Source organism: Pecten maximus, chromosome 16 (assembly GCF_902652985.1).
Source record: "Pecten maximus chromosome 16, xPecMax1.1, whole genome shotgun sequence".
Classification (NCBI taxonomy): domain Eukaryota; kingdom Metazoa; phylum Mollusca; class Bivalvia; order Pectinida; family Pectinidae; genus Pecten; species Pecten maximus.
In genome coordinates this window covers 1,950,359-2,094,537 of record NC_047030.1, presented here as the reverse complement: position 1 = coordinate 2,094,537, position 144,179 = coordinate 1,950,359, and the positions used below count along the sequence as shown (strand labels likewise).

Below are 144,179 nucleotides of genomic sequence, written 5' to 3'. Positions count from 1 at the left end.
CATGTACACCAGCAAACATGTACAACAACAAACATGTACACCAGCAAACATGTACACCAGCAAACATGTACAACAACAAACATGTACAACAGCAAACATGTACAACAACAAACATGTACAACAGCAAACATGTACACCAGCAAACATGTACACCAGTAAACATGTACAACTACAAACATGTACAACAGGAAACATGTACAACAAGAAACATGTACAACAGCAAACATGTACACCAGCAAACACATACAACAACAAACATGTACAACTACAAACATGTACAACAGCAAACATGTACAACAGCAAACATGTACACCAGCAAACATGTACACCAGCAAACACATACAACAACAAACATGTACAACTACAAACATGTACCCCACTAAACATGTACAACAACAAACATGTACAACAACAAACATGTACAACAGCAAACATGTACAACAGCAAACATGTACAACAACAAACATGTACAACAACAAACATGTACACCAGTAAACATGTACAACAACAAACATGTACAACAACAAACATGTACAACTACAAACATGTACCCCACTAAACATGTACAACAACAAACATGTACAACAACAAACATGTACAACAGCAAACATGTACAACAGCAAACATGTACAACAGCAAACATGTACAACAACAAACATGTACAACAACAAACATGTACACCAGTAAACATGTACAACAACAAACATGTACAACAACAAACATGTACAACTACAAACATGTACCCCACTAAACATGTACAACAACAAACATGTACAACAACAAACATGTACAACAGCAAACATGTACAACAGCAAACATGTACAACAGCAAACATGTACACCAGTAACGTGTACAACAACAAACATGTACAACAACAAACATGTACAACTACAAACATGTACCCCACTAAACATGTACAACAACAAACATGTACAACAACAAACATGTACAACAACAAACATGTACAACAGCAAACATGTACAACAGCAAACATGTACAACAACAAACATGTACAACAACAAACATGTACAACAGCAAACATGTACGCAAACATGTACACCAGTAAACATGTACAACAGCAAACATGTACGCAAACATGTACAACAGCAAACATGTACAACAGCAAACATGTACGCAAACATGTACAACAGCAAACATGTACAACAACAAACATGTACAACAGCAAACATGTACAACAGCAAACATGTACAACAACAAACATGTACAACAGCAAACATGTACAACAGCAAACATGTACAACAGCAAACATGTACACCAGCAAACATGTACACCAGCAAACACATACAACAACAAACATGTACAACTACAAACATGTACCCCACTAAACATGTACAACAACAAACATGTACAACAACAAACATGTACAACAGCAAACATGTACAACAACAAACATGTACAACAACAAACATGTACACCAGTAAACATGTACAACAACAAACATGTACAACAACAAACATGTACAACTACAAACATGTACCCCACTAAACATGTACAACAACAAACATGTACAACAACAAACATGTACAACAGCAAACATGTACAACAGCAAACATGTACAACAACAAACATGTACAACAACAAACATGTACACCAGTAAACATGTACAACAACAAACATGTACAACAACAAACATGTACAACTACAAACATGTACCCCACTAAACATGTACAACAACAAACATGTACAACAACAAACATGTACAACAGCAAACATGTACAACAGCAAACATGTACAACAGCAAACATGTACACCAGTAAACATGTACAACAACAAACATGTACAACAACAAACATGTACAACTACAAACATGTACCCCACTAAACATGTACAACAACAAACATGTACAACAACAAACATGTACAACAACAAACATGTACAACAGCAAACATGTACAACAGCAAACATGTACAACAACAAACATGTACAACAACAAACATGTACAACAACAAACATGTACAACAGCAAACATGTACAACTACAAACATGTACAACAACTACGAATAATGATAGAAACAAGGAGAGTGAGAGGAGCTGTTGAACAGAGGATGTAAATCAAGCAAGATGATTGGGCACAAGTTACGTAATACATATATATATATCATATATAATACATTATCATAAAATAGATTGTTATAAATTATCAGAATTGCTTTAATATATTCTGTCCATTTCCCTGTTCTTTCAGTTTGTTTCATCTTTCACTTGCATGATTTACACATTCGTTTTATTGTAAGAAATGTAAATATATGTATCTTGTTGCTGTCAGGTTGTTGAATTCAATTGTGGAGGAGATTGATTTCAATAAGTTGCCATAACATGTGCCCAATCATCTTGCTTGATTTTAAGAAACAATGAAATGTATAAACTGAAGTAGTTCCGGTAAGGTAATTTGAGTTGAGCGTGATATTCAGTTCACGTCGTTAAAACAAATTTATTACATTTTTACCAGTGAAATATCGAAAATTATTCATTTTATAAAAGTACACCTTCTCTAATTTGACTAATCAAAACACTGCTTACAAACGACAGTGGGGAAAATCAAAATCTGACCCATATATTTAGCTATAAAATATAATAAATAAAGAATATATAACAATATCTTCAGTAATCTCAAATATGTCTCACTCGTGTGGCTCATATTTTGATTTTTTTCACTCGTGTTGCGCTCTCGTGAAAAATACAAAAAATATTAGCCCCTCTCGTGAAATATACTTGGTAAAAATTTACAAAATATGTGGAGACCGAAAGCAAGAAATATAGAGGATATTTAACAGTGACCCCACCTATTGTGTAGATTAAAAAAAGTGAAACGTAATATACAGGCTAATGAATGTGTATTGATGGTACTTAAAATTTAGTTCGTTGAAAACATCAATGTTAATGATTTTACTGCTCTGGATCACAGCAAAGGAAGATACCAAACATCAGTGCAAACATTTGAATCCAAATTATGTGTAAAAAAATATCTTGGAAATTTGAAAATTGATCATTAATAAATGACTTTACACCTACAAATGTACCCTTACAAGGGGTTCCTTTCGTCCGGACTGAAAGGTGCCAACTCTGTCTTAGTGTAAGAGAATATGACATTCATACCGCTAATGAACACCAAGGTTTAGCATTACATAATTGCCATTCTGATTATATCTCTTGTACACAATTGCATATTTAAAAACTCGTATAACTTACATTGTAGATAATGACGGAACAATAACACGATGTTTGGAGAGATACAGATTGATGAGCCACGGGGGCGTTTTAGGGTCAACATCATGATATTATTTGGACATATTCAACTTCTTCATGCGATATGAAGTCAGACATACTGCGACTTCAGCTGATTCAAATAATCATAGTAATAGATAGGATAACATAATTTTATGTCAATTAAGGAATGGTGCAAGCCAATAAAACTATGATCTATTTAAAGATCATCGGAATGATCACCTGTCTGTAGTTGTGGAATTGGGTTTGATACATCTTACCAGTTCTTCTTCTTATGTCCACATTATTACATACATAGGGATAATTAGGGATTGAATTGATCAAAGTTTCTTAATTATGATGAAAATATTCATATCCTAGAAAATGAAATTAAATGTGAAAATAACACAAGGAGATTCTTATTGCTAAAACATCTACTGATACAAACACGGATTCGCCATCTCTTTGTTTACAGAATACATTGAATTAAGGGGTATATATCATAATTCTGTCTGTCTATCAGCTATGATGAACATTGATCTACATGTACTGTATGTACAGCCCATTGCATGTACACTTGTATCTAATGCTCATCATCGGTACCATCATTTGTACCCCATCTTTGTTGCTACATCATTATATTCAGTAAATACACTCTGTTTTTTCCATTACATCAAACATTATTCATGTTGAATAATGATATATTGTGGACTCGCAAGAGTTCATCAGTCATTCAATAAATGACCTTTTAACAACAATATCATTCTTGTTGTCTTTAATTTGCGAGTCATCTTTTTGCAACAAACAAGCTTCAGTCTCTGAACATGATCTAGGCTTACACAAATAGTCAGTCTGTGTAAAGTTTCACACTGAATACAAGGAAATGGATGAAAATAAATAACGCATTTATTAAAGAAAGGCAGAGTTAAATATTAGTAAATGCAAACATAACAATTAAACGCTTGTTAGATTGTATCTATTGTCAATATACATGAAACATGGGTGACAGATGAATATTCATGGCGCCCAAACAAGCGTTTAATTGTTAAATATATACAACCGTGCATGTACCTGGGCTGAGTGATGTTTTTTTTTAATTTCCTTTTACAGTAGTTTGAAATAGGTTGAGTAATAATAGTATAATTATATGTGTACACTATTAGAGTGTACCTTTGTGAGTATATATATTGAGTTGAGTGATATCAACATCATATGTGAACACCATTATAGTGTACCTTTGTGAGTATATATATTGAGTTGAGTGATATCAACATTATATGTGTACACTATTATAGTGTACCTTTGTGATTGTATACATTGAGTTGAGTGATATCAACATCATATATGTACACTATTAGAGTGTACCTTTGTGAGTATATACATTGAGTTGAGTGATATCAACATTATATGTGTACACTATTATAGTGTACCTTTGTGAGTATATACATTGAGTTGAGTGATATCAACATCATATGTGTACACCATTATAGCGTACCTTTGGGAGTATATACATTGAGTTGAGTGATATCAACATCTTATATGTACACTATTAGAGTGTACCTTTGTGAGTATATACATTGAGTTGAGTGATATCAACATTATATGTGTACACTATTATAGTGTACCTTTGTGATAATATACATTGAGTTGAGTGATATCAACATCATATATGTACACTATTAGAGTGTACCTTTGTGAGTATATACATTGAGTTGAGTGATATCAACATTATATGTGTACACTATTGTAGTGTACCTTTGTGAGTATATATATCTTGAGTTGAGTGATATCAACATCATATGTGTACACCATTATAGTGTACCTTTGTGAGTATATACATTGAGTTGAGTGATATCAACATTATATGTGTACACCATTATAGCGTACCTTTGTGAGTATATACATTGAGTTAAGTGATATCAACATCATATCTGTACACCATTAGAGTGTACCTTTGTGAGTATATATACATTGAGTTGAGTGATATCAACATCATATGTGTACACCATTAGAGTGTACCTTTGTGAGTGTATACATTGAGTTGAGTGATATCAACATCATATATGTACAATATTATAGTGTACCTTTGTGAGTATATACATTGAGTTGAGTGATATCAACATCATATATGTACACTATTAGAGTGTACCTTTGTGAGTATATATACATTGAGTTGAGTGATATCAACATCATATGTGTACACCATTAGAGTGTACCTTTGTGAGTGTATACATTGAGTTGAGTGATATCAACATCATATATGTACACTATTATAGTGTACCTTTGTGAGTATATACATTGAGTTGAGTGATATCAACATCATATATGTACACTATTAGAGTGTACCTTTATGAGTATATACATTGAGTGATATCAACATTATATATGTACACTATTATATTGTGCCTTTGTGAGTATATACATGTACATTGGGCTGAGTGATATCAACATCACATGTGTTCCATACCTACTGGAACAAGAAAATGGAACCAAGAATTCATTATTGATCAAAATAAATGGGCCAAAATATTCAAACTTCCTTTTATAGTTACCAAAAGTTCTAAATTACAGTGGTTCCAAGTGAGAATTATACATCATATTTTGGTAACAAACACTTTCCTTTTTAAAATAAACTTAAGTCTTAGTAATTTATGTAACTTATGTTGTATGGAGCGTGAAACAATAGTGCATTGCTTATGGGAATGCCAAGAGGTTCAGTCACTATTACAGAGATTTGAAGCACTACTTGATATACTTTTAATTCCGTTTGCTTACAATAAAGAATCCTTCCTGTTTGGTATAGTATCACAATACTGCAGTAATGTTGATAATGAAATTTTAATTCTTATCAAGCATTATATTTATAAAACTAGATGTCTCAGCAACTCTTTAAATCTTAATGCGCTTATTAATGTCATCAAAGATCATTTTTCTATTCAACAATACATTTATTACAGTAAAAGTGAGAAAATTAAAAGACAATTTGAACTAAATTGGAAGAAATGGAAACCTGTTCTAGATTTATAGTCATCTGATAAAGATAGTTCCTCTTTGCATATATAGCTTTAGGTCCCCAAAGACTGACATCGCCTGTTCTAGCTCCTTTCCATTACTTTTTATTTTTACCATTTAAAGAAATTTTCTCCCATGCTTCAGTCGTGTTTATTTTTGTCTGTCTTTGTGTGTGTGCGTTCTATGTGTGATGGTGTGTCCGGTTTGCGTCTGTCTGTGCGTGTGTCTGTTTTGTCTTGTGTGATGGTGCGTCTATGTGTGTGTCTGTCGGTGTCGAAGTGTGTGTGTATGTCTGTGTAATGGTGCGTCTGTCTGTGTCTATCTGTCTGTCTTGTCTGTGTGATGGTATGTCTGTCTGCTTCTTTCTCACTCTGTATAGATTTAGGTTAGGTTATGCATGTGTGTTAATTATTATGTAAATGATGTAAGTAGATGTGAGGCTTGTGGTTCAAGCTTAAAATAATCATGATGAAGATGATGTTTTTTGTGTGATGATAAGGATGATGATGTTTTATATTGTGATGAAAAAAATGATAATAATTTATGTATGGATGATGATATCATGATAGATGATGATGATGATTAAGTGTGATTCTTTTGATGATGATGATGATGATGATGACGATGATGATGATGATGATGATGAATGGATGATGATGATGATGGTGATGACGGTGATGATGATGAACCGATGATGATGAGGAGGAGTAGGATGATGATGATGATGCTGATATGATGATGATGATGTTTGATTATTTATGATGATGATGATGATGATGATGATGATGATGATGATGTTATTGAATCATGAGTATAGTTACTGTGGGTGTAAGAGTGAGAATGTGTGTGCATATATGTTTCAAATGTTTTGTATTTATGAAAAAAATCTTGAAAAATAAAAAAATTCAAAAAAAACCCATCATATGTGTACACTATTAGAGTGTACCTTTGTGAGTATATACATTGAGTTGAGTGATATCAACATCATATATGTACACCATTAGAGTGTACCTTTGTGAGTATATACATTGAGTTGAGTGATATCAACATCATATATGTACACTATTATAGTGTACCTTTGTGAGTATATATATTGAGTTGAGTGATATCAACATCATATATGTACACTATTAGAGTATATACATTGAGTTGATTGATATCAACAGGTTACATCTAAACTATCCCCAGTATAATGTTGAATGTTTTCCAATTTATCAATAACATACATATAACCGCAGTTAGTGAGAGGAAGTACCGACTCGATACCTCAATATGTGAACATACATTATCCAATTATTTTATCAATTAGTATTATTTCTGTATATTCCTTACATGCCTTACAGAGTATATTTGATGAGAAATGGTGATTTGCTAATTATGTATAAGAATTGATTTATCTCTTTGCTAAGAACAATCTTAATGGATAATCTTATCTAATCTTTACTAGCATTTAGATAATTGCAACTATTATCTTAAATTCTTCTATTACATTTTTACCAGTGAAATATCGAAAATCATTCATTCTATAAAAGTGATATTGTTCACTTGCAAAAAAAAATATCACTTTTTCTGATAAAATATGACATTTTCTGATTTGACCAATTAGAACACTGCTTACAAACGGCAACGGGGAATTTTAAGATTTGCATATACATGTCACTCGGAACTCCTCGAATGTAACTACGCATCTGTGTATCACAGCCGAGGAGTTCCGATTGTATACATGTAGCTCTCATGTCATATGACGTCATAATGCAAGATGGAATACGAAACGTCATGCTTTGGCGTACATTCGTGAGCCGTTGACAGGGGATCAAAATGAATTATTGGATAGATCGAGCTGCCTCGGTATGTTTAGGGGATAGTACGTTGTTTTGAGTGGCTATACTGGCGATTATAACATGAAATTTGGTTTGAACTCGAGACCGATAGGTCGAGAGTTTAAACCAAATCTCATGTTCTAATCGCCAGTATAGCCACGAAAAACAACGTACTATCCCCATTCTAACACGTTTACTATCGCATATATTTAGAAACATTGTTTTACATCGCTACAAGTACGCCGTTAAGTACTCTGTGACCTCCGCTAGTGACGTGTCTTACTGTGGCGGATTGACCAATCAGAAAGAAGCTTTCAAAGTCGGTCAATTGGCCACGCCCATACTGGCGAGAGTTCGATCTGTATGTTGACAGTGTATTTGGATTGTTGTAAAAGTCCTGTTACCGAAGATTTAACGACTTATTTGGATTCACTCTGCAGTATGCATAACGACAAGTGTTGATGTGTTTATACAGGCTCAACCGTTATGTGAAGTTGTGTGCACTTGTTCCATTTCATTTTCGGATTTTACTTGGCTAGATGCCTACACACGGACGAAATGAACGTTTTAATCAATAAATGACGGTAGGAATGATGTTAACGATTTTTTGTTAAATTTATTCAGTTAATTCATTCTTTTCGATTTCTTCACTTTCAATTTTAATCTCATGGGTCATCAATCATAAATGGTGCAGAGTGTTGAATTTCGTTTCGAGTCGAACTTGACGCCATATTGTTTTTATTAGAAACGGGGCGTGGCTTAACACAATAGATCATGGTTCTATCGCAAATTAGAACATGGTCCGTAACCAATCAAAACACGCGTTGCAAACGAATCGTGTTAGAATTTGCTATAAAATGTAATACCTAATAGCATCTTCAATAATACCAAATATATTTCACTCGTGTGATCCGCATTACGCACTCGTGAAAAATACCAAAATATTGGTCACACTCGTGAAATAAATTTTGTATTACTGAAGACACTATTAGATATCCTCTTTATATTTTCAATTCTTGACAAATAACCGACCACTAGTTATTTGTAATAAAAGAACTATATCATGGAGAGAACTTTGATATAGGCTTAAGCCTGATGTTTAATTCAATTGTTTCCCAATAAAATATGTTGAACACGAGATAAAGTCAGACATGTTTGCTGCTTATGGTGCCTCATGGTTACATTGTCACCACCCTAAATCTCATTTAGAGAGCGTGACTTGACCTGGACATAGACCTGTTTTACCGATTGTGAGTTAGAATTATGGTTTCGGTATTATGTAGGCCAAACACGAGGCTCCCTGAGGGTTGAGATCCCACAGTCTCACTCCCAAGGGTGTCAGTGATTTTTTCTCTTAACCTGTTTACCCTTTTATTTATCTCATATTGACGGTACATCAGACACTGTTGGCGAGACTTGATTGAATTGTCGATGTGATGCCATTATATTGTAGCCGTGACGTGATTGAATTGTAGCCGTGACGTCATAAAACTAATTGTTGAGAACGTGCAAAGGGCTTCTCTCTACCCTGGAGTGACATAAAAAAAAATTCAACACCGGTAAACTTGTGGTTATCTCTGTCCAGGGTAAGAGAATTCTTACATTTGTTAAAGTATGGGTATACCTGTCCAAGGTAAGATAATTCTTACATTTGTCAAAGTGTGGGTATACCTGTCCAAGGTAAGATAATTCTTACATTTGTCAAAGTGTGGGTATACCTGTCCAAGGTAAGAGAATTCTTACATTTGTTAAAGTGTGGGTATACCTGTCCAAGGTAAGATAATTCTTACATTTGTTAAAGTGTGGGTATACCTGTCCAAGGTAAGATAATTCTTACATTTGTCAAAGTGTGGGTATACCTGTCCAAGGTAAGATAATTCTTACATTTGTCAAAGTGTGGGTATACCTGTCCAAGGTAAGAGAATTCTTACATTTGTTAAAGTGTGGGTATACCTGTCCAAGGTAAGATAATTCTTACATTTGTTAAAGTGTGGGTATACCTGTCCAAGGTAAGATAATTCTTACATTTATCAAAGTGTGGTATACCTGTCCAAGGTAAGATAATTCTTACATTTGTTAAAGTGTGGGTATACCTGTCCGGGATAAGATAATTCTTACATTTGTTAAAGTGTGGGTATACCTGTCCAAGGTAAGATAATTCTTACATTTGTTAAAGTGTGGGTACACCTGTCCAAGGTAAGATAATTCTTACATTTGACAAAGTGTGGGTATACCTGTCCAGGGTAAGATAATTCTTACATTGATCAAAGTGTGGGTATACCTGTCCAAGGTAAGATAATTCTTACATTTGTTAAAGTGTGGGTATACCTGTCCAAGGTAAGATAATTCTTACATTTATCAAAGTGTGGTATACCTGTCCAAGGTAAGATAATTCTTACATTTATCAAAGTGTGGTATACCTGTCCAAGGTAAGATAATTCTTACATTTGTTAAAGTGTGGGTATACCTGTCCAAGGTAAGATAATTCTTACATTTGTTAAAGTGTGGGTATACCTGTCCAAGTTAAGAGAATTCTTACATTTGACAAAGTGTGGGTATACCTGTCCAAGGTAAGATAATTCTTACATTTGTTAAAGTGTGGGTATACCTGTCCAAGGTAAGATAATTCTTACATTTGTTAAAGTGTGGGGATACCTGTCCAAGTTAAGAGAATTCTTACATTTGACAAAGTGTGGGTATACCTGTCCAAGGTAAGAGAATTCTTACATTTGACAAAGTGTGGGTATACCTGTCCAAGGTAAGATAATTCTTACATTTGTTAAAGTGTGGGTATACCTGTCCAAGTTAAGAGAATTCTTACATTTGACAAAGTGTGGGTATACCTGTCCAAGGTAAGAGAATTCTTACATTTGTCAAAGTGTGGGTATACCTGTCCAAGTTAAGAGAATTCTTACATTTGACAAAGTGTGGGTATACCTGTCCAAGGTAAGATAATTCTTACATTTGACAAAGTGTGGGTATACCTGTCCAAGGTAAGAGCAATATTAGTCGTACGTTGGTTGAAGTATGGATACACCTGTTCAGTGTTAGAGAAAAATATTGTCATCCTTTGCTATGTGAATTAAAAGAGATTCGTATCATATGTTGTTTTGTTTATAGCACAATTTCAATATGATAATACTTAAAAAGTGGGAGATATGTATCTGTATATAAACAGAAAACCATGGTACGTATCAAATATGTAAAGCTCCTTAAATGATAAAATATAGATAGCGGGAGCCTATTCAGACCATCAAAATGTATGTTAGCTTGGGTATCCGCTTTCTCCATTAAGACGACATGGTTTTCTTCTAGTAGCAATAAATCTATACTTATGTTAATAAGATGATGTTGACGACACACTACGAGATACAAGCGGGAGCTTCTCGTACCATAGATTGGGCTAAACTAGTGAAGAACAAATCATACTCATGGTTTTGGTTATGTTTGGCTTGAACAAGGAGTTGAACATATTGATGTAGTTTTATCATTATTCCAAGCAAGGGTGTCCCAAAGAAAGTCTAGTTAGTCCTGTCGGTTTTGTATCTAAACAGCTGTCTTTTAATTAGCGATCAGTGTTATGCTTTTTTTTCGTTTGTTGCTGTTTATTATATATATCTTTATACGTACCGTGGGTGTCGTTTGTTGCTGTTTATTATATATATCTTTATACGTACCGTGGGTGTCGTTTGGTGGTGTTTGTTATATATATTTCTATACCGTGGGTGTCGTTTGTTGCTGTTTATTATATATATCTTTATACGTACCGTGGGTGTCGTTTGTTGCTGTTTATTATATATATCTTTATACGTACCGTGGGTGTCGTTTGTTGCTGTTTATTATATATATCTTTATACGTACCGTGGGTGTCGTTTGGTGGTGTTTATTATATATATTTATATACAGTGGGTGTCGTTTGGTGGTGTTTATTATATATATTTCTATACCGTGGGTGTCGTTTGTTGCTGTTTATTATATAGATTTCTATACCGTGGGTGTCGTTTGTTGCTGTTTATTATATATATCTTTATACGTACCGTGGGTGTCGTTTGTTGCTGTTTATTATATATATCTTTATACGTACCTTGGGTGTCGTTTGTTGCTGTTTATTATATATATCTTTATACGTACCGTGGGTGTCGTTTGTTGCTGTTTATTATATATATCTTTATACGTACCGTGGGTGTCGTTTGTTGCTGTTTATTATATATATCTTTATACGTACCTTGGGTGTCGTTTGTTGCTGTTTATTATATATATCTTTATACGTACCGTGGGTGTCGTTTGGTGGTGTTTATTATATATATTTCTATACCGTGGGTGTCGTTTGTTGCTGTTTATTATATATATTTCTATACCGTGGGTGTCGTTTGGTGGTGTTAATTTTATTTATACATGCCAGTTGTGAGGTCAAGCTTGTTGGACCAAATGTATGCAACCCTAAAGACAGGACAAAGACTTGTTAAGATTGAAACTGGCCGTTTACTCTATATAAACGACAGACTTTAAAATATGGATTCAAGCCTGACACACAAACTGATATGTAAAAAACATTTGATCATAGCTAGAGATAAAAATGGCCACCATGTTGTTCTACACTCCGTAACAACATACCCAGACCCCTATATTTCTTTATCGTGGATATTGCTGGCGATAATTATATATTTTAATATACCATGGGTGTCATGGTATGAATTTTGTTAAAAGAATTGTATACCTTTGTTGGCGATGTTATATGTACAGATATCTTATATACATTATATATACACACTAGTGTCACTTAGAAAAAAAAAATAAAACTCACCCCCTCCGTTTTTGTAACAGATATATGGGAACCTCCATATATTTCCAAGCCCAACAGTAACTCCAATACAGGAAAACAGAAATTCCAGTCGGTTAGACCAGTTTCCGCGGGACTGGTTCGCCATGTTGGAATCGATTTATGGTGCACGTTTTAGAGTTGCTACTACCTGGATATTCCTGATAAACCCATGACCCTTTCAAATAGACTTAGGTGAGCCTCGAACACCAGCTATACATGGACCAATGATCACGTGGGTTGTTTGTTAACACTTTTTTTAGATTTAAAGAATGTGTGTGTCTCTAAAAAATATACACGTGTTCTTTTGTACGAACGCCGGTTGAGATCCTTTTCAAAAGAGATTATCATATTTTTTTCCGCGTTATCACGCGAAACTTACGCCTTGAATCGCGAAACTAACGCGTTATCACGCGAAACTAACACGTTATATCGCGAAACTAACGCGTTATATCGCGAAACTAATGTGTTATTACGTAAAACTTATGGATCTAACTCATTTAAATGTCGTTATTAGGTAATATCACCAAATAAGTAACATATGCTTATAGAATATCTTGATCAAGGGAGTATTGTTAATGTCAATATGTGGATTTCAACTTGATGTGAATTCATTTCGAATGAAATTTAAACCAGACAGAATGTACAGGCAACCATCCCTGGTCAGCTAATACCTGACCTGTCCACAAGCGTACACGACTTAACAAAGCCAGTGACAACTTCCTTTTGGTCACAGGCGGGGCATTGGAGTCGCTCCGACCTATCTAGTTTTATAAATGTTTCCGGCATCTTGAGATTTCGATCTAAAGTTATATACAGACACATTCACTGTAGATTAACGACGGAGTACCTCGTATCGAACAACAGAATATGGAAATCCTGATATAACAAGATGGCATTGCTTCGAATTCTTAGCAATATTATGTAGATATTATGTGTACATTTGTGAGTTCGAAGCCCACACGGGCAATTGCCTGGTTCTGACCGTAGACCGGTGTTTTCAGGGGCGTAGCTGGAGGTTCAGACATGTGCAAGCCCAGGCGAGGGGTCTGGGGCCGCCTAGGCCCCCAGCGGGTCCAGCGCCCTGGTGGTGGGTTCAGGGGGGCGAAGCCCCCCTTGACGGAAAATGGTTTTAAGGAATCGATCAGCCCCTGGACATGATTTTCGGTAATGCTTGATAGTACTAAACTTGTGTTATTAAAATCAAAATAATAGGTCCGTTTTCTACCTGTATGAAAACTTTTAGGTTTGAAGAAGCTATCTAGATGTATATCGTTGATTGTGCTTTCTTCATATTTACGCACCAAACAACTAAACACCGGAAACCCCTAGATTTATAATAATAAACGGATACGACTTCAGGTTTCCATTTCCGGACTTCGAAAAACAGCATGGCTATCTGCGTATTTCATTATCATTAATTTTAATTAATCTACGTTTAGATTTTTTTGTGATTCTACATTCAAGAACTTGACGGGTCGACAATACATATTAGATATATTAACTTTACAAGACCATGGCTTATTAATAACTCATACTAGGATTTTTTATGTGCAAGCCCGGGCTTTTTTTTTATATAGCAAGCTACGCCCCTGGTTTTGGTTTGGTTTATTTTGTTTAACGTCCTATAACAGCCGTTTAAGGACGTGCCAGGTTTTGGAGGTGGAGGAAAGCCACAGTACCCGGAGAAAAACCACCGGCCTACGGTCAGTACCAGGCAACTGCCCCACGTGGGTGGCTAGTGATAAAGTGTCGGGACACCTAAACCACTCGGTCACCGCGGCCTCGAGGTTGTTTTTCTGCGGTACTGCGGCTTTCCTCCACCTAAAAAATCTGACACGTCCTTAAATGACCCTGGCTGTTAATAGGACGTTAAACAAACCAAACCTAACCAAGTGTACATGATACTTGGTTCACCTTGTACAAAGTGTCTGTAGTATGTCGCAGCGTCCATCTACCAACGTTTTCCCTTGGTACAACAAATCAAACAACACCATGGGTCCCCCAGTGTTTACATTGACAGTAGTGTTATTACATTGAAGGTCACAAGGGTCAAATATGTAATACAAACTTTCACATTATTTCACGAGTAATGACGTCTAGATATTAACTGGGCACTACAGTGTTTATGTATACAACCAGTGCAAGCTCTATATCTCGAAGATTTTAACTTATCAAGATAAGTTCCAGTTTACACGACATAAGTCGTACGATAAGTTGCTGCATACTCGAACAAATATTGAATTGTGTCTATTATCACAATATCTAAATTGACATTCTGTATCTTGACATTTTTGTTTTCTGACTAAATTTGTACCACAAATTGCACTACCACCTAAACATGTCGACGTTTAAATGACACGAAACAAGTCCTGTCGACAAACTGATATCTATCATGGCAAGTCGAGGTCCATTGACGTAAACAGATATTAATCATAAGTATCGAGGTCCAATTACGTCACCGTATTACGGTAACGATCTGATAATAGGAAACAGCTTCATTGTCTCATATAACTAGGTACGTGATAAACAATGTAGCGCAGATTCTATTCGAATTCGTCCTTGGGAAATTACGATACCTGTCTTCTTCACCATATAACTCGTGAGATGAAAGTCGTAATTTTGAAATGAGATCTATATCTGAAATAGTATTTATCAAATGAAATTGTAACGTATAGCTATCAATTTGGTAACAGCATCCTCCTCCGTATGTTTACAGCCTACCGCGGGTCAGGGAACGATCACAGATTCTCCCACCTTTCACTGATTTGTCTCCCGTTTTGAGTGTACAAGATTTCTCTGTCTTTTTTAGCGCGTGCAATCTGTCATACCCTAGGGTGTGACAGATTGCACGCGCTCACTTTCTTCACCGGAAGTACTACCGGAACTACTTTTTTGTTTGCATTACGTCGTCTGCTACGTCAACAAACAAATTGTGTATACAATAATACAAAAATCCCCAGTCTCTAAACAACTACAGACAACTGAACAGTTTCCAAAAACAAAAAATCTCTGCCATTCTTTCAAATACAAATGAATCCCCCAACTGTAGGCCTACAACTGAAACTGAGAGCACAAGTGCGCCTACCTGCAACTGTCACAAGTAAAAAGATCGCACAACAGCATTTCCTTTTGCCCAACTCCGTCCGATGTCACAAGATCGGTGTTTTATGGATCCACAATCAGTGGGGGAACATTTAACACCCATTTCCACAGCCATAATGACAACACAAAGTCGATTTCAAAGCGACCTCGTGTGATTTACTCCGAGTCGGACAGTGATGAGTGAGTGACGTCAACCCACGTGAAATGGATGAATGGAAATGTGTGCATATTTCCCGCGGTTTTTTTGACATGTGTACTTGTTTACAAACAGACGGAGATCGCCGATGGGAAAACACATAAAGAAAAGAGGTGGGAGAAAAATAATTATTCCCTACCTTGAGGGTGTAACAAAGAAATCTCAACCTTTGGGGGAGATTCTTGAATGTCCAAACCCTCGGCAAGCCTCGGGTTGGACATTCAAGAATCTCCCCCTCAGGTTGAGATTTCTCTGTCACACCCTCAAGGTAGGGAAAGATTCTATTAATCAACTCATTTAATGTTATATTATCATTTATTTATCTACCTACAAACATGGCAAGCATTGCATGATTTTGTCGTGTGCTACAACGTTGATTGTGGCGGCACTTGAAACGTATATACTAAATATGATATACAGAATGACTTCTCTGTCACCCGACATTACACGTATATACTAAATATGATATTCAGAATGACTTCTCTGTCACCCGACATTACACGTATATACTAAATATGATATTCAGAATGACTTCTCTGTCACCCGACATTACACGTATATACTAAATATGATATTAGAATGACTTTTCTGTCACCCGACATTACACGTATATACTAAATATGATATTAGAATGACTTTTCTGTCACCCGACATTACACGTATATACTAAATATGATATTAGAATGACTTTTCTGTCACCCGACATTACACGTATATACTAAATATGATATTCAGAATGACTTTTCTGTCACCCGACATTACACGTATATACTAAATGTGATATTCAGAATGACTTCTCTGTTACCCGACATTACACCTATATACTAAATATGATATTCAGAATGACTTTTCTGTCAGCCGACATTACACGTATATACTAAATATGATATTCAGAATGACTGCTCTGTCACCCGACATTACACGTATATACTAAATATGATATTCAGAATGACTTTTCTCTCAGCCGACATTACACGTATATACTAAATATGATATTCAGAATGACTTTTCTGTCTGACATCCCACGCCTAAATGGCGAGTGATGATAGACAAGGTCATTGATCGGGCCCTGTTTGATCCCAAGTCACTGATATCTTGTTAAAAGAAATGACAACATTTAATTCTATTTTCCGAGACAGAATCCGATATGGATAAGTGTAAGATATAACAAAAACGATGTTTTTTTCTCCTATTTTTTCTTTTAAAATCAAAATCGTTCCGAACGTTTTAAGGTGAATCATAATCAATTCTTCAATTTATGTCGGCCACGAAAGCTACCGCACACATATCGCTTCGATCCCCTCGTGCGGACATTCGCCTGCACGACACAATCGCACATTAATTCTAAACAAATAACCATGTATATGTAAAAAAAAAGGGACACTAAGTGTATATATCTACATTAATCATATTTGAAGTTTATGACAACCATTTTATGTAAAAGAAACAGGTCTGTTGGTCCCGATCTTACTGATCCCAGACTCCTTTAGGAAGCAGCTGTAATCTGTGAAGATACACCCTTCAAATTATTTTCAATTATTCCTGAAATTCCTCAACTTTCCCCAGTAGCTGGAAAACAGCAAACTTTGCTCCGGTTTTCAATAAAGATAATCCTTCCTTTCGTAACAATTACAGATCAACATCTCTTATGTTTTTGTTTGTTTTTGTTTTTGTTTAACGTCCTATCAACAGCCAGGGTCATTTAAGGACGTGCCAGGTTTTGGAGGTGGAGGAAAGCCGGAGTACCCGGAGAAAAACCACCGGCCTACAGTCAGTACCTGGCAACTGCCCCACGTAGGTTTCGAACTCGCTTATGTCAATCGTGGGTAGGGCGATGAAAAGGTGTATACATAAATACCTCAAACAATTTATTATTGATAAAACCTTATTATCTTTTTAATCTGGGTTCAGGGCTGGTGACCAGACTATCACTAGGCACTTGATAAAGGTAAGTGAATTATGTAAATCTTCTGTGATATCACCAAGATCTTCGACTGAGTAAGGCATTCGGGACTACTTTTTAAATTACGACAATTGGGATCAGGGGTAATTTACCCCCTTGGTTCAAAATCTAGGAGGTAAAAGAATTGTTATAAAAAGCAAGACATCTGATTAAATGGATATTAAGGCCCCTCAGGGGTCAATATTAGGTCCTTTGTTGGTCCTTATTTATATAAATGGTATAGTCGATGGTATTAACGCTAAGATGAAACTTTTTCCAGGTGACATCTCCCTTTATGCCACCGTAGACACTCCGCCTAGATGTGAAAATTGGTTGGTGAAATTTAATCCTCAAAAAACTTATTCACTCTTGATTAGTAGGAAACTGAATAAGCCCCAACACCTTATTATATATGAACGACACTCCGTTTACTGATGTCAAATACCATAAACTTATAGGAATCTTTTTCTCTTATGATGGGACTTGGAAAGAACAAGTTAAGTATATGATTAAAAAAGGTTCGACCAAACTATCTATTCTTAGAAAATTTAAATTTGATATTGATAGGAAATTGTTTCAAACGCTTACTTTTCATTCATTAGACTATTCTATAATATGCAGATACTGTCTGGGTCAACTTAAGTATTCAACAGACCCAGTTACTGAAAAAACATTAAACTAGAAGTGACGAGAATACAAACTGTGGGACAAAATTTACTTTTCATGAAAATCTTTGTAGGGAAACAGCTAAGGTGGGGTAGTGATGGATTACGACGCAACGAGAAAAAGATATACAGATATTTCATTCTGTCTTCCTCTTCTTCCCTCCCTCCTTTCTAGCTTTAACAAGTTGTCTTTTTGAATTTAGTATGTATAGCTATAACACAACATCTCTCTCCCCGCCTCTTTCTTCTCTCCTCCTTCCTAGCTTTCACATATTGTCGGTTAGTTAGAATGTATATATATTACATAACATCTCTCTATCTCCCTCTTGTTTCTCTAATCCTTCCTAGCTTTCACATGATGTCTGTCACTTATTTGTTATATTTAGTTTATAATATGTTATTAAGTGTTTGTCACCAGCCTATATGTACTAAGGCGACAGTTTTATTAGTATTCTTACTATTCTAATACTTTTTGGCTGAATCCTTGCAATATGTTGAAATGTATGACTTTGAGTATGAAATAAAATATGGTTTAAACTAAAATATTTACATTTGGTGTGGCAATGCCCTTATATATTACTAGTAAATCCCTACCAAAAGCAGCTTCATCTATGAGAGTATAACTGAAGTTGCCCTGACGGTAGAAAGCGGGAAATTTGAATTTTGGAAGATTTTTTTCATATTTTTTTAATTTTTGCGATTCATTAATAGAACGTAAATATAAGCGATAAACTGCCTAGATGCGGCAGACCTACTGGTATAACTGTAGCGCGCACCATTCAGTTTGTCTGTGACACATGTGGCAGTTATACCAGTAGGTCTGCCGCATCTAGGCAGTTTATTGCTTAAAGAAACAGACAAATTCTGCAAAATATTTGAAAAGTATTCAGAATAATGTCTTCGTCATGAAATTAGATTTTCAAATAATTATAATAGAATAGTATGTTTGATATATTCCCGCTCAAATATATAAAATATCAATATAATTATGAAGGTAACCGTTATATATATGATGTTAGAAAAGGGCAATGAATTCATTCAGATTTTATCATATAATATGGCACACGTGATACAATGAATGTGTGGTTTATCGAGGAGTTTTATAATGGAGATACACTACCTTTGAGGTTTCTACTGGGAATATATATATATAAGTGTTTATGTACAATTTTGGTTTGGCATATTGATTCATGGGAACCATTTATATTCCTGACGAAGAACAAAGTAGCTTCTCGTTGAATTGATCAATTTCGTGTGTAGTCGGATTGGTATTTTTAAAAGAATATACATTTATTTTACGGTAAAAACGTCATATCGTATAGAGTAGCACGCACATTTTGTTTATTTGTTAGCTTTTCAGGTGTAATCTTCCCCGCAACAGCCAGAGTCATATGAAGATGGATGTCAAGAAGATACCTTTAGAAGAAAACACAACACAGAATTACAGATAGTTAAGATTCTAAGAAATAGAAGGAAATCAAGGGGCCCACTTTCAGTCTCCTTCTATGATCAGCCTACAGTGGAATACAGCGGGCCTTATTCTTGGGATCTCTAATGTTCCCCTGAATAGAAGACAAAGGAGAAGCCATCCTGACCTTGGGGGCAATAAGTCGCTATATACAGCATTCAATGAGATAAAGCAAGATACCGAAAATGTGTGCTGCTTTTTGCGAAAGTTTACCACACTCCATTGAAGAACCGAAAATGAGCTGCTCTTCACGAAAGTTTACCATTATTTCCGTTTCTCCTTACGAATGTTGACCATGATTGCTTGAACTACCGAAAATATCCTCCTCGTTAGGGAAGTTTGCAACAATCCCTATCAGAAAACACACTTTTTCGGCAAGGATTGATCAAAAGGAGTATAAATGCATATCCATGGATAATTGTTATCAATTTCGTTTATATATTTTTAATTTGTTCTAAATATGGTTTTACTATAGTTGACGTAAGACTTTAGCTATAGTTGACGTAAGACTTTAGTTGTAGTTGACGTCAGACTTTAGCTATAGTTGACGTAAGAATTTAGCTGTAGTTGACGTAAGACTTTAGCTATGGTTGACATAAGACTTTATCTGTAGTTGACGTAAGACTTTAGCTGTAGTTGACGTAAGACTTTAGCTATAGTTGACGTAAGACTTTAGCTATAGTTGACGTAAGACTTTAGCTATAGTTGACGTAAGACTTTAGCTGTAGTTGACGTAAGACTTTAGCTGTAGTTGACGTAAGACTTTAGCTGTAGTTGACGTAAGACTTTAGCTATAGTTGACGTAAGACTTTAGTTGTAGTTGACGTAAGACTTTAGCTGTAGTTGACGTAAGAATTTAGCTGTAGTTGACGTAAGACTTTAGCTATGGTTGACGTAAGACTTTATCTGTAGTTGACGTAAGACTTTAGCTGTAGTTGACGTAAGACTTTAGCTATAGTTGACGTAAGACTTTAGCTGTAGTTGAGGAAAGACTTTAGCTGTAGTTGACGTAAGACTTTAGCTATAGCTGACGTAAGACTTAAGTTGTAGTTGACGTAAGACTTTAGCTATAGTTGACGTTAGACTTTAACTGTAGTTGACGTAAGACTTTAGCTGTAGTTGACGTAAGACTTTAGCTGTAGTTGACGTAAGACTTTAGCTGTAGTTGTAGTAAGACTTTAGCTATAGTTGACGTAAGACTTTAGCTATAGCTGACGTAAGACTTAAGCTGTAGTTGACGTAAGACTTTCGCTATAGTTGACGTTAGACTTTAACTGTAGTTGACGTAAGACTTTAACTGTAGTTGAAATAAGACTTTAACTGTAGTTGACGTAAGACTTAAGCTGTAGTTGACGTAAGACTTAAGCTATAGTTGACGTTAGACTTTAACTGTAGTTGAAATAAGACTTTAACTGTAGTTGACGTAAGACTTAAGCTATAGTTGACGTAAGACTTTAGCTGTAGTTGACGTAAGACTTTAGCTATAGTTGACGTAAGACTATAGCTATGGTTGACGTAAGACTTTAGCTGTAGTTGTAGTAAGACTTTATCTATAGTTGACGTAAGACTTTAGCTATAGTTGACGTTAGACTTTAGCTATAGTTGACGTAAGACTTTAGCTATAGTTGTAGTAAGACTTTATCTATAGTTGTAGTAAGACGTTAGCTATAGTTGTAGTAAGACTTTAGCTGTAGTTGACGTAAGACTTTAGCTATAGTTGAGGTAAGACTTTAGCTATAGTTACCATAAGACTTTAGCTGTAGTTGTAGTAAGACTTTAGCTGTAGTTGTAGTAAGACTTTAGCTATAGTTGAAGTAAGACTTTAGCTACAGTTGACGTAAGACTTTAGCTATAGTTGACGTAATACTTTAGCTATACTTGCATAAGACTTTAGCTGTAGTTGACGTAAGACTTTAGCTGTAGTTGACGTAAGACTTTAGCTGTAGTTGACGTAAGACTTCAGCTGTAGTTGACGTAAGACGTTAGCTGTAGTTGACGTTAGACTTTAGCTATACTTGACGTCAGACTTTAACTGTAGTTGACGTAAGACTTTAGCTGTAGTTGACGTAAGACTTTAGCTGTAGTTGACGTAGGACTTTAGCTATAGTTGACGTAAGACTTTAGCTATAGTTGACGTAAGACTTTAGTTGTAGTTGACGTAAGACTTTAGCTGTAGTTGACGTAAGACTTTAGCTGTAGTTGACGTAAGACTTTATCTATAGTTGACGTTAGACTTTAGCTATAGTTGACGTAAGACTTTAGCTATAGTGGACATAAGACTTTAGCTGTAGTTGACGTAAGACTTTAGCTATGGTTGTAGTAAGACTTTAGCTATAGTTGACGTAAGACTTTAGCTGTAATTGTAGTAAGACTTTAGCTGTAGTTGTAGTAAGACTTTAGCTGTAGTTGACGTAAGAATTTAGCTGTAGTTGTAGTAAGACTTTAGCTATGGTTGACGTAAGACTTTATCTGTAGTCGACGTAAGAATTTAACTATAGTTGACGTAAGACTTTAGCTGTAGGTGACGTAAGACTTTAGCTATAGTTGATGTAAGACTTCAGCTATAGTTGACGTAAGACTTTAGCTATAGTTGTAGTAAGACTATAGCTGTAGTTGACGTAAGACTTTAGCTACAGTTGACGTAAGACTTTAGCTATAGTTGACGTAAGATTTTAGCTATAGTTGACGTAAGACTTTAGCTATAGTTGACGTAAGACTTTAGCTGTAGTTGACGTAAGACTTTAGCTGTAGTTGACGTAAGACTTTAGCTGTAGGTGACGTAAGACTTTACAGTAGGTGACGTAAGACTTTAGCTGTAGGTGACGTAAGACTTTAGCTATAGTTGACGTAAGACTTTAGCTATAGTTGACGTAAGACTTTAGCTATAGTTGTAGTAAGACTTTAGCTGTAATTGACGTAAGACTTTAGCTACAGTTGACGTAAGACTTTAGCTATAGTTGACGTAAGACTTTAGCTATAGTTGACGTAAGACTTTAGCTATAGTTGACGTAAGACTTTAGCTGTAGTTGACGTAAGACTTTAGCTGTAGTTGACGTAAGACTTTATCTATAGTTGACGTTAGACTTTAGCTATAGTTGACGTAAGACTTTAGCTATAGTTGACGTAAGACTTTAGCTATAGTGGACATAAGACTTTAGCTGTAGTTGACGTAAGACTTTAGCTATGGTTGTAGTAAGACTTTAGCTATAGTTGACGTAAGACTTTAGCTGTAATTGTAGTAAGACTTTAGCTGTAGTTGTAGTAAGACTTTAGCTGTAGTTGACGTTAGACTTTAGCTATAGTTGACGTAAGATTTTAGCTGTAGTTGACGTAAGACTTTAGCTATAGTTGACGTAAGACTTTAGCTATAGTTGACGAAAGACTTTAGCTGTAGTTGACGTTAGACTTAAGCTGTAGTTGACGTAAGACTTTAGTTATAGTTGACGTTAGACTTTAACTGTAGTTGACGTAAGACTTTAGCTGTAGTTGACGTAAGACTTAAGCTATAGTTGACGTAAGACTTTAGCTGTAGTTGACGTAAGACTTTAACTATAGTTGACGTAAGACTCTAGCTATGGTTGACGTAAGACTTTAGCTGTAGTTGTAGTAAGACTTTATCTATAGTTGACGTAAGACTTTAGCTATAGTTGACGTTAGACTTTAGCTATAGTTGACGTAAGACTTTAGCTATAGTTGTAGTAAGACTTTATCTATAGTTGTAGTAAGACGTTAGCTATAGTTGTAGTAAGACTTTAGCTGTAGTTGACGTAAGACTTTAGCTATAGGTGACGTAAGACTTTAGCTATAGTTGACGTAAGACTTTAGCTGTAGTTGGCGTAAGACTTTAACTATAGTTGACGTAAGACTTTAGCTATAGTTGTAGTAAGACTTTAGCTGTAGTTGTAGTAAGACTTTAGCTTTAATTGACCTAATACTTTAGCTATAGTTGACGTAAGACTTTAGTTGTAGTTGACGTAAGACTTTAGATGTAGTTGACGTAAGAATTTAGCTGTAGTTGACGTAAGACTTTAGCTATGGTTGACGTAAGACTTTAGCTGTAGTTGACGTAAGACTTTAGCTATAGTTGACGTAAGACTTTAGCTGTAGTTGACGTAAGACTTTAGCTATAGCTGACGTAAGACTTTAGCTATGGTTGACGTAAGACTTTATCTGTAGTTGACGTAAGACTTTAGCTGTAGTTGACGTAAGACTTTAGCTATAGTTGACGTAAGACTTTAGCTATAGTTGACGTAAGACTTTAGCTATAGTTGACGTAAGACTTTAGCTGTAGTTGACGTAAGACTTTAGCTGTAGTTGACGTAAGAATTTAGCTGTAGTTGACGTAAGACTTTAGCTATAGTTGACGTAAGACTTTAGTTGTAGTTGACGTAAGACTTTAGCTGTAGTTGACGTAAGAATTTAGCTGTAGTTGACGTAAGACTTTAGCTATGGTTGACGTAAGACTTTATCTGTAGTTGACGTAAGACTTTAGCTGTAGTTGACGTAAGACTTTAGCTATAGTTGACGTAAGACTATAGCTATGGTTGACGTAAGACTTTAGCTGTAGTTGACGTAAGACTTTAGCTATAGTTGACGTAAGACTTTAGCTATAGTTGTAGTAAGACTTTAGCTATAGTTGACGTAAGACTTTAGCTGTAGTTGACGTAAGACTTTAGCTGTAGTTGACGTAAGACTTTAGCTATAGTTGTAGTAAGACTTTAGCTATAGTTGACGTAAGACTTTAGCTGTAGTTGACGTAAGACTTTAGCTGTAGTTGTAGTAAGACTTTAGCTATAGTTGACGTAAGACTTTAGCTGTAGTTGACGTAAGACTTTAGCTATAGTTGACGTAAGACTTTATCTATAGTTGACGTAAGACTTTAGCTATAGTTGTAGTAAGACTTTAGCTATGGTTGACGTAAGACTTTAGCTGTAGTTGACGTAAGACTTTAGCTGTAGTTGGAGTAAAACTTTAGCTATAGTTGTAGTAAGAATTTAGCTGTAGTTGGAGTAAAGTAAAGTATATTATACAATGTGTAGTTTAAGTAAAACGTATGCTTGAAAAATCTTCATCTTCAGATATTCCTTGTGAGAAAACATTTGTTTCATAATTAGTAACATATTTATCTTGAAATTAGAATTTTACTTGTTAATTTACTTTTTCTTTCTTTCTATACACCCTGACTAGAAGCGAATATTTTTATATCTATGTACATCCATACTTCAATAGGTGTCCATTTATGAAGACCTTGGATTGACTTTACAATAAAACGTTGGGCTCTATCTAACATAAATATCTCAGTATTTGAAAGGATCTAGATTTCTCATCCGTAGAGTGCACAAGGATAGACTTTTATTTTTTATAATCTCAGAAACAGTTAATGTGTTCAGAGCACAGTGATGGGCGTCAGAGCGTAACATGACCATAGTACCATTTTTTTGATTTATTAAAAAACTGTTTTGTCCTTTCAGCTGAGTTATGTCCAGAACTCAACAAGATACCAAGATACATACTATCAGTGACAAATGGTAATACAGTATTATACGGATATACATCAACATTTATATCTACAATTATTTTTCGACTGAACGATTCACAAATATGTAACATCTTTGGTAGGCTCTTAACAGTTGAGCTCATCAAGTAAATATCGTCTGCTTGATTTGGAAAATTTAGTTGCGCCCCACACACAGTTTTCAACGGGAGCCTGAAGTTGGTTCCGAGTTCCGAGTTCCGTTTAAGTAAAACGGAAGTTCCGTTTAAGTAACTCGGAACCAGGTAAACGGAACTACATAAATGTAGAAACCAGTCAAACGGAACTCGGAACTCGGAACTCGGAACCAACTTCAGGCTCCCGTTTTGAACTTCATTCAACAATTCATTAATAAAAACTAAGTACACTTTGGCAGAAACATCCCCCTTGTAAAGTAAAATACTTCTCTATTTTAAACATTACAGAACATTCTACATTACATCTGTATGCATATTCCTCAGAATATTCCATACTTTACCTGTGAGGCCAATGTCATATGATTTAACTAACAGACCGTCGCGCCAAACGCTATCGAATGCTTTTAAAAAAGACCAATATACATCGAAAGCGTTATTCCTCTATAACTGTATAACAAGATTGAATAATTAAAGTATTTCAATTCGGTCTTTGATTTCATTGCGAAAACAACCATCTTTGACATCATGGTCTTTAAATATATCTTGAAAATGTGAAGACCAACCTCTCAAAATATCGTCAGTATCTCTAAAAATGCCCCCATCGTATCGCGATTTGGTTTTCTATTTATGCTTTTCAAGAATTACCAAAACACGTTATGGTCTAATTCAGCCGATTTGTCAATTTCAGCAAATTTAATTTTTTATGTAATATCCAAAGGCTTTACGGAGTTGTCGCCAAAATCCTTTTACAGTCTTTATATTCAGTAAATGATTTACTCTGTCTATGCTTTCCGGATTGTATCCAAGTAATCCGCTTTTGTTTCATTTCATTATGTAGCACTTTAGACTTCCGTCCAAATTAGGATTTGAATATTTTTATGTACATTTTATGGTAAACACTTACTTGCTGCTTCAATTAAGACAGCATATAATTTTATATCACCATAATACCTACCTATATATCTCGAAGCGATGTATTTTTGTCTGGTGCCTTGATACAATCCAGTAACTGTTTTACACAACATTTATAATTATGTACAGAACCATCTTCAAAAGTTCTTTTCATATGCACTTATATCATTCAACTTTGAATTCACAGCAGTACTATATATACACTTATTGTTAATTTAGGAGAAAATTAGTATATGCCATGGCTGTTGTTCAGACCTTTTCTTAATCTAATAAAATTTGCTGAAAATGGAAATGGCGAATTTTTGTGACGAGAAGTTTATACGCTGTAGGCGACTCAGCGTCCTCAATGGACCTTTAACATTTCGTGTTTAGTTGATATTTGTGCAGCACTTAGGCGACCTATTCCAAGTACACTTCATATTCAAGGTTACGCCTCCAGTAAATGTCACATGTTCGTTTACTCGCAGTTAAAATATTGTAGGAGTATACTTTAAATCTCCACAGATGTGGCCAGAGATTTTCTTGGGGCTTTTTTGGTCCGTTAATGGGTCCCATTCCCAATTAAAATTATTTAATATTTTAGCCAAATTCTCAAAATTTGCAATTTACTCCTGAAAATGTCTTATGCACTATTTTATCTCTCAGGTAAGATATATAGGCCCCATCCCTTATCAACGTACAGTGTAAAGCTGTCCACAATACTATATAATTAATTTTTCTTTGTTTTCATGGTAAATACTCAAATGTGATTGGTCGAAAAATTCTTTTCATTCTTCTATGAAAGAAATTCCGAGAATGGCGCGAAAAATGTGACGTCACAATACGACAATTGACGTTGCGTATTGATTTGAGAAAAAGAATCCCATTTAAGACCAGTAAAATTGTACATACAACATGTTTTAAATTAGAAAATCATTTTTAAAAATTAATTATAAGCGTTGATGTCAATTATTTTTTAATGTCATTAAAATAATGACATCAATGCTTAAATATACTGTAAACAGTCATTAGGCGACATGCTGCATACTGCCATGATAGTAAAGGGCTATGTCCGCCACTCATAGGCTCCCCATCCATCCATAAACTTAAACAGCTGAATCTTAGAATATCTACACCGTTGACTGTCTTTAAGTTCATTATCTCTTTGAAGTTGATGATTATATCACGGCATGGCTCATATCATTGGCATGTCATCAGTTTAAATGGGGAATCATATTTTTGTTGACTGACAATGGCAAGATTTTCTCAATCGGAGACCATTGTACATTCGTAAAGTTATAGTTCAAACGTTTATAATAACCAGGAGGTTCAGGGCGATAGAAGCTAGTGGAACAGTAGCACGTTAATATGAAGGTATACAGCCTACAGGTACCAAGTTTGATAAAATAGATATGGTCCAAAGGTCGTCTCTTCACAGACTTACTGGGCATTTTGTTTTGAAAACCATTGATCGCCTGTCTGTTTCGGGGGACCACCCACTTAGTTTTCTGCTAATCACTCTATTTAACTTTAAAGGATTGCTTGCAGTTGTGATTTCTTTAGGAGCATTTGATTTCGAAATGTTATTTGTTACATTTCCGTTCTTTTATAACTATTCTAGAGAAGAGTGCGTGTCACTTTGTCCAGGTTTTAAAGGACGGAACAGAGAAAACACTGTTCTACTGTAGTAGGTGTCACGATTCTTGTGTGGTGAAGTATCAAGATAAGATTACATTTCCACATGGGGTTGTAGTAGAAAACTCTCCATTCTTTCCCTCCATATCGGTCAGACAAAGTACAATTACTTACTCCACAGTACTGGTACCAATCCCTGGTATCAAGCATAAAGTAAACAGTTAACAGACAGCTCTCAAAGCACCATATAGTTAAACATTTAACTGTCTTCTTTGGAAAAGTATGGTCCTATAGTTTTCACAGGGTTGCAGACAAAATTGAATAACGTCCGTTTTTATTAATTTGTCTGCAATCCTGCGAGAATAGTAGAACATTAACTTTCCAAAGAAGGAAGTTTAATGTTTATGTTTCCGTTTTTTGTTTTTGTTTTGCTGTTTGTATTATTTTAAGTTTTCCTTATATCCATCTGTAACAGTGCTATCGTATTCCGAAGAAATAATTCGCTCTGTGAACGCGACCTGTTATTGTGACGTTACGGCTACAGTTGACCGTTCACGGAAAAATATATATACATGTAGTTCGTCTAAATAAACAGAAAAAAAACTATCAATTTACTTTCAACATTTTAATCACTCTATTCAACCGTGAGGATACTCACTTTTTGTGCAACGAAACTATATGAATTATTGCAAGTTATATAGAGAACACATGGTCTATCAGCTGTATTTTGGCAAGGGTAAAGAAAGATAAAAATGGCTCGCACAGGCTCGCCACTTTTGTCTTTCTGTCCCGATATACAACTTATATTTTAAGACACTGACCATGTATTCTATTTATCCTGCACCAGTCATCAAAAATAATCATTAGAAATAACCATTTTGAAGTGAAACGGTGTCAGATTTGATAGAAATATATTTTCCTTTTAAACGTTGTTTCACTTCCAAAGATTCCAAAGTACAGCTGTTTTCCGTCACTGCCGTATGCAGCAAGAATATGTATGATGGGTGTATTCCGACAATGCGGTGGCAGTTGCAGGATAAATTGATCAATCGGGTTTAAACTGGTTACTGGGAATTTCGTCACATATTCAATCGATAAAGTGACGTCAGACAAAACAACGTCAATTAGTGACGACGTTATGAGCATTGTTCTAAATATCACTACACAAATGGGAATTATGAGAGAATTATGATGTGATAACTTCCTGTTTTGTGTGGTAAGGTTATATAGTGACAATGCAGAGTAAATGGAAATTGCTATTTGTTATTCCAATTCTTCAAAACTTGTTTCAATTCTGATCAAAATCGTTCATAGTCTTCTGTGTCTAGTATACAGTATAAAACTACATACTTTAGAGTGTCTTACCTGTTTTAAGTGTTTTCCAGAAAATCCTTCGTGATCAGATATGTTCATCGTTTAACCATTTGTTGGTAGCATTCAGGAAGGGCTTTGTGTGCCGTGAATTCTGGAGGACTAGCGTCAGGCCTTGGACAAACTTCGCATGGACTAGACTGTTCGTCAACAGATCTTGTCTGCAGATACCTGCGCCAAATGTCAGTGGATGGGAGATGTCGACAAAGTGCGTACCCCGTGGGCCCCGTGTTGACACATTGCCGGTGAGCTTATGCCATGGTGCAGCGTCCGTCATCCGTCGTCCGCCAACAGTTCCTTTAAATCCCTACTAATCCTAAACGCTTGAATGAATTTTGATGAAATTTGGTCTAGAGCATAATCTCTACTGATCCTGAACGCCTGAATGCATTTTGATGAAATTTAGTCTGGAGCATTATTGGGCAAAGAAGATCAAACGTTGCATAAACGAAGGGTGTGACTTCCCTTGGGTCGAAGGGGCGGGGCCCAATAGGGCCTAAGTTATTATTTTAGTAGTTCTTAAATTAGACTTTTATCAAGCTATTTCCTGTTTACGTCTCCTAGATGTTTCATTGTTGATTTATATTATGCTATATTTTTGTCCAGTCGATTTATGTTCTAAATGATCTCTATGTTTGCCTATAGATAGTTAGTACGTAGTTACCTGTATTAATGTAACTTGATATGTAGCTACCTGTATTAATGTAATTTGATATGTAGCTACCTGTATTAATGTATTTTTAAAGTGTAATTTGTATTAATTCAATTGATTTGAATCTGATTTTTTAAACATCATTGTAATTTGAATTATAGATATACTCGGTAGCTCATATATGGAATAAGCAACTACATGTATGTGTTTTACCTACATAATATTAGTTTCTTATCGATTGGTTTCTTTGGCCTTTCATTATTAAGAAACACCCTGTACACTGTTTGTACAACCATTATGTTTGTGAACCTCAACCCATAGTCGAGATAAGCAATATGCTGTTTTTAGAATATGTTGTTTTAGCTTTATAAGTGTTTAATTATATGGCATCTTATCATTCAATATTGTATGTAAATGTAGATTTGGATAATATCCATTATATATGGCAACGCTATAATCATATAAGTATCACGTAACTAGTTGATTATCTCCCCTTGTTTAGTAACAAGTGGATTATCTCCCCTTTTTGTATCATATGTGTATTACTATGGTAGAATGTGAAAGCTATTTTTTTCTATATACACTGTAGATAATTACACTAATTAATGTATGTAGAGAAATTTGTTAAACTTACTCATTGATAAGTATGATTATGTGTAGTTAAATGTATGTAATAATGCTAGTTATATATTAAATTGTTATGCCAATGTGCTTTTAATTGTATATTGCAGGTTCAATTTCATCTGTAAGATTTCATTCATCAAATGTACGCCATCTTGTCGTGTAACGCTGTCCATTGCTACATGTATCAGTACTTAAATGCATCGAACCCCAGCTGATTGTCTTCTGGTTTTTACTTTAGAGAACCCAAATTAGGCAACCTTCTTACATATACACGGACCTTAGGTTGGGAGTTTGTGCTCCTATGTTAAAACCTAGCAGGTAAAATATCACGTGACACCAGTGATTCCCACAGTACCAAAAATAGATCGCCATGGTTCATTGGCGCGCTGTGCATTGTGAACTAATTATGTAGTCAATCAATATCATTATGAAATAAAGCTAAATTGACATATCAAATAGGAATTTTACACCACGCATTCGTGTATGTCTGTTGTCGAAGCTGCAATTCATTAACATTTGTCTTTAAATGATGCGGAGTGAATTGGTTGTTTTACTTTCTTTTCATCCAAGTCGCTTATTTGATCTCAACATTTTAAAATGAATACTAATTATTTTATATTAAATATGCTTTTAATTACCAGCGTCTGCTTCTGGTAAGAATTTATAGAATAGAAAAGTTAATGCTTAATTAAAATATTTTATCAATTACGTATTAAAACAAATCGATACCAGCACATCGGATAATGCGAATTTACGGTCATATAATGAAATATCCATTGCAATGTTTTCAAAATATATATTTTATTTATTTTGCAAACGATCACCGTCAGGTCGAAATAGGCCAATACGTGCCATGCCTCTCTCAAAAATATGTGAAACATCTCTAATCCCATTAATCAATAATGTCCAAACAAAATTTCATTTCATTTATGCGATATCAAGATTTCATTGAGAGTTACCCCCCTTGTACCATCCCAGTTTTTGTCTTCACAAGATTTGATATAGACATGGAGTGTAACGTAATGAGAAGCATTGGCTAGCGAAGATGACGTACTTTACTTTTTGGAACTATTTCACGTGATGGTTAATTCAGAATGAAAATGCATCATTTGGAGAAAAAATAGTGTTTTATTAATTTTTTTCTTTTGCCATAGTATTCATTTTGTTCTGTAGGCGTGAATACATTCTCAATACGAGTAGAATGGCCAGCACAAGTTTATGAAGAATCCAAGCAATAAGCAACAAGAAGTATAAGATATTCAAAAGGGGCCATAACTCTGTAAACTTTTTATCAACATCTGTCCAAAATAAGAATACCAGGAGTCTGCATCAGTAATTTATTTACAAATCAAATTTTAATATTTAAAAAATATTTCTCAATACAACCATTCATCACAATTACGAGAAGCCACACATCCTATCTCCTAGAACACAAGAGCGATCTAAGATCCGTTCGAAATGACATGTTCATGAAGGCATAGATAACCGGGTTCGCGACATTGTACAGAAAGTACATATAGAAAATGATTGGACTGTAAGGTATCCAGCCATGGGCCATCAACCAGGCTGGAAGGAAAGCCAGCAGAAACACAACAGTTACTATAAATAGCATGGCCGCCGTTCGAATATTTGCATAGAAGTTTTTATCTTTGATCTGTCCAGGGTGTTTTTTCTTCGCACATTTTTCTGAAGACTCACCATTATTTTCAATGTTGTTTCCGTTTAGCGCCGTCATTTGTGTTTCTGCCATTGAAATTTCAGCTGCCGCCGGAAACAGACTTGACCGTTTCCGTTTCGCCTTCAGAGCACGCCGAAGGTGAATTGCTCGATAAATGAGTCCATATAATACAAACACAATCAAAAATGATAGTAAGTAAAATCCTGCGTATATTTTCTGATATACCCATATGAAGTTTTCTCCAAAGACATTGTTGTATGGGACACAAACACCTGATAAATCCTCCTCAGCCTCGGCCGTACCGTTGTTCATTATACCAACATCGTCACATAGTTCGGAACCTGTGAATGATGTGTTGTAAGGCTGGTCGCTAGATGGCACTGTGTCCAAGCACGTGATGTTAGATCCAGTTGTAGAATCGGACAGCGGACCCGGATGAATAGAATACATCAATGACGTCAAAATGCCGAATACGCACGCGAGTGCCGCCATTACAAGCACAATGGCTTTTGCACGAGGAATGTTGATGGCGTGCAAAAAAGGATGACAGATGCAAAAATATCTGTCAAAGGCTATAGCGACCATGACAAAGGCAGAAAACGGCACATTACAGGTCAGAAGAAACATGTACAGTTTACAGAAGACGTCAATCTCTAGACGGTGGTCTAATCCAATAACCACTATATTGAATGGTACCAGAACGAGGCACGTTAGGAAATCTGTTCCTGCAAGCGTCAGGATGAATATGTTTGATGTGGTTCTGTCACGCTTCTTTGTATAGATGTATAATACCAGAAAGTTTCCGATGGTGCCAACAATACTGAACACCCCTAGAATCGCCATGACGATGATAAGTTCTGTATCCACCATATTGGCAGCCGCACATCGATGTCACTCAAATCTGAAAAGATATAAAACAAAATATAATATAATATATTGAATTTGTCCCGTCATCCTAACTATCTGCATGTATGCTCATAAATGTTTAGTACACTGTGGGAAGAATTTGCGTTCATAAGACGTCCAATGCAATAAGATCAGTACCATGTCGACGCTTCATTTAGCCTACCGTCAAACTATCGTAAAAAACAAACACTTTAGTGACCCTAAGCTGTTTCTGGCCAACAATATTATCTGCATTAACGACATATAATAAAAGCATTTAGATTATGGCGAAAATGTAGCACTTGCATAATATGTATGAAAAGACTGACACACTTTGAATATCTTTGTGAAACAAAGAATGCCGTGATTAGAGATTATAACGAACTGTAACACCATCGATCACCGTTAATAAATTGAGTTAATTAATGTTGTGCTGTTAATTGGAGCCTCTCCAATCCGAGAAATCAATCTGGGACAGTGATATTTTTGGATTCAAATTAATCACGTCACACAAACAATGCAATTAATTCCGTGACTATAAAAGTCCGGAGATGATGTTCTATAAATAGTATCTTGATTCTAAGTCCTTGATTCAGCTGTAAACTTCTCAGCTCACCAGCAATAAGTACAAATTACATTAAAGAAACATGTGATACAGTGATTCAGTAACTCAAATACTATCAGTTTTATTGATTCAAAATTTTCCAAAATCAAAGATTTAGTTATCACAATCCGTTATTTTACATATATGAAATTCCAAGAATATCATATTTTAACATCCCTAACGGCGCGTTTCGATTGGTTAATGACATAGATATGTAATTGTATGTGTTTAACTACATGTGTCGCAACAGCCAGGGTAATAATTATAAGGACAGGTGTCAAGGAGACAACAACAGTCAAGGTCACATGAAGATGGGTGTCAAGGAGACTCATATGAGGACGGATGTCAAGGAGACACCAACAGTCAGGGTCACATGAAGATGGGTGTCAAGGAGACCCCAACAGTCAGGATCATATGAGGACGGATGTCAAGGAGATACCAACATTCAGGGTTATATGAGGACGGGTGTCTTGGGGGACGCCAACAGTCAGGGTCACGTGAAGATGGGTGTCAAGGAGACAACAACAGTCAGGGTCACATGAAGATGGGTGTCAAGGAGACCCCAACAATCAGGATCATATGAGGACGGATGTCAAGGAGACTCATATGAGGACGGATGTCAAGGAGACACCAGCAGTCAGGGACACATGCAGATGGGTGTCAAGGAGACACCAACAGTCAGGATCATATGAGGACGGGTGTCAAGGAGACTCATATAAAGACGAGTGTCTTTGGAGACACCAACAGTCAGGGTCATATAAGGATAAGTGTCTAGGAAGACACCAACAGTCAGGGTTATACGAGGACGGGTGTCAAGAAGACATCAACAGTCAGAATCATATGAGGACGGGTGTTTAGGGGGACACCAACAGCCAGGGTAATATAAGGACGGATGTCTAGGGGGACAGTAACAGTCAAGATCATATGAGGACGGGTGTCAAGGAGATACTAACAGTCAGGGTTATATGAGGACGGGTGTCTCGGGGGACGCCGACAGTCAGGGTCATATGAGGACGGGTGTTTAGGGGGACAGTATTAGTCAGGATCATATGAGGACGGGTGTCAAAGCGATACTAACAGTCAGGGTTATATGAGGACGGGTGTCTCGGGGGACGCCGACAGTCAGGGTCATATGAGGACGGGTGTCAAGACGACATCGAGAGAAAGACAGGACAGTGATCAACGAAAGGAAAGATTTAAGATCCCGAGGGTGGTAATGGGGACAACATATCTATTTGGGTCGCTTCTGTGTCCCCTCAAAAAGACTCCACGATTCTTCAGGGGTCATTTTTCGCGCCTTCTATGACCAGTATCCAGAGGGACACCGTGGGCCTTTGTCTTGAGCTCCCCAATGTCTCCTGAACTGAAGACGTTGTAGACACCAACCGACTCAATCTTACCATAGGTATTAGTGTTCTTAAAAGTTAGTAGTACTGGCAATAGGTAGCGTATCACATACGTGATTTTTACATCATGTTTCAAAAACCCAAAAGTAATGGATCTCTGAAAAGTACTGTGTCCCTGATCATAAACCCACACTTCATTTCATTCAAGTCATAATCATTGGTAACCAGTTTGAGCGGCTGATGACCTTAATGAAAATATTATGAATCTAACGTTTTACACGGTATCAATTAAAATACTGTGTAGTTCTGAAATTAAACATGTTCTGAGTTAAATGAAACGCATACTATATTCTGATACATGTTTTAACACCATTTAGTGTTTTCATCATTTCCCCGATAACGTTGGCCGTGACGCCAACGAACAGGGTTTGGCGGGTACGGTATAGTTAAAACTAGAAATGATATACAAACGAAACGAACTGAATATAAAACGGAACAGAAACATAATGGAATGGAATTCACTGCATGTCGTTTCTATTTCATTATTACCCCTGGCGGTGTGTACGGAAATCAGGGGTAAAATATGTCACAAAGTATTGGTATATAGCGGTGTAGATGTTATAATATACCTACTGCACATCAAGTTATAAGGAGTGAACGAGATTTTCACATTGATGCAATATGAACAATGATAATTGATGCTTTCGATACCTAAGTATAAGTACAATGTATATGTACATATGTGTATTGGAAGGAAACCATACCAAGAAGTGTAATTTGTCCTAAAATTACATTAACGTTCAGGAAAATTATTATTTTAAAAAGTTTTTGATATTTTCCCGATGTTGGGACTGTCTAATTAAGTTAAGCCCCGTGAAACATTTAAAGAATATCATCCGCACATAACATTTTATTACAGATAGCTATAACCGATTTTTATCCAAAATATATTCACTGATGCATGTCGTAGATAATGTCATTCAAACCCCTGGCCCCTGGGATAAAACACTGAAAAGACGAAATCGTGGCTTGTCAGGTCTCTCTCTCCAACATTTAATCCACGGGGTATCATGACCTAATTTACTATTTACGTCACTCTAACGACGGACTCTTATTAGCCAGAAGTGACGTAAATCACGACCGATAATTTGATCATGGCCACACTTAATGTCCGTCGTATATTAACGTTCGTTCGTTTTAATGATATTAAATGAATTGGAGACGAGTGCAAAATAATGAATACTGCAGATTTGATTTAATCAGCGGCTGTCAACAGCTTGCTCGTCCACGTGTAATCTTACAAACAGATAACAACACAGTGTGTCAGTTTAATGACATGCTAGGTCAAATTACAAAAACAGGTCTATAAATAATCCTAATCGACCCACAAGATTATTTTTCCATTTCGTTTCGTTTTATTAATTATAAAATGGCTACAAATGACAAATTTATCGGAGTATTTGACTAATCCGAAGCGAAATCTGATATCATGTTCGTCACAGTTCGGCAGACTCGCTAAACTTTCAAAATGTTTTCATACGACACACGATAACATCACTTAATGATGATATTCTGTCAGTTATACCGTACAGGTGTAGCATAACCCACAGGGGACATGTACCAGTATATTTTTTACACATATTATAAATATATATATACCAGTGTATGGACCGTGGGTTAGAAATTCGTGCCAAGCCCCTGTGGCACATTTATCAGATTCGGAAGGAAGAGAGGCTCATCGAGTTTTGTCTTAACTGATGGTGGCCAGATCCAAACAAGAAATATCTTTAAAAACGATAAACGGCGTAGTTTTAATGCTGGTGGTTATAATGTAAAACTGCTGGTAAAAATTAACGAACTAATGCGTTTTAGAACGGATAACAAAATTATATCAGTTAAAATAATTTTTGGCGATATTAAGACTGCATTTGAATCATGAATATAATTGTATTGATGTGTCATTTGAAAAGATACATCCACTTAATTAGCTTTTATTCAATCCTAACTTTGTTTCGTTTTTAACTGCATATCTGTATTTTGCATTTACCGCTACATTGACCAATCACATACTTCATCTTGACCAGTAACGCCACCTGTCGCGTCATATCCAGGGCCAAAAGAATATTATACGCCATGCCGAAAAAAAAATTCTGCATACTCTTGCTTCCTCAGTGGGATTCCCCATCTGACGTCACGTGATAGTACCTGTGACAGAACGTTAACTCCTCATTGGTAGAGTGATAACGCGACTATGCGACATCTATACACGGTATACAGTGTTAACGCGAGAAAAGAACACGAAAGCGCGGAGCGACCGCGTGGATGGATGACAAATCCATAGCGATACTATTGTCACGTGTTTAGCCTTCGGGACGAGATTATGACATCTGATCCCGATCGGCTACATTAGTTATCGGCTCAGTTAAACCTCCGTGAAGTTGATTACTTATTCCTTATTCCTTATTCCATTACTTATTCGATTTCTCTTTACAAATTAACACTTTAAATGGTTCAAAACTAATTATTAAGCATTCCCATCATCCAGTCGACCATTTCATTCCTTATCCATACCTAATTTCTTCTTCAATTCCTTCATTACTTATTCGATTATCTCATTACTTATTCGATTCCTTCATTACTTATTCGATTTCTCTTTACTAGTAATTAACACCTTTAATGGGGGTATTGAACAAGTAATAATGTATGGATAAGGAATGGAATGGTGGAATGTGCATTGTGAATGCTTATTAATTAGTTTTGAACCATTTAAAGTGATAATTTGTAAAGAGAAAGGAATAAGGAATAAGTAATCAACTTCACGGAGGTCTCAGTTAATCTTAACGTATTTAGATATATTACCAGGTCCGAACGTGAGATAATCACACTAACGATGACAGCTGGCACGTGATTTAAAATCTGTTTACACATTACTTATCCAGAACACGCAAAATAAACAAATCATGTGAAAGGTTTCAGCTTTTCCAAAAGATGTTTTCCGTGATGTCACATGAGGTAAACAAACATTTTGGTGACTTTGCTGTTAGCGAGGTTTCCGTGACGTCACTGGTACTACAATGTTTATATATAAGTTTTTCTTTGTCATCACCCAGAAATGCAGAACGTTTGGGTGAGTTCATTGTGACGTTACTAGTTGCGAGAGTATTTAATGACGTCACTAGAACAGTTTTAATAGTTATATCACCGAGACTAACACGTTTCCGTAACTGTATAAGTATTTTCCCACAGTTCGCTGCTGGTCTGTCAAAGTCTAAATTTCACTCGATTGCTCACAAGTTAAAAGCGACTATGCATAGACAGCTCACCATGCATTGTGCGACCGTTTACCCTTCCCGGTGGGAAATGCCTAATCCACAAACCTGTTTTAATGCATCCCAAAAACTTGTGATTGGCATTGTGAACATTTTCGTATTGCCTCTCAATTTGGGGTTAAATCGGAAACGATAGTCAAGTAAACAACCTTTGATAAAAAGATTGAAGTGCTATTTGATATCATGCCGATAATATATATATATATATTGTTTTATTAATCACAATTTTCTACCGAAGTCATCAGTATTTCCATAAAGAGCCGACAAAAAATGACCGACAAGCAAGTGCATGGTGTCCCTGGAGTGTCGGTAACCCGGACGATCATACCGAGAATCGGTTGTGATGTTATATGAGCCCTTGTGTTGATCAACACACAGCTTCTAGCTCATCTGTCAAGCCTGTAGGTGTCCAGACATCGATTGTATCACCTGTCGTGTGATCATACTAAACTTAGATGTTGTGAACCATATGGTCTCCTCCGTAACTAGGCCAGCTTCTGTCAACATGATTTCTAGCGCCGTGGAGTGCTTCACGGTAGCGCAAATTAACTTCCTCGGAAGGCACGAGAGTTCCAATCTGGTTCAAGTAAACATCCTCCTACACCAAAAATATTCAAGTGATAACAGAAATCTACAGTTTCCTTTTCTTGCTGCGAAAGATTTGTTTATTTCTGCTATAGATCTTAAACGTATTATCGATTGTCTCCCTTATCTATCTCGCGCCGTCAGATGGTACAGCGATAATGTTACCCGACTTGTAAACATCTAGGGGCAACCAACAGAGAAAAGGTGGTGGCGGTTGTACTGTTAGAGAAGGATATGAATAAATATGGACAGCGAGTTCTACTGAAAATCTAAGAAAAGGCAATAATTTTACTGACCAAGAAAAATGAAATTATGGGTAAAGATTCCTACCGAAAATCTAAGAAAAGGCAATCATTTTACTGACCAAGAACAAAGTAAACACCTGTAGACAGCCATCTTTATTGTAAAGCCAGAGTAACAGATACCCATATCTGTGTATATTACAATCTTTAACGTAGCTTTATTGATTCCCCTCAATACATGAATATACGAAAAGTAAAATTACATGAATGAGACATAGGTCTCGTCTCCTATGTATTACTGACGAGTCCTAGAAGGACCAAACAGCTGTATAATGTCACCAACATCACTGACGAGTCCTACAAGGACGAAACAGCTGTATGATGTCACCAACATCACTGACGAGTCCTAAAAGGACCAAACAGCTGTATAATGTCACCAACATCACTGGCGAGTCCTAGAAGGACAAAACAGCTGTTTGATGTCACTAACATCACTGACGAGTCCTAGAATAACCAAACAGCTGTATAATGTCACCAACATCACTGGCGAGTCCATAGAAGGACAAAACAGCTGTATGATGTCCCTAACATTACTGACTAATTCTAGAAGGACAAAACAGCTGTATGATGTCCCTAACATCACTGACGAGTCCTAGAAGGACCAAACAGCTGTATAATGTCACCAACATCACTGACGAGTCATAGAAGGACAAAACAGCTGTGTGATGTCCCTAACATCACTGACGAGTCCTAGAAGGAAGAAACAGCTGTATAATGTCACCAACATCACTGACGAGTCCTAGAAGGACGAAACAGCTGTGTGAAGTCCCTTGTATCACTGCCGAGTCCTAGAAGGACCAAACAGCTGTGTGATGTCCCTAACATCACTGACGAGTCCTAGAAGGACGAAACAGCTGTATAATGTCACCAACATCACTGACGAGTCCTAGAGGGACAAACAGCGGTATGATGTCTCTAACATCACTGACGAGTCATAGAAGGACAAAACAGCTGTGTGATGTCCCTAGCATCACTGACGAGTCCTAGAAGGACGAAACAGCTGTATAATGTCACCAACATCACTGACGAGTCATAGAAGGACGAAAGAGCTGTATGATGTCACCAACATCGCTGACGAGTCCTAGAAAGGCAAAACAGCTGCATGATGTCACCAACATCTCTGACGAGTCATAAAAGGACGAAACAGATGTACGATATCCTTAACATATCTGACGAGTCCTAGAAGGACGAAACAGCTGTATGATGTCACCAATATCACTGACGAGTCCTATAAGGACGAAACAGCTGTATGATGTCACTAACATCACTGACGAGTCATAAAAGGACGAAACAGATGTACGATGTGACCAACATCACTGACGAGTCATAAAAAGACGAAACAGCTGTTTGGTGTTCCTAACATCACTGACGAGTCCTAGAAGGACGAAACAGCTGTATGATATCCTTAACATATCTGACGAGTCCTAGAAGGACAAAACAGCTGTATGATGTCCATAACATCACTGATGTGAAACAGCTGTATGATGCAGCTTGATTCATTTTTAGCCCGACAGATTCTAACTGAAAGGTGTAATATTGCGGAGTTTAAACAGAAATTTTATGGTTTTGAATTAAAATACCATTTAAGCATTGGTGTCATTTTTTTTAGTTTCATCGGGGTATGAAACAAATTTCGTTTGCAAACTGTATGAATCCGCGCGGAACATACGTATCTATCGATCTATGTGGCAGTAAAACGTGATGGGTCAGATGGTATATCGTATGTAGAGTTGGTCCCATGTGTCAGCTACTGTCCGTTAATGATCTCTGCCGACAAGGTCTGATTGGATTACCGTTTTAATTAGCTCGGTCTTAAGTGTAAACAACCTGTACAGCTTGAAAGCCCGGGTTACATAACATTCAACATATATGTGCGTTAAGTAGGGATATCGTCAGTAATCTGAGGCCGCTTGTCCAAGAGTTACGAAGAATTACTTTTTTAAATTTCAAAAATGCTGGATGAAATAATATATATATAAATAATGGGTCATCCATCTAGTGTTGTGTATAATATATATAGAAATAAGGGTCAATCATACACTGTTTTGTATAATATATATATAAATAAGGGTCATCCATATACTGTTTTGTATAATATATATATAAATACTGGGTCATCCATATACTGTTTTGTATAATATATATATATCAATAAGGGTCATCCATTTACTGTTTTGTATAATATATATATAAATACTGGGTCATCCATATACTGTTTTGTATAATATATATATATCAATAAGGGCCATCCATTTACTGTTTTGTATAATATATATGTATCAATAAGGGCCATCCATATACTGTTTTGTATAATATATATTTATAAATAATGGGTCATCCATATACTGTTTTGTATAATATATATATATAAATAAGGGTCATCCATGTACTGTTTTGTATAATATATATATATAAATAAGGGTCATCCATATACTGTTTTGTATATTATATATATATAAATAATGGGTCATCCATATACTGTTTTGTATAATATATATATAAATAATGGGGCATCCATATACTGTTTTGTATAATATATATATAAATAATGGGTCATCCATATACTGTTTTGTATAATATATATATGTATATCAAATTACCTACAAAGACTGTAGAGTACCTACTCCATAGACCATGTAAGTATCATTTCAAACTAAAACGACCTTTAATTCAAAACCTTAGTTTTCTCATGTTGTGTATGTTCTAGTTAATCCGGAATTCAATACCATATCCCGGATGCATTGATTTATATGTTGATATATACCTGTCATGCGAAGTTGAATAAAAAGTAGATTGAGTACCGCTGTCTTGTCCAGCATGGTTTGTTTTGTTGCCGCTGTCCTCTCGGACATAACATCCTTCTTGGCGACGAGGATTGTGTAAAGGTTTAGAGTTATATCATGGCGATTAACATAGGTAAGGTTGGCAGTTACGATGACGTCATAGAAACGTGGGAGTCATATACGGAACGCATGGAACCATTTTTCATTGCTAACAAGGTAAGAGACGACATGAAAGTGGCATCTCTACTCACGGTGATAGGTCCCAAGACTTATTCCCTATTAAAAAACCTATGTGCCTCAGACAAACCTGCTACAAAGGCATACCCTGATTTAATAGCGTTATTGAACTCAAATCTTATGCCCAAACCGTCCGTGATAGCGGAACGTTTCCGTTTCCACAAACGTGATCAAAACCCCGGAGAAAGTGTCTCATCGTTTATTGCAGAGCTGAGAAAGTTAGCGATTCATTGTAAATTTGAGAACACGTTGAACGACACACTGATAGATCGTTATGTATGCGGATTTCGGTATGAACACACTCAAAAACGTTTATTAGCGGAATCTACCCTCTCACTGGAAAAAGCGGTGAAGATTGCTGTTGCTATGGAGACTGCTCATCGAGACGCGACTGAGCTACAGAGTCAACGCGGTGCGGTCAAAACTGTAAACAAACTGAGCGGACACAAATCCCCAGTACAAACACAAGTCGAAACAAGCGAATGGTAATTACAATAAACATAGTGCCTCTAAACTTACCTGTTATCGATGTAGCGGTACATACACTGCAGACAAATGTTCACACATTTCAACCATTTGTCGTTACTGTTCTAAGAAAGGACACATTGAAAAGGCTTGTCTGAAGAAAAAGCGAGATGTGAAACCGGGTCATAAGGTGAACTTTGTACAAAATGATGATGCTGAGGAAATCTTCAGTGAGGATTTCACACCTAAGTACTACCATGTAAGAATAAACAGTTTGAAGTCTAAATCCAATCCCATTGGTGTAAAGCCAAAATTAGATGGGATTATCACAGAGGTGGAGTAGATACAGGATCATCTATCACATTGGTACCTGAAAACATGTACAAACAGTCGTTTTCGTAAACGCAAACTTTCGCAAACAAATGTGCGTCTAAGAACATACGCTGGTGAGGAAATTAGGCCACTTGGAAAAATAATGTTGGACGTTGAGCTGGATAAATCTCGAAATTCACTAGAGTTACTTGTGGTGCCCCAGCCTGGACCTGCCTTGTTTGGACGAGACGGGCTGGAGGTGTTAAAGCTGGACTGGAGAGAGATCAAAGTTCTGAACGAACTGCATTCCACACGGACAGACAAAAACGCTAACTCTACACTCGAGAAGATCCTGGATAACTACAAACATATATTTGCGGATGGAATTGGCAAGCTTAAAGGCATTAAGGCTAAGTTGTCAGTCGAGGAGAATGCACAACCGAAATTTCACAAAGCACGGTAAGTACCTTACTCACTACGCCACAAGGTCGAGGCGGATTTACAACGACTTCAAGACGAGGGGATCATCAATCCAGTTGAACATAGTGAATGGGCCACAACCATTGTATCTGTAGTGAAAAGGTCAGGAAAGGTCCGAGTTTGCGGCGATTACAAGGTCAATGTCAACCCCATACTGAAGGTCGAGCAATGTCCTTTACCTCGGGTTGAGGATGTTTTCGGTTCTCTAGCCGGCGGACAGAAATTCACAAACATAGATCTGACACACGCTTATCTTCAAATGGAGGTTGAGGAGGACTCCCAGGAACTACTTACCGTAAATACTCACAAAGGCCTGTTTAGGTACAATCGCTTGCCTTTTGGAGTGGCATCAGCCCAGCGCTCTGGCAAAGGGCTATGGACCAGGTATTACAGAACGTACCCTTCACCCAGTGTGTACGTGTAACTGACGATATGATAATCAGTGGAAAGACTAATGAGGAACACTTGAAAAACCCCACCTTGGTATTACAGAGGTTGGCGGAACGCAATCTCCGGGCCAACCTTGGAAAGTGTGAATTCTTCAAGGATAGAGTCTCGTATTGTGGACATGAGATCACAGCTCAATGCCTACACAAATCTTCTCAGAAAGTTGAAGCTATGAGTAACGCCCCGAGACCGGAAAATGTACAACAGGTGCGGTCATTCTTGGGACTGGTAAATTATTATCGCCGATTTCTACCAAATCTGGCGATGATTGTAGGGGCACTGAACGAATTACTCCAAGCAGACCAAACATGGAAGTGGACACAGGAATGCGAGAAATCATTCTCCAAAGTAAAAGAGCTTATCGCTTCTGAGCAAGTACTCTATGTCGTATGAATGTTCGGATAGGACAATAGCGTAACGTTGTAAACGTGCATCTGTCATTGCTGGTAATGACCTTTGTGGGTGTAGAATGCTTACTAAGGGCTTGTGATCAGTAATGAGTGTGAAGTGTCGCCCATACAAATAGATATTGAACTTCTGTACTCCCCAATATAGCGATAAAGCTTCCTTGTGAATTTGCGAATAATCGCGTTCAGCCTTCGATAGTGTACGTGACGCAAAAGCAATCGGTCGCTCTTCTCCGTTGTCCATCACGTGCGATAGAACACTTCCTATGCCATAGGGCGAGGCATTACAGGCGAGCTTGAGGGGTAACTTCGGGTCGTAGTGACAAAGGACAAGAGTACCGCCATCTTGTCCAGCATGGTTTGTTTTGTTGCTGCTGTCCTTTCGGACATAACATCACACATACATTATTTTGTTTCAATCTAAGTTGGGATAATAGATATTCATCGACGGTGTAATTTCCCCGGTTGTCGCAGGCGTAACTACATGTAGATTTCTGGTGTAAGATTTTGGGGTTGTCCAAGTCGGAACTAGGATTCGGGTAATAAATTTCGCCCAACACCGCGTCGTACATATTCTGCAGAAGAACAAATTCTATTATTAAATAATTATTCGCTGGGTATTCGCGCTATATCTAATGACCATGAATATCTAAGAATTTAATCCTCGCGAATATTACCAGTTATATATTTTTATTTTTATTAAAGGAGGTATATGTACATTATCCGTATCACTGTGTTAAAAAAGGGGGGGGGGGGGGGGGGGGGGGGGGGGGGGGCGAGTGGTTAAGGTGTTCCGACACTTTAACGCTAGCCTTCCACCGTTCTGGGATGCGAGTTCGAAACCTACGTGGGGCAGTTGCCAGGTACTGACCGTAGGCCGGTGTCTCTGTATCTATGATTCATACATTTGTATATAGACCGGGGTTTGGAATTCGTGCCAAAATCCCTGTAGAGATTGTGATATTCTCTCAAGTCCCTGTAAAATATCTAAATTTTCCGAAATAGAAATCTTACTCGATGATTTAACAATGACCTAGGTCATGTTTACTTCAAATGACGCCCAATTCCTTCATTAGTAGTTTATACCGCAATATTACCACCGTAATCAAATTACACCACCGTATTCATCCCCTGAAGGGTAATGGGAAGATTTCTACCGATGAACTTGTCTTGAAATCCTTTGATGCTTGATATAAGAGTTTTTGTTTCAGATCTTAGAGAAAACTATGTTATTTGTCTAAGTATGCCTTTGGTAAAATCTTTTGAAATGGCTTTGTTGATAAATCTATAGGGATTTTAAAAGAGTTTTGTCGACAACACAAGGAAAACAAATCATTCACGAATATATGTAATTCGCACTTATCAGCTGCTTTAAAAAAATTGGCCAATGTCCAAAATAATCAAACTGATTTAATCATCAGGCTACCTACACCTCTTTAGCTATTTTTAACATAATGCTTGATTTTTGCCGATTTGAATTTTTCTTAATTTCGCTTCTGGATGCCCCTGTTGACCCTGGCTGTTAATAGGACGTTAAACAAAAACAAACAAACCAAAAGCTTCTGGATGCCCATACATTATACTTCAAGCAGAGTAGGAAATATTTGTGTGTATGAAGGGTTTAACAAATACTGTCGGGTCGAAGATATTATTGCCATGTGTTGTTCTTACACACAATACATGGTACAAAATGTAGTAAGGTTACAATATTGAAATAAGTTTAATGTACTTCAATATGAAAAAGCAGCATTTCTTTCATCATGCAGATTCAGATGTTGTTCATCTACTTCCTACAAAAGAGAGCTAAACATTTTTTATGAAATTTATTTCAAATGACTATCAAACTCTTTAAATATTTGAAAAGATTTGGCGACAAAAATATACTAATTATACCCATGTAAGTGATATAGGGCCCCGTGTCTAAAGTGGGCGGGTTTGATTTCGGAATAAAATGCTTTAATGTGTAGTTTCCACAGCATCTTTACAAGAACATGAGCCCATTGGTATTTTGTTTGAAACGGTCACAGCGTCCTCGCAATATCATGGGCCACAAAACGAGGGATGTCAACTGGAAAAACCGACGACATGGAGAAGGAATAGGAAGGAGAAAAGACAAAACGACAAACTGTTTCAGTGGGAGAAGGAACATAAAGGAGCCAAAAGGACAAACTGTTTAAGTGGGAAAAGGAACATAAAGGAGAAAAGACAAAATGACAAACTATTTCAGTAGGAGAAGGAACAGAAAGGAGACAAAATGACAAACTGTTTCAGAGGGAAAAGGAACAAAAGGAGACAAAACGACAAACTGTTGTAGTGGGAAAAGGAACAAAAGGAGACTAAACGACAAACTGTTTAAGTGGGGAAAGGAACATAAAGGAGAAAAGACAAAATGACAAACTGTTTCAGTAGGAGAAGGAACAGAAAGGAGACAAAATGACAAACTGTTTCAGTGGGAGAAGCCAGGTCTATATCGGTCTAATGTCCTTTTAAGTTGCCCCCTGTAATTAAAATCTGCAGGTGTTTGCAGCTGGTTATATTCTAACACTGCATTATTCAGGGGCCTATTTAAGTAGTCTCTATAGCTGGATTCCAGCAGGATTTGTTCTTTTCAGTCGCCACAATAGATGAATTGCATCAGGATTCATTTTAACAATTCTTCGGGAGCCTATTTTTAGGCGCCTCCTGATACCACTCCATTCTTCAGGTGCCTATTTTCAGTCGCCTCCTAACGCTGGATTGTAGCAGAATTTATCCTAACATTCCATAGTGCAGGGGCCTATTTTCGGTACCCTCCTATCGCTGGATTGTTATCTTAACACGCCATTCTGTAGGGGACTATTTTCAGTCGCCCCCTATCGCTGGATTGTTATCCTAACACGCCATTCTGTAGGGGACTATTTTCTGTCGCCCCCTATCACTGGGTTGTTATCCTAACACGCCATTCTGTAGGGGACTTTTTTCAGTCGCCCCCTATCGCTGGATTGTTATCCTTATACTCCATTCTGTAGGGGACTTTTTTCAGTCGCCCCTATCGATAGATTGTAGCAGGATTTACTCTCCAGTGTACTTTTGTTGACCTCCACCACCAACACCGCCACGGAAGAAACGAACACACTGCTCTGTGTGCTAATATGTTTAGAAATATGATTAGAACCTGAAGGATGATCAGGGATATAAAACGGAATAAATACAGATCTGTAGACTCTCCTTGAAATCCTCGGGGACATACAGTTTAATCTCCCACCAGCATGTCAGCCGGTTACGGTAAATCAAATGATCAAACATACTGGAATGTAAAAACACGAATTCGCTTCACAATTTCCGTTCACATTGAAAAAAATAAAACAAAAAACAAAACGGTTTACCAAAACTATGGAATTTATCAAAGTCAGATTAAACAGCGTTCACACATTCACGAACATCAATTGTGAACACATCAAACAAAGCGATCTGGGAAAGACAGCCGAGGATATATATAACATTACTAGTACAGAAAATAATCTAATTTCGCGATAATTCTATTTACAATACGACCGTGTATCTATAAAGATCACGACACCTAACTTGTTAAGTGCTAGTTATACCGTCGCCACTTAGGTGCCGTATATTTTGGCATTCAGCCCGATATCAAACTGAGATAGATCATGTTTTTTTGTGAGAAATAGCATAAGATCAACAGATATTATTGAAGCGTATCCCGACAATATTTACAATTACAATCTTTTTAGGAGCTCAAAACAAAACCTCTTTGACCCAATGTTTATATTTTTCGTTGATCAATGAGCTCGAAAAATAGATTTCTTTTACAATTTCTGATCATCTTTGAGATTTTTGAAATTAATGAAACAACTGTGGTTAGTTTGTCAACATATGGCCATAAGTCTGCCCCAAACAGCTGCTAATCATTCAAGACAAGATTGATTACAAACACTAGGCGCCTAACAGACTGCCTGTTTAATATAAGGTTGTGTATATAAAGATTCATGTGTATTCCTTTTAGAATTGCTGTTTGTTGGTCGCAAATTCACAGAAATAAAGTCAGATCTATGGCTGTAAAATGTAAAGATAAACGAATAAAAGCGGAATGGTATATATCATCACTATTTGTTCTCTGCATATCCTTAAAATGATACGGTTAATTGTGTTGGTAGATAAACATAGAGTAAATATATTTCCCATTCGGGAGGAATGACTTCGCCTATTAGAGCTGTTGATGGGTTGTTCATATCGTTCTTCATCCGTGGTCCGTCCTTAAACAATCCTTGTTATCGCTATATCTTGAGAAGTACTTGACGCATTTTTCTCGAACTTCATATGTGGTGGTAAGGATATAGTAAGTGAAACAAAATAGCCGTCAAGCGTCCATTTTTTATGTGGACAGTTGAAGATTATTATCGCTATTTCTCGAGGAGTTTCTTAAACTGCACAGACAGATTCAATTAAGTCCGTAGTTGTGACAATTTCATTTGATTTTCAATCTGGTCTAGACAACAAAATGGCTGACTGTTGAAGTTTAGCATTGCTATTTCTAATTCACAGATAGCTCTTAGATTTAACACTTAGGTCTTCCTTGTTATCAAATCATTAAAGTAGAGTAAAGATCCGTCTTACAAAGAGCAAATAAAGATCACTTACGGACTGTCTTTTTTCTAATTTAATGTTTAATAAAGGATGAAAGGTCTAATGGTAGAATGAAGACTCATCACCGAAGACTTACCTATAATACACTCAGATGAAACAATATGATAAGATAAGTATGACGCTCTTTTTGTGAGTGCAAACATTTTTCAGTCATTTTATTCTGTGGACATTGCAGGATGTTTTTGTGAAGTCATCCTATATTGAGACATAGCTAGGTATCCGCATGCTCCCTTTCTCAGTGCTGATACATATATGTGCATTAGATGTGCTTATTAGAGCATGATACGCGCGCGTCGTTGCGTCGCCAACTAAAATCACGTGCATGCATACAAATGCCATTTCGTTGCTGTTATGTGCTTTTAAGTAAGAATGTCATTCCGATTTGACTGTCTGACCGAGTAAACATATCACTCACGTGTCTCTGGTATTCATGGAAATAAATGATGCATGTCGGAGTTGTTCAAGCGTGTAAATAACAATGATATGTATATACATTTCGATGTTTCATCGTGCGAAAGTTTAAAGCATTCCCCTGACGCCGAATTGATACAGATTTTGATAGTACATGTAGAAGTCATCGTGTCCGATTACCAATGTCAATGGTACCCTTTAGCCTGTGAGTAGATGGATTGGATCTTTCTCATTTATAAACCATTAAATTAGAAAACAGCTAGAACAGATAAGAAAAGTCAGCGGTCGTATCATGCATTAATAACAATGTTTGTTTAAACAGTATATAAATGTTCCAGATCGACAAACGAGAACCTGCTGGTGCAGATAGTCTCTGACTACAGTGTGGAGGGGGACTCTGCTATTACCGAATTAATGGCGTCATGTATCTCTCTACGTGTTTGCGATGATATCCTGCTCTTATTGTCGTCCAGTTTCATTTTCTATCGGCAATAATCTAGTGTTTAATATCCCGACATTCCCTAGGTGAGTGTTACCCCACAGGTTATTGATTTTTAAAATTGATTAATGCTTAAAAGCAGGACAAATTCTAGCGCTTTTCTTCGATCACTGTCCCGATCACAGACATCTTCAAACCAAAATAATCCCAGGAAACCTATCCAAGATAAGTGGTCTTGCTTGTTTTGGTAAACTAAATAATCTGCTTCTTTATGGTAGCTCCATGGAATGTGCGCCGTCGTGTGTTTGAATTAAAATTAAAAGAAAGCGCCGCTGCGGCTGTACAGAAGGTCAGAAACCTTACTCACACTCGACGTGGAAAAGGAACCTGAACTTAGGAATGTGAGCGAATTAAAGAATCAAAGAGAAAAATCCTCTCGGGTCCATTTATATCAACCTCTCAGGAGTAGCATAATTGCACAAAAAGTTTTTTGAAACTATAATTTATAAGCGAATTATAATATAAAAATTACAGAAACCCTACCTCAGAAAAAAGAAAAAGGAATGAAGGAGAAATCAAATACAAATGGGCAGAATTAGATCTATTTATATCAAAATCAGTTGTTACTTAATGACACAGTAGACATAGAAACAAAAATACGATTTTAAAGCCAACATAGTTTATTGACGAATTCAATGTTTTATGATTGGATTTCTGGACCAATATAGCTGTGTCGTAAGTCGTGGTCTCAATGGATGTGTGATTTGCATTGTAACTTTCCATTGTGTAAAAATCACGTGTTATTTGACCTTGATGGCAGTATCGATATATTAGCTTCATCAGGAATAGTATTCAAGACAATGGTAATTTTTGGGTTAAGTAAAGACGCAATATTTACATAAAATGGCGACGTCACAAACCATTAATAATTCATTTACTATTTTACTGTTTTTTAAATCATAAAATGTAATTTGGGATACTCACATTTAATCTGGGGTTAAATGTCCGTGCCTATCAGAGAATTATTTTTGATTTAAAATTGCATAACAATCTTAACTACAATAAATCACCTATACTTCGCGTGGGATTTACTATGGGGTTAATACGTGAGGAGAGTCAAATGATCATTAAAATCCATCACGATTATTTGTACGAAAATAAGACCCTTGGAAGGCGACAAAGCTATCGGTTATCGATAAAGGAGACTTGGTCCATAACTCTAATTTCATAATTCGTCATTCGCGAAATAAAAGACATTTCTAGATCAGTGTTTGAGAAGTCATGTATTCGCGAATATGTCTAAAGAAGTAAGTTAGGAAAATAAAGTATTAACAAAAATCTAAATGATTTACAGTAATCTTTTTTTTTTTTTTTTTTTCTGTATTAGATAGAATTTATTAAACACGTTCAAAAGATTCCACATTATATAGTGACTCATTTAATAGCCTGTATATCCTTAGTTCATCGAACAGTAACGGTGCAATGCTGGTCGAAAATCATTGTTACATACGGACTGTAACTCACCTAAGATGTATAAATAACAGATGTAATAATTCGGCTGATTTGAATTGAAAGTACATTGTATAAGACCTTATTTCATACTTTTTTCCACACCATCATTAATGGTTGGCTATTCAAATCACCGTGGTCCGTCCGTCGGTCCGTAAACAATTTACAGTAATCTTAAAACACGAGGATTAAGTATAACGCCTTGTCTTGCACCAAATGATTCCTCTTATTCTGAACATATTATTTCAATTAAAAAAAAAACAAAAAAAAACGGGGATTGAACTACTAAGTATTTAAGCACTGTTAAGATAAACATATACGGGGTCCATTGAAAACGGTTAAATGGTTATACTATACTTTTCATCTTCAGACATAAAGACATGCTCCAGGCCATCAACACTTAAAACGTGGAAATCTCCCATTTACAAGAATTATCAAATTTCGGTGAGATAACAACTTGAGCGCTTGTCTTCCACGTGATAAGAGATTAGAAGTGCTTATCTCCGGAGCGAGTTACACAGACTCCTATGGGGGTAGGTAGATTAGTTAATGTTTGTATACTGCGAGGTTAATCATAATAATTACCCCCACATACTTTAAGATGATATGCCACAGGCATTCTACACTACATAAACACAGAAAGTAACGATGTACATCAATTGTATCACGGTGTGATTGATGGAAACAGCCTCACAGAAATTGTAGAATAATAACTTAGGGAACCAGCCCCACACGAATTGTACAGTTATTACATACGTCGGTACTGTAAAGGCAATTAAGGTATTTTCGTCAGGAAGGTAAATTGCGAATGGAATAAAACTAAAAGCCCCAAACATCACATGACAATTTCCCTGCCACTTCATCCTATTCTCAGAACCTTACGTCATATCTCATTTTATCACAAAAATCTTTGGAACTGGAACTATTCTAGAAATATGGGTTGAAAAAATGTGAAACAAACAAATAACATCCTGTGAATCTATAGTTTGAGGGGGTAAGAACTCAGAATAATTTGGTATGGATTGTCGCCTTTAACTAACGACGGTGATTAATGTACATGTTAGATATGACTGTACTCCCACATAAATCTTTCATATAAAAGTATGCGATATTTTGTTATTGTTGTCTCAGTATCAACAGCAGCATGTCAGAGTCGTCATTTTTATGTTCAGTTTACACATATGGATTATCTATTAATGTGTCCAGCTGTTGAATGGCAGTTACTTAAAAAAAAAACACTCATTTGTCTATGCACATGTCTATGACACTGTGAACACATAATAGCCAAACGCAAGGCAAAAAAAAGAGAGAGACTACTTTCTGATGCTTGCCACCCAGAACATTGTCAAATGTCCGAAACCCTTTGGACAGAACGTTTTCTTGAAGAATATCCAGATATGTATTTTTCTTCAGAGTTGCGTCTTTGACATAACTTATAAAGAAATCCGGGCCCGCATTATCAATATTATATCACTGCTGTCTCTTAACTAGGTGCCTGCAGGTAGGGCGTAAGAAATCGTAAGGAGTGACTTAATCTGGGATCTCATCTTTTATCTAAATATCTTTCTTCCTAATGTCTCCCTTGATAATGCCTCACTTATGGCCTTCAGTTGAGTGTTCGCCGTTGTGAGGAAGGCTTTCGTTACTGTCAGCCGAAACATACCAGTCTATACTAATGCTTGTTGCTGCTTCTGCTTAACGCTCAGCAGTTTTTGGAGTGTGACCGCTGGTTTGCCTGTTGTCAGTTTAATGTGATCTAATGGGGTGTCCTGCTGGATGGGTGGCACTATAAAGTCGGCACCGGTTCCGAAATATCACAAGGAGACAAACACGATCATATAGCAGCCTCCCACACACATTCACCACACGCATGTATCACACAGACAAGGCCGTCCTTAAATGACTATAGCTGTTGTTTGGACGTTAAACAATACAAAACCAAACCAGTCCTAACTAAAAGCTGATTTGAGAAAATGTTCGAATAGATATATGACGCCATTGTAGACAAAAACGTATTTACTGACGTAAAGGTTAAAGGTTCATGGTGGATATATCTTTTTTTTTTTTTTTTTTATTTCATTCAATATCCGCACCAAAGGCAGTGCTACAATTTACCTCGAGCAGCTACGCAAATGAGTATTGATAACTGTTAATTCGGCTTGTGTAGACTGCAGTCCTATAATCATCGCTATTCTTCAAATAACAGTCAAACTCTACGAAAGCCATGTTTGTATGAACATGTCAGAGAGAACAGGAGATTTAAATGTAATCCACTAATCCTGCCGGAATCAGCAATGGCTATGATTTAAGTATCAAATGGTCTTCCAGCATATTTCACAATCAAGAACGATAATAGAAAATCTATATGACGTCACAATAACGCTTTATGGATAGTGTCTGCAGTTCAGGATGTACATTTTTATGTTAGGTTCATTAATACCACCCACACTAACACAGTACGACAAAGATGTAATGGTCAATGCACTCTTGGTGCGGCAAATTTTGCACAGAAAGTTATACAATAACGTAAACACAAAAACGATGTCATCAAAATAAATATACAACAACAGTGACATCACAGTAAATAAACAGCAATGGCGTCATCACAGTAAATAAACAGCAATGACGTCATCACAGTAAATAAACAGCAATGACGTCATCACAGTATATATAAAACAACATATTCGTGTTTGTCTTCTTAAGATAGCGCGAAACTGATGTCGAATTTATAGTGCTCCCTCACTGACGCTTACTGCCGAGGACATCCAGCAGGACACCCCATCTGGTCACACTATACTGACAACAGGCGAACCAATTGTCTCACTCCCTTGAGCGAGAGTAGTAACTACATGCTTGGGCTAGGAGACAGAACCCAAAATCATTTCTAACATGGGAGAACCTCAACTATAGGTCAAAAGTATGGCATTGTCACAAGGGAGACATAAGGAAGAAGAAATTTGCTTCGATAGATTTTTTTTTTTAATATCACAGATTTTGTCGCCTTTTCGTATCATGCAATGGAAATAGCAGTTACACATTTTACGCCCTACATGTAGAGCTGATCTTATGGAATTCCGCTCAAAATATATCAAAATATAAGTTTTCGTTTTAAGCTTAATCTACACGTCTAGGGTGTTCGATATAGGAAGCAGTTCATTTTAATCATAACTTCTATAAAGGCAAATATTGGATGGATTTCAAGATAGAAAACAAAACCCCAGAAACTGTGGCGAAAAATCGTCACAGCAGTCAACAAGATATCTTATTATCCACGTATGTATAAGCTTTCCAGATACACACTATCTAATAATGGCCACCATGTCGGTGTCTGGTCAATATTTCCTTGACAAAAAGCCATAAATTTGGGGTACTTAGACTTATTGAACTGGTCATGGGAAGATAACTACAGTTATTACGTTAGTACAATCACCGTCAAGAGGGGCTGTAGTCCTCGGATAGGTTGATTTGATCCCATTTCTCCAAAGGTGATTTAGAAATAATCGCCAACCTGCAGTTGTACAGATGTGCTTTTAGAATAATGACGGAGCAAATGTATTCTTTGATATTTCGTACTGTACGTAAAGGTTTAACGCCCCCCTCCCCCCCCCCATCGCAACAACTAGGATCATATGGGGATAGAAACAGAAGGAAAGAAATTAAAGAAAATCTAACATGCTAATATTCTCACAGAAGCTAGTGTAAACCTCAGAAATATTAGACAGAAAAGATATACATCGTTCAAGTAGCTTTGCGAATGGATGCAACATATCGATTTTCAATTCCCTCTGAAAAGGGGCAAAAGGAATAAAAATCCACTGGGAACCCACTCATATTTACTTCCTACAGTATGCTTCAGGGAGATAACGCTATAAAGTCGGTATCAGTGTCGCGCTCTCATAAGAAACACACTGCAGCCTCCAAAAGCACACACACATACATGTATGAATAATGACTGACCAAACTGGAAAAGTTCGTAAAGGTCCGCAAATGGTGGACCAAAAATCCACCGATACTCCACCCTGTCATAATGATTGATAATAATTTGTTTTTATTTATCTATCTCTTGTATGCTGATGCATGAAAAACGTGGCCATAACTTCAGCAAACTTAAATTCTTTTCCGATTGACACTCTGTTTAGTTTAACATTTTAACACAATTTCTATCTATTAGTTGAACACTGTTATAAATATTCTTAAACGCTAATTTAAGATTTATGAACGACATATAACTATTTCAAACAAAATAACATAACAGTATATATTAAATAAAAATAAAATATTATGGGTAATGTCATTGGTATTTCCTGACAAATACTCCGACTTTATTAGGTCTTGACCAAGGATACCAATAATGGAGAAAATCACTTACCCTCCTTTAGAGGAGAACATTTTAGTTTATACGCCTGGCATGTATAATTACGACAGAAATATGTTTGGCATTTAAAGTCTTGTAATTAGGGAGCCAAGCCTTGCAATCTATTAAACGTAACACGCAGTACAGTTGCTTCCAATAAACTTGGGATAATTGGAATTTGTTGTTAAACGGTAAAATTACTGTGTGGTAATGGTTTATATATGGCACTTTGTCTGAAAACTGAAGCTTCATGTAAAATAGGCATCCTACTGTAATGTACGTAAACTTGTTAGGCAACCGAGGTAATTCATTTTGACAAAGCATTAATGTTTAAAATGGAGATATAAAGCCAGTGGGGAGCTGTATATTATCGATTGTCGTATTCTTTGTTGATCAATTACATATAAATGTCGATCTTGAGCGGAAACTTGATATATTGGTGAACATTATATTAATATGGCCTTCGATATCAACAATGAGAAATCTGAATGAACAGCTGGCCACGTGAGTTATATTTGTTATAGTTTACGCCCTATTAGCACAATAAGGTTATTTTAAGACTGCATACCACACAGAACAACTGACCACGTAGCTGTCTGTACATTAATATAGAAAATCTACACAGCTGCCTACTCTCGATCTAATTACCAACACAAGATGTTTGATAAACAGCTGGCCTTTACTCTCAACAAAGACAAAAAGAAAATCTTAACAAATGTATTTCAAATTCCAGTTAATTTCTGAGCCAAACTCGTCTATGTCAGATTTAATTTATCGGGATTTAACGACCTCTAAACAGCATTGACCATACGAAGACGGGTGTACACTAGTTCTGGGATCACATGCGAACGGTTTTACAATGCTAACAAACCATCATACCTGGACATGCCATCCAAGCTCGTCTCATTGTAATGATAACTGCCCAAATAACAAGGCCTTACATGTATATGAAATCGAAAACATGGGTTGTCGGCAGGCACAGTGGTAACACATTTGCATTTCACCAGGACGGCATGATTATAGAAGGCGACTTAAAGTTGGCTCTCTGGAAAATCGTAGATTTTTATCCATGTCCTCTTTTTAGTAGACATTGAAGAGACCAAAATAGATCTTCTACCCCCATTACAACATTTAGGATATTTAATGTTCCCTTTTCTTTCTCTACTGTCTTTACGTGCTTTGTTTATTACTTTAGATGTTTCCTCATATGATCCTGGCTGTTCTGATCTGATATCAAACGGTATTGGGTGAGGTACTCCGGTTTGCTCTCATACTAGGAGCTCTCGCGAACTTCCATCTTATTATATATATAAGTCAGTGAGTGTAATTAACATACGTTGATATAACGTGTTTTCCCATTGTTGTGAAATAAATGAAGTGCACGTACTTTGACCGTGTGACACGTGAACACTGCAAGAAGACATATGAAGTACAGAACATATTTGTGTTTTAAGTTAAGAGATCTCTCAGAACATTTAGGAAGACCATACTTGTATATTATGTTTGATTAGGTACATTATCATTGGTTGTATTGTATTTCAGCCTCACTCATTTTAGAACGCAGCCATTTTGTTTTAAAATCTTATCAACGTCATTATGTCAATATCGAGCATGATCCAGCACAGCTGATATAACCGATTTCAACGACTAACATTAGAATAGGCATCAGACAAAAATTTGCATCAGTGTCACCTCAACGTATAAGATAAGTCGGTATCTAATACCATAGACACCTTTGTTGGTGTAGAATTCCTATACATACCACAGACGCTTTGTCGGTGGCTTACGGTATCGCTGATAAAGGAAAAATAAAACAGATATCATTGATAAAACACGGTACACAAAGAAAGCAGACACCTATTTCAGTGAAAGTGACGTCCGTGCTGCCTGCTGATACGTTCCTGCGAAGTAACATTGATCCGTTTATCTGTGGTATCTTTATTAGTGTCTATATGGGCGTCAGTGTCGTAAAAATATTGGAAAATGGCGACATCTACTGCGGTAAGTGATAGACAGTCAATATCCAACAATAGCCTTGGGGCCAATATTTTCTACAAATACAAATTACTTGATAAGTGGTTTATAGCGCTGTAAGTGGTCTCCTCAGGCGGTTTAAGATCTTCATATAATAGCTAATGCTGGGAAATATACCAAGTGTTGCTTATCCATTGATCCCACGGAAGAAAACCGGGTTCCTATCGTAAGGATACAGGATATATTTATAAAAAAAGCCTTAACAGGCTTCGTATTTTATGTGGACTAGTTTGAAAATAAACCTGATCGAACACGACAAGATCAGGAATCAGCGGGTGATTGCTCTTATCGAACGCGCACACACCTAGATGTCAGTCTGAAACAAGGGGATATCTCGGTAAAGGGTAGGCATGGGGAGATGATTTGCTGCCGTGGTGTGATTGACATTTGTCGACATATTATGCAAGGTGATGCGTTCTATTGTACTAACCCATATCGTGACTAAGACACAATCATGGCCGACTGCGTGCGATTACACGACGCCCATACGGAGTACTGGTAAACAAAGATAAGCACGGGAAGTGCCAAGTAGACCATTGTAAAGAATTGATGTATTTATAATTAGCTCGTCGAGGTCACATACAGTACCATCATTGTCATCTGTTGAGGATTTATAAATAAAAGGACCTAAATATACAATACAGATATATATATATTTTACTTAGACATCCAGATATTGACCTTTCATTAGATCTTTTTAGAGTTCCTTCGATGCCTTTAGGTATCAACACTTTAGGTTATAAGCACTGCTGACGAGTCCTTAAAGGACGAAATATCTGTACAGTGCATTTTATCTATCATACTTTTTGTTTTTACTCTGCACCATCTTACTCCCAATTGGTATTGAACTGTGTTGATATCTTGTGTATATTATCATAAAGGCATATTACCATTCCTCAAAAGGAAATGTTTCCCTTTTTAATAAAGGGACCGCATGTATTGTAAGAGAGCAGAAAACTCTGCACATTGTGTTTTATTTATTATTATTTGGTAATCGATAATCGGTCATGTTGTGACAAGGATCGAACATAAATACGTAAAACATTTTTGAACAACAGCAGCAAAGATTCGTTCTTAAGATATCGCAATACGCAATGTTAAGCGGAAAGTGATTTTCGTATATTGTTGGATGATAACAAACGATAAATGTTTATATATAGTACATGGAAATGGCTGACAGAGCGTCGGCCAAGGTAGAATTGAAGATTTGCTTTAAACTTGATCTAAGCCGTCATTTGACTAAGATGTTGCTGTGACATCCTACCCATAACAAACCACTGTTACCGCAATAAGTTGAGACGGATACACAAACTTTTTTTCTGTCCAAACTGTCCCGGTTTATCAACTCAAGGAAATCATTAAGCGGCAAAGGTGTCGCTTAAGCACCAGTTTTAATCAATCCTTTGATTAACGTCGACATTTTAATTGGTTGACCCTTGACCTGTAGAACGTATCAGCATGCGCATTGGCGCTATTTCATTATCGAAACCATGGTTACCTGTTACAAATATTCGTCCACGATGTAGTAACGGATGCTTTAATGCTATCGCATGGTATTACAAACATCATCCAAAGCAAATCTAGGTCGTTTAGGGATAGTGCTTGATTTAATGGATCATTATTAAGTGGGATTTTACTGTAATGTCACGACAAAGAAATATTGCCACATTATCCCTTCCGGTCCATTATACTGAAACCGGAAGTGGCAATTTATGTTGTTTTGTGTCATTCACAACGGTGAGCGCCATGCATTAGTGGGTCATGGCCGGAGGATATAACTCATTGTCTTCTTGATACTGGTGAAAGTTCGACTTCAATATCGTATAGCCTTTGGATTCACTTTGATTTAGCGTTTAATTTTCGGCATAGCCGTATAATATTCGTTTGTTCCTGGATATGACGCGACAGGTGGCGTTACTAGTCAAGATGAAGTATGTGAATGGTCAATGTAGCGGTAAATGCAGTTAAAAACGAAATGCATGCTGAATAAGTGGATGTATCTTTTCAAATGACACATTGATAAAATTATATTCCTGATTCAAATGCAGTCTTATTACCAAAACTGATTTAAACTGATCTAATTTTGTTATTAGTTCGTTGATTTACTTCACCAGAAGTTTTATATTATAACCACCAGCATTAAAACTATGCCGTTTATCTTTTTTTAAAAGATATGTCTTGTTTTAGCTTTCCATCGACAATTTAGGGCAAACTAATACCAGAAAGGAACTTTCACAAGAAGTAAAATATAAAATAAAAATGTTAGATTCTAAACATCACTCATAAAAAGGAACTCTTACAAGAAGTAAAACACAAAATAACTATGTTAGATTCTAAAGATCGCTCATTACAAAAGAACTTGTTGCAAATCACATCATCACATTTGAGGGTAAAGGGCGATTGCAAGTAATATATTATTTTACTCAAATTTTAGCCGATAACTGGACGTAAACAGATTAGCTCCATGATGAATAAACGCGACCAAAATACTTATAGAAAGTGTAATTATCGCGATCATTAATTAGCAGAATACTTCCAGCGCAAAAAAGGCTAATATAAGCCAACTGTCAAGATGTTTACAGATTTTTATGAAAAACACACTTTTTGTAGCAAGAACATTAGAAAGTATTCGGTTTTTCACATTTGAAACGATGGTACAACTATCCTTTCTCTTTTAAACTTTGTAAATAGGAATGTTTGCAAACTTTAATTTGTTGATAGGAATGTTTTGAAATTTTAATTTGTCGGGTTGATACAGTATTGCGACATACCATGGGAATTTCATATAATATGCATATAAATGTTCAATTACGGATGCTGTCACTGTGTTTGTGTGTTAATGATTTTCTAATTATTTTCTGCTTTCTATAGTAATCACTGTACATCTATTAAATAATATTATCAACATACACACACATACGAATGTATGTATATATAATATATATATAAACAAAGGTGAATAGTGTCAATGTGATTGTAACCCTCTTAACTAAGCATCATTATATTTATTACATGCCTTACAGGGTAAAGTTGGGTGAGATGTGGTGACTTGCTAGTTATGTATAATTGATTTATCTCCTTCCTATGAACAATCTCAATTGATAATCTTATTTGATTTGGACTTAATCAGAATTATACAATTTTATGTTTTATTTTAAATTCTTATATGGTACCAGTTTATATGCGGTAGGGAGATGCGTGTTTGGTCAACACATGAGTAGAAGACTACTGGTATTTACCAGATGGACATTATAGTCAGAAACTCTGTTGTTGATCAGGCACTTGTCTCTCTCCTGCATAGTAAACGAGTTCTCATAAATATTTAACAATAATTTCAAAATTATTATTATAAGAAAATACATAAGATTATCGTAATATATTATTCACAAATACTCTTTCTATATATATATACTGTTATTTCCATTCTTGACTAATAACCAAATACTAATTATTTGAAATAAATGTAATAATTTATGGAGAGAACATTAATATAGGCTTAGCCTGATGTTCAATCCATTTGATTATCAATAAAATATGTTGAAATGAAATACCATGGGAACACTGCAGCTGGCATACTAAGAGCATTATTTTATACACAAGTGGACACACACTACTAAACTAATAATGTTACTTTGTTAGCTGACATTACACGTGTCTGTAAACTTCACAAAAACAAAAAACAAAACAAAAACAAAACTATAAAACTGGATACTGTTGTTGGAGTTGATTGGTATACTGTACATATGTACTCCCGATCTGAGCTATCAATATACTTCATTATAGACTATTTTACGGAACCTATTGTGGAGAATGTTCGTGTTTAGTACATGTTCCCCGAAATAATAGGATCATATGAGTACGGTGTCTAGGATATCATCAACGGAAGGGACAAAACAGGGGAAGATGAGAGTTTGCGGCCCGTGCAACATTCAAGATCAAAACAGGAAATAGAAATAGTATCCATCTTGTTTGGGGTATGACATCTTTTAAGCAGTCGGGGTCTTATAGTACAGGTAGCTAGGGTATCCAAATTGAAAGAGACCAAAGTTCCGGAAGGTAAACCGTTAGTTACTATCCTTGTAATCATCAGAATCGTATTAAGTACGGTAATGTAGAGTTACACATATAAAACTAACCAAATCGCATGATAAAAAACAGACATTTTGTAAGGAGTCCTTCATCCTCGGAACAGACGGAAAGAAAGGGTAGACTGTTTACTCAGGTTTACTGTCCTCGAAATACACTGTAACATGATCATACAAGTACGAATATTTAGGATGACACCAGCAGAAGGTTGTAAATCCTTTGATAGAAATAGGCAATTTGTCCTGGCGATAGTATATGTATCATATGAGCACGTGTATTAAGTGTGTACATTAACAAATGAAAAAATAAGCGTAAGCAGAAAGAGAACAAACGAAGGAGAAAGTGCGGACAAAAGAGAAAAAAAAATGTTTTGTAAAAGGTTATATTTACTCTTATATATCAGCCAAGAAGAATTCATTTTATATGTTAGGATTCAATATTTGAGTCATGGTGTCGACTCTAAAAATGAAACATATATGTCTAATTTCAGGGAAACGACTTTCAAGGTAAAAACATGGACAAATACCTTACATTGTTCTGTATTAACTCCCATAATAGTAATTAAAGAGATATTGATGCTTGTTTTCCGACAAATCATTATCAGTATTGAGGAAAAAGAAAACTTTCATTCATTTTTCCCATTACACATATGTTACATCACTTAAAACGGGCGATATTTTGTGAGGATATATCTTATATCTTATGACTACCCTGTAGCAATCCTGTCTCAATCCTCAGGTACTTAATAACGCTGTATAAGATACCATCAACAACATAAGCATTGGGGACTGTTCGTGATGTTGAAGATAAAAATAATGTTCACGCTTAAAATTTTATTACAATACATAATGTCCCCAGTCAACCGAAACCAGAATCGATAAAAAGCATTGCCTAGGTCGACATTGTATCATATGGTATTTCCGAATCTAGATCTTGGCAGCTTCACAGACCTTCCAACCTTTAACATAACCAATTCTGTCATGAAATATGCAACAAAGAAGTCTCTCCTGTGACAAAATTAATGGCGACCTTGGAATAGCTTGAAATAACGTTAAAACACATGGAATTCTCGCGAGATTGTGTAATAGTATCATGCATACTATCTAGCTCTGTTGCAATTTCATGGATAACAAACATGGATCATATGCTTACAGATATCTGTGGGGGCAACCTTAGAGAAAACAAAATGTAGAAAAAAGAGTACATAGGGAGTACACGGGATAAATAAAGATTCCGGCTGTTGTAGCGGGCACGGCAAATCAATTATTGAATATTCGATGTCCGCTTTGTGGCAGACAGAAGTAAAGCGTATAACCTATCAAATCCCTACAGGTGCCTTAGTAACCTTTTACTGTGGGCTACTAAGGATAAGACGTGGTATATCTAGCTAGGCAATGGACGTAAACAAACTGAAATCAATAAGATATATGACCTGATGCCAAGTCTTACCTTCAAAAATTAGAGTACCAACGGCTTCCTCAGCAAATGACCAGCGGTCAAGTCGACTCTTCAAACTCGATATCCTTTTTGAGTTTCGCACAGTGTTATTATATGAAAGTCATCAATTCACTAATTAACGAATGTAAGCCAATAAAATGTCTTCACCCAAATGTAGTAATAATCTTATTTGAGGAACTTAATTATACGACGAGAAAATACCCGTCAAATTCTAAACGCCTGAACTATATAAGATTTCCTGATTTTCGCGAACTATCTATATCAATGTTGACCGTGCATATCTATTAACATCATATTTTATGACGTAATACAATCAGCAAGAAGATATTCTGTAATCCAAACTTTCCCCCGCGGTAAGCCGGGTTTTTATAATGTGCATAAGCAACGTCTAAACACCAGTCTGGTAACTAAAAAAGTCAAGGGAAAGGAATGATGTAGAGCCAAACACCAAACGTTCTCGTCTATCACGTCCCTTAAATGAGAAATGGGAGGTATGCTTACACGGACAAAATAGTTTGAAATCCGTCTCAAACGAAGCTATCAAGAATTCACATTACGAACATGTGACACTTTGCTGTTAATATTTTATGGCCTATAATCAATTTTGTTTACATACGCATTTTATAACGAGCTCACAGCGATTGGTCGATACCAGCAAAGCCTCCCATGCTGCCGTTTTCGGTCTGTAATGGTTGATAACGTGAAGCGACAGTTTAAGAAACACAGTTTGACTAACCTTGTACCTATGTATCGCGAAACAGCGTCATTAAATAATAACGTCACACATGCTCGTGGGGCACCCGAAAGGGTTCACTGTATTGATAATATGATTAACAATAGGTAATGAAACTAATGAAAGAATGATGAACTTGTAACAATAAGCAATATGTATAATTTTCTTACAACTAAGTCCATATGCATTTTAATCATAACTAGAATATTTTTTGTTGAAAGTGTGTTTAAGTTTACCTAGATAAAAATATGTATTCCCAAAGGACCCCGGAGATCCAAACCAAAAATCTCCAATTATTAATTAAAATTTGGCATGCTAATTAATCACATTAAAAACTTTTTGCAACCTTTAAGCACATTTGACAATACTTGTGAAACGCCTCTAGCTTGATTCAATGTTGAAAATTTATTAATTATTTGATTCCTCCTAATTGTGCCCAACCTATTCCACGGCTAATTCCAACAGAGACACTACGAACATGTTATTACATTGACAAGTTGCAGCTGTTACGTCAGCAGTATTTCCCACGACATTGAATATTCGATCGTATGCTATTTAGATAAAATTAATGAATACATGTAATTTGAACCCAGAGACAACGTAGTCGATTTGGGTGTTTTAAGAATAGGTAATCAGTCTTTATAAACTATTTGCGAAAGATCAATGGTTGATGTGGTGTTTAAAATAATTAAATACTGAGCAACAAAAATTAATAATTACACGTGGGTGTGAATTTCTTAGTTGTCGTTTGAATAGCATTAATGTGAATGGTTTAATTTGAATGGTTAAAGTGAATGGTTCAATGTGAATGGTTTAATGTTAATGGTTTAATGTGAATGGTTAAAGAGAATGGTCCAATGTGAATGGTTTAAAGTGAATGGTTTAAAGTGAATGGTTTAAAGTGAGCTCTGAGTGAGACACATGTCTGTCTTATTCATTAGAACTCCGCAAGTGGTCAACTTGTTGTCATCAATTTCAAATTTCTTTATCAAGTCATGTTCGTGCCTATTGATTCATCGTTAAGGTGCTTTTATACATTTTTGTAAACCCTTTTTAATGTTACATAGTTCAAATGTACAAGATTGATTATGAAAAAAACGACCGCCAAAAAAGGAACAAACAAAACGATGTGAAATATATTTCAATCTCTGCTATTTCTATCGTAAAGTTTGATTATGTTGATATATTTAAATCTATTTTGGTTTCTGTAAAGAGTATGCTACAATGTTAACACACACGCGGGCCGACGGACACACACGAGGGCTGACGGACACGCACGAGGGCTGACGGACACACACGCGGGCTAATGATACACACGCGGGCTGACGGACACACACGCGGGCTGACGGACACACGCGGGCTGACGGACACACACGAGGGCTGACGGACACACACGCGGGCTGACGGACACACACGAGGGCTGACGGACACGCACGAGGGCTGACGGACACGCACGAGGGATAATGATACACACGATGGCTAATGAAATTGATTGTCTAAATAAATAGATGAACCTGAATTACAAATATTTTGTTTCTGTCTGAACTATTATCTCCATAAGCTTTATACAATGTATCTAGACCCACTGTTTTCCTTGCACGACTAGGGGTTTTCGTTGTTTTCAATTCCCGGCAATGTTGTCAACACCCGTGTTTTAAATTCTTAGGACGTGTGACGTCGTTGAAGAACCAGACTCTATTTACATTACATATATGTATATTTGACTTTTTAAAAATCTTTATTTTCTTTATAATTTGCAATCCCCGATTAAGCATGAGGTGAAATGCCTACCATAAATAACCTCTTACGACGGACAATGATATATGGTTCGCCCGTTGACAGTATAATGTAATCAGGTGGAGTGTCCTGCCGGGTGTCTTCGGCAGATGCTTCAATGAGATAGCACTTTAAATCGACAAAAGTGCCGGACTATCACAAGGAGACTTAACACGAACATACCGCAGCTCCTCAAAACACATACGCACTCACCACCTGCATGCATGTCGTACGCACGGGAGGCCGTCCTTAGCTGTTGATAGGACGTTAAACAGTAATAAACCAAACCATAACCTTGATAGTATCTTGTCGGGTTCGTTGATGTAATGTGAAACGTTATCCATACAATAACATCTACGATCTCACAAACTGTTTCCTCTTATCGCGAATTGGCATCTCATATAGTGTCAAGTTGTCGCCTTCTTCCAATAAACTCAATATTCTCAATTTTTATGTACTACTGGTAATATTAATAATATATCCTGGCGATAGAGCACCACTTTGAACCAAAGAACACGTATTAAAAGTACAGAACAGGTGATGCATAGCTTTTGGTATATATACTGATTAAAATAATTGATTTGCTACGTCAATGATGAACAGTATCAAAGTTGTTATTTTCATGTTTTAATAGTCGTATATTGTATATGATCACGTTCTAGCGAGAACTACATCCATCATGATATCATATTCATCCATTAATAAAAATTATAAACAATCAGAAACATATACAGATCATATATCACTGAACACATCTCAACTTCTTCTAGCGTTTACAGTTGCATACCAATGTCGAACTGAAAAAGGTCGTAGGTATTAATAATTAAAACGGATAGCATTCAATCAAAAGGAAATTGTTGAGCCTTGATACATTTGATTTAGTGATATGATATAATGTGTGTGTTTTTGTCATAGAATATTATCCCTCGAGAAACAAATCATGTGTATTTTCACTCCTCGTCTGGAGAAGCTCTATACAAACGCCATCAATTGAATGGAAAGTATCAAGGGAAATACAAAAAAACGAATAGCAAGAAAATTAATGATACTGATTACTTCAGAGTCGAACTAAGATGGCATGGAAACGGAACACCAACAGAATGACTCGACCATTATGTTCTAGTGTATTGTTACCGACTGTGGTTTGAATAATTAATATGCTGTTAAAAGTAGTTTCTGCAACACACTAAGCCAAAAGGTTTGTCGAGCACTATACATTGGGGTCATGTGATACATTGAAGTCATGTGATACATTGAAGTCGTGTAATCTGTTAGCTTTGCTTATCAAATGTACAAGATCCTTACCTGATAATTGACCTTTGAACTTATAAACCCTCGTGACGAGCCAGGAGGGGCATATAACTATCAATTTGTACGTGTGTGTGTGTACATGTGTTCATTTTTTCATCACTCTAGCGAATTTGAACGGATTTCAATCAAATGTCACGTATTGGTCAAGCATGAGAATACCTAAGTCATACAAAATGTATATTGCACCAAAAAACTGTTTCTTCCTCCTTAAAGTAGTTAGTTTTCATCATACGACTGTTAATTCCTTCTACGAGTCGTCAGTGATGTCCGGGGCATCATACAGTTGTTTCGTTCTTCTAGGAGTTGTCAGCGATGAAAAGGACATGATACAGCTGTTTCTTCCTTCCATGAATCGTCGGTGATGTTCGGGACATCAAACGACTGTTTCCTTTTATGAGTCGTTCGGTTTACTAGGGGGCATCGTATAGCTGTTTCTGAATTCGAGGAGTCGTCAGTGATGTATAGGCCTAATACATGACTGGGGAACTCTTCTTGATGGGAAGGTATAATAGCCTCATAATTCAATAAATTCACACGTTCATTGAATTTAAAAAATAACGTCATATACATGTATATATTTATATCCATGTCACTATATGAAATTAATTTAAATGAGACATAGTCCACCAGCAGTGGGTACCACATACATTCTCATAGAAATGACATATATCAGCACCTGCTGTATCTTTTTATTAGGGAGCCTAATTGTAATAAGAATGTAGATGATTTATTTCAAAAAAGCAAATTAAAGTTAAGTCAAAGAAAATAAACGAATACGATGGAACTAGGTCCACACTGAATTCCAAAAACAGTGGATTCGCGATTCCACTTGTATAGCATTTAAAAGACAAATTAAGCATGGGGACGTCACATTTTCAGTAATAAGAACACATTCATTACGATATTTTTCTTCTATCAGTAGCTGATCAATGACGTTCATAACAACAAAGATGAAACATCAACATGATAATTCTTTGAGGTTAAAATGAAATTATTGAAAACAGGAAGTTAGGTTTGAAAATTGCACTGAAAGGACATATTATGTAACATCAAAAGTCTCCTCTTATTCTGGTTTGCATTTTTGACGTAATTACACGATTATATAACGATGTAAACATCTCACGTTAAAGGATCATATAATTTGATAGGGTAGCGATGGAAAATAAATTCAACTGATAATGGGTGGTCATTGAACGAGTATGTGCCTTTTAAATTGTCATAATGAAAATGTAATTGAATATCTTTTTCTTTTTAGACAAATATCCAGTTCATTCATCTTTTGCTAGTCTTAAGATGTTTTTATTAACTGAGTGTTTTTATATAAAGAGAAACATTTATAATCAAACTGACATAACCATGGAAGGAAGATTGACGTTAAGTGGTGCTATGGTGTTTCGCGGTGTTGTATATACGAGGAACCAAACTCAAATAATATCAATTCTAAGATCAAATCCGAGATAGTTCTTGTCATATAACACGGCTTTACGACCGTAGGTATTAATGACTAGTTTATTGCCACATAAAACTAACTTTGCAAAGACTCTATATTGAATAGAATTTTTCGCACTGAATATTAAGGCCGACATTTATTCCAATAATATTTCACAATTGTGTCTAGTTACAATATAGAGTTTTGCATTTATTTAGCATTTGATATAATGTTTCAGCTGGCGTGTCGTTTCGTAGATACAACTGAAAAGCAAATAACACACAAATGCTGCAATATGGACATAACATCAATGAGAAGGCACAGAACAAACTCAAGATGCTGTTAATTTGATTGTTTGGGGATATGGGACTCGCAAAATCCTAAAGTCACCTGATGACGATTTGTATCGATGGTTGGTTATTCATGGCGATTTTTGCATCGGTGTAATTACTCTGAAATGTTAATATATTAATATACTGGCAAAGATCGGTGTAGAGTTTGGTTTAGTACTGTGTACGCATGGTTGCTGTTGTTCATGTAAGGACAAAGGCGACCATTGTTGGATTACTCGATCGGGGTAAGGTATGGGTTAACCCGACCCATCATTTGTATCAGTTTTATCCTGATCAAGTGTGATTGCGACCTATAATTCATGTGCATCATTTTTATAGACTTGTGATTAACGGAATCCATCACCTTCCTGGCTTGAGCAAATGCTTAGCATAAGAACAAAAAACTAAGATGCTATTGTCTGGCTGCTTAACGTCCTATGACATCTAGAAACAAACAAGCAATGAAGAGGTATCAATTGTCTAGAAATACAGATGTTGTTTAAAAATAGAGAGGAAATAAAAATACCACATGTTACGATGGAAGGAACAGGTGTAATTTAATAACTTTCGTGCAGATGACATAAAGGAATCACGTGTTCTGCATGAAGTAATTTATAGTATTATTCAATATGCTTGTATATATTTCCCTGAGTATGCAGGATGTTTCACTTGTAGTACAATTCCAATGTTCTTTAACTGTACAGCGCGAGACTTTATGGCAATCTAGTAGTAAATAACGTATAACTTGTTTTACGACCCAGCGGCATGCACGTGATACAATCACACGTGTCATATCCGTCCGATAAAGTACACTAAATAAAATACATTACTATGTAAAACATTATATTGTTCTAGACGGATTTCTACGGTGTCGTCAAATCTCGAAATAATCGGTCGTAACAAATTAGATAACAAACATTAGATAACAAACATTAGATAACAAACATTAGATAACAAACATTAGATAACAAACATTAGATAACAAACATTAGATAACAAACATTAGCATTTTGAAGCAGTCGTTTGATCCCCTTTGTAAAGCAAATATCATCTGAAATAACGCCAATCATTATGTCCAATTTCAAATCAGATACTGAGAAGTATGAACATTCCATCTGCATACAATTTACACATTTCGTGTATGATTTATTTGAGTAACTGTTACACAAAATGACAAACAGTTAGAGTGTATTTCACAGTGTTCGCGATCACATCGAACATAGCATCACGGACATTATTGTTGATAGCCGAGAAATATAGATTTTACTCAACAGCGCAAAGATATCATTCAGCCAAATCTAGCCTCTATCAGTCTGGTTATTGAATGTCTAGAACTTCGATGGAGCCATTAAATGTTTCCTATGACGAGAATGCAAGACAAATGTGACTTTTAGAAGTTTGTAGGGGTTTAACGTACATGTTACAGCCCAGCCGATTAGAGACCTACAGGTACCGAAATAGAGGCACTTAATGGAGTAGTTAACAGAGAGAAACATACGATAGGTCAAAACGTTTTAAGGTGAAGCAGCTCAATTTTCGACTCCTCAATGACCCGTAAGAAGGGGACATTGAAATAAACCCCCGACTATTCAGAGCCCCCTCATCAATCTTTACCTTACATATCAACCTTAATATTTCATATACCAATTGGTATCCCTCGTTAATGCAGTATTAATACAGAACCTAGCTGACTCCAGTCAATGCTGATTGTGTATAAAGTCCGCTCATCTCTGACGGATTTACATTGATTTAGCGTACATTAATACACATGTATTCTTAATCAGAGACAAGTACACACAGTAAGGCGATATCATTTCCAGCAGTTATACCAGAAACTCTCAATCAAATACGATTACCATTATGGTCACAGACACACTTTTAAAGACACTGGTATAAATACCAATTTTGATTTGCGTCGACGTATATTTTTATAGACATGATATCACATTCTATCTAGAGATATTAATACAAAATAATAAAATAAGCTCAAATTGTATGTATCAACAAAACGCAAAATGTACAGGAATAGGAGAAAGACGTGTAAACATTTAGGTTAAATACCAAATTTGGGGTATTGAATATCAATTTGCATCATACAGCTATTTTGTCAATCTAGGCTCATCAGTGATGGTAGGGTGAGCGGGTGGGGGGTGGGAGGGAATCCATAAGGGAAGAGAAATGGGAAAAAATGTTGAAATCTATAACATGCTGCCTCTAATCGAATTGATAAAAGACCCTGAAAAGTTGACGTTGTCAACAATTTATATTTGATCGACGCTGCTTGTTTTCTCCGAAGTGCGTCATAAAGTTCGATTATTCCTGGGGGCGGTTTGAAGGTAGTTTGGATGTACGATATCACAATGGATCTTTAATAAGAAATATTCTACGTACAGTTTAAATATTGGCGAAATGATCGATATAGTCAATATGTGATCCATTTCCATTCTTGAGAAGGTGCTGACTCGGTATTAAATAGGGACTAACTCCCTAGGTCAACAAACCATGCCGATCACCAGGTGAGCACTAACATAGCACTGTGGTATAACAAACTTTGACATATTAACTAAGTTTAATTTACAACAATGGCGAAAAACAGATAATCTTAGGAGCAATGGCGAAAAACAGATATCCTTCGGAGCAATGGCAAAAAACAGATATCCTTAGGAGCAATAGCATAATAATGAAAAGGTTGTACCAACTTATACTAACTCTCCTCCTGGTCTGGATTGAAGAACGCGATATATCTTTATGTGGAGGAAACCGGAGTACCCGGAGAAAACCCACGAGGGTGGACAGATGAGCTCCGTTCGTTTAGCACAAAGGCGAGTCTTGTTACCACTGCACCAGTCGATATAAATATATGTTAATATACAGTTTCCTTTTTACAGTTCTACGTGTTGCTAGACTTAACATTGTTTTCTTACCAAGCATTTGACACAATTTTACATCTCTGATGGAAGATATTAGGAAAGTCATTTCAAAGCATCGCTTAAAACAACTCTCCTACTTGCTATAGAAGGCACGGTATAACAGACATCTTAAAACTCTGATCGTCCTTACTATTATTACATACCTATCTATCTTCCCTGGAAGGACGTACTGGTATTAAAGCGTCTTTGGGTAGCCCCATTATCCGAGGGAACAATATCCCAACTCTTGGGAGAATATAAAACTCAAACAACATAACGTAAGTGTTTGGTGTAATGATATAAGCTTGTAAGTTAACTAGAACTGATGATAACGTTTTCATGTTTTACGACGTATACAAACCCGTTACTGTTCGGGGCCTGTTCATTACCTAAAACTGAAATTATGACTATTTACCATCATTCGATGGCCTGCTTTCATCAAATAATTCTGCAAATTTTATTTTCTTGTTTTGAATTATCTAGATAGACAAACGTGTATTTTCTGCCTATTAGGTGTACCAGGAAGACAATTCCTAATTCCCGTAGCACTTCAGTGTCATTTTGAGCATAATGTAGTCTGTGAAACTACTTAAAACCCATTTGGTATCAAAACAAACAATTGTGTTTTAGTAAATGTTACATTATAGTGTTTATTTAAGTGTACTTACTTATTACATTCTGAACGGCTCGTCAAAACCGAAAAGGTCATTAGGATAAAAATATAAAAAATAAAAAGGTGAGGAAAAATGGTATCTAAGACGTGTACAAATTGTGCATAGATAAAAAGACAAATGTTGCTATGGTAACTCACACCTTGTGGCACAGGTCGACAGTTTCTATCTCTCTCTATATATAGTCTGTATATCTTAACAGTTGCGAAAAGGGGCTAATTTTGTGGAAGAATCTGTCTCTTATAGGTTGAAGAACAATACAATTCAATAAAATGTTTTAACAGTAAATGGCTCATAGTATTGGATGCACTGAAGCTAGTCAACAATTCAAAATATAGTATAGATACATTTAAGGGATTGTACTACATTGTATTAACTTACCTTGATAAGAGTCAGCAATCCTTTCTCTTTAGGCATTTTTACTCGGCTGCCACAAATGCTCTGAGCATATCTGTATGATCAGGTGCACATGATACGAGGTTATTTGACGTTGTTCTTAATGAAGTTTGTCGTTAATTGATTAGAGAATCAAATTAGTTTCTGTTTAGTTCTTACTTCCTGTTTGGAACCGTAAATTTTATGTTCTGATTTACGTTTTATTCTTCCTTACCATCTAAGTCCCAGAGATGTTTGATGCATACGTCATAATCAGCTTATGATACGATTATGATGTTGAGTGGGCTGTAGAGGGTAGGAGACAGCGGGTGTTCTATACAGGATCCACGTTAGCACGTCAGTGACAGCAAGACATAACTGAGACTAAAGTAATGAAAGTAGTCAAGTGGCTAATAATGATGTTGTGGATTCATTTAACGGCTGTCATCCATAACCTGAAGTATTGACGTAGATATCAACATCTTAGTGATTGCCAGGAATGATTATAATGTGGTTAGCTATCTTACTGGCTCCTAATCATTCTTCAGTACCAGATTCGCTGTGCTATAATTCGGCTACGTTAAAAAAATTTGTTAAAATATCATATCATTTTGCCCAAACTGCATATTAAAATGTACCAGTGTTTATGGTAATTATCCTGATACTTCTGACTCAAGCGATGTGATGTAGTTGTTTAAAGCAGAATGGTTTATAGATTCAATTTAAAACAGCAGAATGATATCGATGTTTCCAGAAAAAAGTAATTCTTCCAAGAAGTACGGTAAAAGTAACAAACACACACACAGTGTATATAACTTAGCAACACAAATGACGAAGGAAGACAACTTTTTGACTCGTGCCCTGACCGGGCCTCGAACTCACGATCTACGGCACCCAATCGCCTAGCCAGAAATACCCGCAGCTTATACCGCTGCGCCACATCGGCGTTCTTAAAAAGAACGTTTCAATGGCGCAGAGATGGTCCGCCCGATACCCTGACATGATCATTGTGGAAGTTGTCTATAAGATGATATGAATTCCTGGATCGCAATGTATTTACATACATGGATACGAATTGTACATATATTATATATATTTATCTCGGTATAACTACGACATGGAAATTCAAATCTATATCTTCGGATCACAAACACATAGTGTATATGATACATTGTGCTAATAAATATATATAGACCCTGTGTCTTGGAATGGAAAGGGTCTTAATAATGATATAAATGTTTTAAAGTTATTCTGATGCGCTTCACATTACGTAATATTCCACTGAAATTCCGAATAAAATCAAAGCAAATAACATGCCCTCAAATTAAGAACCGTGGTTTTGAACGGAGAAACACTCAGACATATTAAAGACTGGTGATGTTGCCACGGCGACCTTGGAGTCTCGAATATCTACAGACACATACGACCGCCATAGTATTTCCACGGTTACATGCTATGTAGGTCATGAATGTTACGGTAGGTGCACGACGCAATTTTTATTTTTAGTGTTAGAAAACGACGGCTACCTACGTTCGCCCTTTTAAGACAGCCACACTGACTGGTAGATATACCTGTCCCACGCAATACAAACGTGCGGTCATTGTATGGTCGATGTACGGACTATGTGAAACCGCTTAACGGCTTGACTACCGCGTGTCTAATGCTACGGTGACCCCCTACTATCTGTAGAATACATCGTACATACTGTACATCGTATTGTAGCCTTGCTGCAATCGCAGATACTCTGCGAACGCTGAAAGTTTTTGTCGCTTTCATGGACCAACGGCACCTAGCATGCTATTATCCACAAACTACAATGAAAGACAAAAACTTTTTCTTAATGAGATACGATGTTTGTAATCAAATTTCTATGCTTGTGTAGCTTTGATGTTCGTATTTGATATCAAAGAGAACGCTTTGATTTTCATTCATTTGTCTCCAAAGAGTTGACTTTCTATTACCCTCTATGCCCTTGTGATGTTGCTTTAAATGTCACGAGACTGCAGATTCACCAGGTAAAACATATCAGACATGGACAGATTTTGCTTATTGGTTTTCGATATTCAATTCCATATAGTTTGATGAAGGCATACATCCTTCACGTATGGATGACAGCGGCAAGTCACTATTCAAAGAGGCAGCGAAGAAGTGAAAGGATCGTCGAGTAGGTGTGTTATCAACCATACTGTTGATATGCTTTGATATATATCATATTAGTGTATGTTCCAGTGGGATTTACATACTCTGTCGAGCTTTGACTTTTATGTGAAGTTAATGATGCAGAGGTTAACATTTTGCAGTTTGGTGTTAAGGGACTTCACGGTGAACACAATCGTTTTTTATTGGTTGTTTCATTCACATCCATGTGCGTGTGTATGGTATCACGATATCCACAGCCGATTTGAAATGTCCAGCTGGACCGTCGATTTATATTGAAAGTCCCTCTCTAATTAAGCGCTGATGAAATCGCAGGACATTTTTTTTTTAAACGAGGCAGTCCATTTGTATACAGTAAAACATGGTGGCGTATACAACACATAGTGCCAATAATCAAGCAGTACATAAAGAACTTGATTTGGTTGTAGATGTGTCAGATGTTATTTAATATTGCAACGTCAGTTCAGAATTATAACAACGTGATTATTCATTATTCGAAATACTAAAACCTAGCACCTGTGGTGGTATTATAAATAACATGAAGAAGCTTAGCAGGTCCACTCCGTTCTGAGTGGGTTTTTTTTTGTTTGTTTGTTCAACAAATCCCATTTGCCATGTTGCTTCCCAGGTGGAATTCGGGATTTATTTTGCCAAAATGGCCATCCTTCGCTTTGCATCTGACGCTGAAAATTTAATCAAGTGCGGCTGATTCACACAGAAAGCCATTTTTCATTACAAGTGTTTTGTGCATGTTATCATGAATGACAAAGATTTGTAATGATAATAACATAACACTACAAAATAATATGTTTTACTGTGATGTCGGGTTACGTGTAGTCCGTCCCCAAAACAGATAAGGTCAAACGAGTTGCATTCAAGAACAGGAGATGTCTTTAGGGGCCACTAAAGCGTCTATCTTTGGTTAAGCAATTCTTCTTGCTAAGTTTCCGTTATACAAAATGTATACAATTCTGATATAGGCATATAATTACCCTCGCTGTTTTGTTATAAATAGATTCTCTACATTGTGTTATTAAGATCAATTGAACAAACGGGTAAAAGATGGGAAGTTGCGAGGTAAGAAAGAGACCTCTGCGATGCTACATTATGTTAGAAAGGTTGACAAAGAGAGTCCAAATCTAATAGTTATCAAATGATGATGTAGAAAATACTTTCACTAAAATACATAGTCAACAAAGAGTTTAAAAGGCAACAGCAAACAAAAAATTACAAATATCAGCTCTGTCACAGATCTGCTTAATGTCAAACTTCCACCAAGAATTATTTGGGAGCAATGCGACTGATTTAGAATCCTGTACACATTACGTTATTATTGCTATTATTACATTCTTAACCGCCCATCAATGCTTTAAAGGTCATTGGAGCCAAAGAAAGGTGAGTGAAAATGGGCACCAAATGAAACATTAAAGAAAACGAAATATGTTAAAATAAAAAACCAAAAATAAAAACAAAACAAACTTTTGGTACGCTTTCGTATATAGTTAAAAGATAGCTGTTTCTAGGGTTACTCGTATCTTGTGGTACCGACCGACAGTATCTTTATATGTTAACTTAGATTTGTTATACTGTTATAGAAGTTATAACCTTAAGGTTAAAGGTCAATGCAACCGAATGGGTTTTGTTGTAAATATCACTGATTAGAATTCTTCAAACGAAAATCTCTTGGTTACGAACGGTCCATACAAACATGTTATAATATTATAAATAGTAAAATAGTTAATTCTAAGCTTGTAAGCATGCCCATTTATTGAAGTCAAACATTTATTTTCTAAACAAGTTGAAACCAACTTGCGTTAATCACTATTGCCCGGATGTAAGCGCACAGAGACTCTTAATGTGGGAGAAAACCCTCGTGGTCGGGCAGGTGATCACCCCATACTTTTTTTTACGTCCATACGGGAAATCGAACCCCGGTCGCCTTTGTGAAAGACATGTATGTGACCGATGTGCCATCCAACCAGCTATCAACTTGAAATCCATAGGGACTGGATATAGTCATAAAATCATGATCTGTATTGCTCTTATTGAAAAATGATAGCGAATTGTTTGCATAGCGGTAGATCGGTATCACGTTCAGTGTAATGACCGCCTTCCGACAACAGTTATCCGTGTTGGATAATCGGTTTTGGCGGAAATGTAAATCTGTAGTGCGTCTGCCCTCGGTAAACCTCCTTTGCCAGATTAATCAATTATATTTTTCTAAAAAATAATTCTGTGTTTGTATAAAGATAATTGCAGACATGGGATGAATATGTGGGCGCCCTTGTCCGTAGTGAAACATTTTTCTCGGGATTATTAATTTTCATGACGGCATAAATATGTACAAATACTGCTTCAGTTGCTATCACCAATAATCATATGCTGTGAAATTAATAAAGACAATCCACTTAAAAAGATTTTGTTTATTAAGGCGCTGTTTCTGATTCGTGTGGTAGGACAAGGCAACATATAAGTATTTGATATAAAGGGGAAACGATCAGTCCGGAAAAAGAAATGTCCGAACCTGTTAACTAGATTTGTTATTAAGTGGCACACTTGTTCACAAAAACAAAGTTTATATGATTGGGTTGTTATGAAATAACCACGTAGATTACATTGTTATAGAATAACTAACGAATTACATTGCTATAAAATAATCTAGCGGATTACATTGTTATAGAATAACCTAGCGGATTACATTGTTATAGAATAACCTAGCGAATTACATTGCTATAAAATAACCTAGCGGATTATATTGTTATTAAATAATCTAGCGAATTACATTGTTATAGAATTACCTAGCGAATTACATTGCTATAAAATAACCTAGCGGATTATATTGTTTTAAAACGATTTATATTGTTTTAGAATAACCTAGCGGATTACATACCCTTTTCACGAATAGTGATATTTAAAGATATTAGTTACTTATCCTGAACGGACTATCAACACTGAAACGTTCATTAGGGCTAATAATGGTGAGGAAATGAAAAGAGGGTATGGACCGAAACAACATCAAACCAACTTAAGATTTAAAACATGATTTAAATGTATGAGTACAGTAACATATACACATGTAGTTAAAACACAAATGTGGCTATGATCACTCATATCTTATGGTACAGACCAACAGTATATGCATATGTTTACAGTTTCGAAAGGTTTTGGAGGGTTCAAACCAATGCAATTCAATAGAATGTGTTTAATGGCAGATGGCTCATTGTATGTGATGAATCGAGGCTGGTCCGTACGCTTCAGTGACCAATTCTCAGGTGGCCAAGGACACATATATCTTCAATATAACAACACAAACAAAAAGTTTGACATTTAATTGAACAGTTGCATATCGCTATGTTGTCGCTCCCATTAAAGGAGGAAGCAGATGAGGTTCTAATGAAAACATCAGAGAATACCGACATATTAACAAAACCTTAATTCTAACTCAAAAACATCAGAGAATACCGACATATTAACAAAACCGTTATTCTAACTCAAAAACAACAGAGACTACCGACATAATAACAAAACCGTAATTCTAACTCAAAATCAACAGAGAATACCGACATAATAACAAAACCGTAATTCTAACTCAAAAACATCAGAGAATACCGACATATTAACAAAACCTTGATTCTAACTCAAAAACATCAGAGAATACCGACATAATAACAAAACCATAATTCTAACTCAAAAACATCAGAGAATACCGACATAATAACAAAACCGTAATTCTAACTCAAAAGCATCAGAGAATACCGACATAATAACCAAACCATAATTCTAACTCAAAAACATCAGAGAATACCGACATAATAACAAAACCGTAATTCTAACTCAAAAACAACAGAGAATACCGACATAATAACAAAACTGTAATTATAACTATAAACATCAGAGAATACAGACATAATAACAAAACCTTAATTCTAACTCAAAAACATCAGAGAATACCGACATATTAACAAAACCGTAATTCTAACTCAAAAACAATAGAGAATACCGACATAATAACGAAACCGTTATTCTAACTCACAAACAATAGAGAATACCGACATAATAACGAAACCGTAATTCTAACTAAAAAACAACAGAGAATACCGACATAATAACGAAACCGTAATTCTAAATAAAAAACAACAGAGAATACCGAGATAATAACGACACCGTTATTCTCACTCAAAAACAACAGGGAATACTAACATAATAACGAAACCGTAATTCTAACTAAAAACAACAGAGAATACCGACATAATAACGAAACCGTAATTCTAACTCAAAAACAACAGAGAATACCGAGAAAATAACGAAACAGTTATTCTAACTCAAAAACAGTAGGGAATATCGACATAATAACGAAACCGTAAATCCAGCTCAACACCTAGTCACAACATACAGAATTAGATGAAGATCACACCCGTGATACAAATCTAGGTCTAATACGTATTAAATCACAATCCGAAATGAAAAGTTGAATGGACGCCATAGGGTCAATGACATCAAATAGTCTGTTACCGTAATCGTACAAGAGTCAATGCGCTCCTGATTCTACGTCTACGCGACTCTCAATCTCCGCGTCAAGCAGAGACTGATAGGCACCCATTAATAGACACGGGTTTTCTATGTCAATGAACACTTAAGAGGTCAAAGCAAATGTTCGGCACTAGAGACAAAGTGAGAGGTTATGACATTCGTGGAGTGAGGAAGTTAAAAGAATGTTCGAAAGTAGTAAAAGCGTTGCTCTTTGATGTTAAATAAGGATCGATTAGTATTTGATTTGATTAAATATTCTATTCACTACGGGAAAGGTGGTAAAGGTCAATTAATGACGGATGATTCAAACATCCGAAATAATAAAAAATAAAAAAGACGATGTCAGCCCACTGACATGTATGGTTTCAAATAACAAAAGTGGACGGGGCAGTGATATATTGACTTATGTTCGGGGCTTGGTGCAATGGAATGAATAATCAAGCTGGTAGAGCTATGATAGAAACAAATGTTATATTAATCAAATAAGAAATGAAAGCATATCAGCGATAGCGGAAAATCATATTTGAATTAGCGGGTGTTTTGATCGCATATTTAGAAACAGAAACTTTTCTTTAATCTTTCATTCCTAAGTAGAAATACAAAGGGTACCAACAGATAATGTTTGCAATCATATATATTTAGGTTATAATACATGAACACCAGAACAACGTGTCTTTCCAAACACAACTACTTAGTAAGAACATATGTACCATACACACTATCCGACATGTAGCGAGAGTATAAATGTCCGCATTAAAATCATTTATTCTATGACATATGTACTGTCACTGACAACATGTTGTCCTGTATGATGCGTATTCCAGTTTGCTAGTATATTTATTACACATAATGTCATTTGACATGTTATGTCGGTCAGACCAACACATTATTGACTTAATTTTGCTTTCCTGTCAGAGACATTACGTCGGCGGCTGTATGAGTGTCTTTTGTCTACGTCTGCTGTCATTGTTATTGTTGTTTCAGAAAACGATGACATCAAAGACATTTAATGCGCTGTCAGCAATATCCCACTAACTGTGTTATGTATAATGCAGAGAAAACTAGCGACAAATATCTGAAAAGATCCTAAAGATATCGTATTTGAAATGGATAATGTAGAAAGTGCTAATGTTGCATAATTCACGTAGGTTATCTGGAGATTGGCGGTTAAAATGAACACGTGAGAAATTAAGACAAAAGCTGGATGCAATTTCGAATCGATAAATCCATAGAAAAATAGGAAACAATGGGAGGATTTACCTAGGTATCATTGAAAGGTAGATAAAGAACATTTGTCCTGTAGGCCTAATAGTAAGAGTCTTCTTGTGAAGCAAACATAAAGCCTAGCCACGGCTATGTTACGTCCCTAAAGATATAGCGACAATACTATTATAAACATAACTGAAAACGTCAGACTTTTTGAGCAAATATAAAGATCTCATAAATTAATGATGGTGGCCATGTCACTTGTTCGTAGTCTTGCCACCGTTTATGAAAGCATAGCTGACACCAAAACAGTGACGTCACTCAATGAATGTACTTATATGTACGATCATTTCAGCCATTCAACCTCTGAGTGATAGCAATTTCGAGACGCTACACATCACCTATACCTTAACACCTCTCTGGTCGTATATTAAGACCTATCACAGGGACATTCACTTTCAGAAAATTACATAGTCACAGTCTTGGTGTCGTTGAAAGTTTAGTTTAAGCTTTTTGATGACATTTTATTGTCACTTCTTTATGGAGTATTGCTTACCTCTATATGCGTGGTTACATACCGTTTGCGCATTGACTAATATGTTTTTCCAATAAACATTTCGCAATGATAATATTATCGTATAGTAATACAGGTGCTAGAATACATGTAAATAGAAAAGTCAAACCAATGCAAACTACGATAGTGACATGCCCCCGTACTCCGACCAAGTCAGCAATGTTCACGTCAATACGATAGTGACATGCCCCCGTGCTCCGACCAAGTCAGCAATATTTACGTCAATACGATAGTGACATGCCCCCGAACTCCGACCAAGTCAGCAACGTCTACGTCAATACGATAGTGACACGCCCCCGTGCTCCGACGAAGTCAGCAATATTTACGTCAATACGATAGTGACATGCCCCCGTGCTCCGACCAAGTCAGCAACGTTTACGTCAATACGATAGTGACATGCCCCCGTACTCCGACCAAGTCAGCAACGTTTACGTCAATACGATAGTGACATGCCCCCGTACTCCGACCAAGTCAGCAACGTTTACGTCAATACGATAGTGACATGCCCCCGTACTCCGACCAAGTCAGCAACGTTTACTTCAATGATCCTTGGCCACCGGATCGTGTCTATGGCGTAATATCTAAAACTCGAGCTTTTCAAGAAACCGCTAACGGTCGTAAGGTCTCAATGCAGTAGGCGAATAAGGTCACATCGTGTGTCTTGGCTAATTTAAACGTTTCAAGCTTTACTTTCCATTTCAAAACTGACGCCGTTGTATGCAAATAGTGACTCAACGGTGTATTGCTTGCGTGCAATATGACGTTTTTCTGCAAAGTTCTGGCATTTAAATCGACCACAGATACCATATCAGGACGGTTTAATGCTTTAATGGAGGCATTGTATCATTGTTCCTAATCTTTCCATTTGTTCATATTAAGATATTGATTTTATTTCTTATTTGTATTGATCTACAGACTGGAAATGGAATACTTCAAACCCGAACTAAAAATGTGACATTCTAAATTTCCTTCTATCAAATGACCCGGTTGAGACCAAGGAGACGCCGGTAGCAAAACACGAATACTGGGATTCTAGGGCTTTTGTGCTATCCCTTTTCAAAATATGTCCCCGTTCGGCTCCAATCTAATTAAAATCTAGATGGTCATTCTCTCTACGTTACATGAACATCTAACAACATCCCATAAGGGGTCACGTTCTTATGACCTTTGAAATGTGTGTATTTCACTTTCAGGGCGAATCGTCAATTTTTCGATATCATCGAAGCAAACCATTTTGTCACAGCATGCATCTGAAGCAACCCATTTCGGTACAGCATGTAAATATAGCTATATGCTTTGTGGTACGAAATGAGTTAAAACAAAATGACGGTTTATGCAAGCTATGCACCCTGGTTACTTAGTATGCGAATTCGGACATATAAAAATCACTTCCAAGATTCTGGAAGTAGTCATTTGACTGGCTAATCCAAAAGGTCAACCCGACGTGGCTCTTCATGGGATGTTGTTAGATGTTCATGTAACGTAGTGAGAATGCCCATCTTGATTTTAATTAGATTGCGTTCGGCTCTTGATCGGCTGCTACTTAGTAAATATATTTATCATTATCAAAATACGTACATGTATCTATTTGTTCAGCTAGATGCTATTTCAGGATTACTCATATTGAACATATTGATAGTATAAATACACGTAACTAGGGACCAAGAATAAGATGAAGATTTATAAAATGGAAAGAATCATTCTAGATACATCTACAGATTCGAGCTCATTTCAATGTAATCCGTTCGTTTGATAACAGTTAGAATATATCAGTATTCAGCTTTTCGCTCATCAATCACGTTTTATCGATGAAACATCTCCATTTCTTCCGGGTATTTATTTGACAAGTTGGCACGCTACCGTATACATACAACTCCTGATATGATAAAAACACAATAGAAACAGTCAGCATACAGAGATATAGCGAGAGTGTACTGCTGTGTATATCTGTTAACCAACGTTTTAAAATTTAAATCGCAATAAAGGCGTATTCTGTAAAGATAACGAGTTTCAAATTTGCAGAATGTCCCCTCTGACATTGAAATACAATGTTCATGTTACACGAGAATATTGCCAAATCAATCGACATCATTTTTGTTGAAAGAAGCCATTTTGATACACGTACGACACTAAATACAATTAATATGTTTCTTTATACGAACCTTCAACAGAACTTAAACAGTATTAAATATTAACGTCGACTGTTAAATCAGCTACATTATCTATGCCTTTCCTTGTCAGATGAGGGTATTTTATCACTTTCATTCAGAGTATTGTATTTCACGGTTTTAATGGAAATGAAATTTGGCACAGGAAGATTCTGTGGACGCTCTCCCCTATATCTGATTTACGACATTCTAAATAAAAATGAAATAAGAAATAAAAGGAAGAAAGCGATAAACCAACTTAAATTAGGAATTATTGTTGGTAAAATTTGATGATATAGTGAAGTCATTATTTGTTTGATCAATGTTTTCGTCCTCGGTTGTAATCCGGACGGCATTTTCCGTCCTGGTTCCTTACCGGATGCCTTTGTTAGTTTCTCCCCCGCCAAGTCAAACAAACCGAAGGCTGGCACGTGAGCGTTGTGGAGTGTTGTATTTTTGAAATGTAAGGTAAGCGTGAAAACAACCTTACAGACCATTACTTAGTGAATAAGTCTCATGCTATATCTTAGAGGTGTAAATATACCTGTTAATGTATCGGAAAAAATGGCGAGAAACTTCATCTTCCAGGTTTTATTCTCCTTCTACAGTCGAATGTTGACCATATGTTTTGTTACAAATCAAACTTGAATATACATAAGAAGATGGTATCATTACTATACCAATACTACACTGCTGTTGTGAGTCTTTAAATTCTGTCAGTAGATAGGAGGTCCCGTATATAGGAGGGAGTTACATTGTCACATGGAATGATCGGGATGGCGGAAAAGAAAAAAACCGAAAAAGAGTCGTATAAAATCGATATAGAGATTCGGACATCAGTTGATAGGATATCTAAAAATGTAAGAATGAGGTGGTTACATAAACGGATCGAGATAACCAGAAAAAGAACCTGGAATCATCTCTGTTTGAAAATCTTACAAACGAGGAACGTTTTATTCGATAGATTTTGTGATATCTCTGAGTAGCTAAAAGTCCCTGGAGTCATTTGACTCTTTTGGAGATTACTTAAAACACGCGTTTAACATACAATGGAAAGTGGCTCAAAGATGCGGAATTGCACCACTAGGCGCCTGTAAGACTCGGTCGCTATCTTTTAAAGTCAACTATGCTTACTTAAATCATTTCAGTTTATATGCATCAAGAATTTACATTTTGAAAAAGATTGCGTTCCCCGAAATCAATAAATCATACACCTTGTTGTATATATCATATACAACTTTGTTGTTTATACGACAATTATAAAAATATGATAAGATGAATCATTCTTATTGATTCCACATAGAAACTCGCACTCGATCTTAGTATGTAAGGAGATCAAGGTCAAGCAAAAGGTCAAAACCACGTGGTCGGGTAGATGAGCCCGATACCTTTTAAGTCTGATCGAGAGCTTAATCCCTGGGCGTTTCGACGAAAGGCAAATTAACTTACCCATTGGTCACCCGACTAACAACTACTTTGTATCAGTTTTATTGTTTCATATGTATATCTAACCAATGTTTTGTTTGTTTTCAGTGTACTTTATAGGAATGTTTATGAGTATGAAATAACCAATGTATTTTATAAGCAATGTGGTGTCAATGCACTCAAAAACTAATTTTACTCGCATGTTTAGACATCAATAACGGTTCTTAATAACTTTAAAACATGATATTTCAAAGATTGGCGAAGAACCTGGCGTTTTACGTTTTGTTATGCATGTGAGAGCAAATGTTTTACTTTATACAATTTCATGAAGTGCATGTCTGAATTTCAAACTGATAAGCAATATATTATGAATTCCTATAGATTTAAATAAATAACGAGATACATCATATTCCTTTGTGTGCAAATGACTTGATTTCTCATCATCCAGGAAATAAAGAGCCTATATGATTATTGAAATGAGAGAATTCTGGGACATACCATTAAGATAGTGCTATCAAAAATTTCAGATTTTGTTGTTGTCACAAGAAAATAGACAACAGCGAAAGAATGATATCACGATACTGGCTGTAGGACTATTTATGTTGAATTATACAAAAATATTTACATGCTCTCAGCCCACATTATAAAGTTAACTGTTTTCCGTCCTCTTACTTCCCCTTAAATGAATTGTAAAGTGGATGTTGCCTCGTGCCTGAGGTTGACAGAGAAACTGCATACCTGGACGGCGCAGGATGAGAGAAAACATTCTCCAGACCTATCAGTAGGTGTTTTAATCAAATATCTTATGGGAGGAAGGATAATTCATTCAGACAACGAGTGTCAGTTTATATCTTATGCCGATTTTAATGATAATGCTGAAACGGTTCTGGTCTGGATTTCATGACTCTATTGAAATCATTTCATAATCAGAGGAACCACTCCTTACATGAAACATTGTTACGAATATATAATGCAAACAGATAATTGTATCTGTTTATATGTACCTTTTATAAATAATTATACTTACATAATTTCAATTTGCAATGGGGGCATATATCCAAAAATTGCTCTAGCAAGCACCTGTCCCAATCGACTCGTTCATTAACACCTTCAAGAAATGTGTAGAGGTTATTCCAGCGGTTGACAGTCTTGTTGCTATCTTCATCAAACGATAATCGCACTTTGACTTAGTTGACACTAAGAAGTATTCTTGTATCATATATATTGATACCGTGTTTGCTTTTAACTGTTAATAGTTCCTTACCAAAACAGTTCAACCTGCATACAAAAGTCACCTTACACTGTTTTACATGATAAAATGATTCTTACTAAACTTTCACCAACCAACATTAGCATCACCAATTTAGTTTCTTAATGATACAAATACGGACCAACTGCTAATATCCGATGGCGTGGATGCTTTCTTTCTTTGCTATTTGTCCCGATTCAATGAAGATTTGAATTAATGTAACGCTAGGGCTACTTGGCCATTCTCTTCCATGCTTTAGTTTCCCAAAGTTGTTTTTTGTTCACAACAAAGCCTATTGTAGTGTGTTGTGTGACAACAGTTCACAAGGAGGCTCAATGTGATGTCTTCGGTATGATCTCGTTCACGTCCAGACAAGTAATTGTGTACTGTACAGTAATACCTAATGGTGTTCACAAGTTCCTATCCTTCATATCGCCAGTGAGAGTACATTCGAGTTCTACAGTAGAGCTAGCCAGTCAGAGTACATACTAGTTTTCCAGTCGAAGCTAAGGTTGCTAAGTTGTAGTAGAAGAGCACGGCAGTACTATTGACAGTGGTGCTTACGTTCGCCCGCAAGGTGAAATGTCCTGTTCTGCTGTTGGGAGTTGGATATTTGTATACACCCCACGTAACCGTCTGTATACACCATGCTGTTGCTGCGAGGCCCAGCGTCCGTATCCGTGAGATGATAAGCCCCTTTTACTCTCTCAATCAACACCGATCTATTCAGGCGATCGATCTGTTGCTATGCTTATCACATTTTAATTCCAACAGTTATGTTAGCATGACCTGTCTAATAATAAAATAGCAATTTACATGGGAGCCACTCCCGCCTTCTCGAAATCAGCGACAATTCATACAGATTACAGATCTTGTGTTATAATTATATTTTAGTATTGCATCAGGTTTTCAACATGGAAAGCGTCTTTTGTATTTTGTTCTTTTTTTTTGCCATCAAAGCATCATCTTCATAATGCTAATAATGCATGTTGATCTGTTATGTCGTAAATAGTATACATATATTATAATGCCGTAACGAGTAATCAGTCCTTAAATAAAGGATGATGTTTTTAAAGGTTGTTTTTATTATTATTTCAATACTTTTAATTACATATTTAATTGCTTTTTCTCGTTATAAGCAATATATAATGTAGACATCGCCTCTCATTGACAAATAATCAATATCCTGTTCAATATGTCTTAATATTTTAGAAACCGATATCAATATAAACTGTTGTATACCATAATTAAAGGCACATATTCCAGCCTTCTCGATCGAACCATGGACTCTTGCTACGGTCGATATCACTATGATTGATTAATGACAGTGGTCCGATTTCACCGTGACACATATAGTGAAATGATTTAGGTTCATTATGACCCATACAGTGACCTAAATAAACGGCGAGGCAATTCATGTTCTTCTTGTTTTCTTAATTCATTGACTTAACCTTGTCATGCACAGATGATTATGTATTATGTGAGTTTGTTAGAGTCATAAATGATTATGCATGTGAATCTGCACGTGACAAATGAATTTTGAAAAAATAGGCTGTTCCATTTGTCGAACCCCATTTACGAAGTCGCTGATTATTGGCATTTTTTACGCTAATTCAATTTAAATATAAACATTAAACTGTCTTTTTTGGTGTCTGTGGTCGATATAGATGCCAGATCTTTGCAAACAAACGTCATATTGTGCTAGCGTATAGTTTAATCCTTAAATAAATGATTATTTTGCGAGTTTATTAGATTACTGTGAAAGTTTACATACGCGTATATATTACTGACTGTGAGGTCATTAAACCTTTATAAATACAAACCAACATTATGATACAGTTATCAACAAATTACTCCACCGTGACGTCAGACAAAACGAAGTGATTTGGTGACGATGTCACAAACATAGTTGTTTATATCAGTACACCACAAATATGAATCATATGAAAATTATGATATGACAACATTCTTTTTTGTTTGGTAACGTTAGACAATTCAGACATAATTCAAATATTAAAATATACAATACAAATGTATGGTGGTCTTCGGATTATTTTCATTCTCGATTTAACAGCTGTTTTTATTTTATGAATTAATGGTCATGTAGATTAACCAAGTTTCATCAATAACAAATCAACATTTACAAATTTCACTTAACCATTCCATTAAAATCATGCGTGAAAACCAGTCATTAAAACACCATCATTTGTATTCATGTATGCAAGATTATAGGATACAAGCGTTTAGATGATAAGGACCGGATGTTAATGGTTGCCTACACTTTAAATCGGAACATAGTCACACACATAATGTCTCCGTTTACATAGGTTCTATTTCTAATGAAGCAGACCGTTTTGATCCACCAAATCACGTGACGTTGATAGAAGCAACGAGAACATACAGAGTCGTCAAACTCATTAGAAATGAGGGTTTAACAAAGAGAGCTAACGATAAATGTCTACTAACACGGTACTATTTTGTAATGAGAACATTTTCTGATTAGGAACCCTTCCTAAATAGATACCATCTAACGATTAAGATACACGCTGATACAGAGGCGACATGTTCAGCTTGCATTCCTCCCGATTGCCGATACTGTCATCGATAGCATAGAAATGGGAGCGTAAATTGTTCGTCAAGATTTATCTCGTTGAAATAAAAACGTATATTTGTTGTTGGATTATCTTCCTTAAATTAACATCGTCTGTTTTAATGTCATAGCATCTGATATTTCCTTAAACTAACATCGTAACATCGACAACGAGACAATGCAGGGTATTTTAAAACTATATTCATTCATCTTGATAGTCGTTTCCCTAAAAAACGGACTAATTTCCCCGTCTATCCCATGATTTGAAATCATGTCAGCTGTTTGATAAAACTCGATACAATGATAAAATCTTTACTGTATCAATTCGGCCGATACAATGCTACAATCTATGATAGAATCTTTACTGTAGGGAACAACCAACCAATTGAAAAAATAGATTTTTGCAACATCCCTTGTGTATAGAAAGTTGAGCCAAGGATAAAATGTCTGGCAGCCACTGATTGGCCAGTATGTTATGAAGTAACAAAATAGATATGTAGCCTGATGGGTAACTGTCCATAAGAAATGTTGAAATTCACCCATTTTCAAAATGGCTACCATGGAAAAAATTTGAGCAGAATGACCCAACTTTTTTTTTTATTACGTGTTATACGAGACCCTTAACTTTTGTTATAAACCATAATTGTCAAATTGAATTCAAGAATTTTAATGATATACTCCAAAACGTTAACACTAAAGTCTATGGAAAAACAATTGGTTTGTTGGTCCCTGTATATACTCGGTCGATATAATGATTAACTCTTTACTGAATAAACTCGGTCGATATAATGAAAGAATCTTTACTGTATTTACTTGATCATATGCTTGGTAGTAATTTTCATACATATGAGGTTATGCACTGAATCCATAGGTATTCGGGAGGTTAAAATGACAAAATATTTTAGTTTGGTGTTTTTCCAAATTAAAAAAAACTGATATACAATTGAAAAGTTGTTAACAAACAAAAATTATTTGTTAACATTGAGGCATAGTGTATTTGTCGATACTCTGAACGACAACAGGAACTAATATTATTTGGCCCAATAAATTTTAATCAAAACGTCTTTCGCACCACTATGACATACACCAGAATGAAAAGTTTTCATGAGATAGGCAAATAAAGCCGTTTAGGGCATTTATAAAAGAGATGCGAACCTAATATAATTACGGTTTGATCTTTACTGTAAAAGCAAAACTTACTTTGATGGCCGATTCGCGTGTGGAAAGCGATATTTGTTTTACGTTGAATTATACATAACTATAGGTTAGTATTTGAGTTAATAGATACCGAACCGTAGATCTAACGTAAAGCACGTTTATAACCATCAGAAAAAGGTCAGGTTTCAGTTTCTGATTGACAGGAATTTACTTTCCTTTGACAATGCCTAATGGAATCCTGCCATGTTGAGTGCTTTAATGAATACATAATAAACACAATCTTTGTTAAATTACGATTTACGTCCAAAATCATTTATCCAAGGATTAGAAAAATTAAACTATATACTAAATTGGTGTCTCAAAGTTTGATGAATGATCTTAGCTTTCGCGAGAACCCGAAACAAACACGAACTGGTGAAACTAATGCCGGGGAAGAAACAACGCTAGGATTCCTTAGATACCTACACATGATTGGATGCAGTTTAACTCCTTTGGCTCTACTGTAGCTAACCTTTAGTTTGTATTGGAAGGCTCTGATACCCTGTTTGTGTTTGTACAATCCAAAATAGACCAAAATATTTCCCCTTGCCAAATTGTATTTGCTAAACTGGTGAGACGCGTTACATGTGAACATATCATAAATGCATACAATTGGATTGTAGCGTGTGGTAATTGTACGTTTCTTCACAAAAGAGTTAATGTAACTATTCAAAATGTATTGTATATTGTAACATGTATGCCGAGCCTATTTTAGATCATCAAGTGATTATTATATATCAAACGGTGATTGTAGTAAACAAAAAGGAAGGGTTTTCATCGTCTTCAATCAAGAGTGAAGGGATTTCCGGAGTATCATTGTTTAATAACAACTTCCGTTTGTGTATCATTACATCGAGCACAACAAGTACACACTTATGACATATCACCGCGTCTAAAATAAAAATACTCACCATTGTGTAGAACTATACCACAACACCACCATTTTGTATATATAGATATATGTCACGATGCGGGCTGTCGTTGTGTTTGCAGGCCGTACAAATTGTATCTGCTGCCAGAAGTAAGAGGCGACACTTTTTTGGACATACTCGTTTCTTTTTTTTTCAAACAGCGTTTTCTCTTCTGAATGTCTGCCAGGCACTTCATCACTTTTAACTGTTTTTTTTTTTTTTTGTTTCTCCGTGAGCGCAAATGCATTTTAAGAAAGAGGCACTGTAAAGAAATAGGCCAAATCAAGTGTTGATAAGTTGGGAATTATAGAAATTCGACTTAAAAGAAATAGGTACGATTGGGTGATGATAGGGTAGTAAATAGCTAAATTCGACTTTAGTAGATAGATCCGAAAGAATGCTGATAGGGAGGTAATACCGAAATTCGACTTTAGAAAATAGGTCCGATTGAGTGCTTGAAAAGGGAGGTAAATAGCGAAATTCAATTGTAGTGAATAGGTCCGATTGATTGCTGATAAGGAGGTAAATAGCTAAATTCGACTTTAGCAGATAGGTACGATTGAGTGCTGAAATGGAGGTTAAAAGCGAAATTCGACTTTAGCAAATAGACTCTTCGAGTGTTGATAGGGATGGAAATAGCATAATTCGACATTTTTTTTACTGAGTAGTCAATGGAAAATGTATCAAATTTATTTGAGAAGTTATTTTAGATGTTGAGACGTATGTTGTCATATCATAAATTAAGCATGTTATTGATCCTCTGATCATTATCGTGGACAAAATGTATTGAGGATTTGTATTATTTTGATCTTAAACTGCTCGAAAAAAATCGAACTCAATGAGAGGGCTAGGATAGACGCCAGTACACGTATCTCGGCGACATACCGCAGTGACCAGTAAGATGTTTATCGTCTTTCTCTGTCTAACGTTTAAGTAGTCAATGTAATAAGCGTGTTAAAAAGACCGATGACATTAGTTCAGACGTCCACAATAAGCAATCACAAAATGGATACAGAAACTCCATCACAAAAACATGCGAGTGCTTCAAAGACATTTTATTTCTGCAGCCTTTTGATAATGAACCCTAAACAAAGTAACATTAAATCACGGTCACATTAACTTCAGCGCAACCGGATGGTTAATTTTAGAAATGTTCAAAGGATTTCATAATAAGAATTTTTGTTTGGAGTTTTTCACTTACTAAAGCAAATGAAGATTAAAATAGAGACATTTTGTCACGGAGACTATGGAAGTATCTTGTCAAAGAGAAATTTGTAATTTAATTCTTCTTCACGGTTAAAGATGAATTGATCAATGCACTTGCAACAGGTCAATACATACACAATCACAAAAGGTCTATGAGGACTGCTTATTTAAATGTAAAAAGGGAGAAAACTCAAATTTACGAATGCAGTTATGCAACACTCTATAACAAATGAAAATCCAATGTTTTTTCTTCAATAACCGAGATTATTCAGAAATAAGAACTTCAATCTATGAAAATGATTCTAATTAATGCATGAGAAAATGTTCTCTGGTGTCACCTAAGGATTCAATGTCCTTGAGTATCAGCCCATGGATATTGGAGCTACGAACCATGGGAAGTAATGCCAAACGTCAACCGTTAAAACCATAAATACATGTACTTTGGTGGCCAAAAAAAAAGATCAGGAGAACTTAAATGTCAACCCGGAAAATGAGAGTCAGAGCGTCAGAATGGAACAGACACATTGTAATGAAATGGAAAATGTATAGTTTCAAACACACAAAGTCTGGTAAATTGTAAAATTTATTTTCGAACGTGAAACCACACAATGTATGGTAGATTTAAAAATGTTAATTGGAGAGACAAACCACACAAAGTTTGGAAGATTGGGAAAATACATGTTCAAGCGTCAAACCACATGATGGGAAATGCTAATTGGAGCGTCAAACAGGACTAATTATACCAGATCGTCAACACATCGTCTATAGACGAGGCATAACAAAAAGATCTACCACAGTGTCAAAAACACCAACATTTGATAGCAAAGCGTCAAAAACCTTTAATTCATAACAAAGCATAAAAAATACCGGCAATTCACAGTGTCAAAAACAACAACTCATAACAAAGCATAAAAATACCGGCAATTCACAGCGTCAAAAACAACTCATAACACAGCATAAAAAATACCGGCAATTTACAGCGTCCACATCGACCATCCTGTAGTGTTAGTATACATTATATAGCCAACAAACAAGTCGATAACCAATCGAAACAGAAGAAGCAGATAACGCATCACAATAGAAAAGAAACACCATTATTCAAAACAAATCAAATGGAAAGGTCGACAGAAAGACATCACATAAACGAAACGAATAGATGTAAGTTGTTATCAATCATCTTTAATGAAGTATATTATCTACAGATAGAGCCGTGTTCTACACTATCTAGAACATCCAAGAATGCCATTTGGATTTCTTGTTAAGATAACCATCACCTGTATTGTACACGAGACCGTACAATCGTAAACAGATGTCTTGTTTATCTCCACGTTTCTAAATATAAATCAAACGCTGTTGACATGTTCTAGTTTTTATTGTTGTAAAATCTCTAAAGACTTCCATACTTAAAACATAATTAGCGTTAAAGTGCAGCCTTGTAGTATACCGGGGTAATAAACGTGATCATAAATGTCAGTCTGCTAAAGGAAACGCCAGTTCAAAAAGTCTTTATGCACTTATACGTAATAACATTCATTTCAATCAAGTTACTGCAAGTTACACCCAACACGTTATTTTAGAAGTAATATTAACTTCAAGCGACAGACCTACAAGAACAGGTTTTCAAAATGACATTTTGATACTTATCTATTTTACAACATTTGCGAAACAATTTACATCACCTTATAGAAGTCACGCTTGTTGGCTTTGATCGTAATTAACTTCAAGCGACAAACATAATGAACAGTTTTTCGAAAGTAGTATTTTAATATTTAATTATTTTACAACATGTGCGAAACAAGTTAATGACGCTTGCTGGCTTAGATCGAAATTAAATTCAAGCGACAAATATGATGAACAGTTTTTTGAAAAAAATATTTCGATATTTAATTATTTTACAACATTTGCGAAACAAGTTAAATTGATATTAATATTAATATTGAAGTACACAAGGTACGACTATATCAGTTAATGAACGGACAACACATTACGTTTGTTTGATGTTGTTTCGTTTAACATCCAAATGTTACTCTAAAATTAAACTTTCTTTATTTGACACTAATTGCAAAATAAGTGTTTCAGTTTATATTGATCACACGTGTTGGCCCCATTTGGAAGCGCGCGAGGGGTCTTACTGTGGGAGTACCCGGGGAAAACCCACGTGATCTAGGCAGGTGACCCGATACCTTTTCACGTCCGATCGGGGAGTCGAACCCCGGCCGCCTAGGTGAAAGGCAAGAGTGTTACCACTGTGCCACCCGACCACCCACCCGACCATAAACCTTTAGTCTAATAACATTAGCTGTATTGATGGGCCGTTAAGAATGTAATGATTATCGTACAGATCAAATCAATATTGAATATAAGACGAAGTGTACATTGTATATTATTAAATTTTAATATTCGATCAGTTACCCCCTAACTTGTCTAAACCCATTATCGTACAATAATCGGCCATCGCTTGTCAAGTTGTTTCTTTATGATTACTACAAACAAGTTATCATATGATTGTACAGTGTAATATTTAGCTAGCCAAGCGTTCTATTTCTGCGAAGAGGAAGTTCAGTGTATGTATAGATAAATATAATGTTATATATGTTTTTAATGAAAAAATAAACCTATTTCTCATAAAATCGCTACAACTATTACACAAAATAATACAAAAAAGACAAGCATAACATAATGATTGTAAATATTACCCCCATGACACAAAGTATATTTTTTAAATCCAACATCTCCCTATCAATGTGAATTAAAACATCAGGAAAGGTTTTATACCCCAAAAAGCAAATCCATCATAGATTTATAGATTTCCAATCACATCAGCTGACTATTGAGGCTCATTAACGTTTGTTTCCTTCCTTCGTAACATAGGAAGTCGGATTAAAAAATCACCACATAGTTCATTTGAAATCTCTACACATGCAAACATTAGCAGTTTCAATGCCTATTATTCAGACGCATGTTACCACTGACATCTTGGAATTACAACGTGGTTGTGTACGTAATTTAAAGCTCCATTAAAACCGTAAAGTGATTCGTCGAATTACTTGGGTGTTGTATAACTGACATTCGATAATGGGTATTTGATGTCGAGAAAGTCAAATAATCGTTTCATTTTATTTATTATGCCGACTCAATTGAAATGCCTGATAGATCTTGGAAATCAAAGTGAATAGCTGTATCAGCCGTGTTACTTTCACCAGGATTATATCACTGTAGTCCTCTTCATCGGATGTATCAGTCAGGAAGGTGTAGCCGACCATGAGTGCATTTATAGAAATCTGTATCCTGCATTTCGCACAATTTGAAAGTATGATTATATAGCAATTCTGTATTGTTATATAAAATGATTTATAATTAAATAATAAAGATGTATAGTTATATAACAATAATGTATAGTTATATAACAATAATGCATATTTATATAGCAATAATGTATATTTATATAACAATAATGTATATCTATATAACAATAATGTATATATCTATATAACAATAATGTATATTTTTGTAAAAATAATGTCTATCTATATAACAATGATGTATATTAATATAATGATAATGTATAATTATATAACATTAATGTATAATTATATAACATTAATGTATAATTATATAACAATTATATATAATTATATTACAATAATGTATAATGGTATAATAATGCAACAATTATGTAACACACTTCACTGAACAATATCTGTCTCGGAAGGTTCAGTAATATCCAGGTAATTTAACAGTACCATTCTCAGCATTGTTTTCATTACATAGATAGAAGTCATTCTATCACGTAAAGCATTATCATTAAATTGGATTGCTTATACCTAATCTCACAAAAATGTTGTTTCGGTTTAGCAAGCATCTTTAAATGTACATGTAGCATGTTTTGTTGTTTTTGATCATTTTAATCAAGAAGATATTTGTTGATCTTTTGGCTTAAAATTGAACTCATGTAGAATGGCTTACCTGACGGTAAAGAGTGGAATGAAAATTACATTGAATTTTCAATAAAGTTGTGGAAATTGACAAAAACGACCATTTTCTAAACAAAATAGAATGTGTCTACCCCCTGTAGCCATTGGCGGAAAACCGGGGACCTGGTTTGAACATTCATTCCTTAATCAGGTAAAAATTCCCATGAGTCATCTAAAACCTATACTCAGGCATTTAGAGTTTAAAAGTATATATATTATATATAGGGTCTAATAAGTTGTAATAACGACGGTATGGCCCAATATAGGTACTGGATCCTAACAAACAGATGCTCGCTGGATGCGTACGTATTGCAAGAAATAGATAATTGATCATGCAGTAATAAAAACAGCACAGACATGGAAATTGTCCGTCTGTTTATCAGGACAAAAGTAAATTACAAACGATCACATATAGACATAGAACATGGAACAGTTACACAAGTATAAAAAATAAACAACAAACAATATCGTTATATTTGTATTAATGGTCCCCCCTTCGGTCGATAATAAATTCGCCGAAGTCCTATTGTAATTGGTAAGAAAACATCTTAGGTAGTGTTCAGATGGTATATGTAATGTTGATATTAATGTAAACCGAATTATGTATCGTTGGTCATATACGCTAGTTATTTAATTTCGCTGTCATTAAATCTAGCGCTAATATAATCGGAGATATATAGAAATGTTAACTGCAGAATGTTAACCAGACGTGGTCGTGCGAAAATAATAGCTCCATGAAATTTAACAACCATACATCATTTCCTGTTTTGGCCACACAAAGCTGTGTTCATCCCCGATACTAGACACGGGACAAATTAATACCCTCAGAGACTCTATTGCGACTTTCCCATTATTTACTACCTACCTCGTCTTTCTTTGTTTTATTTTATATTTCTAAGATTTCTAAGTCTCTAATGAATTAGCGCTAGATATTGAAAAGTGACTTATAATCGGCCTTTAAGTTAGTCCCGTTTTGGTAGGCACACCAACAAACCAACTATCATCCTCGTATGTCATAGCTGTTACGGGGACGTTAATGCCCGGAAAAAAATAAATAAAAAACAATTTGCTAACCATACTTCTCGCGGTATGTGTCTGAATCAATTGAGAGAAGTGTGGCCAACAAATCTAATACCTCATCCAATGTGTCCAACATCAATCACGTGCCGACAGCTCCAGGCAGCAAACCCAGGCAACACTAACTTATCAATAGGGGAAAACGGCATAAGGCCACTCGCTGAATTATTATCAATTATATTTGCGACGAAGACCGTTTCTCGGCGCGGAGTACTCACAGTAAAGCGAGATAAATTTGATGGGATTCATTGACTGACTAGACTAACTTCAGGAATAGCAGAGACAGTGATATTTTGTTTTATTAACAGTAAGATTTACTAGTGTGGTAAATTTTACCTAATATAGTAACCTTGAACGGATTTTTGACAGTAGTTGTTTTGTTTATGTAACAATCCCCTTCCGGACGGTTGTAAAGAATAAGTATGTTATATCGTTAGTATAATTATCTCAATGTCACGAATTACATTGAAATAATTCATTTCGACTTGACCATTCGTACGTATGAATCATTCTGGAACATTACAATAAATTTCATCATGTCTTACTCATGCGTAGTGCTCAGCATTAAGGGAGTCGGGCGACTGGTTTGCCTGTGGTCAGTATAATGTAACCGGATGGGGTGTCCTGCTGGGTGTCTTCGGCAGGATGTTTCAGTGAAGTAGCACTATAAATCGGCAAAATTTACGGGCTATCACAAGGAAACTCACACGAATATACCGCAGCCTCCAAATACACACATGCGCAAGCACCACACGCATGCATGTCGCATGCAAGGGAGGTCGTCCTTAAATGGCCTTAGCTGAATGAATCAAACCAAACTAAACTTTTTTGGCATAGTCGTATAATATTCCTTTTTTGCCCCGGATATGACGCGACAGGTGGCGTTACTGGTCAAAATGAAGTATGTGATTGGTCAATGTATCGGTAAATGCAAAATGCAGATATGCATTTAAAAACGACACAAAGTTAAGATATTGAATGCAAGCTGTATAAATGGATGTATCTTTTCAAATGACACAATAATAAAAAAAATATTCCTGATTTAAATGCAGTCTTATTATCACCAAAAATGATTCACACTGATATAATTTGGTTATCCGTGCTGAAACGCATAAGTTCGTTAATTTATTTCAACAGCAGTTTTACATTATACCGACCAGCATTAAAACTATGTCATCTATCTATTTTAAAGATATTGTTGCTATTAAGTAAATCAATTGACAACAAAGAAAACACAAAATTCCTAACTCTACGGATATTTTTGTGGAGTCTTATATAAAAATAATTCATTAACTGTTAAAAAAAATCTAAATAAATATTACAGTTGCGGCTTTTACAGAAAATATCTTGCAATAATTTCTTGACATTAGGCGACAGTTGGCGTTGAATCATTGAACAGATATCCGATCCGCTACAGCTGTCTCAAGAGGTCGTCCTGTCGTCCCTGGTTTACAGGTAACCTTACGCGCTGTTTTTGTTTGGCTATTGTTCCTTCCACAACGCAATGCCATCATAAGTCATTATCGACACGTGGTAATGTGGTTAAAAAGAAACAAACAATATGTCTTAATCATAACCATGTGGTCTTATTTCTGCAAATATCGGTGACTGCCGTAATGAAATAAAGCTTCGAAAGGAAGCTGGAAGGACATTACAAAGTTCACAAGGCACCTGTTACAGTTTTTAATTATGTTGTTGTGTTAACAGCAGTGGCGAGTAGTCGACCTCTGGTTTTGATATGGTTTCAGATTAGGATACTGCACCTTGACTACCGCTAATCAGTGTCTATCCAAAGAACCTGCTTGCAAGTACGTCTTCTTCTATGTCTAGGTCTTCGTGTAATGAGATATGTTAAAAGATTGAATGGACACCTCCATTGACGCGTTCTCAATATTCGGTTAAATATGTGTTCGTTCGGAGTTCAACGTCCTCGCTACTGGCAATGTCATATAGAGGCCGAGTGTCAGAGGGAAACCAACAAAACCAAAACAGAGGAAACAACAATACAATTTATTATATATTCCCCGTGTCACGATAGGGAAATAAGATCAATGTTTTGTCTCTTCAGTATCCCGTTTGTAAAAAACAGTAAACCCAAGCCTATAATTCAATCTGCCGAGGCTCCAAGTATATGATGCCTCTTTACAGTAGTATACAGCAGCCTACCCATTGAGGAAGGTCTCTTGACTAAGGTAAACTGGAGTTAATAAGAATTGGCAATTGGCACAAAGATGATGTGGTGATGGGTGTTGGGGGTTAGAGGCCGAGATATGGTATTTCAGTATGATATCACTATCAATCAGTGCCAATTAACATCCTGGTGATAATAATGACAACGGGCTTTTTTTTATCGACCAATGCCTACGTGCGATTTCGACCAATGAAAACAGGGGGTTTCTCGATCGCGCAATAACTACGGGGATTTATTTATCGACCAATGACTAGGTTAAATTTCTTTTTCGACCAATTATTACAGGTGATATTTTATCGACCATTGACTACGCGTGATTTATTTATCGACCGTTGACTACGGGGGATTTCTTTATCGCCCATTGACTACGGGTGATTTCTTCTTCGACCGTTGACTACGGGGGATTTCTTTATCGACCAGTGACTACGGTTAAATTCTTTTATTGACAAATTACTACGGTGGACATCTTGATCAAACAATAGATCAGGGTATCGTTTCACAATGTTCGTAGCTTACGAGCGTTCGTAAATATTAACGAAAAAGTTACGTAAAACTTACGAAGTTCGTAAGTGCGTTTCACAAAGGTGTTCGTAACTGTTTTTGTACATGTATCTTACGTCAAAATCGTAAGTTCTCCCGGTAAAAATATACCACTCTCTAACTTGGAGGTAAAAAAGTTCGACACTTTTTTGAGGTGAACATTTTACACTGGTCCTATTCCGGAGTCCCGTACATAGACTATGAACTTTATTGTGTTCTATGAAAACAATCGTATTATTGAAAGAAGATCAATTTTTCTATGAAATTCCAATTTCATATTGTTTATGATGCGGTAAAACAAACAGTAACAACGCAATTTTTACAGATTTTGCCCAATGCTTATATATATACGTAATGTTCTTAAAATAGACTAACTGTTGGCACAGTCTGCGAATATATGTATAATAAGTTTCGTGACAATTTGTATTTTGCCGGCATCACTCCTCGACATTCAAAACCTGGTTTCCACCTCGAAACTCAGTACTACGTCATTTTCTGTTCAAAAGGGCATGCTTGCGCACGGTTTTAGATTGTTAAAAAAAAAGGATGGATATGGCGTAAAGTTACGGAAGGTTTTTGCGTAACTTACGAACGTTCGTAAGTTACGAAACTTTTGTGAAACGTTTAGTAATTCGTAAGTCCGACTTACGCAAAATTCGTAAGTTACGAAGTTTTTGTGAAACGCTTAGTAATTCGTAAATGTGACTTACGCAAATTTCGTAAGTTAAGAAGTTTTTGTGAAACGCTTAGTAATTCGTAAATGTGACTTACGCAAATTTCGTAAGTTAAGAAGCTTTGTGACACGATATCTAGTACTGTTACAGTAATATTGTCATATTTGACATTCTTGTTTCCATTATCTATAGCTTCCCTTCTTTGCTGGAAACGTAAAGCTACTTTCAATATCCCGATATAAACTAAGATATTCTAACCTATACATCGTCGGATTGGACGTGATTTGCTTTTTGTTTGTTTTGGCCCTATCCATGGATACAAAGACATTTGGAGTTGCCAAGGTAGTAAAGAAACAAGGGGGAAACAAAACAAAAAAAAAACGAAAACCTATATATATATACCGTGAAACCTCGCTAACTTGAACTCCAAGAGTACCATGTCAATATTTCGAGGAATATTCGAGTTATCAGAGGTTAGTGCTAGATGTATATGAAATACTTGACTATTGCTTGAATGATCTTTATGACTAATATTAGTTAATTAAAACCGCCATATATAATACCCAGGCGCGTGACAGTATAAAGGTGATCTTCAGTAGCTCCGGTTTATAAAGTTACGGTAAAAAAATGTTTTATATAAGTAAAAAACATAGTTTTGACGCATTATTTAATAAAGGACTATTCTTGTGCTCCCTCGCGTGCAGGATAGAATTTCTATCTCAAATGGCATGAATATTAGGGGTTTGATATATCACTGAATAAAGATTCCAACAGCTGGAATAAATTGATCCCCTGTGTCGTCTACAAAGAAGACAATGAAAGTATCATAAATCTGATGCCCATATTGCAACACGAGGGGTGTTTTTCTACTCTTACGTAAAAATGTATCTGTGTTCGTTCTGTGTCGTGATATAGCGTCCCCATACAACCAATGATATACACTGTAAGTATGATATTAACCATAACCAGCAATTAAATGGCCAATACAAAACATTCAAAACTGCAGAAATATTGGGGTAAGCGTACATTCATCTTAGTATGAGATTTTTCTGACTTACCCCTCGATTTTTATACTTTTGGCATCTAGCATCAATGACGAGTCCTAGAAAGACTAAACAGTTGAATGATGTCCCTAACATCACTGACGAATCCAAGAAGTACTAAACAGCTGTATGATGTCTCTAACATCACTGAAAAGTCCTAGAAGGACTAAACAGTTGTATGATGTCCCTAACATCACTGACGAGTCCTAGAAGGATAAAACAGCTGTATGATGCCCTAACATCACTGACGAGTCCTAGAAGGACGAAACAGCTGTATGATGTCCCTAATATCAGTGACGAGTCCTAGAAGGAATAAACAGTTGTATGTTGTCCCTAATATCACTGACGAGTCCTAGAAGGACTTAACAGTTGTATGATGTCCCTAACAGCACTGACGAGTACTAGAAGGATAAAACAGTTGTATGATGTCCCTAACATTACTTACGAGTCCTAGAAGGACTTAACAGTTGCATGATGCAGTTAACGTTGATGAATATTGGATCTAATTCTCAATTTTGTTTTGTTAAAACATTTAATATTTTGTGTGCCTTTTATAAATCCTTTAACCATTCTCTTTCTGAAATGTTGATTCTTTCATTATCCTGAGTTGTCTTATGACTTTTACCATAGTATAGTTCGTTAATCTACCCTTTTTATTACATTCATATAATTTTCTTTGTTTTGGTCTATTACTGCTGCTGTTTGGCCCTTAATGATTCTAACTTTCGGCAGGTCGTTTAACAATAAAATAAATAATTCCAACATGATGTAAGCGATTACCCTTTAGCCATTGTTTGTACTTTTAAAATGCAATATTGGAATATCGACGTTTTCAACGCAGCGATGTAAACACATCTCGTAACTACACGGACACGTAACATAATAAACTGTCTCGGAAATAGGTTTTCGGGAAATAATTTCGGAAATTTCATTTTGAAAGGTTGAACCCAACCATAACTCACCTATATAATTGAGGATCATCAGTGTAACTGCGATAGGTAAATTTGTTTTTATTGTATGACGCAAACCTTGAAATTACACTGGGACATGAATCTAATCACAAGGACAAAATTTATAACCCCATTCGGTCATCCAACGTAATCTTCATTTTGCACGAACACTTTTTAACCGGTACTTTCCAGGCTATTTCCTGGTGTCTGTCTGGAGGTAAACGTCAGTTACGCTCCAATATACACTCGTGTGGAAAAAACCAAACCCATGAAGTTGTAATAGATACGACAAAAGCTTTCGCATTATTGAATGCAAAGGAGCGTTGTTGATGATCATATAATTGAAAAAGACAGATTGCGCACGGTTAACAATGTCTAATTCGCTGCGAAATTATAGATTAAGGAATATATGGTGGAGTTTCAATGCTCACTGTGATGTTTGCCTCCTTATGACGTACTTTTCTCTAGTAAGACAATGCATAAAACAAATGATACATCGGATTTTTACGGGATGTTAGGCTCAGAGCATTTTATATCCCAACTTTATAGCCCAATTCCTGGACATCTTTGTTTTTTTCCATTATATTTAGATTTTTTCACTTACATCCCATTTGAAATACTGACGACTGCCAGAAGAATGAAACAGCTGTATGATGTCCCTGACGAATTTCAGAAGAACGAAATTAATGCATGCTGTCTCTAGTATCACTGACGAATCAAAGAAGAACGTTACAACTATATGATGTCCCTAACATCACTGACGAGTCCTAGAAAGACTTAACATTTGTATGATGTCCCTAACATCACTGACGAGTCCTAGAAAAACTTAACAGTTGTATGATGTCCCTAACATCACTGGCGAGTCCTAGAAGGATAAAACAGCTGTATGACGCAGTTAACGTTCATGACTATTGTATCTAATTCTCAAATTTTATATATTAAAATGGACGAAACAAGTTTATGGTGCAGTAATACATTACTATATTCATTACACATATAAAGAGTTAAATGTTCGATAACTTATATCATGTTTACAAATCAATCAAAGTTCCGAAGCGCCGAATGCCTTTTACTACACTAAAATATGAAATATCGCCAGTAAGTATGGGAACTAATTGAATTACATGATATCCACGTCGGTTAACTGTCTGACCTGGTATCGAATATGTTAGAATAACCAAAATGAACATGCAAAATTGATGGAGAATCGTTCACATACTTAACATATACTTATCATAATCAATATGAGATCACACAGAGAAAATGCATTTCTTGATGTGATATAAATTTTAAATTCAAAAACAACAAAGATCATAATCACGATAACGATACCATATTTCAAACTCAAACTCGATTAAACGGCGGTAAAATGTAAACACAACAATAGATTTGCGTTGAAACTCCCGAAACCGTACAAGGTGGTTTTTCTCCGGGTACTCCGGCTTTCCTCCACCTCGAAAACCTGGCACGTCCTTGAATAACCCTGGCTGTTAATAGGACGTTAAACAAAACAAACCAAACAAGGTAATAAGACCAGGTGCTTCCGAATAGTAAACGTCTTCTAATTCGAAGGCATCCAAATCTTCTAGTCAAATACGGGTTTGGATGTGTTGGCGAGAGTGGGGATCTTATATACCACTCCCTTCATATCAAAATCTTAAAATTAATTGAAATATACGGACAATTTCGTATAAGTGAGCCAATAGTGCAAACATTATTCAAAGCACTGTCGCTTACCATGGAAATCCTGCTAAAAACATCTTAAATGACAGGAATATTGATATAAATCTGTTAACAATGAACTGAAGTATTTGCATTGCGTTTAGATTTCCACGACAAAAGATATTCACAGAAAAAGCCTAAATGTGAATCCCAAACCGCTTCTTACCGAACAAGGTATGCAAAATAGCACAGAGAACAAATATAGGAAAAGGCTTGCATGAAATAAATGCATTAAAAACAAAGAATGGTTGTGTAGAACAACTTACCGGCAGTAATGAGATATAGTGACTTCGACGTTTTTGTTGTGAAATCCGTATATATATTTGTTAGCGGTACGAAGTCAACTGACAAACGCTGACAAAGATACCAATTGTTACAAGTAAACTCTTTATTTGTACATCCATCAAACACAAAGGCCAGCTAAAGTGATAATATGTAAATGAACTGAATGATAAATAGCTTTCTGGGTATTGACAGGGACTATAATTCATAAACGTTTTGTATGGAATATGTAAACCGATAATAACTAATATGTATACGTCGTGTTCGCCTAAGGTATTCAAAATTATGATCAACTTGGCAGAAAATGGAATAATGTCCAATCGATAAAAAGTAAAACATGTCCATGCTTGGTTTTATGATTTGCAGTCATTTTTGAAAAGCAGAATCAAATAAACAAGAGATTTATATGTATCCCATTATTTAATTGCTAACAAAAGTGATTTAATTACATATTTGTATGTATCAAGTTTTATCCAAACATTGTTCAAAAGTCGTTACTGGGATTTATTAAAATTTTGGAGCTTAATTGACGTTCGGTTTTGACATTAAATTAGCAGTGACCTGATTATATTACAATACAAACTGTCTATGTGTGATGCAAATATGTTAAGAAGTTTATCAAGATATCTTGTACTTGTCAGAACGACAATTATTGTACAAAAACAGCAAGAAGAGCTAGAACTAAACCAATATGCCTTCCTCTAAAATAGCTCACGCAGTATTGTAATATATACTTTTGAATCTACTTACCCTTTAAATCCTCAGTCTTGACCCTTTTGTCTGTTGTAAATGATATTGTTTCCTCCTGATGTCGCAGATGTCCTCTCAATGTCTGAAAATACACAATTACGTTGAAGATGACTAATTTTGTCTGCTGTAAATAATATTGTTTCCTCCGGAACTTGACTAATTCTGTCTGTTATAAATAATTTTGTTTCCTCCTGAACTCGCAGATTGCACTCAATGTCTGAAAAATACAAAATTATGTTGAAGATGACTGACTTTGTTATTTGTTTCCTGCTAATATCGCTCTCCTTTCACTCTATATCTAAAAATATAAAATTATGTTTTAGACGAATGATAATACATGAACAACAATTAAGTCCACTCCCAACTTTAAGCTCGATTCAGTTGACGTCACCAAGAACTGCCTTATCAACAGATCCTGCTCTGAAGTATATATTTGTTATATTTTGCCATTAATTCAAATTTGACATAAAAACACGTTTTGTGATTACTTAGTAAAACATCATCATAATATCTACAATATACTCTTACCTCTGTAGAATATGTTTGAGAGATAAGACTTTACATGACATCTACAATATACTCTTACCTCTGTAGAATATGTTTGAGAGATAAGACTTTACATTACATCCCATATGATCGTTTTCACGATCGGGATTACTTTTATATATACACAACTGATGTCATTTCTCGAATGACAACATCATCCCATGCTGTATATTTTTTTTTCAAAACAAACTTTCCGTCGGATATTACGTAAGGATGAAACAAATATTTACCATAAAATTGGAATTTTAAGTGCTCTGAGTTTTGATATTCCCAAATTGATATGCTGAGGTATATTTACAATTTAAATCACATAACGTTTATAAGATTTCAGTAATATATCTATTTGATTGGTTTACATACTTTGTTTATGCTGTCACTCGTTTGTTTCACGTGAACGAACCATCTACAGATATTGAAATATCATACACATTGTCGACACAAACATATTAATGGGCATTGCATGGACTCTCCAGACACATATTAAGTGGAGGTTTGTATCAAACACTGTATCTCGAGAAACTCACACCGGAACATTTCAACTGGAATGTTATGAAATATTTATTTATATCTTGCAATAAAGTAAGTCCTGAAACACGATGAAAGCCACGGGAATCTATTTACAAATTCAATAAAAGTATTCCTTGGGAAGGTTACCAAACAGTGGGGGAAATCAGCCGGACATATTGTGCGGGATATACTTTATTAAATTGTGATACAGTTGATCAATAATTCAGATATAACATATATTGAATAAAACAGCTGATGTAGACATATACACACTGTTTCTACGCTATGTGAAAGACAAATCCATGTTAATCTATCGTATATAAGGTTTCCTGGTACTCATGCGACATAACTACATGTACTGGCTAAACGCTTAAACCTTTAGAATGCATACATGAAAATTAAATGTGTTTTGAAAATGTTCTGCGATTTTTTTATAGTGTCATCACACTGAATTGCCACACCTCGGTCACAAAAAAACCTTAGACGTTACAAAAACCTTAGCCGTTACAAAAAACCTTAGCCGTTACAAACAACCTTAGCCGTTACAAAAAACCTTAGACGTCACAAAAAACCTTAGCCGTTACAAAAAACCTTAGCCGTTACAAAAACCCTAGCCGTTACAAAAACCCTAGCCGTTACAAAAAACCTTAGCCGTTACAAAAAACCTCAGCCGTTACAAAAAACCTCAGCCGTTACAAAAAAACCTTAGCCGTTACAAAAAACCTTAGCCGTTACAAAAACCCTTAGCCGTTACAAAAAACCTTAGCCGTTACAAAAAACAACGGTTTAACCGAAATATACAAATAATCGATTAAACATAAACTATAACTGATATACTGTTCTTGCGCGTGACACAACTGTGATGAGACGATCCTTCCTTGCCCAAATATTAATTCATTTCTCAGAATCATATTATCCTGATTTATCTAATAAATGACTAATACATTATTGGGACATTTCAAGATTAAAATCTGGGCGATATATGTGCATTTGAAAAAAAACTATTTATCAAACGATGACAATGATTGATTTGGAGTTTATGAATTCATCAATTTGGCGTTGAAGGCTATCTCATCAGGTTATGGAACAGCGTTGTTTCGTTCAACAGATAAAAACCCAGTTACATGGTATGCCATAGTAAAGTGTATTTGTATCCCATTCAAATTGTAATCTTATTTGTTCTCCCATGCAGTAGTCGTCCATTACAACTCTGATATACAATACCCCCTATGGAGCTGTGCGTTAGTCAAAGAAGGAAAACACTTAACTGTGGTTTTCCCAGCTGATTTAGATTGCATTTATGTACAGCTGACACGCATTGCCTGTTGAAATATATAAGAGGACCCACGACTTACTATCAGAACGTTATTGTAAAGTAATTTTAGTGATAAGTTCCGAAATCTAAACTTGACAGACGCTTGTCTTCGGAACGTACGCGGGAAATGACAAATTATTTTGTGGTACAACAAGTCTCCTTAAGGTGAAATTAAAAAAAATCAGTATTAAACTTTTTTGAATATACATTTATGGAAATGGTAGTTAATTGAATATCAGAAAAAAAAACAAGAAAAAATTATCTGTCTGTGTGCAGGTTTTTGTGCTATGATCGGTCAAAGATACCAACTTGACATGTGATTTTAAGTGAATTTTGCTGTTTTGATATTTTTACAGTACAAATCCATACAATATCTTCCATACATGTATGTGTTGTCAGATATGTATGGATGCTTTCAGAACTGACAAAAATAACATTTTCTTTAAGATTATGGAAGTTAAATTTGTTTGACCTGTAAACTTTGATCTTCATCGACGTGTAAAGGTAGAAAATAGAAAACCTACAGAACGATTATATATTATATGTTATCAATTATATGTTATAAATTATATATTATAAATTACATATTATATGTTATAAATTATGTATTATATATTATGTATTATATATTATATATTATATGTTATCAATTATATGTTATAAATTATATATTATAAATTACATATTATATGTTATAAATTATATATTATATATCATGTATTATATATTATATATTATATATTATATGTTATTTATAATCTATAATATGTTATATGTGATTTATAGCTAGCTCATTAATGTGAGGACCGATTTTGTCATTCGTCAGAAAACTTATTTTATATAACGAAAGTTGACGATAGTGGTTCACAGAGGCTAGAATGAAGTTACCCCGACGCTGAGACAATCCCATACGTAGTCGCCGATCGGAACTCGGTAAAATTGTTCAGTAAGGCACTTTCTTAAAATGTCCGTGTATATTTTTTCTGATGCTTAGTTGCGCATGTTCAATACCGCAACTGATCGGGAACTATGTTGACCTGCCGGCGGCCATTTTGAATTTTAACAGCTTGATGGAATTCTTCTTCTTCTTCTTTCTCAAATTTCCAGCAGGTTCCATTACGTGAAGTTGGATTTTGTTATTAATGTTTCTCAGGGAGTTTTTTTATGTATCTTTATCATATTTTGCATGCAATCTTCCTTTGGCAAATAACGAGAAAAAGATGAAGATGGCAAAGGAAGAGAAAAGATCAGTCATATATACAGTAGATCCAATAAAGATCATTCAGACATAGATCCAATAAAGATCATTCAGACATAGATCCAATAAAGATCATTCAGACATAGATCCAATAAAGATCATTCAGACATAGATCCAATAAAGATCATTCAGACATAGATCATTCAGACATAGATCCAATAAAGATCATCCATAGATAGATCCAATAATTTTAATGTAATAATAAATAAATATTGTATGGGTGTGAGGGAAATAGCTGTTTTATTGTCCCCCGAGATATAAACTTATCCCAATGCGAAGCCGAAGGAAATAGTTAATGTCAAGGGGGCAATAAAAGAGCTATTTATAGAAATCCCCATACAATAACTGTTCTATTGTACCTTCATTTGAATTATTCCATTTCCTCAAGACTACATGCAAGTAATAAAAGTAAAGTCCCAATGATCAAATTTTAATAATTTAAATTCAAAATCAACAAAAGCTTTACTTGTTGTGTGTTAGCGCTATCTATTTCAGAAACATTCCCCCACAACGCTTCTTTATCCAGGTTATCGAATCTTGTAGATGGAACCATTTTACGAAATGTTCATGTAGCATTCAGTCGAACGATTTTAGTAAACACTTTTGGACTTTATCATAATACAAGGGATGACGGTAGAGACGATCCGAAGGGATATAACAAATGCATTGTCCAATCAGAATAAACGAAGCAAAAAACCCCGAAAATATGAATGCGCTCATTCTGGGTAAATGACACTTTTGACTATTAAACCAGGTAATAGCATTTTTGGAGAATGTTGTTCAAATACCATTTCTATTGTCTACTTTTTATATATTGAAAAATAAGGAAATATATAATCATAGAAGAAATTTGAACGCTATTATTTTGACTGAAGAATAACATAAAAAGAACGGAATTTTCTAAAAAAAAAAAAAAAAAAAAAGACCTGACAACCCTGAATCTTTACTTTGTTCGGTGATTTGTAACGGTGACCTTGACCCTGATCAAATAAGTATGAAACTATAATTTTGTAAAATTTGATCAAAATACCTCAATGAATAAAGCCACTAGAGTGCTGATAAGGATAATTTAAACTAACAACGGTAACATAAAGCTTAATCCAAAAACCTTGAAATTTGAATTTGGTTTATTTGTTTAACGTCCTATTTCACAGCCATAGTCATTTGAGGACATGCAATGTTTCGGAGGTGGGAGAAAGCCGGAGTACCCGGAAAAAAACCAACGACCTACGGTCGTTACCTGACAACTGCCCCACATGGGTTTTGCACTTGCGACTCAGAGGTGGAGGGTTATTACATCCGGTTTAAACCTTAGTAACCCTTCCCATTCTGTTCCGTAGGAAGGGAACTACCCCCTCCTTTCAGTCAATATATATACATTCTTGATACGAAGGCGGACATTTTCATTGTTACTCGACCTTGTTTGAAGAAACAATAACGATGACCGACATTTGTAGACAAAAGAAACCGCTAAATTTGGTACAAGTAAATGAAATTGTATCTGATAGTTGACAGACAATAACAACGTATCGTATCAGGTGATCCGGACCGCCAAAGTACGGGCTTTCACGTACGGAGAAATTATATGAGACAAAAGCCATGATTAGTCGATACCGTTCCTCTAGACAGGGTAATTAAGGTGTCACCCGCGCCCACGTTTTAGGCGATGTAACGGTCTTGTGCAAAATGTTTTCGTCTTAAAACAAATTAAGAGCAAACACACGTCATTATCGTAAGCGTGATTGCATTTATTTTAGGCACTCTTGAATGACGAAAACGTGTTTGATTGACCCCAAAGGATTAAAAGTGTTTTATTTATGTACCTTCTGTAAAAATGTGTCGTTTACGTTTTGCTTTAGGCGTTTTCATAAAACAATAAATGTTGATTTAACACACAGCTGAACATATGAACCAGCTACCAGCAATAAAGATGGTTGTTACCGATTAAGGTTCTATTAACACTATTAGGCCAATTAAGGACGATGCTTATTGGAACGAGCTAACTTAATGGTCGGTCCATAGTCCTGTACCACTGAAATGTCAACCCGCCGCCACAATGACACGATCCCTCTCCAGTGATGTCAACATGGAAAGGGCAAGACATGACACACATTTCATTGCTAAGTACCACGAAGAGTCTCGATTCGTTTTGTATTGTTATTTAACCATCCCTCTAACATGTTTGACCATTTAAGGGCACACCTATGTATGTGATGAGTGTGTTCTTTGGAATGCGGCGGTATGTTCATGTTTGTCACTTTATGACAACGTGGTGCTCTAAACCATAAATCTTACGTAAGGGGCCATAGACTATTTGGTAGTTAACCCTATGTGGGAAACATGTACCGTTAATAGAGCAGACCGACGACAGGAAGTTGTCCTCACACATCTGCGCAAAGGCATAACTGCATTACAAGGGAGACATTTGGAAGGAACGTTTAAAAAGAAGAGGAAAGATCTTATCCTAAATTGAGTGGCCTCTTACCAATCATGCTATGGATGTATCGGATACAATTCATACCTGAAACTAGGGGTATCAGCTACCATTTAAATGGCTTTAGTTTGTCCTGGCATTAGAACAGAACTCTTATCTTTCCTCAGAGAATATCATCACTAAGCGACATCAATTTGTAAACTCAATAAAGCCGAGTTTCAACGTCAGCTCGTAGTCGGTCGTGGATTAGGTTGGTGTAAGTGATTATGGATTTGAATTGATTCAGCATAAACTCGTCTGGCCAACGCTCCACAAGACATGTTGTTTTCGAAGTTATAAAAGTCATTTTGGTACTCGTTTTAAGTCAAATAATGACCTCATGCATGTAATAACAATTTTTTCGGATGGCCAGGAAAAATTGCTTTAACGGTAACAGTGGGACCATTCAACATCGCCTGCACAATTAGATAAATCATGATGAGGATTATGTTGAAAAATGATACAGACGTCAAATCGTTACATGCCAGCTTTGAGCGTAAACAATTTTCCATCAGGTCTTGTACATTATTCTGCGAATGTTTTCGATAGGAATTTTGCTCACTCCGGTAAGGTTGTATCATAATTAAATTTATCTTAATCCTGCTGCTAGGGATGGAACCTGGGACCTTTAGGTACGCTGGAGCGAAAGAGTAGTTTTCTCTAACCGGGCGGTGTGTCGCGGCTAGCATTTTGCTGGGTTGCATACTCCTCTTAAGTATGACCTAACATGGAGGCCAGTGTATGGCGAATTGAATTGATTTAAATGCCTCCAGTAGGATTCGAAAATAGGATTTCTGGATTACTAGTCTTACGCTCAACCGATCGAGCTAAAGAGAAGTTATCGTTACATACTCCCCCTCCAGGGAAGAACTCGTTCGGGAGTTCCCAAGTAACAGCGATGCTTGTGTAACGATAAGTGTTTGACGAGACCCACGTTTATGTAACAAATGTTACGGGAGAGGACAAATGCAAGACTCGACCGGGCCTCAAACCCGGACCTGGAATCAAGCGTCCAGCCCAGCCCAGTCCAGCCTTGTCAAGTTACCCTACAATAATATATTACGATTACCGATTACTTCATCAGTAGTGTAAACAGAGGGAGTAAATTATCTATAACGATCAGTTTTGAATTATAATAGGGAGCAAACAGTTATCCCGTTGACAGATGATATTTAGGTGACAGTAAACACCTGCCTTAAATATCTTTGCGCGTGTAAACATCTCACAAACATGCACCCTCGGAGACAGAACACACGCACTGCTGCGATAGATTGGTCATTGGATTCGACCTTGGCATTTTTAGTCGTCCATACATCAAGTTAAATAATAATTCACGTCCAAAATGTCTGCGAGCGTCGAGATAAAAGTACAACGTGGACCACAGCGCAGTATTTATTTGTTTACTTAACATTTCTTTATCGCGTGTGGTGTCGTTTACATGCAAGGCGTAGTAATATATGACCTCTTCACGCCGGATGAAAGAGATTCTGAAGCCAAAAGTATATCATATGAAATATAGGGGGCGCTACTATTTACCCTATGTAAACGAGCTGTCAAAATAGGATTAAGGAAACGACACTGGAGCCCATGAATGGTTTATTTTATATTGAGTACAATGGTATAGTATTTGATGAAATTAGAGTAATATTGTATTGTATGCTTGAAAAAAAAGTTATTTTGGTGACTCAAATATATCATTATCATAACTACACTAAACGGAAATTTCAGTCTGATTTGGGCCTAGCTTTATTGTTCATTAAAATAAGGCTGGTGAACAATGGAAAAGTTTGGCTTAGGCATATCCTACCAATAGGCTAAAGGAACATTCCCACTTTCCTCAGCTTTACTTTTGCAACAGCACGGGTCATTTGATAAATATATCAAAATATGGTGACAACAGAAAATATTAGCTTCGTTTATGTATATTTGAGTGAAAGAATTATATATGGTTAACAGGAAATTAAGTAAGAAGGTATGCTTCATTACGGCGCATTAATATTTCGGATCAATGATATGCATATCTAAACTCATTCTAATGTAAAAACTGGTAATACTTAATAGTTGTCTTACTGTTCCTGTCATTGTGGCAGGCAAATAATGATTTCTGTTTTAATTATTTTGTACTAGGATATTAAGCGTTATGAACTTGATCATAAGAATTCATGAAATTCACGTCAAAAGACAGCGAACAAATCCTTTCTTTTCAGTAGACTAAAGACAGTGTTCAAACTAAAACGTAAGTATAGGTACAAGAAAATATCAGATCAAAGATCGAATGGCTGATATCTCGCTGTGTAGTCTAGTCCCTTTGGTGCCTCAGCATCAACTATATTATCTGTGATTTTCGATTACACTTTTTATCATTATTATTATTTTTGTCCTGTTTTTGTCGAGAAAGTTACTTCCGGGTCACGTTCTGACTGAGTCTTTTTCCCGGTTACGTCATTGAAGTAATTTCCAGCGAAAATGTTGGAGAATCTCATTAGAGCTTTTGAATCACCGGAATAAAATAAAACGTAATAAATTAACGTTTTAATTTAGAAACATTTTCTCTATCATTAAAGATGATCAATCTGAGATACTCTTGTCAGTAAATGTCATGTCCCGCAATGCTTAAAGCATTAATAATTGAAATTAAAATGTAATAAATTTCCTTCCCCTTCTCCAGGTATTTAAATTTCGCTATATCATTAAGATGAAAAGGTCATCAAAGCGTTTGAATTTAAGCGTTTAAATTTTTAATAAAGCAAATTGCCTTTTAACAAGTAATCGTATAACAGGTTAATCAGAGTTTTCAATTCTCTTAAATTAGGGGTTGCTATTCCGGGACATATTACTCCACGAAATATACACTGTGTATGTATTTGTGGCATGGCCAATTGTAGAGGTTTGGTCGGTATTTGAGGGTGAGGAAGGGCAATATGCTTATCCTGGTGAACAATCAAAAACAAATTATTAGTCTTGATATAGATAAAGCTGCAATTCCTTCCGTGATATGACACTCCTGTGAGGAAACAGAGAGAACCTCTATATTGGCGGAACTACACCAAACATGAGGTTATTTTGTCTGGTCATGTCCGACAGCCGACATCAATATGACGTGTGGAACTCCATTAATAGTTCATGAGTAGACGACAGGTTTGTTTTAGTTTGCTAATGCGTGGTTTCTATACCCTATACGATGAGTGTCGAGGAGACGACAACAACAGGAAACAAAAACAAAGGGTAGACATGTGGTTGTATTTTTGATTAGTTAGTTCGTTCTTAGCGGCCAATCAACACTATAAAGGTCATTACGGGCAAATAGGAAAGCAAAATGGGCAAAAGCGAAACAGCATGAATAAAAACGAAACATGTAAAAATTTAAACACACATTTATATATTTGTAACACGCATGTCTAGTTAAAATGAAAAAAAGTGGCTATGGTTACTTCAATCTTGTAATACAGACCAACAGCTTTAAGAAAGTTCAAAATGTTGTTGATGTTAACTTTTTTTTAATATTAATTTTTAATTAACTCAAATATATGTGTATCATGAATGAATTTTCACATTCAAATCGGATTCAAAACAAGATTCAAAGTAGTCCTAACATCACAACGCCATTTTAGGATGTGATGTACTTTATTAAACAAACTGAAAGGTTGAAGTACCATTTCGCTGTTGTGTCATGCCGAAGGCACGAAAGGCCTCCCGGACATCTTTCCTTGTGCCTCTATCTCACTGACGGGTTTTAATTACATATCAGCACGTGCTATTGTGTGTCCCATACCATCGACATACAGTGATCTGAGGAGAGAACCATATCCTTCCTCATAGACGGAACACTTACAAGGTCAAAAGTAAGATAATTGCAAGTCTTTAAAAAAGATAAAAGATAAGATCCCAAAGTTAGTCGCCTCTTATAGATAAATTGATGGGGACATGAGGAAAGATGGGTGATATAGATTCAGGCATGTGCAGTGTTTGTAGAAAACAAGCTGTGAAAAAGTAATACAATATTTAAATTTACTGTTTTTAAGTTTGGATATAGGTTTGATATTATCTTTGAATATTTTTTATCTATAAATGATATTTCCGAGACGTACATTTTCTTCCCTCATACCTAATACTCTATAAAATTCCAGGTAACTTCAGATAAAAAATACACACTGATTCAAGTGGCGACAGTTCTTTCAGTCCTTGTTATTAGATTGAACACATCATTAGTTACCCTGAATGATTGCTCACATTTCTACATACGCACCGAAAAGGATTTATACCGAGCTTAAGGTGATTCATGATCATTGTCCTTACAAAATGTTTATCTTGATATTTCGACTTTAAGGTATTCTCTGAGGATAAGTATCAATAAATCTGGGATAACTCCTCCAAGACAATTACTATTGTATTATACATACTCCGTAGTCGTAAAATTTACTAAAAACAATTGTACGATACCAAACTTAACCGAGTCTTGACCAACTCAGGATTATTCCTGGTAGATTTTGACCAAATCCCAAAAGTGGAACAGAAGAAGGTTTATTTAAGATGGAAGACACATTGGATTTCAGATCGACCCGAAAAAAAAAGACTTGTTGATCTTTGGCATTTCTTAATCAGTTATAGTGAGTTAGAACTACCATTTGCCTTTAATGAACAGAAGAAGATGAAAATGTGTAATTGTTTTGAAAAGCATTGCTCTATCGTGTTACAAAATGTCTAAGATTCACTAACATTTTATCAGGACTACATCAGGATAATCACTTTCACGCTTTTACCAAATCCCTCTGATGGAACTAAAGAAGATTAAAATGTGCTTTTTCAAGATGGAGTCCATCCAGAATTTCGAAACTGATTAGGAAAATAACAAGTTTTCAGCAAATTCTTAATGTGGAACTTGAGATGTTTTAAATGTGGAAAGCTAAGATGGCACGACGGACGAAACAAGACGATAATACGGCATCGCGACCTGAGTAGTATTTCCATGTCCCTTGTAATAGAAGGATCAGAGTAGAGGCTGATACAAGGATGAAAGAGAACAATGATCTACTGGAAATAGAAGTGTCTTCGTTTCTTTATCGCCTTTATTATGCCAAATTCTACCATGTTTGCTATGCAACGCCAGTTTTGATTGGTTTAAAACCATGTATTATTTTCCAATAACCCACACTCGTGCCAATAATACACGGTCTTGAGTCAAGGCTTTTACAATTTAATATATCTAATATTCACCCGTCTCATATAAGGTTACTATAGCCCAGTGGGCTAATGGGTTAGTCTTTCAATATATTTTTATCACGCCGTGAGTTCGAATCCTAAGGAGGCCTCCTTTTTTCTTCTTTTTTTTTTATCCTTTTTTTCTTCTTTTCAAAATCAATGCCATATGATAGATGCTCTTGATCGTAGTACTATATTGCCTGTATATTTCATCAGCAAATAATGCAATACTCAAGAAATAAATGACAAGGTTTTCTCGGAGTTTCTTTGCTGTTTTTCTATTAGAAAGAGGTCGATCTCAGAACTAAACGGTACATGGTAAAATATAAATAATCAACTTTGAATCGTGTATTGTTGCAGGATATACAACTCGGACTCGGATATTTTGCAATTTTAATTAATAACTCAGGCCTGCGGCCTTCGTTATTAATTTAATTGCAAAATATCCTCGTCCTCGTTGTATATCCTGCAACAATACACGAATCATCGTTAATTATTTCTTAAATAAGGGTATCCATGCCAACCTATAGTTTTGTTTAGATTTGACTCCCCTCTTATTGATTTTGAATTATAATTAAAGCCGCGCTATGGAATAGATATTCTCTGCTCTTTTTCAATTAAAATTTGGTTCAAAGTGAAATAAAATCAAGGATTGAAAGTGCTAGCTGTTTTGTTAGAAATGCAAATGACCACATTTTACTGCATATGGACAAAATGATAAAAACCAGGGTCGACAAAATATTGGTTGTTAGTTGACACAATAGTTTTAATGAATTGCATAGTGATAAATCAGATGTACTGAGGAGTAAAGGGTTTCCATGGAATAGGTTTTAAAGCATAAATGACGACTGATAAGATGAACCGATAGTTTCATATGTAGTGTAACAAGATGTAAAATGTAGATTTTATTCATATATTTCCTAGTTCATATAGTAACAATTTGAGGAAGAATTTTTATGCAAGAATTACACATTTTGAATTGGTGTCCTAGCAAGCAACTTATTTAGATATACTATCAATAACTCATCGTGCATCTTCGCGTTACAAGACTAGAGGCAAAACATCATTGTATTTGACAGTACAAATATACCTAGATTCTTGATATTCGATAACGTATCAATATACAACTCTGGTACAGAAAAAGATCCTTCATACATACGAATTTAGACATCGTCATACTATTTATCTATTACTCGGTTTCACTTCCGGTAGTCACTGTATCTCTTAAAGCTATAACTGCGTTTCCCCGACGAATTATGTATATTTTCTATGTTAACAATGTCATCCATGTATTTGATCGTTTTTCCATCACTTAGCGTTAATGTAGCATTGACATCCAGGGAAGGTGACACATCTCCAGATCAAAGCCGTTCCAATCTAGTCCCTATGTCTTACGCGTGAAATCGCTCCTAAATACATGACAATACTTTTGCGGCCATAGCTACTTCAAACTGAAATACTGATATCAGTTTACGATGTAGCGTTAATGACGTTAAAACGTAACTACTTGGTCGGCGGTAAATGCCAATCAGTGGTATGTATAATTGTTATAACCGAAACATATATAACGAGAAGTGACTTACGGTAATGAAAGTGCAAGCAAACTTGGAACATATTAAATTAAATGACTATAGCATGTCATGTGTCCAACGTTGTCTCGGATAGTGATACAAAACAATGTACTCCCGGGATCTTAATTAACACAAAACAATGTACCCCAGGGATCTTAATTATCTTCTCGTGATTTTCTCATCCTTAATTAGTGTTGATGACGATAACGACTCTAATTTGGCGATGTCGTCTGAATTTGTGGATCAGATAAAATTCAATTTGTTGGATACTCTTTTCCTTAATTGCTTTTTATCTGTGCCGATATCAGTCGGTAATTTAATATGCTAACAAAACCCGATACGATTGCATGGTTTTAGGGGCAAGGCTAACAGTCAGGTTCATATTAAACAATTGTGAAATTAGCACAGTAGATCTAGAGACTTTATTGCCCCTACAACGTACACCATTTCCAGTTGCTGTTGTCTTGGAGGGATAATTAAGAGACTTTTTTCCAGGCGGCCAATCTACAAATGTTTTTTTTATTATAGCGCTTCCATCTGAACTTGTTGGCTTGGCTTTTCCTGACCTGTCCGTGCGGCGAGCGAGGGCAGTGTTTTGGGAGTGTGACGACTGGTTCGCCCGTTGTATATGTAAGTTTGCTGTGGCCTGGTGGGGTGTCCTGCTGGATATCTTCGGCAGTATGCTTCTATTATTTAGCACTATATAGTTCTTTTTTATCACTAGGAGACAACCTCAGTTTATATATAAATATTATATTAAAAAAAAACAAAAAAAAACACACACACACACACACACACACACACGCCACAAGCATATATGTCGCACACACGGGTGACCGTCAATAAATGATCATCCTAGCTACGAAACCAAACCAAACAATGAGGGCAGCTGTCAAGGAGTGACCGAGAAAGCAAACCACGGAAAGTAAGACAATTTTTAAATCAGGTTATAGAAATTGCTAGCAGATAAAATGTAAAATATCTATGTGCCCAAAAAGAAAAAAGTGAGACGCCTCCTACATTCAATTTAACTCTATCCACATCAAGTTATATATTGTTTTGGACTATAAACGGCCATCGAGTATTGAGGTTGCTGTCAAAGAATGCATCGTATGACAGCTAGTATGTGATATATCTGATGTAAATGGGGTATTTAGTTTGTAATATGACTGATGTTAATGGGACAGTCAGTATGTTTTATGACTGATGGTAATGAGACAGTTAGTACATGACCTAGTTATCGGCCCAGCGAAATAATAAGACTAAACCCAACACATTTACATGTACGTCAGGGAAACTAAGTTATTTTGAAAATCGCTTTCTGGTGTAATATATTACGGTACACGAAATACCTTATCTGTATCTCCTTTACGTTCGCATTCTAATTATTTTCATGGAAATTGGCGTGAAACCTCTCCAGCCAGCCACGCGATCATTTATTTCTGAACGACTTTATATGTTTTGTTTGTTAACAGTAGATTAATGACGGTTACCCCTACTCCGGAAATGTTCAGGTACCCTAATATGTAAATTTCATTGTAGGTGCGGCGGTAATGTTCATGTTCCCTAATATGTAAATTTCATTGTAGGTGCGGCGGTAATGTTCATGTTCCCTAATATGTAAATTTCATTGTAGGTGCGGCGGTAATGTTCATGTTCCCTAATATGTAAATTTCATTGTAGGTGCTGCGGTAATGTGCATGTTCCCTAATATGTAAATTTCATTGTAGGTGCGACGGTAATGTTCATGTACCCTAATATGTAAATTTCATTGTAGGTGCGGCTGTATAATCTTGTACCCTAATATGTAAATTTTATTGTAGGTGCGGCGGTCATGTTGGCTATTTTGTCGACATCCACATGAGAGTTTAACCAATTAAGATAAGCATTACCTAAATCTCTCGACTAATTTTGGGTTCAATAGTTGTTGTGTGCTACACTTGCATCCTGATTTGATGAAGACCATTGTAATATGTTTGTTGACAATGTAGTATATATCACTAACACCATCACTACATGGTGGAACTATCCATTCTTTATGGCATCTGATCCTTACTGCCGAATAACCCGTATGTACAGTATACTGCTTTGCATATGGCCTGATATCATAACAGCTAGCAAACACGATTGATGTTCAATTAATACTTTACAGTAAAAATATGTTAAGTAAGATAGATGTCTATCATGAATTATCAGGACGATGATAGATGTTTATTATCAGTTATCAGGACGATGATAGATATTTATCACGAGTTATCAGGACGATGATAGATGTTGATTATCAGTTATCAGAACGATGATAGATGTTGATTATCAGTTATCAGGACGATGAGAGATGTTTATCACGAGTTATCAGGACGATGATATATGTTTATCACGAGTTATCAGGACGATGATAGATGTTTATCACGAGTTATCTGGACAATGATAGATGTTGTTTATTAGTTATCAGGACGATGAAATATATTTATTATGAGTTATCAGGACGATGATAGATATTGATTATCAGTTATATTTTATCCTCGAGATACATTATACTAAAGTCACAGCGACGAGACATCCAAGTAAAATAATGACAATAAATTGGCTCTTTGCCGAGTTAGTTAATAGACTTTTTATTTACACTAATAATGCGATAAAATGAATCTGTTTAGTTCCTTTTTTTATTTCAAACTGCTCACCGAAGATTACAAGACTTTTATACTACATACATAGACATCCGCTCTCTCAAAAAGCGTACTGTATTGTTAGTAATATTGGCGGGGGATTTATTTTCGTAAAGTCGCGGTCATTGAATATAGCGCGAAAATAAAATCCCGGCGAATATCAATAACAATAGATATCAGCATTGTACATGTATAAAAGAATTTATTGCACCGCGAAGTATTAACTTGGAGCACTAACGGCATTAATCGTAACGATTTTTCTCCGCCCTTTGACTACGCTAGTTTTGGAAATATTTATTGTTTAGCGAACGAACATCTTATAAAGTGGTGTAATTTGTGTTGACCACAGACAGCAATTTCCCTTCAGAAGACAAATAGAAGATTTAATCAAATTACCCCCATTGGTTGATTTACTATCTATGTAAATATTGCTATGTTTGGATTGAAATAGAAATCATTCTAACGCGTAAAACCATTTACTCAACCAGTCCGAAATCCAATATATTTTCATCATTAGCCCAAAGGTTTTCGATTTGGACAACACTATTGAATAACAGCATTTCCGATCAATCAAACCCGTCAATCATGACGCATTTCGAACATTTTCAAATACTTAACCGAATTTCGTTAAGGTTTCACATCTGGAAATACCCAAGGTCACATGAAGTCAATGTCCGGAGACAAGCCTACTTAAGGATCAGCATGATCCTGACCATTGCGAGGACAATAACAAGAAAACAAGAGTCATAATCTATAGTGCCAGCAAACTGTGTTAAACATTAATCCCTAAAGGCCTGTTAACATTGGAAAGGTCGTTTGGCTATTATAAATAAGATTATAAATTGAATTGAATAAAACAATAGACATAGATATTTCAGTAACAATGAGCAGTTGGGCGGGTCTATATCACCAAATCTGTCTGGATAGGTCCTGTGAAATAGAATAGCTCATATAAATATGGCCTAACAATGTAATTCTGACACCAAATGTTTGACAATAAATTTCACTCTATTTTGATCCTTTTAAACAAGTAAAAAGATGCGCCTCTGACTGATTCTGTTCTTTAATGACATACTGTATCGTGTGAATATTATCATATTTGATTTTAATTGTTTAAAAGGAATCTGCATTATTTACGAGAAGTACTAGGACTACCTGGGTGCCTGGCTTGGCGGATATTAAAGTATTATCGGTTTTTTTTTGTTATTTGCGTCTGATATGTTGGTATTATGAAGTTTGCATCAATACATCAAAGCTAGGCCCATTCCTCTACCTCTATTTCCCCTATTAGGCCCGCCCCATTGGAGCCACAACCTCCGTTCATACAACAATATTTCAATTTCTACTCAAGTTGGACTCAATGAAACTACCAAACTTAATCTGTTTCATTTGCTCATAAATTTGACCAGATTAACACTGATCAGTGTGTATGAATACATGGTTAAAATCCTTCCGCGGAACGATTTCACTTTTTCTACATTGTTGTTATAAACATGGAATAATTATTACAATTATCAAATTTATAATGTATTCTTGTATTTTATGAAAGACCAGCTATGCTAAATGCTTCTATTTTGACAAAATAATGCTGTTTGTAATCCTAATATTGCGGACTATTTTACTCGATCGACTAGACATGCACAATCCGGAACTCCTCGGACTTTTCCGCATTTGGACTTGCACAAGCTTCGAGACATTAATATCTAGACCGACTTTTTTATTCGAAAAAAAAAACCAATTGAAATATAAGGATTGAATCTTGATTTGGTCGATTTCATGGGGTCATGAATTGAGTTGCTCTTGATACAAATTCAACATGAACTGCTTCGCAGTTCATTAAATTTGTCTCAAGAGCAACTCAATTCATGACCCCATGAAATCGACCAAATCAAGATTAAATCCTTAATTGGAACTTATTTGCTCAATAATGCTTTAGATCTTTAATCAAAATCCATTCAGGAGTTAAGGACTATTAGCTATTTAAAATATTTGCCTCTATTTCCCCTATTGGGTCACGCTTCTCCGACCCTAAGGGAGCCACAATATCTGGGCATGTCCTCTCTGACCTCCTCTGCTGAAGAATGCTACAGACCAAATTTCAAAAACAAAATCCTATCTGTCGTTCAGGACCAGTAGCAATTTAAAGATTTAAGTCTTTTCCCCTTTTTTGACCCTCTGGTACTTAGGGAGCTATATTCATTGTTTAAACAATATTGGGTCTCCTTTTCATATTCATGATACAAACCAAATTTCATCAAAATCCATTTAGCTGTAAGGATTATCAATGGTTTGAATCAAACATTTACGGACGACAGACGACGGACAGACTACGAAAGCTTCTGGCCAGCTGAACTGAAAGTTTCTGCTGAATGCCAAAGAAAGCAAAACGTGATATATTTATGATATTATGTCAAAGTCAGTCAAGGTTGATAATTCATATCGTCCAAGCTTGGGCGGACGATCAATGCCGAGGTCAATACATTTTGGTTTGGCATTGTTTAACGTTCTATTAATAAGGTCAATAAGATCATCTAACAACGGTGTCCAAGAATTATGGGGCTACTGACGGACGCTTTTATAGTGCAATCTCACTGACACATTACCACATATGGTAGTATGACATTATACTGACAACATTATCACCAGTTCTTACTGTTAACTTTAAAACTGAACGTCATACAGACAGGCGAATCCACAACATCACTCACAAAGGCGAACACAGAGAAACAAAGACCAAACGTGAGGCAGTGGCCAGATAGATAGTAGGAAAAAGTTAAGAAAAAAAATGTCCCATATTTACGAATCATGTAAAGAGGCAGCACATACAATTCTTAAAACTTAAACCATAGGTTTGTTTATCATTTCAACAACTCAAATAGAACACTAAGAGGTGTTGTCTGATTGACCGAGATCACTTATCACCATTTTAAAGTGACACCTCACTTCAGTACTGTATGGCGAATGCACGTTAGCATTGAATATATCACTAGAATGGGTCCATTAGAAAAGAAATTGTATTTCGTAAAGTAAATTGAAAGTCAGTTCTAGTTGTTTTCGTGTCACAAAGTCTCGTTTGTATTTGGTTTAACGTTCTCATGACATAAAGGGTCCTACAGGGGTATCAAGAGGAAGCATCAGAATAGCAGAATAATCGGCAGCGAAAGGAAGGAAGGAATGAAGGAAGGAAGAGGAAGGAAGGAAGGAAGGAAGGTCATATGGGAAATACAATAGTGATAATTTATGATAAGGTAGGCGATTCCAACATAAGTCCTCACTTAGCGCGGAACGTCTTGAGAGTGAGACGACTTGTTCACCTGTCGTAAGCATAATGTCACCGGGTCTGGTGTCCTGCTGAGTTTTCTTGACAGTATGATTCAGTGAGATGGCGTTACAAAATTGGCAACGGACACAAACATACCACAGTCTCCCAAACTGTAAACTCAACACACACACGTGCATAAGGGAGGTAGTCCTTAAATCACCATACCTGTTGATAGGATGTTAAACAATACATAAGCGTGGATTTACTTTTCTTAATTTCTTACCTGTAAAGGCAAGACTAGATCAACATAAATCCCGAAATATATTATACTTCATATAAATATACCCAACACTGTAAAAATGGTGCCAAACATTTGACAATAAATTTCAATCTATTTCAATAAAATAAAAATAAATCCCTTTTAAAATGTAAATTGATGCGCCTGCAACCGGATCTGTTCACTAATGTCATACTGCGCTACGTGATTCATTTAAAATTTAATTAAGACTTGTGAAATTTGAGTATTAGCTTAAAAGGTTCGTGCATTATTAACGAGACATATTCGGACTACCTGAGCGCCCTGTTTTTTTTTTCTATTTCCGTTTAATGTGTTGGTGCCACGAAGTTTGATTGCTACATCAATAGATCAAAGCCCATCATTTTTTTTTTTTTTTTTTAAATTTTATTGCCACAGAACATTTAACACTTTGGACTGCTGCCAGGGTTGAGGCCCTGGATTCAGTATCCTGACAAATATGTCCTCATGCTTGATTGCATCTCGCACATTGATTTCGCATATACATACATACATACACCGTATGATATTTCGATACTTCAAATATGATCACCAGCTGTGAGTCAGTCTTGTTATGGTCTAGCGTGGAAATCCACACTTACCATTACTGACCCACAACCTGTAACACGACTGGCTCACAGCTGGTGATCATGATTGAACTATCAAACTATCATGAACTGTATGTATATATGTATATATGTATGTATGTATGTACATGTATGGTATGTATGTGTGGTATTTATGTAATTATGTATGTGTGGTATGGTATGGGTAAAGCTCATCAATTATGTAAACTTCGACAGCTTTCTGTCTCGCAAACTTTGTCTCAATGTATGTTTCACTACTCTGTATAGAATATTATATATTGTATTATGATGTTGTAATTTTTGTTGACCTCTTGTCGCACACAATAGTGTGCCTGAGTGCTAATAAAGATCTCTCTCTCTCTCTCTCTCGCATTACCAACTTGTCTCTACTACAGAGACGTGGAACAATACAAACAACATTAGGATGATTTTGAAATAATACCGCAGGTGGATTTTTAGTTTTGTTTTGTAAAAAAAACAGCTACGTCAAAAGTTTGTGGACATTGGTGTAGCGTGGATCGGATAATTTTGGTAGGGACCACTGGTATGTAAATTTAAACTTTATGTAACTTTATATATTTTACAACAAATGCGAAACAAGTTATATCAACTTATTTTAATCACGCTTGTTGGCCCGGATGGAAGCACACGAGGGGTGTTAATGTGGGAGGCAACGGGAGTACCCGGGAAAAACCCGCGTGGTCGGGCAGTTGACCCCATACCTTTTTACGTCCGATCGGGGAATCGAACCCCGGTCACCTAGGTGAAAGGCAAGTGTGTTACCATTGTGCAACCCGATCATCCAACCCGACCATTGGTATAGACTGTATGAGATAATTTGGTAAGGACCACTGGTGTAATGTATCGGATAACTTTGTTAAGGACCACTGGTGTAATGTATCGGATAACTTTGTTAAGGACCATTGATGTAGTACGTATCAGATAATCATTGTAAGAACTTGTGGATGCAATAGACCAATTCTGGTGCAAAAACAGTTTTTATTAAAATACATTATTGAAAGTCTTTAAAATCCTATTTTAAACGGTCATCATAACCAAACTTTTGGATTAACTGGGAGCTGTCGACCTGCTATACTAGGTAATAACATATCAAAGATCAGTTTTGCTTGATGATTTCGTTTGATGCCATTTTCAGTCCCAACCTTGTTGTCTTTTGTGAGCATTGCTGTGTTGGAAAGCCATTAAATAAATGTAAACTAAAAAGAGCATAGGTAACACATAACCAGAGTCGGGGTTTATCAGAATCAACGTGTCTGAATGTCTGTCGTCGACAAATCTTGTCCGCACAACTCCTGTTACACTTCTCGGGGTTTACTGGCTTGTCGGGGGAGACTGGTTTGTCGGGGGAGGCTGGCTTGTCGGGGGAGACTGGCTTGTCGGGTTTGTCGGGGGAGACTGGTTTGTCGGGGGAGACTGGCTTGTCGGGGGAGACTGGCTTGTCGGGGTTTATTAGAGTCGCCTTGTCTAGATGTCCACCGTCGACAGATTTTGTCCCGACAACTTCCTAAATTTGTCGGGAGTTAATGGAATCGTCGTGTCTGGATGTCTGTCGTCGAGAAATCTTGTCCGGACAGCTTCTCCTATATTACATTTGTACACAAAGGTTGATAAGAGCTTAAAAGAAATATTAGTGGTCATGACCTTATTTTGTAGATGCTTGCATACCCCCTCCCCCCTCCCCCCACACACACCTCAGAAATTTTGGGTACCATAGTAACCAAGATAATACATTATAGTATTGTATATTTAATAAAAGCTTAGCTTATCCAGAACTGTTACTATGGACATTCTGATGCGTCAAAATTAAGATTTTGTCCGATTGAGCTGAAAAAATGCAATGATACTATTTTTCAAATAGATTTCTTGTCACAATTTGGTCTGGTTCACCTATGACACACTCATGGACATCAGGAAACGTCCTCCTGTTCCGTGCTCGGAACATTATGTCTGTTAGGTAGTTTGAAACAAGATCCTGTGATAAATGACCAGTTATACATAAAGCCTTCGTATCGTTTTATCGTGAAATATTTCCACGTTGTGACGTAAGCTTTTCTTTCCAAATAAACGCATTAGCTACTTTTAAAAATGCTCACGCACAAAAGTTTCAAGGCTAACAAAATGGGTATTGGTAACCAATGCCAGAATGTGAGTCAGTGTTAGATGAGAGACTAGACAATAATATATATGTATATCCCAAATACAGATTACGTCATGCCTGCAATGACAGTAAAACCACCAGCAAACAAACTACATGTAGTTATCACAAAAAAAACCCCAAAAAAACAGGGAAAAATCATAATGAAACTAACGATGATCACTGTTTTCACATTTCAACTTTATTTACCAAGCAGCTGTTATTTTATATATTAAATTCTAAAATATCATCAAATTGAGGAAATTGGATGTTACAATACTTTAAATCCAATCAGAATAATTTTCAGATGTTTATTCAGCTACCAATGACAAAGGGTTACTTGAAATGTCTGTTGAACTCGCTCTGGAACATTGTATGTCGAGGACATTTCATTGGATGGTTAAACATTAACAAGTCATTATAGCGACATTTTTGAGAAATTTTATTAACTAGTTTTATTAATGCAATTGAAACATAGCGGGTGATTTAAAAACTCGTATTAGCTAATGCAATCAATGCAGAATTTCATAACCTAATCTGAACGTAATAAACGATAGCGGGAGAAGGACAATGTAAGAAGAAAATACAATGATGGATGCATTAGAATAATGAAGAAAGGATTCATCCCGGCTGTGGAGTAAAGCCAACAACAGTAATTCAGACTGTAATCAGAACTGTTAATCAATTTCAATTAGATAAAATCAGATAAAAGTGAACGAGCTATAGATTTATAAAGACACATTGGAAAACGTACAAGAAGGATCGGACCACGTGTTCCAGGAGGGGGAGAGTACGCTGCCTCGGCGATGAGGCACTCCATATAAACCTACGTTTATATACAACGAAACACACAAGAACAGTTTACCTGTTTATTTACTACAGTAATATATAAATATATACAAGACATAACATTTGGCGTATCAGGGGCTACTCACTCAATACCAAAACCTTAACAAATTGACTCTGAGGTGTCCCTGCAGAGCAGCTATAAGATCGAGACTCAAAGGATACAGAGAAACAACTAGACCCTGGACGCTTCCAGAGAAGCTGCTAGACTCTGAAACGAATCTGGAGATGCTGAATGAGAATAGAATATACAATAACTAGCTAGACCCTCAACGATATGAGAGAAGCTGTATATGCTAGCTAGACCCTCAACGATATGAGAGAAGCTGGAGCATACCGTCATAGAATATATTCTATTATAATATTGGGGGCAAAATTCCCCATGAATTAAAAGCCATGAATTAAAAACCTAAACATATAAAGCTATTTCCCAATTATGAGTGAGTAACCCAAACTACAACCCAAGGTAGGAGGACACATGTTTACTGGAGCTCTTATACACGAGACTTCAGCTTGAAATAGCTGAAAAACAAAAAAAAAAAACTATAAGGTATACATAGAATTATAATACTCAATAGTGAACATAGATATACAAAAGAAGGTGCTGCAGGGGATGGCGGGTGGGAACGCAGAACACTTCCTTGCTGCAAGGCACAGAAAACTATACTGGGGGGTGCAAAATCCCCAACAGGGTGACCCCCAAAGTGGACGCTGATTGGTCAATCAACCACATCCTTCTTATCTCATTTACATATCAACATGTACCGATACACATACACATGGCAAAAACAAAACATGTATACACACAATAAAAACTATAGGGTAATAAGTAATTTATAAGGCATGAAGCAAATTCGTTGTATATAAACTATAATTTAATCTTAAATATCAAATTATCATTTTATATACAACGAAACACACAAGAACAGTTTACCTGTTTATTTACTACAGTAATATATAAATATATACAAGACATAACATTTGGCGTATCAGGGGCTACTCACTCAATACCAAAACCTTAACAAATTGACTCTGAGGTGTCCCTGCAGAGCAGCTATAAGATCGAGACTCAAAGGATACAGAGAAACAACTAGACCCTGGACGCTTCCAGAGAAGCTGCTAGACTCTGAAACGAATCTGGAGATGCTGAATGAGAATAGAATATACAATAACTAGCTAGACCCTCAACGATATGAGAGAAGCTGTATATGCTAGCTAGACCCTCAACGATATGAGAGAAGCTGGAGCATACCGTCATAGAATATATTCTATTATAATATTGGGGGCAAAATTCCCCATGAATTAAAAGCCAAATTGAACGAAATGTTAAAACAAGAACTCTGGTTTTATTGGTAACAACTTAAACGCATCCGTGATGTCCGTTTTCATAAGCCAGGCATTGAGACCTAATTCCTTTATGAGTGAAATGGCATCATCGATAGTAGTGTATTTTAAAGAACATGTAATCTTATCGATAAGACTGTTGAGACTGGGATTTTCCTCGTCTTGATGGGGTGCTGACATATCCACTATAAGCCGTTTCTTTTTAGAGTACTTATGTTCTGCGAGGCCGATGGGGTTGATTCGAAACTTATCAAATGGTATAAAATCAAATGGGCCCAGCAAGTATCCTCTGTCTAGTTCCTTTGTAACTAGGTCTGCAACACTTTCCGGATCAGCTAGGGCTGATTTCAGATTATGGCATTCATAGGAAAAGCACGGTAAAGATTGAAACCCTGTATCAAAACCTTGGGACAAACCTTCTACAAGAAAAGTCACGAACTCCAAATCTGGATGGCCGTCCAAAGCTGATTTTAAAGCATTGATATTAATGGGTGTAGTCGCCTGCAGGGAGTCTAAAATCTTCATTTCTTCTTGTTTTGAGACCGGGTTACATCTAAAGGGCACACGAACTTTGAGTGGCTCCCCTTACATACTAAGCACACATGAGAGTAGCTGCACGAGGGCATATTACACCCAAATTGGCCATTAAAATTGTTACATAGCTCGCGACCTTCGTGATATACTCGCGGGCGACCGTGACCGTCTACTGCAGAGGAATAGCTGTTCCTGTGTGATGCATGTTTAGCTTGCTTGGGCCCTTCATTATGAGGTCCTGGGCGCTTATGTTCATACGCGGAATTGGGGCAGAAGCTTGTAGCATGCAGAGGGCTACCACACAAATCACATGTAAGTGGGCGTTGATTTGTGAAAATGTTACAAAAAAGAACATTGTCCCGAATTGACCAGTCTACAGGCTTGTTGTTGTATCTTAATTGAGCAGCTGCCCTAGCAGAGAACTGCCTATGATAGTCATAGAATCCGACCGTGTATCTGGTGCCCATGTCAACTAGGTCTCTTTCGTAGAGATCCAACTCCACACGTCTAGACGGGTAGACAGAACACATGACCTGTTTGTACACCCCGAAAGCTAAGATGAATTCATTCAAAGTTAAATTCCTGGACAGTCTAACATCGGGTTTATCATTAGAGTGGCCGTTTGGGTCGCTACTGCCAACGAAGTACGGAATTAAAAGCGCTGCCAAATTCACATCCCTACCGGTAATTATCTGGTGACGTAAAGCAGGGGAAATAGTTTCTACTAAGGGCAGCGATTGAGACACATAGCCGAATCTAGTTCTTTCACTGATCTCACCTTGAGAAGTGGCCGATTCCTCAAATCTTTTGTAAGCTGTGTCCAAAGTAAAATCAGCTGGTGAAGTAGGCACCGGTAGCCTCAGAGAGTCGACAGCTGTCTGACTAGAGCTGCCAGCTGCGGCTGCAACTTGTCGCCTGTCTCGTGCTTCATTCTCTGTATTTCCCAACCTGTTCTCCAGTCGAATATAAGAGTCTTGTAGCGTTGCGACGCTTTCCGAGAGACTTGTAACGATGTTAACCAAGCGATCTAAGTTAGTTGTAGAATCACCGGTAGATACAGCTACTTCCGTGACGCCATCTTGCCGCGGTGGATTGTGGTATACCGCACCTCTACTGGGGGGAGCGGAGGGGTTAGTAGTCCTCGTTTCCGAGCGTGTCGCTTCCCGTAACTTTTTTACCAATGTCATACGTTTTGAACCCGCTTTATAAGCGATGTTTTTGGATCGTAATTCCTCCTGTAACCTAGCGATCGTCCAGTTTTCGTAAAGCTCTGGATCGTAAGGCAAAGGCCTCGCATTCCTACGCTTCGGACCCATAATGGTGACACGGAGACTGTGAGAGTTCACGAGGCCGAGAGGTCAAAGTTTACGTACTAATCCAGTGTTTACAAAACAACGCACAGAACACGAACAACGTGGGAGTCTCTAGCTTAATAAAACACGTCACTTACAGTTGTGGGGAGGCAGTTACGAACTGTTCTTCTGAGAAAGTTAAATCCAAAATGGCGTAGCTCCAGACTCGTGAAGATTGGAAAGTTTCTTAAGTTTGGCACACTTTCACGATCACCACAACGACGTAACCATCCAAAAAAGTTCACCGAAGAATAGTGTTAGTTATAGCGATTATTTTGGGAAAATAACGACGTATGAAGAGAAGAAGAGCTTGAAAAGCCGAGATAAAAACGCAGAACACTTCCTTGCTGCAAGGCACAGAAAACTATACTGGGGGGTGCAAAATCCCCAACAGGGTGACCCCCAAAGTGGACGCTGATTGGTCAATCAACCACATCCTTCTTATCTCATTTACATATCAACATGTACCGATACACATACACATGGCAAAAACAAAACATGTATACACACAATAAAAACTATAGGGTAATAAGTAATTTATAAGGCATGAAGCAAATTCGTTGTATATAAACTATAATTTAATCTTAAATATCAAATTATCATTAAAATCCAAGTTCTTGAGGCGTATTGATAATACTCACGGAAATATGACACTTGCTGATATGATCGTGATATCGACTAAAACTATATGATCTTATCAATCTGCTCCCCTCTGTGTCGTTAATTGTTTTCTCTCAGCCGTTGACATCTGTCGCGGAAATCGTGAAATTGGAAACAATTCCTTGAATTATCGAACTGGTGGCGACATGTTTTGTTTATATTTCTGTTTTTGTTTGTTAACAGTGTTTGACGTCTTCTCAATAATTTGTGACATAAGAAGACGGCGTTAAAATCGTCTCTCGCATGACACTGTATGTCACTTTTAAATGCCACTGCACTCGCATGTGTGTCACACCGCCATATATCAGCCCAATACAGCGTTCAGCACCAGGCCATATCATACGTGTATCATACCGCCATATATCGCCCCATACAGCATTCAGTACCATGCCTATATCATACGTGTATCATACCGCCATATATAGCCCCATACAGCGTTCAGTACCATGCCATATCATGCGTGTATCATACCGCCATATATAGCCCCATACAGCGTTCAGAACCAGGCCATATCATACGTGTATCATACCGCCATATATAGCCCCATACAGCGGTCAGTACCATGACTATATCATACGTGTATCATACCGCCATATATAGCCCCATACAGCGTTCAGTACCATGCCATATCATACGTGTATCATACCGCCATATATAGCCCCATACAGCGTTCAGTTCCATGCCATATCATACGTTTATCATACCGCCATATATAGCCCCATACAGCGTTCAGTACCATGCCATATCATACGTTTATCATACCGCCATATATAGCCCCATACAGCGTTCAGTACCATGCCATATCATACGTGTATCATACCGCCATATATAGCCCCATACAGCGTTCAGAACCAGACTATATCATACGTGTATCATACCGCCATATATGGCCCCATACAGCGTTCAGAACCAGACTATATCATACGTGTATCATACCGCCATATATAGCCCCATACAGCGTTCAGAACCAGACTATATCATACGTGTATCATACCGCCATATATAGCCCCATACAGCGTTCAGTACCATGCCATATCATACGTTTATCATACCGCCATATATCGCCCCATACAGCGTTCAGTACCATGCCATATCATACGTGTATCATAACGCCATATATCGCCCCATACAGCGTTCAGTTCCATGCCATATCATACGTGTATCATACCGCCATATATCGCCCCATACAGCGTTCAGTTCCATGCCATAGCATACGTGTATCATACCGCCATATATAGCCCCATACAGCGTTCAGTTCCATGCCATATCATACGTTTATCATACCGCCATATATAGCCCCATACAGCGTTCAGTACCAGGCTATATCATACGTGTATCATACTGCCATATATAGCCCCATACAGCGTTCAGAACCAGGCTATATCATACGTGTATCATACCGCCATATATCGCCCCATACAGCGTTCAGAACCAGACTATATCATACGTGTATCATACCGCCATATATCGCCCAGTACAGCGTTCAGAACCAGGCTATATCATACGTGTATCATACCGCCATATATCGCCCAATACAGCGTTTAGAACAATGCTTTATATATATAAATGCTTTGTACAATCCTTTGAGATGGAATTTAGTAGACACGGCGGTTTGCATGTAACATTTGAATTGATGTGCACGATTCAGAATATACAAATGCATTTAGAGTTGTTTTTATGTTGAAACTTATTGAATTTTAGGGCTTTTAAACCTTCCCATCCAGATTTGGACATTTCTGTCTACAGAGTTCGATTGCTTGTCGGTCGCCTCTTTTTTAAAACACTTAATGCTCTTAACATCCTTGACGAGTCCTAGGACGAAACATCTGTACGATGTCCCTAGCATCACTGACGAGTCCTAGAAGGACAAAACAGCTACATGATGTCCCTAACATCACTGACGAGTCCTAGAAGGACGAAACAGCTGTATTATGTCCCTAACATCACTGAAGAGTCCTAGAAGGACGAAACAGCTGCATGATGTCCCTAACATCACTGACGAGTCATAGAAGGACCAAACAGCTGTATGATGTCCCTAACATCATTGAAGAATCCTAGAAGGACGAAACAGCTGTATGATGTCACCAACATCACTGACGAGTCCTAGAAGGACTGTATCGTATAAGCTGTGTGGTGTAGTTGTACATTTATAGTATGGCACATACCGTATATGATACTTAATTTATAGAAATAAGATTAGCATGTGTGTATGTTCTAGAATCATGGATATCGTTGCCAGCCTGAGATAAGCGTAAGTCTATTAAATAAGGTATTTGTTTTTTTTTTTTTTTTGAAATTCAGCTTAACGTGTACGTTAGTGACTAGTTTGTTACGTTTGCAGTATAATATGTTTACATGATACTGTGTCCGGTTGACATTTCAATGTGATAACACTATGGAATTGTCCAATATTCTTGAACGCCGTCCTCATATCACCTTTGGTTTTGCACCGACTTTAAACCCAAAACAGACAAACATAACACGTTCTTTCGTGTTTTTTTTTGTTGTTATTTTTCTCAGGTTGATAAAACCATAATTATATTTACCGAAATCAAAAGGCTATGATACAATTATACGTTATTACGTCCTCAAACAACTTTGGTTTATACTGATTTAGAAGAAGAATAAAACATGCAAGTTTATGATTATTTTCTACAGCAATGACATTTTCTCTTGCCGTCACTGATTAAATTTAAATATCATTCCCTTAAGGAATACCCGATTGTTTGATGTCACAGAACATATAACAATGCCTGTGGTTTTCCTTCCAAAACGGAACAGAAAATCGCACACAATGGTATATGTTCAAAAGGGCTGGCGCAAAACCAAAAACTACTTATTAAATCTGTTAAAACAAAAATGGTATAGTTTATACTATCTCATGTCCTATCAGTCTCCCCTGTGTGAGAAACGCGTGCGTGCTGTGTATGGGTGTGTTTGGAAGCCTACGGTATGTTCGTGTTTGTGTTCTTGTGATACATTTTAAAGAACGAAACTGATGTCGCCTTTAAGGTGCTACCTCTCTGAATACAGTGATACCTCTCTGAATACAGTGATACCTCTCTGAATACAGTGATACCTCTCTGAATACAGTGCTACCTCTCTGAATACAGTGATACCTCTCTGAATACAGTGATACCTCTCTGAATACAGTGCTACCTTTCTGAATACAGTGATACCTCTCTGAATATAGTGATACTTCTCTGAATACAGTGATACATCTCTGGATATAGTGATATCTCTCTGAATACAGTGATACTTCTCTGGATACATTGCTGCCTCTCTGAATATAGTGATATCTCTCTGAATACAGTGCTACCTCTCTGAATACAGTGTTTCACATCTGAATACAGTGATACCTCTCTGAATACAGTGATACCTCTCTGAATACAGTGTTACCTCTCTGAATACAGTGTTACCTCTCTGAATATAGTGATACCTCTCTGAATATAGTGATACTTCTCTGAATACAGTGCTACCTCTCTGAATACAGTGTTTCAGATCTGAATACAGTGATACCTCTCTGAATATAGTGATACCTCTCTGAATATAGTGCTACCTCTCTGAATACAGTGTTACCTCTCTGAATATAGTGATACCTCTCTGAATATAGTGATACTTCTCTGAATACAGTGCTACCTCTCTGAATACAGTGTTTCAGATCTGAATACAGTGATACCTCTCTGAATACAGTGATACCTCTCTGAATATAGTGATACCTCTCTGAATACAGTGATACCTCTCTGAATATAGTGATATCTCTCTGAATACAGTAATACCTCTCTGAATATAGTGATACCTCTCTGAATATAGTGATACTTCTCTGAATACAGTGCTACCTCTCTGAATACAGTGTTTCACATCTGAATACAGTGATACCTCTCTGAATATAGTGATACCTCTCTGAATATAGTGATACCTCTCTGAATATAGTGATACCTCTCTGAATACAGTGCTACCTCTCTGAATACAGTACTATCTCTCTGAATACAGTGATACCTCTCTGAATATAGTGATACCTCTCTGAATACAGTGTTACCTCTCTGAATATAGTGATACTTCTCTGAATACAGTGTTACCTCTCTGAATATAGTGTGACCTCTCTGAATATAGTGATATCTCTCTGAATACAGTGATACCTCTCTGAATACAGTGATACCTCTCTGAATACAGTGTTACCTCTCTGAATATAGTGATACCTCTCTGAATACAGTGATATCTCTCTGAATATAGTGATACCTCTCTGAATACAGTGATAACTCTCTGAATACAGTATTATCTCTCTGAATATAGTGATACCTCTCTCAATATAGTGATACCTCTCTGAATACAGTGATACCTCTCTGAATACAGTGCTACCTCTCTGAATACAGTGTTTCACATCTGAATACAGTGATACCTCTCTGAATACAGTGATACCTCTCTGAATACAGTGTTACCTCTCTGAATACAGTGTTACCTCTCTGAATATAGTGATACCTCTCTGAATATAGTGATACTTCTCTGAATACAGTGCTACCTCTCTGAATACAGTGTTTCAGATCTGAATACAGTGATACCTCTCTGAATATAGTGATACCTCTCTGAATATAGTGCTACCTCTCTGAATACAGTGTTACCTCTCTGAATATAGTGATACCTCTCTGAATATAGTGATACTTCTCTGAATACAGTGCTACCTCTCTGAATACAGTGTTTCAGATCTGAATACAGTGATACCTCTCTGAATACAGTGATACCTCTCTGAATATAGTGATACCTCTCTGAATACAGTGATACCTCTCTGAATATAGTGATATCTCTCTGAATACAGTAATACCTCTCTGAATATAGTGATACCTCTCTGAATATAGTGATACTTCTCTGAATACAGTGCTACCTCTCTGAATACAGTGTTTCACATCTGAATACAGTGATACCTCTCTGAATATAGTGATACCTCTCTGAATATAGTGATACCTCTCTGAATATAGTGATACCTCTCTGAATACAGTGCTACCTCTCTGAATACAGTACTATCTCTCTGAATACAGTGATACCTCTCTGAATATAGTGATACCTCTCTGAATACAGTGTTACCTCTCTGAATATAGTGATACTTCTCTGAATACAGTGTTACCTCTCTGAATATAGTGTGACCTCTCTGAATATAGTGATATCTCTCTGAATACAGTGATACCTCTCTGAATACAGTGATACCTCTCTGAATACAGTGTTACCTCTCTGAATATAGTGATACCTCTCTGAATACAGTGATATCTCTCTGAATATAGTGATACCTCTCTGAATACAGTGATAACTCTCTGAATACAGTACTATCTCTCTGAATATAGTGATACCTCTCTCAATATAGTGATACCTCTCTGAATACAGTGATACCTCTCTGAATACAGTGCTACCTCTCTGAATACAGTACTATCTCTCTGAATACAGTGATACCTCTCTGAATATAGTGATACCTCTCTGAATACAGTGATATCTCTCTGAATACAGTGATACCTCTCTGAATATAGTGATACTTCTCTGAATATAGTGATACCTCTCTGAATACAGTGATACCTCTCTGAATATAGTGCTGCCTCTCTGAATATAGTGCTGCCTCTCTGAATACAGTGATACCTCTCTGAATATAGTGATAGCTCTCTGAATATAGTGTTACCTCTCTGAATATAGTGTTACCTCTCTGAATATAGTGATAGCTCTCTGAATATAGTGATACCTCTCTGAATACAGTGATACCTCTCTGAATATAGTGATACCTCTCTGAATACAGTGATATCTCTCTGAATACAGTGATACCTCTCTGAATATAGTGATACTTCTCTGAATATAGTGATACCTCTCTGAATACAGTGATACCTCTCTGAATATAGTGCTGCCTCTCTGAATATAGTGCTGCCTCTCTGAATACAGTGATACCTCTCTGAATATAGTGATACCTCTCTGAATATAGTGTTACCTCTCTGAATATAGTGATACTTCTCTGAATACAGTGTTACCTCTCTGAATATAGTGATACCTCTCTGAATATAGTGATATCTCTCTGAATACAGTGATACCTCTCTGAATACAGTGATACCTCTCTGAATACAGTGTTATCTCTCTGAATATAGTGATATATCTCTGAATACAGTGATACCTCTCTGAATACAGTGATACCTCTCTGAATACAGTGATACCTCTCTGAATACAGTGATACCTCTCTGAATATAGTGATACATCTCTGAATACAGTGATACCTCTCTGAATACAGTGATACCTCTCTGAATACAGTGATACCTCTCTGAAGACAGTGATACCTCTCTGAATACAGTGCTGCCTCTCTGAATATAGTGCTGCCTCTCTGAATACAGTGCTGCCTCTCTGAATATAGTGCTGCCTCTCTGAATACAGTGCTACCTCTCTGAATATAGTGCTGCCTCTCTGAATATAGTGATACCTCTCTGAATACAGTGCTACCTCTGAATATAGTGCTGCCTCTCTGAATACAGTGATACCTCTCTGAATATAGTGATACCTCTCTGAATATAGTGATACCTCTCTGAATATAGTGATACCGCTCTGAATACAGTGATACCTCTCTGAATACAGTGATACCTCTCTGAATATAGTGATACTTCTCTGAATACAGTGATACCTCTCTGAATATAGTGATACCTCTCTGAATACAGTGATACCTCTCTGAATACAGTGATACCTCTCTGAATATAGTGATACCTCTCTGAATACAGTGATACCTCTCTGAATACAGTGATACCTCTCTGAATACAGTGATACCTCTCTGAATACAGTGATACCTCTCTGAATATAGTGATACTTCTCTGAATACAGTGCTACCTCTCTGAATATAGTGATACCTCTCTGAATACAGTGATACCTCTCTGAATACAGTACTATCTCTCTGAATACAGTGATACCTCTCTGAATATAGTGATACCTCTCTGAATACAGTGTTACTTCTCTGAATATAGTGATACCTCTCTGAATATAGTGATACCTCTCTGAATACAGTGATACCTCTCTGAATATAGTGATATCTCTCTGAATACAGTAATACCTCTCTGAATACAGTGCTACCTCTCTGAATACAGTGATACCTCTCTGAATATAGTGATACCTCTCTGAATACAGTGATACCTCTCTGAATACAGTACTATCTCTCTGAATACAGTGATACCTCTCTGAATATAGTGATACCTCTCTGAATACAGTGTTACCTCTCTGAATATAGTGATACCTCTCTGAATATAGTGATACCTCTCTGAATACAGTGATACCTCTCTGAATATAGTGATATCTCTCTGAATACAGTAATACCTCTCTGAATATAGTGATACCTCTCTGAATATAGTGATACTTCTCTGAATACAGTGCTACCTCTCTGAATACAGTGTTTCACATCTGAATACAGTGATACCTCTCTGAATATAGTGATACCTCTCTGAATATAGTGATACCTCTCTGAATATAGTGATACCTCTCTGAATACAGTGCTACCTCTCTGAATACAGTACTATCTCTCTGAATACAGTGATACCTCTCTGAATATAGTGATACCTCTCTGAATACAGTGTTACCTCTCTGAATATAGTGATACTTCTCTGAATACAGTGTTACCTCTCTGAATATAGTGTGACCTCTCTGAATATAGTGATATCTCTCTGAATACAGTGATACCTCTCTGAATACAGTGTTACCTCTCTTAATATAGTGATACCTCTCTGAATACAGTGATATCTCTCTGAATATAGTGATACCTCTCTGAATACAGTGATAACTCTCTGAATACAGTACTATCTCTCTGAATATAGTGATACCTCTCTCAATATAGTGATACCTCTCTGAATACAGTGATACCTCTCTGAATATAGTGATACCTCTCTGAATACAGTGCTACCTCTCTGAATACAGTACTATCTCTCTGAATACAGTGATACCTCTCTGAATATAGTGATACCTCTCTGAATACAGTGATATCTCTCTGAATACAGTGATACCTCTCTGAATATAGTGATACTTCTCTGAATATAGTGATACCTCTCTGAATACAGTGATACCTCTCTGAATATAGTGCTGCCTCTCTGAATATAGTGCTGCCTCTCTGAATACAGTGATACCTCTCTGAATATAGTGATACCTCTCTGAATATAGTGTTACCTCTCTGAATATAGTGATACTTCTCTGAATACAGTGTTACCTCTCTGAATATAGTGATACCTCTCTGAATATAGTGATATCTCTCTGAATACAGTGATACCACTCTGAATACAGTGATACCTCTCTGAATACAGTACTATCTCTCTGAATATAGTGATACTTCTCTGAATACAGTGATACCTCTCTGAATACAGTGATACCTCTCTGAATACAGTGATACCTCTCTGAATATAGTGATACCTCTCTGAATACAGTGATACCTCTCTGAATACAGTGATACCTCTCTGAATACAGTGATACCTCTCTGAATACAGTGATACCTCTCTGAATATAGTGATACTTCTCTGAATACAGTGATACCTCTCTGAATACAGTGATACCTTTCTGAATATAGTGATACCTCTCTGAATACAGTGATACCTCTCTGAATACAGTGATACCTCTCTGAATACAGTGATACCTCTCTGAATACAGTGTTTCACATCTGAATACAGTGATACCTCTCTGAATACAGTGATACCTCTCTGAATACAGTGCTACCTCTCTGAATACAGTGCTACCTCTCTGAATACAGTGTTTCACATCTGAGTACAGTGATACCTCTCTGAATACAGTGATACCTCTCTGAATACAGTGATACCTCTCTGAATATAGTGATATCTCTCTGAATACAGTGATACCGCTCTCAATATAGTGTGACCTCTCTGAATACAGTGATACCTCTCTGAATACAGTGATACCTCTCTGAATACAGTGATACCTCTCTGAATACAGTGATACCGCTCTGAATACAGTGATACCGCTCTCAATATAGTGATACCTCTCTGAATACAGTGATATCTCTCTGAATACAGTGATATCTCTCTGAATACAGTGATACCTCTCTGAATACAGTGCTACCTCTCTGAATACAGTGATACCTCTCTGAATATAGTGATACCTCTCTGAATATAGTGTGACCTCTCTGAATATAGTGTGACCTCTCTGGATATAGTGATATCTCTCTGAATACAGTGTTACCTCTCTGAATATAGTGATACCTCTCTGAATATAGTGATATCTCTCTGAATACAGTGATACCTCTCTGAATATAGTGATACCTCTCTGAATATAGTGATATCTCTCTGAATACAGTGATACCTCTCTGAATATAATGTTACCTCTCTGAATACAGTGTGACCTCTCTGGATACAGTGATACCTCTCTGGATACAGTGATACCTCTCTGAATATATTGATACCTCTCTGAATATAGTGATATCTCTCTGAATACAGTGATATCTCTCTGAATATAGTGATACCGCTCTGAATATAGTGCTACCTCTCTGAATATAGTGTGACCTCTCTGAATATAGTGTGACCTCTCTGGATATAGTGATATCTCTCTGAATACAGTGATACCTCTCTGAATATAGTGGTATCTCTCTGAATACAGTGATACCTCTCTGAATATAGTGTTACCTCTTTGAATATAGTGATACCTCTCTGAATACAGTGATACCTCTCTGAATACAGTACTACCTCTCTGAATATAGTGCTACCTCTCTGAATATAGTGATACCTCTCTGAATACAGTAATACCTCTCTGAATATAGTGATATCTCTCTGAATACAGTGATACCTCTCTGAATATAGTGATACCTCTCCGAATACAGCGCTACCTCTCTGAATACAGTGATATCTCTCTGAATATAGTGATAAATCTCTGAATATAGTGATACCTCTCTGAATACAGTGTTACCTCTCTGAATACAGTGATACCTCTCTGAATACAGTGATACCTCTCTGAATACAGTGTTACCTCTCTGAATATAGTGATACCTCTCTGAATACAGTGCTACCTCTCTGAATACAGTGTTACCTCTGTGAATATAGTGATACCTCTCTGAATATAGTGATACCTCTCTAAATATAGTGATATCTCTCTGAATACAGTGATACCTCTCTGAATATAGTGTTATCTCTCTGAATACAGTGATACCTCTCTGAATATAGTGATACCGCTCTAAATATAGTGATACCTCTCTCAATATAGTGATACCTCTCTAAATACAGTGATACCTCTCTGAATACAGTGTTACCTCTGTGAATACAGTGATACCTCTCTGAATATAGTGATACCTCTCTGAATATAGTGATACCTCTCTGAATATAGTGATACCTCTCTCAATATATTGATACCTCTCTCAATATAGTGATACCTCTCTCAATATAGTGATACCGCTCTGAATACAGTGATACCTCTCTGAATACAGTGATACCTCTCTGAATACAGTGTTACCTCTGTGAATATAGTGATACCTCTCTGAATATAGTGATACCTCTCTAAATATAGTGATATCTCTCTGAATACAGTGATACCTCTCTGAATATAGTGTTATCTCTCTGAATACAGTGATACCTCTCTGAATATAGTGATACCGCTCTAAATATAGTGATACCTCTCTCAATATAGTGATACCTCTCTAAATACAGTGATACCTCTCTGAATACAGTGTTACCTCTGTGAATACAGTGATACCTCTCTGAATATAGTGATACCTCTCTGAATATAGTGATACCTCTCTGAATATAGTGATACCTCTCTCAATATAGTGATACCTCTCTCAATATAGTGATACCTCTCTGAATATAGTGATACCTCTCTGAATACAGTGATACCTCTCTGAATACAGTGCTACCTCTCTGAATACAGTGCTACCTCTCTGAATACAGTGTTTCACATCTGAGTACAGTGATACCTCTCTGAATACAGTGATACCTCTCTGAATACAGTGATACCTCTCTGAATACAGTGATACCTCTCTGAATATAGTGATATCTCTCTGAATACAGTGATACCGCTCTCAATATAGTGTGACCTCTCTGAATACAGTGATACCTCTCTGAATACAGTGATACCTCTCTGAATACAGTGATACCTCTCTGAATACAGTGATACCGCTCTGAATACAGTGATACCGCTCTCAATATAGTGATACCTCTCTGAATACAGTGATATCTCTCTGAATACAGTGATATCTCTCTGAATACAGTGATACCTCTCTGAATACAGTGCTACCTCTCTGAATACAGTGATACCTCTCTGAATATAGTGATACCTCTCTGAATATAGTGTGACCTCTCTGAATATAGTGTGACCTCTCTGGATATAGTGATATCTCTCTGAATACAGTGTTACCTCTCTGAATATAGTGATACCTCTCTGAATATAGTGATATCTCTCTGAATACAGTGATACCTCTCTGAATATAGTGATACCTCTCTGAATATAGTGATACCTCTCTGAATATAGTGATATCTCTCTGAATACAGTGATACCTCTCTGAATATAATGTTACCTCTCTGAATACAGTGTGACCTCTCTGGATACAGTGATACCTCTCTGGATACAGTGATACCTCTCTGAATATATTGATACCTCTCTGAATATAGTGATATCTCTCTGAATACAGTGATATCTCTCTGAATACAGTGATACCGCTCTGAATATAGTGATACCTCTCTGAATATAGTGTGACCTCTCTGAATATAGTGTGACCTCTCTGGATATAGTGATATCTCTCTGAATACAGTGATACCTCTCTGAATATAGTGATACCGCTCTAAATATAGTGATACCTCTCTCAATATAG

General features: G+C 36.3%; 1 protein-coding gene across 2 annotated transcripts; it reads right to left on the bottom strand.

Annotated features, from left to right (window-relative positions):
- Positions 1 to 32,417: 32,417 nt before the first annotated feature.
- Positions 32,418 to 87,352, bottom strand: LOC117345398 (cholecystokinin receptor type A-like). 2 transcript variants are annotated; one of them, XM_033908471.1, is made up of 2 exons: positions 86,490 to 87,352; positions 32,418 to 33,674 (listed from the first exon to the last, which is right to left on the bottom strand). In XM_033908471.1, the coding sequence occupies exon 2, from the start codon at positions 33,641 to 33,643 to the stop codon at positions 32,513 to 32,515; it is 1,131 nt and encodes a 376-aa protein (XP_033764362.1). In that variant the 5' UTR covers positions 33,644 to 33,674; positions 86,490 to 87,352; the 3' UTR covers positions 32,418 to 32,512. The 2 variants fall into 2 exon arrangements, with proteins under 2 accessions (XP_033764362.1, XP_033764363.1); XM_033908472.1 differs by lacking the exon at positions 86,490 to 87,352 and adding an exon at positions 63,879 to 64,457.
- Positions 87,353 to 144,179: the final 56,827 nt, after the last annotated feature.

Excerpts from the sequence above, each read along its gene's own strand:
- LOC117345398 (XM_033908471.1), bottom strand. The coding sequence starts at position 33,643 with ATGGTGGATACAGAACTTATCATCGTCATGGCGATTCTAGGGGTGTTC.